Below are 144179 nucleotides of genomic sequence, written 5' to 3' on the forward strand. Positions count from 1 at the left end.
GGTGGTTTTCCCAAATCAGGTTTCCACGTTAGATCTTGTTGTCTCTTGTGTTCATTTTATTTCCTTTATGTTTCTGCAACTGAGTTAATAAAGGCTAATCACATCAATATCCTAAGATCTAATTATCTCTATGTTAATCGAGTGACAGTAGTATATTTAGTGTTAACCAAGTTATAACAGAATATTAAGTGTTAACTGAGTTAAAACAGGATTTGGTTTTATATTGTATTGACATCTTAAAAGGGAGTTGGATTTTTTTTTGTAGCAACTGATTCACCCCTCCCCTCTCAGTTACTCCTTTCCATTTCTAACATTTTCTACATTATCCATCTTCATACCAAAAATTACAATTGAACCACCAACATATTGAATGTTTCCAAGATCTCTATAGTTTCTCCCACTCTCCACCATTCTCAAAGAATAATACTTTCTTCCTTGAGAAAATATTTTTTAGTAAAGACTTGGCTTGATAAATCTCACCAAGATTTCTTCCATAGTTTACATACAAAGGTATCTTTATGGAAATTAATCAAAATGGAGTCTACTAGACACAATCTAGTCAAATGCTTAGCTTTACACTCCACAACATCATATTTGGCATCTTTAGTTGGATCTCAATATCTCAATATATTCTCATCAATAACATCTAAAAGATCTTAATCAATTATTAGATTCTCCATTTTCAACTTCCACATTTGAAATTTATTTCTGACAAGAATCTCCACCTCATTCTCCTTAATTAACTTATCATCTAAATTTTGTTGCAAAAAGATCACAAACTATCTTCTACAAAATTTTCCACTAAAATCTAGATTAATTCAAAAAAACCCAAAACCTACAACTTAAACCAAATGTGATTAGACTAGAATACCACTTTTAAAGAAATTGGGGTAGTAGAACCTTCCTACACTAATCTTGAGAAGATGGGTCATGTTAAAATTTAGATCTTTATAACAATTTAAAAAATTTAATTGAAATAAAAATATATAGAACACATACCACAAAATAATTATTTAAGTGGGAAAAACCCTTTTGAGAGAGAGAAAACCCATAATCCAAAAGCCACCCAATATATTACTCAAAAAGCAACAGAATAGTTCAATATAATTGCAAATGAAGCTTCTTGTATCATCAATCATAGATTCAAAGGTGACCTAAAAACTATAAAACTTTTACACAAAATCTATATCCCACATACCTAATTTATAGGAGATAATAGATGAAATTGTCAAATGGTATTAAAAACCACATGCTTAAAAAATACCTTAAAAAGTGGCATCCATTTGTCTCATACTGAATATGCCCTATGACATGTTAAAATGTAAAATGTGTAACTCCCTTTTACAACTTATTTTTGGTTCAAGATGGCTTTACATTTTTTATTTCAAGAGGCCTAACTTCCTAAGGCTGTAACTTTCAAATTATGTGTCTAATCAACAAAAATAAATAAAGTTCCAAAAATATTGCAACATTCTCTATCAAGATGGGGTGTGGTAATAAGGGAAGGAGCTTTCACAAGAATCAAAGTATCCTTAGTGGAGGAGTCTTCACTTTCACTTTTAGAGGTCTACTTGATAGTAATATCTCTTGAGGAATCACCATTAATGACAAGGTTCTAAATATCTTGCATCCCTTTTTCCTTGGCAAATTGGCTAGAATGATGAGTATGACATTAGAAAAGATCATCATCATTATCAACTAATGATGCAAGATAGGATGGGACAATAAAAAAAATTTAGCTTTACTTTCTTAGAGTTACACAAAGAAGCCACTGAATAGAAGAAACCACAAGATATTAAAGAGAAATCAATGCAATAATGATGAGATATCTTCATTCCACATGCCAAGCATAAGGCCTACCTTGTTATAGACATACACATTCAAATTGCAATCAACAAGCTTAAGAGCTCGGGCTTACAGAACCCAATCTTTGTAGTTTCCTTCTATTTCACTCCATTCTAACTTTTCCTAATCCTAGATCTCTAGATATATAGCCAGCAAGACCACAAGTTAGCTTGTCAAGAAACTTATTACAAAATATAGGTCCTACCCCAAAGGAGAATTCAACGACCTTTCAAATAAACAAACTAACTTCAATGAGAATGAAGGATATTCCATACATGATCAAAGAAGAGGTTACAAAGTGCATGAAATGCCATGATGCCAAACAAAACATCATCGAAGAAAAACATGCATGTTACTTGAGTAGCTTGAAAAATAGCATGCCTTGAATAAAGAGAAGGATAACTCTTGCAAATGATGGAATTACTTTATGTGAGCTTAGGAAAAGGATCAATGATAGGTTTACATTAAGAGGTTGACTTCATAGAAAAGAAACATTGAATAACAATGACCATTCTTCAAACAACAACCATGAATAATAAAGAAAATCTTTTTGGCTGATGCAATATTGGAAAAGTGCCCAAGATGCTCCTGCATCAAACATCAGGGTAAATAAAGAATTGATGTTGACAATAGGAAGCCCTGTGTTAGCATGAATGCTAATGATATTTTTTTGAGGGACTATCCTAGCATTGTTAGAGCATTAGAGAGATTATTAGCATGATTGTGTGTTGTATTCATGACTATGTTTGTTATTGATGTCAACATACTAATAATTTTGTAGAAGATTGACATAGCAATAGACAAAGATTGAGGTTGCATAGTTTGAGGATTAAAGATGAGGCTATCTTCAGTTGAGGACGAGTTGCGCTAAGTGCGCTAATTATGTGGTTAAGTGTGCATGTGGAAATATGTAGATAGATGGAAGTTATTTGAGATTTATTGAAGACAACATTCTGGCAGAGTTCCTAAGAAGAAGTTACTATTATTTTGATTATATCTCCTAACAAGATATAATCAAGTTAAGTGTAGTTGTACAGAGGTAGAAGACATGATGAAGATGGTGTGTTTGATTATGTTAAGTCTGATGTTGCATATGTGAAGGATTGTGAAGAATATAAGTAGATAGTATTATGAAATTGTGAACAGATGTAATGGAACGTGTATTGTGTTATCTTAATGTGGTTCTATATTAATTATGAATTAAGAAGGCCTCAAGGCTGACTCAATAATTAGTTTGAGGACTTGGTATAAAGGAAAGTTATTTTTCTTGTGGATAAGTGTAATTGTTAAGTGAAGTGCAATTTTAAGTGTATGGATGTGTAATGCAAGTATGAGAACTTGGATGTGAGATCTTCTTAACATGATATTAAATATCTTGAGATCATAGAAGTTTTTGGTGTAGTTAAGGCCTAATGACCTAACATAGAGACTATAATTGGCAAATAGTTTGTCGTGGATAGTTGTTTATTTATATTATTCTATGAAGGATAGTACTAAGATTAGTTGGACAATGAGTATGATGATCTTTCCCCTGAAGTTATTTGGACAGTGGTTCCTTCTGCCTTCCACAACTCACAATAGGGTAGGCACAACTTCTAACTGGGTTGGAATCTCCTCACAGGGATTCAAAGTCTCCTAACAGGGACTAACAGGTATAGAATGTATTTCATTTACTCCTAAAAAGGTCCATCCTTTTACAAGGAATTTATATAATAGTACATAATTTTGTGGGTACCATCTCCACCAGGGTTTTCTCTAGTTAACAAATATGGTGTTATTGTATATGGTGATATTGCTATGGTTATTGCACTTATTGATCACATGTTTAACATTTAATAAGGTTGATAAAAGTTGTTTTAATTGGATAGCTTATTCACCCCCTCCCCTCACCCCCTCTTAGTTATCTTGTGGAGTTTACTTTCTAGTAATTGTTATCAGAGCATTAGGTCCTTGAAGGAAAAGTATTAGAGTGGGTTTGTTGTTACACCAAAAGACTAATTTGTTAATGCTCAATACAACCACTCAACTTATAGTAGATAGGAGGTGATTAGCCCTTATCACGAATCTTGAAGGGAGCAGTGGAAAAATTTCTAACAATCTCCCCTTCAGCATTACCTGAGGGTCTGAGGATTCAAACCTATGACCAAGCTCTGATACAACTTGTTAGAGTGGGGCTTTTGTTACACCAAAAGATCGAGCTGTCAATTCCTGATACAATCACTGAACTTATAGTACATAGGAGGTGATTAAACCCTTATCGCAAATCCTAAGGGGAGCATTGAACAAATTTCTAACAAAAAAATTAATAGCTTAAGGAAATCTATGGTGAGTCATTTCAAAAAAGAAAGTCCAAAGTTTGATGGAGTTAACTATGGCAGTTAGAAAGAGAAGATGAAGACACATCTTCTATGCATTGGTCTAGGTTATTAGTTGATCACTAAAAATAAGAAGGAAATAGTTGATGAAGACAAGCTTGAATCTTGTATAGAAGGTTTGAGAGATCTATTTATGTGTAATATGCTTGCTTGAGAAGCACTTTTTGAAGGATTTGAGAAAATATGCAAATCAAATCCAAGAAGCCCTTGAATACCTACATGTAGAAAACCTGTCACAGAGAAGAAAAAGATAAGAAGATGCAAGAGTTTGATCTGAAAAATATGCAAATTGTATATTCAAATGAAGAAAAGATTAATTAGATTACAAAGAGATCAATCCTTATAAAAGGAGATCAAAACCCAAAAAGGGTAACCTAATAAGTTACTAAGGGTAACCTAAAGGTGAAAGCTATTTAATAATTGCTAATTAATTATTAAATAAAGAAAGTAAAAAATGCATAAAGCGAAATCTTAAGAATGGAGATTAGGTAATTTAATTAATGAAATTAAATTAACCTTTTTCTCGAACACTTTTGACAACCCTTCCTAAAAATTAATATAGTCAGCTAAAATCTTTAAATTTGGCATATAAATTTTGGAAAGCTTTGGAATCTATTTTTGAAGGTAATAAGCATGCTAGAAAGGTTAGATTATAGAATTGGATTTGTTTATTTCAAGAAGCTAAAATGATGGAAGATGAATTTATAAAAAGTTATTTTGGTAGAATATCAAAAATTATTGTAGGAATAAAGGCTTGTAATGGAAGCAAGGATGAAGATGAAATTGTATGGAAGATCTTGAAAACTTTGACACATGTATATCAGTAGATAAAATAGATGATTGAACAATTTATACCTTGCACATAAAATTTTACAAGACTCTTCTTGGAAGATTATCAACTGAGATAAGTCTGAGACAAAGTGGAGATTTTCCTAGAGTTGAGACTGCTTTCAACATGTTACTGTTGATATCTGATTGAAAAGATCATTTGATTAGAAAGATTGTTGAAGAAGACTATGTGTTTCAATCATTGTTTTGTCACTGATGTCAAACCTGTTATTTGCTAGTGAGACAATTGCTTATATGTTTCAAGTACTATCACTTAGTTGATTGATGAGGAGGATTTGATCAACAAGATGTAACAAAAGTACCTAGAGAAAAGGTTGAGTTATGATTATGTAATGAAGTAAAAGAATTAGTTAAGATAGTGATAACATAATGTATTGATGATCTACTTGAGGTTACGAAATAACTAGCTGCCTTTAGAAAGTTCAGAAGAATAAAGTTAAACAAAGTTCATTTGCCAAGCTTGACCAAGTGGATAGTAGGTGTCGAGCAAAGTTAGTTCAAGTCGAGAAAAAAGTTAGTTGGAGCTTAGTGAAAGAAAATTCTAGTGGATGTCGAGCAAGTTAGTAGATACCAAGTAACATTTCAGTTGAGGCTGAGCACCAGTAAAATCCAGTTGATGCCGAGTGATTTTATAGTTGATGCCAAGTAACACAGTATGTGTTGAGCATCAGAAGATTGATAATGCCAAGCTGTTGCATTATGATAAAGATCGAAGATTCACCAAATAAAAGCTAACAAGTTTATTTTCTTGGAATTTTTGAATCAAGGGGAAGATAAGATTGATGAGTCGGTGGCATAAAATCTTATGTAAACCATTTTAGAGGCGAATTCAAATGGATTCTAAGAGAAATTTCTAGAGAAGTTAAGATATGAGGTAGATACATTGTATCCTACCTAATCTATTGAAAATCCTAATTTTGATGATGGATAATGAGGAGGGAAATGTTCTAATTTCCTGTATATAGGAATTTCTGGTCATGAAGTAAAATAGTTAGAGAGTTTGATGCAAAAATCTAATAAGGAGAAGGAAAGGGGTTTTGCTTCATCAAGTGACCCAAGTGAAGAAGTTTGCAATGGTATATTGAGCAAGAAGGCTTAAAAGGATGAATATTTGAAGGGTGAACAAGCTATTAGAGCTACAAAGAATGGAAGCCAAGTAGAATTGAGAACTAAATAAAGATCTGTAATATACAAGTAAGGTTGTAAGTTGTATCAGATTAAAGCTCTACTGTTACTTTGTAATAATTGTATCAACCTAGGATAAATCCTTTGGAGTAAGGTTGACTTAACAGTCATTGTAAAATTCTTTAACAGGGTGGCATTCCAAGTGAATGGCCTAAAGTCCTCTAATAAGGCTCACTTATAGCAGGATGACTGAAATCCCTTAACCGGGTCACATTTAATAGTGGGTATTATAACCTTTAACATGGTTGGCCTTTAACAGGGCATCACTTCAGAAGAGTGAAAAAGGAGTAGCATGTTACTAGTGGTTTTTTCCAAATTAGGTTTCCATGTTAAATCATTGTGTCAAATGTGATGATGGATGTGTTGTGTTTCATGCTTTACATTTTTTCAAGTTGATTTGGCAATAACATATGAGTTTTAGTTGATACACAATGAATGCATGCATAGATAAGAATGTTTTATGGATTCACTGAATTGTGAAAAGTTTTATTGGTATATCTGGATCTTGAATAACTAATTCACCCCCTCCCCCCCCCCCCCCCCCCCCCCTCAATTATTCTAAAATAATTCCAACAATTAGTATCAGAGCCATCTACTTAAGAGGATTGGTTTTAAGGTACTAGAAGCACAAAGATCAAGATGTCAAAAAGAGAAGTACCCGAGCTCAACAAAGATAACTTTCCTGCATGGCAAAGTTTGATGAAGCTACACCTTGGAGGACTTGGAGATCATGCACAATCTTGCATTTTAGTGGAGCATGTTGATCCAACAGGAGCCCTAACTGCTAAAGATATGAAGAAAAAGAAAGAACACAATCAGGCGATGTTGGAGATTGCCTCTGCCCTAAGCTATGCCAAATTTGATGATATCAAAGACCATAAAAATGCAAAGAAGATGTGGGATGCCCTAGACACCATCTATGGAGGAGACAAAAATGTTCAAAGAGCCAAGTCAAAGAGTCTTAGAGGTAAGTTTGATGACATGAGAATGGAAGAAGGTGAGAATATTACTCAATATGTTGCTAGGATAAAAGAAGTTGTTAGTGCAATAAAAGGTGCTACTAGTAAAATAGATGATGATACTATGCTAAGTAAAGTCTTGAGGACATTATTACCTATTTATGCCATTAGAGTTTCTACAATCCAAGAGTTAAGATGTTGTTAGCACCTGATATGGACATGATTTTAAAACTTCAAGTGTAGAGTTTGAACCACTTCGAACTGAAGTTCGAAGTAGTTCAAAGTGGTTCAAAACAATTCAATGTGCTCATGCAGGTTCGATATCTATTCTAAAAGGTTCAAATGTATGATTCAATGGCTTGGTTTTAGTGGTTCAATTAATTCATTTGAAGGAATGCAGATTTAGGGGTTCAAGTTAACCATTCCAAAAATTCAAAATGTAGAAAGGTTAATTCATGGAGATTCAGGTCCAGGCTCAAATTGCCAGATTCAATGGTTCAGTTGACCCATCTTGCAGGTTCAATACAAACAAAATTCAAACTCATGGTTCAAAGTGCAAAATGGTCAACCCTAGATGCAATGTAGTCGGGCTACTGTGAAACACAGTGGACACATGAGTTATATAAATGGTTTATAAGAAGCCCGAATGTAGAAAGATGTACATAAATCTGCCATATGTTTTCAGGATACTCTTTATCTTGTACCAACTAGGGAGTGAAGGAAATGAGAAGATCCTGACCATAAGTAATTTCACAACTCATGGCTTTCCCCACATGACTTAGAATCCCAAATTCATGTGCATTGCATGGATTTTATTTGAGTGCAACTGCTTAAGATAGATAGGAATGTGAAGTGATTGCGGGGTGCAAAACGGTTGTCATTCAGATTTAATTGATAATGACACCAATCATCATGTGAAAGGAAGATGTGCATCAGGCGGTTGAGTTTTAACAAAACTCTCAAGTTGGGTTTGAGGGAAAGTTTTCAAATTTACATCCATGGCAATCCTGTTGATATTTGAATTATTCACCCGATTGTTATGAAGCCCGACAGAATAAAGATCATTCTCCCTCAAGTCGAGCTCTACATAATTATACATTTATTCCATCACCAAACACATTTTTGGCATGATCTTGTAAGCATATGAATTGTTTTTATGGCCTTGATTGGTCAAGTATTCAATGCTTAGTTTAAATGGTTCAATGTTGCAATCATAGTCTCTTGTTGAGGAAGGAAGTCCTTTTCAGGGGCATGCCTCGTTATAAGGGAAAGATATTATGAAGGCATGGAGATGAATTCAAGCATACTGTTGGAAGATATTTTTGAGCACATGGCTGCAGGTAGTATTCCATCAGGGATAACATTCTTTATGTCAACTCCAGCCAAGAATCAAATTTGTTGGCTTTAGATTCATAAAACAAAATAAAGAACATGTTCCTTGTGTGCTCACCCGAGCATAATGAAGATAGGATAGGCAGTGGTCCGAATCAAAGCCACATTCTATGAGAGGCTCATGTGCAGGTGTAAGCCGACTCATGTGAACATAATGAAGGATTGTGAACACACCAATGATGTGTTGTATAATTTGATGATTCATTTTGAAGAAACACTTCAAGTGCAGCAATTCATATGACTTAACAATTCCCATTCAAAGGTTGCCTGATAATGCATAATGACAAGTGTCATGGATAAAAACTTAGAGAGAAGAAAATGATATTATAATGTTTTATAAACATTATATCATCATTAGTGGGGAATGATATTTAAATATCTTATAAAGATAGAAAAAGCTGATGACAATCTAGCAGCGAAAAGGGGCAATTTCAAGAATTAGTTTTAGTAACTGAAAATGATTTGATCTTACGAGGATAAAAGTTGAGGAGTCATCAAAATGGTGGGGGTAAAATATAAACTTTAAATAAATTTTATCATCAAAAACTAGGAGGAAGGAAAATTGAAAAGTTTCCATGGGAATGATTTGAAATAATATATTTTCAAGAATAAGTTATGAAACTGAAAAGTATCGAGAAAGAGCATGTTAAAAGAGCCAGCAAAGAGCAATGCAAGGGTTCCATTCTTCCTTTTTTTCAGATTGTAGACTGTGGGCTGCAAAAAGGGGGAAGATTCTGCAAGTTATTCCATTTTACTTAAGAGGCAGAGCATGGGTTGTTTCTCTTTTCCAGAACTGTGTGTCTGAGTTAGAGATAGGATTTTGATGGTTGATGTAATATTGTGAAAGAAGTTTTTGTCTTTCTTAAAATAGTGATTTGGTTGTAATGTGTAAAAGGGTCTTTGTAGTCTTTTACATTCAGAGAAGGGAGACTAGAGGTAATTATATCAAAATTGTGATTATGGTGTATTTTCCTTCCACTGATCATGGTCTTGGCATCATTTTTAGTTTTCTTTGAAATACGTGCTAATGTCACTGTTTTCTTGTTGCACCATCTTTTCAAAACATCTTTTAAAGCTCTGAGTTTTTTTAATCCTCTCAAGAAGATGGAGGATATATTTTCGTTTATAGTATGTAATGCAGTGTACAACAAATTAACTTTGTGTAATCTGCTATATTCTATTTCCTTTCTTTTTAATTATTAAGTCTATGTGTCTACTCTGTGTTTACGGGTAGATGCTTGATATCCTTTCATGCTTTCTAGTTAAAAGCATCCACATTTGATTCATTGAATATCTTATACGAGGAGCTGTACCCGATAAAAATTCAGAGGAAGGTTATCAATCCATGATAACCTATCCAACTGTTGGTGTTAGTTTGTCCTCTCACTTGGGCATTCAGGGTCGAATTTGCATGCATTTCTTCAAAGGACAATCTGTTCACTAACAGATGTATACTAGGAAATGATCTAACTCTTGAAGGTCTGGTAGGTAGACTCATTGATTTTGAGCTATCTAATTTTGACAACTACAAAAAAGAGAGTATTGAATCAACTTTCAAAGCAAAATTATTATTGAAGAATTCTAAGGAGGTAAAGCAGAAGAAGAAGAAGAAAAGAAAGATAAAATATGCATCTGGTGATAGTAACACAAATGAGGAAGACATTGAACAATTGGAAGCATTGTTGACAAGAAGATTTCATAGAGGAAAAGGCAAGTTCAGAGGTAAGTTACCCATCATTTGTTTCAATTGCAATGAAGTTGGTCATATTGCTACAAGATGTACACAGAAGAAGAACTACAGAGAAGGAAACAAGCACAAAAATAGAAGAGAAGATGATGGAAGAGACTATAGAGACAAAGGCAAGAAGTCATGCTACATTGCTAATGAACATGACTCTGATGAAAATGATGATGAAGTGGTATATGTTGCAATAAAGGATGAATCTGATGAGGATGAGGCAACTACACTTATGACTTGTGTGAATAAGAATGACAAATGGATCATTGACAGTGGATGCTCACATCACATGACTGGAGACAAAAGTAAGTTCATTACCTTAACTTGTTATGATGGAAATAATGTAAGGTTTGGTAATGATGCACCTTGTTTGATAAAAGGAAAAGGGTCTATCAAACTCATAGACAAGATTTCATGTGACAATGCTTATTATGTTGAAGGATTGAATTATAACTTGTTAAGTGTGTCACAATTAAACAATTTGGGATGAAAAGTTGAGTTTGAAAATAAATCTGCCAAGATATATGACACAAATGGAAACTTGATTGAGAAAGGTGATCAAACTAGAAGTAATTTGTTCTATCTGGATATAGAAGATGTTATTTGTCTTATTGCAAAATTTGATGATGTATGGTTTTGGCACACAATATTATGTCATGTTAATTTTGATAATTTTATTAGTATCAGTAACATGAAAAGAGTTAGAGGTTTGCCTAAGTTGAAGAAACTAGATAATATGATATGCAAACAATGTCAACTAGGCAAGATGACAAAGTCAAGCTTTAAAAGTAAAGCTTATACCTCTAAGGAAATACTTGAAATTGTTCATACTAACTTGTGTGGACCTATTGAAATGCAAATCTACAAAGGAGATAAGTACATAATGTTATTTGTTGATGATTACTCTAGGATGATGACAATCATATTTCTAAAACAAAAATCAGATGCTTTTCAAATTTTTAAGTGGTACATGGCAAGAGTTGAAAAAGAAATAGGTAAAAGTCTAAAATGCTTGAGATCAAATAGAGGAGGAGAATTCACTTCAAATGAGTTTGAGATGTTCTATAATGATAGAGGAATCAAAAGATAGACATCTGCACCTAGGACCCCTCCACAAAATGGAATTTCTGAAAGAAGAAATAGGTCTATAATGGATTGTGCCAAAAAACTCATGATGGAGAAGAATGTTGCTCTAAAATACTGGAGAGAAGCTGTAAGTACTATTATATATACCTTGAACCGTGTGCAAGTCAAGAAAGGTACACATTCAACACCTTTTGAACTATGGTATGGATATCCACCTATTGTGAAATACTTTAAGGTATTTGGAAGTGAATGCTATATTCTTAAGGATGTTAGGAGTGGAAAGTTTGATGCAAAAACTAAAGAAGCTATAGTCATTGGTTACTCCACAAGAAGTAAAGCTTACAAGTGTGTAAGTACTAACATTAACAAAATTGTGGAAAGTGCAAATGTGAATTTTGATGAGTTTACATAAGTACATGAGGCTGAACCTACAAAGGAACCAGAGGAATACAAATCATTTGTATATTTCTATGAAGGAATGTCTGTTGAAGAATATGCTACAAATCAATTTATAAACCAATAGCAAGTCTCAATAACTGTCAAGTCACAACCTATAAATGTAGAGTTGCATTCAGATGTCGAGTTGTAGAATGAGGAAAATGCACATTCTGATTATGAGATTAACACACATGAAAGAGATGTTGAAACACCTGACAAAGATGTACACAATGACACTAAAGTTGAGAGACAAAATGTAGTTACAAGAACTGAGCCTAGACTGTCCAAATATGTCAAAAGACATCATCCTATAGATCAAATCATTGGAGACAGAGATGCAAGGCCAATGACAAGAAATAGATTAAGAAGTGAATCGTGTTTGTTAAGCATGAAGGAACCTAAGACAGTGAAAGATGCATTGGAATATGATGACTAGTACAAGGCTATGGAAGAAGAAATTCAACAAATAGAGAAGAACAAGACATGGAGTCTAGTTCCTAGACCAGAAGACAATAATGTGATTGGCACCAAAAGGGTATTTAGAAACAAGCTAGATGAGAATGGTGAAGTGACAAGAAACAAAGCAAGACTAGTTTGCAAAGGGTATGAACAAGAAGAAGGAATTGACTATGGTGAGACATTTGCCCCTATTGCAAGAATGGAAGAAGTAAGAATTTTGGTTGCTTATGTTGCATACAAAGGTTTCAAAGTTTATCAGATGGATGTCAAGTCTACATTTCTGAATGGCATATTAGAAGAAGAAGTCTACATAGAACAGCCAAAAGGTTTTGTTGACAAAAATAATAAGAACATGGTATGTAGATTGCACAAAACCCTATATGGATCGAAACAAGCACCAAGAGCATGGTATGAGAGACTTCATACTTATCTTGTGGAGATTGAATTTGAAAGGACAGATGATGACAACAATTTGTACATGAAGACAAATAAGGAAAAAGGTATACTGTTATCTGAAATATTTGTTGATGATATCATATTTAGAGGTCAAGATACTTTGTGTAAGGATTTTGTAAATTACATGAAGCAAGAATTTGAAATATCAATGTTTGGTGAGATCAAATTCTTTGTGGGACTACAAGTATATCAGATGAAATATGGTATATATCACTCAGTTAAAATATATTAAAGAAATATTGAAGGCATTTGGACTAGAGGATTCCAAACCAGTAAGTACACCTATGGTGACAACACTTAAGCTATCAAAGAATGACGATTCAGCTGAGGTAAATCAAACATTATACAGATCCATGATTAGCAAATTGCAATATGTAGTACACAACAGATTTGATATTTCATTAACTGTGGGGAGAGTTGCAAGATTCTTTGTTAATCCCAGAGAGAATCACTTGATGGTTGTGAAAAGGATAATGAGATACTTGAAAGAAGCAGATGAGTTTAGTCTATATTATAAGAAGAATGAAAAGTTTGAATTGAGAGCCTACAATGATGTTGATTGGGCTGGAAATATTGATGACAGAAAGAGCATCAATGGAGGAGCATTCTTCTTAGGCAAAAGACTTGTCACATGGACTAGCAAGAAGCAAAGTTGTACTTCCCAATCTACTGCTGAAGTAGAGTATGTTGTTGCTACTATTAACTACACAAACATTGTATGGATCAAATAGCTACTTAAGGGAATGAAGGAAGAAATCACAAAACCAATGACACTTTACTGTGATAATACAAGTACTATCAATATATCAAAAAATCTTGTGATGCATACAAAGACAAAGCGCATTGCAATCAAGTATCATTATGTAAGAGAATTGGTTCAAGAGAAAGAGGTGAAGATGGAATATATTAACACAAAGGAGCAAATTCCTGATATCTTCACAAAAGCATTACCTAAGGATGTTTATGAGTATCTAAGAGATAAATTAGGGGTGATGTCCCTATCAAATGCTATGTAAAAGACAAAGGAAGTGCCCTGCATCAAATACGCTAACACTCATTTAATACAAATTGATGTAGCAGATCTTACTTTAGTAATTACCTAAAGTAATCACAGAACTAGAACTACAAACCAGTCACAAGCAAGATGACAGAGGGAGAACATTGAAGAACCTGCAAAAGCCTATATCTGCATATATTAAAGATGCCAAGTGTTAAGTATATGTCTTTGGCATTGTTGTCAAAGAGGGAGAAAGTACATTAAACTGATCAAGTGCAAGAGGAACAATGGAGAAAGCACATCATTAGAAGATCTAAAAGATCAAAAGAAAGAAAGAGGGAGAAAGTATAAAGCAATCAGAGGAAGGATCAAAACAAAGAGAGAGATATTCTGCTAATCAATTCAGTATGAAAGAGAGAAGATAAAGAAGGAACTCAGAGGGAGTTATATTTTGTAACCTAATCAAAAGATGAAAGTTTTTGATAGAGGGAGAAATTTCAAATACAAGTTTTCCTTTTGGTATTGTCTTACTATTTTAACCTAATCAGTTTGATGGAACAAGATGTTTGTCATTTGTTTGACTTGTTGATCAGTTTGGTTTGCCATCAATGCCAAAGAGGGAGATTGTTGATATCTGATTGAAAAGATCATTTGATTAGAAAGATTGCTAAAGAAGACTATGTGTTTCAATCATTGTTTTGTCACTGATGTCAAACCTACTATTTGCTGGTAAAAAAGTTGCTTATATGTTTCAAGTACTATGACTTAGTTGATTGATGAAGATTTGATCAACAAGATGTAACAAAAGTACCTAGAGGAAAGGTTGAGTTATGATTATGTAATGAAGTAAAAGGATTAGTTAAGATAGTGATAACATAATGTATTGATGATCTACTTGAGGTTACAAAATGGCTGACTACACTTAGAAAGTTTAGAAGAATAAAGTTAAACAAAGTTCATTTTCCAAGCTTGACCAAGTGGATAGTAGGTGTTGAGCAAAGTTAGTTCAAGCTGAGAAAAAAGTCAATTAGAGCCTAGTGAAAGAAAATTCTAGTGGATGTCGAGCAAGTTAGTAGATGCCAGGTAACTCTTCAATTGATGAAGAGCACCAGTAAAATCTAGTTGATGATGAGTGATTTTATAGTTGATGCTGAGTAACGCAATATGTGCCAAGCATCAAAAGATTGACAATGTCGAGCTGCTGCATTATGACAAAGATCAAAGATTTGCCAAATAAAGGTAGACAAGTTTATTTTCTTGGAATTTTTGAATCAAGAGGAAGATAAGATTGATGAGCTGGTGGCACATAATCTTATGTAAACTATTTTGGAGGCAAATTCAAATGGATTCTTAGAGAAGTTTCTAGAGAAGACAAGATATGGGGTAGATACATTGTATCCTACCTAATCCATCAAAACCCTAATTTTGATGATGGATAATGAGTGAGAAAATGTTATAATTTCCTATATATAGGAATGTCTGGTCATGAAGCAAAATAGTTAGAGAGTTTGAAGTGAAAATCTAATAAGGAGAAGGAAAGGGGTTTTGCTTCATCAAGTGACCCAAGTGAAGAAATCTGCAATGGTGTACTAAGCAAGAAGGTTTAAGAGGATGAATGCTTGAAGGGTGAACAATCTTTCAGAGCTATAAAGAATGGAAGCCAAGTAGAATTGAGGACTAAACAGAGATCTATAATCGGCAAGCAAGGTTGTAAGTCTTATCAAATTAAAGCTCTAATATTACTTTGTAACAATTATATTAGCCTAGGGTAAATCCTTTGGAGTAAGGTTGACTTAACAGTCATTGGAAAATCCTTTAACAGGGTGACATGCCAAGTGAATGGCCTAAAGTACTCTAACAAGGATCACTTTTAGTAGGGTGACTAAAATCCCTTAACTGGGTCACATATAATAATGTGTATTGTAACCTTTAACAGGGTTGGCCTTTAACAGGGCATCACTTCAGAAGAGTGAAAAAGGAGTAGCATGTTACTAGTGGTTTTTCCCAAATTGGGTTTCCACATTAAATCATTGTGCCAAATTTTTGTTGATGGATGTGTTGTATTTCATGCTTTACATTTTTGCAAGTTGATTTGACAGTCGCATATAAGTTTTAGTTGATACACAATGAATGCATGCATAGATAAGAATGTTTTATAGGTTCACTGAATTGTGAAAAGTTTTATTAGTACATCTAGACCTTGAATAACTGATTCCCCCCCTCCCCCACCCCGGCCCCCCTAGTTATTCTTAAAGAATTCCAATAGTTAAGTGTTTGACTTATATTGACAAGAAGTACTAGTGGGGATTATGCTAGCAGTAACATAAGAAGATTTGAAGAAGATAGGAAGATTGAAGAAGGAATTTACCTACTTGTGAGAAAAGAACCTGAAGTTAAGAAAATCTTTAAATGTTGGACTTGTAATGAATATGGTCATTATGATTCTATGCCCTAAGAGAATAAAGAAGTATAAGAGGAATTTCAAGCCTAGGAAACCTAGAGAATGTCTTTATGCAAATGATGAAGTTCCAGAAGCTAGGTGGAAAGATTTTTTAGTGAAAGTAATGAAATGGGATATATTGCAATTAAAGAGGAAAGTTTTGAAAAGAGGAAGAAGTTTGGGAAGAAAAAGCATTAGTGTCACATATTGAAAGGAAGAAATCTGATTGGATCATAGACATTAGTTGTTCACATCATATTACTAGCAATATGAATAAATTTGTTGAGTTCAATAGTTGTGATGGAGTAATTATTACAATTGGGAACAATGTGACCTATCACATAAAATGAATAGGATTTAATCTCTTGATGGGAAAACTAATGGGGGTTGATGTTTATTTTGTTGATGGTCTAAAAATACGTGTTTGTCAGTTAGTTGACTAGGGATATCAATTGCAATTCACAGAGAAGACATGTATTAGCAAGGATAGAGATGGTAAGATGATTGCTATTGACACAAGAATAAGAGGTAATTTTTTTAAATTAAATCCTACTAGGATGACATGTTTAGTTGCTAAAGTTAATAACAGTTGGTTATGGCACCAAAGGTTTTGCCACATAAACTTTGATAATATTGTGAAGATCAGTACTGCACTTTCTATTAGAGATTTACCTAAAATTGTGTAACCTACTAACATGGTATGCAAGGAATGTGTTATGGAAAAGTAGAATAAAAGTTCTTTTTTGAGCAAGAAGTTTACTACGTCTACGAATTTGGAGATAGTACACAAGTTTGAGTAATCCTACAAAGACAAGAGTTTTCTATGGTGAAAGGTATTCCATGATTCTTGTTGATGATTTTACTAGGATGATGTGGGTAACATTTCTTAGAGAGAAATCTAAAGCATTTGAGAAGTCTAAGGTATTTAAGAACATAGTCCAAAATGAATCTTAAAAGTTTAAGATCTAGTAGAGGTGGAGAGTTTACTTCAACTAAGTTTAAAAGTTTTTGTGAAGTGAATAGAATTAAAAGACAAATTTTTGTCCCTAAGACAACTGAGAAGAATGGTATAGCAAAAAGGAGAAATATATTAGTAATAGAGGCAACAAGAGCTATGATATTTGAGAATAATGTTTCAAATATATTTTTGGAGAGAAATAATTAATACATCAATATACACCATGAACAAAGTATAGATCAGACAAGGCAGTGGTAAGACTTCCTATGAGCTTTCGTTTAGACATGCACCCTCAATTAAGTATTTTAGAATCTTTAGAATTAAACTTGTTACATTAAGAGAGAAGATGGCATTTGTAAGTTTGATGTAAGAAGCAATGAAGGTATGTTTCTTAGCTATCCCTTGAAAAGAAAAACTTACAGATGTTATATTTAGAGAACTAAGACTCTTGCTAAGAACATAAATGTTAAAGTTGATGAGAAGTTTGGAATTCAAGAAAGAATGCCTGATTATGATTCTAATGAAGAGATTAATCCAAAGGCTAACCAAGAGAATGTTGAGTTTTTTCATGAGACTGACACAAATTTTTAGAATGACATAAAAATTGTGGAATAGAGAGAAGAATGAAGTGAACCTAGAGTTGAAGTAAGAGTTGAGACAATGAAACCTAATAATAATTTGATAAAGAATTATCCCATTGATTAGATTATTGGTAGCAAGACAAAGGAGTGATGAATAGGAACAAGGTACAAAGAGAAGAAATGCATTTGATTTCACAAGTAGAACCTAAAAGTGTTGATGAGGCTACTAAAGATAATTTCTAGATCAAAGCTATGAGGGAATAATTAGATTGGATTGAAAAGAATGATGCATGAGAATTGGTTCCTAGACCTAAGAAAAATAATGTTATTGGAACTATGTGGGTTTCACAAATAAGATGAATGAACAAGGTAAATAAAACAAAACTAGTATGTAAAGGTTATTCACAGCAAGAAGGTACAAATTATGAGGAAAAATTTTCACCTATTTCTAGAATAGAGGCAGTGAGAATTTTTTTGGCTTATGTGGCTAACAAGAAATTCAAGGTGTATCAAATGGATGTCAAATTAGCATTTTTGAATGGAGAGCTTGAGGAATAAGTTTGCATTGAGAAGCTTGAAGGTTTTCCTTTGGTAGAAGAAGGAGATATGGTTTGTAAGTTGAAGAAAGCATTGTATGGATTGAACCAAACACCAAGAGCATGGTATGCAAGATTGGGCAAGTATTTGGAGAAATTGGGATTTGCTAAAGGCACTGAAGACGGTAATTTGTATTTGAAGGAGATTGAGAATGGTTTACTAATTTTTGGAGTATTTGTCGATGATATAATCTTTGAAGGTGATGATGAGGCAAGTGAAGCATTTTTTGGTGAAATAAAGAAGGAGTTTAAGATGAGCATGATTTATGAGATGAAATATTTATTGGGATTCTAAATTGTATAGAATAGTGATAGTATTTTCTTGTCACAAACTAAGTATTTGAAAGATTTGGTTTGGAAAGTTGTAAACCTATTGGTACACCTATGGTAATTAGTCACAAGTTATCTAGCAAAGATGAGACACCTACTATTGAGAAGAAGAAGTGCAAATCAATGATTAGATGTTTGCAATATTTAACTCACACAAGCCCTGATATAGCTAATGCAGTTGGTATTGTTATGACATTTCAAGCCGATCCTAAAGAATTACATTATGCAACAGTAAAGAGGATTTTTAGATATTTGAAGGGTACACCTAATTTTGGGTAATGGTATGATAGATCAAATGACTTTACCTTATGTGCATATACTAATGCAGATTGGGCAGGTAGTATGGATGATAGAAAGAGTACAAGTGGTGGAGCATTTTTCTTAGGGGGAAGATTGGTTTCTTGGCTAAGCAAGAAACGAGATTGTATTTAATAGAGCACAACAAAATTAGAGTATGCAACAAAACAAATAATTGCAATCAGATCATGTGGATGAAGCAAATGTTGAATGACATTGGAGTTGAATTTACAGAGCTTGTTATAACTCAAGCACAGTGAGTATGTCTAAGAATCATGTGTTACATTCTAAGACAAAACACATATCTATTAAGTATCATGTTTTGAGAGGAAAGGTTGCAAAAAAAAAAGACCAAACTTGAGTATGTTAGTACAAAGGAACAGATAACAAATATATTTACAAAGCCTTTTCCAAAGGATACATTTGAGTACTTGAGATGCATGCATGGGGTTATGCCCCTACCTACTTTTGAGTAGTTGATGTAGAGATTGCATCAGTCAAGTAATACAAATCACTATTGTTTATTTAGATTGGATTCTTGATGCTTCCTCTATGGAGGAGTATCTATATTTGAGCTAAGTCATGAAGGACTCTTGGTAACTAGTATTTAATAATGTCTTTGGACACTTGAGCTTATGGAAGATCTTTTCTAGTAGAATTGAAATAATGATGCCTTTGTCATTTATGTTAATGGGGGCTACGATGTACATGAAAAACATCTCATGGTACATTGGAAGAAGTGTACACAAAATGGGAAGATAGTCAATGAAGGAGAAGTAAATTGATGGAGAGATGGTTGTAATGTTTAGATTTGATTGATGAAAAGGATTTGAAAAGAAAGAGTAAAATTGATATATTTGGTATTCATGGAAATTAGATATTTTTCATTTATGTTTCCATCATTATCAAAGGGGGATATTGTTAGTATGAATGCTAATGATATTCATCTAGGGGAGTATCCTAGTATTGTTGGAGCATTGGGGAGATTATTAGCATGATTGTGTGTTGTATTCATGATTGTGTTTGTCGTTGATGTCAACACATTAATAATTTTGTAAAGATTGACAAAGAAACATACATAGATTGAGGTCATGTAGTTTGAGGATTAAAGATGAGGCTATGCATAATTGAGGACGTGTTACACTGAGTGTCATGTTTATGTGGTTACGTTGGTATGTGGAGATATGTAGATAGATGGTAGTTATTCAAGATTTATTGAAGACAACATTTTGGCAAAGTTCCTAAGAAGTGGTTATTATTATTTTGATTATATCTCTAAAATAAGATAAAATATGGTTAAGAACATTTGTACATAGGTAGAAGATATTGTGAAGATGACATGGTTGGTTATACTAAGTTTGATGTTGCACATGTGAAGGATTGTGAAGACTATGAGTCGACAAGTATTATGAAATTGTGAAAAGATGTAATGTAATGTGTATTGTATTATCTTAATGTGGTCCTATATCAATTATAAATTGAGAAATCCTCAAGGTCATCTATTAATTTGAGGACTTGGTATAAATGAAATTTATTTTCCTTGTGGATAAGCATGATTGTTAAGTGAAGTGATATTTAAGCATATGGATGTGTAATGCAAGTATGCAAACTTGGAGTGAGTATGTGAACTTGGATTTAAAATCCAGTGGACCTAATATTGAATATCTTGAGATCAGAGAAGTGTTTGGTGTGGTTAAGGCATACTGAGTTGACAGAGAGACTGTAATTGGTAAAGAGGTTGTTGTGGACAATTGTTTATTTGTATTATTCTGCAAAGGATAGTACAAAGATTAGTTGGATGATGAGTTCGATGATTTGGCCCCTAAAGTTGTTTGGACAGTGGGTCCTTCTACCTTCCATAACTCCTAACATGGTTGGAATCTTCTCACAAGGATTCACAATCTCCTAATAGAGACTAATATGCTCTAAATGTATTTCATTGACTCCTAATAGGGTTCATCCTCTTACAAGGAACTTATATGTTAATACATAATTTTGTGGGCACTATCCCCATTGGGCTTTTACCTTTGATCAAGGGTTCCCCTAGTTATAAAATCTGGTGTTATTGTGTATGGTGATCTTGTTATGGTTATTGCACTTATTGATTACATTGTTTAGATTTAATAAGGTTGATAAAATTTGTTTTAATTAGATAATTGATTCACACCCCCCACCAAGTTATCTTGGTGGACTTTACTTTGTAACACCTTGATGCTCTAAGAAGTATCATAAAGATCCAACTCATATTTTGTGGTCCAATAACTATCTTTAATGTCTTCAATGAGTCTATTATGCCATTAAACCAAATAGTCTTTATAATTTTTCCCTCTAGTGTTGTTATTAATTCATGTATCCAAAATTTTAACAATTTCTTCTATCATCTTCTTTGGATAATCATGCTTATCAACAATGTCTTCATCTTATTCGTGATACCCAAAGATGTCTTAAATATAAAAAATGGGTGAAGTATCCATATCTTTAGGCAATTTAACTTCAAAAGCATTACCACTATCATGTTTCTAGAAGATTTTACAAGGGCCAAACTTCTTCATTTTTAGCTTATTGTATGTGCCAACTGGAAATATATTCTTTTTCAAGTGTATCATTATCTCATGTCCAACCTCAAAAGTCTTATTTCTCATCTTCTTATCTTCTATGTCTTTATATCCTTGATTACTATCATGTAGATTAATTTTCACTTCTTCATAAAGTCCACAATTTTTTTAGCTTGGCACTATTATTTACTTCAACATCCAACTTTCTTAACTTAGTAGTTCCTCTAGGACTCATGCCATTCACAATCTCAAAAGGAGTCTTATTGGTACTTCTATTCACATAATTATTATATGTAGGCTCATCTTGTGCCAAAATCAAATCCAAATTAGAAGGTCTATCTCCAATCAAACATCTCAAAAGGTTACCCAAACTTCAATTTACAACTTAAGTTTGTCCATCAATTTGTGGATGAAATATAGAACTAAGCTTTAGATCAGTATTAGCTTCTTCCAAAGTGTTCTCCAAAAGTAACCAATAAAATTAGTATCTCTGTCTAAAACAGTAGTCTTAGGCAATCCATGAAGTCTTACAATCTCTCTAAAACATTAAATATGTTATGTATACTACAACTGATGTCTTCTTACAAGGTATGAAATGTTTCATTTTAAAATCTTTCAACCACTACCAAGATAGAATCATTACCTCTCTAAGTTCTAGGTAATCCTAGAATAAAATTTGTATTGATATCTGTGTGTACAAAAAGTGGCACACTTCTATAGACCATTATCCTTGAGAGAACCTATGATAATATCATCCCAAGAGGCAGCCTATAACTTCTTATATATGATGTACAAGGATTCAAGTAGAGATGGTGGCTCTCAAATGAACCTAGTTAAGCAACCAGTGCAAGGTGCACCATAGAATGAAAGATTCAAATGATTAGAGGCAAGAATGTCAATATCTAGGAATCATAAGTATGCAATGCAAGATGAAAGCTAAGCTATGTAAGATGCAAGATCTAAGATAACAAAGAGTCAAAAAAAACCCTAAATATACTAGGTGAGCTAAGCTAATGCATAAAGGAAATATAAGCTAAGAATGCAAGTAAACAAAAGTGAGTGCAAATGAGCTCAAGAGTGCAAGTACAAAATGATAGCATAATAATGGAGTGCAAGCGTAAGATCTAAGAGAGTGAAGAGAGAGCCTCCTTTCAAAGAGAAATAGATGGTAGGGAATAAGAGACAAATGCTATGGTGGAGAATTAATCCCATGTTGACTTTCTGAACAAGAATCTCCAAGAGGTAAAATCAACAATAGTGTTTAAGAGGCAAAATATGTGCAGAGGAGAAGGAGATTCTACCCACTTTGAAAAGTGTGCCCTCACATGTGTAGACAAAATGCTTTTTCTTTTATTTTTTAAATAGGAATAATTCTTTTCAGGTGCACACATAGGATAAGAGGGAAGTTATTTAATTAAAAGGGGATTTAGTCAAGATGAATCAGAACCCATAACGATAAGATGAGAACTGATATATCACAGTAGATCAAGAGCAAGTAGATAGATAAAGTCAAGACAAATTAGGATCCATAATGATAAGATGAGCACTAACAAGTCCAAAGCAAGTAGACATAGAATTGTGGATATAATATTCTCACCCTTTCATAATCCAAATCGAAATGAAGTAGAGGAGATGCATAAATGAGATAGATTTGATCAAATCTAGATAAGATAAAGTCCATGATGACAAATAAGAGATAAAAAACAAAGACTAACCACCAAGTGTTATTAATATGCGACAACTTGACTAGATTTGACTAGTAAGATAAATCATGAGAATCAGGTCAATTTAGGAAGAAAGATGATATGAAATAAAATGGAATGAATGAAAATAGAGCTAAAGAGAGTATAAATGATGAAGAAATAATGACTAGTTCAAAAAGATCAAAAGATTAGCCTAAAAAAGGAGCCAACCAATTGTGTTGAAGAAGGGTGAATTTTAAAACACAATTTTGACTATCAAGATGAATCTAGATTTCATTTTTTATCTCAAAAATGAATCCAAGATGTCGAAGTTAGGCAAGGGTGCAATTTTCATGAAAATCCAAAGTGGTCAAAATTAGGTCAAAATAAGGCTATATAAGTGGTGTAGAAGGGTAGATAGATGCGATGATAAGATTTACTCCTTTTGATGACAAGAAAAGAAAGAAGATCATTAGAAAAAGATAGGAGATACAATAAAGATATGATTGAGAAGAATAGGGAGATGAGTGGAGTTGACTGACACGTCCACAAAATATGAAGGAGACTCTCTCAAGACTCAAGTGCAAAACCTAAGCTAGAATGAATCACTAGAATGCAAACTAGTATCCAAAGTACAATTGCAAGGATTATATAAGTAGGTCCTAGTTTTTTTTAAAATCATCGAGCCTTATTAGGGATGTCACAAGACCATACAATCATCACTAGTCTCAAATATGAGGATATGAATATGATCTATATCAAATAGGAGTGTGGCAATCAAACATATGCATCAAACACATAAAGGTTGAGATGACAGTGTAGTTAGATTCCCTAGGTTTAATGTAGCAAGATTATGCTTGCATTGAGACACAAAATGTTGAGATGGCCATAAAAAGAATCTAGGGAGAGAAAACATAATGAACAATCAATGACATATCTTTAAAGATCCTAAGTATTAAGGGGTCAAAGAAAAATGCTCAAGATGCCTGAAGTCCACAAAGTACACCCATAGATAGAAATTAATGGAAGACATGTCTCATGCCCTGAGTCCTCTAGCTTAGCGACATCCTCAAGAGACTAAGGATGGAATACTCAACAAAGAAATCAACATAGACAAAACACACACACACATAAACAAACAAAGAAAAAATTCAAGCAAGTCTTAGTCACTTTCAGTTGAAGTATTTGTGTGAAAGTGAAGTTCTTATCTTCCAAGGACTCATGTTTGCAGGTGAGAAATATCACATCATCCTAGACTATAGAGAAAGTGTCAACTCAATGTAAGGTATCCAATAAGTGTTGAGAAATACTAAATGTTAAGGGGAGTATTGAAAAACACTATTTAGAGAGTTGCAAGAGAAAAACCAAATTATGTTGTGATGTGGAGCCTAATTAGACTCAAAGGTGATTATTTCCCCACTTCATTCAGCACAGTTTGCCCCTATATTATACTATGGGGGTTTAGGGGTAGTGCTTCTAAGCTCTAGGGGTCAAGGGGCAATGCCCTTTGTGGGGTCCAAGGGTCAGTGATCCCAGGTGCATTCCCTATCATAATACAAGGTTGGGTTAAGATGCAACGCCCCCAAAGCCAAAAATTATTTTAATATTGTAAAAGGTACTAGGAGTTATATTTTTCCTATTGGTCAATTTATTCTATCCCTAATTTTGTAAGTGGTAAAATCTTGTGTAAAAGGGCTTGGGGTTAGGGATTTTATGAGGTATGATGAGACTGTAGCTTCTTGCAGCAATATTGAGCTGTAAGGGATTACAAATTGTAATTAGGTTGTAATCATTGGAAAATAAGAATATGGACTTGTTGTTTGGTGGACCTAGCCAAGGGATTGGGTGAACCACTTTAAATCTTTGTGTCTTGTGTTTTCCTCTATGCAATTTATTATTTTTTGATATTGGTTCAATTTATATGTAATTGTTATTTATGTCTCATTAATCCTAACAGTTTGTGCCCCCTTAACTTAGACAAGGATAAATTTCAAACCAGGAAATGCAAAGAGATATGAGATGGATTTAGTTCATAGCGCAAATTGACATGCTGAGAGACATAAGTACAAGGGTCTCAAGTAGTGCCTGTTTCTAGGTTTTCACAAGTTGGTAGGTTTTTTTTATGACTTTAATGATTTTTTTTTGTATTTTTATAGGATGATTTAGATATTATTGGTTCTTGGGAAAGACCATATTATTTTGAACCAATGTCTAGCAAGGTGTGGGGCATGATGGATTAGCCAACTAGTAGATAAGATGAATAGGCAATGATGATGATGCGACATGAAAGTGATCCTTGAGGACCGTCTCCTCAAGAGTTAAGCAAGCTAGGGAAATGGGTAAAATAGGCAAATAATCCATATTTTGAATATGCAATGAAAGCTGATAAGCAAGCCAACATATATGATAAATGACTTGATTTCATTAAAATGTATAGCCCAAAAGAGTGGACATGTCAAAAGGCTTATAGGAGCCATGCTTTTTCTTTTATTCTTTTCGTCAAGACCAAGGGATCAATAGGATGGGACAATGACAATGATAAAATGCTAAGGATGAAGCTCATTATCAAGGCTATGAGTGAATGATATGGGATAAGAAGGATCATGATAGGGAAATTGATGGATAAGCTAGCCAATACTCGTGGATAGATCAACATTGTTAAGATCAAAGAGGAAAGATGGAATGGATGGATTATAGAAGAATTATAGATGATGCATGTTTTCTAGTTTTCATCTTGGTACTTGCCCAATGCACCACAAGAAGTGGTTTTCACCATAGGACGAATTTATTTATCTTTACTTTTTCTACCAAGGTTCCCATTTACCAAGTTTTCACCAATGCACTTTTTCTATTCATTTTTAAATTTATTTTTTTCTATTTTTCTATTTAGATTTTCAGAAATAATTCAAGCATTTTCAATTTTGATAGTGCTCCTCTAGAAATGATATATTATGATAATCTAGGGCCATTGATAAGTACGCTTAAAGATGTTGATAGGGTGATGGAAATGAGATGGTAGAAAAGGTATATGGAGGATAATTTTTTGTGCTTTGGAAGGATAAAAGGAGAATGGATAGTAGGTAAATGTAGGATTGAAAATATTGTACAAGGGTAGGTGAAAAGTGGGCAAGATCAACATTGACACACAACTTGAAGGGTGATGAAATGATTGAGGAATCATGGTTGAAATAGCCTGAGAGTTTGATGCATGAGATGGTGGGATACTTTTGGAAGAAGATGGAGTGGAAGGCTTTTGAAGTTTTTGAGGAAGATGTTTGGAAGAAGATGGAGTGGAAGCCTTTGGAAGCTTGAATGTCAACTTTGATTTGTTTTTGTTAGTGTAAATATGTATTCACTATTAACACCTACTTAAGTTTACTTAGGTTATGCATTATTTTATTATTTTATTTTGTGAGACACTTAGGAGTTTGCACACCTTTCTGAGTTGTCATGTTGACAACATAGAAGTACGCAACTCTATTTTAGCACATGGTGTCTACAACACCGATTTGTGTGTCACACCCTTGTAGGCTTATCCTCTCATCACTGCACTTACTTCCATGCTTAATGGAGGATAACTCATATATGGTGGACATGTGCCTGGTTGTATGACTTATCATGATGATGATTACGAGGCATTCTAGATGTATGTCAAAGGCCTTTATATACAGGCACTCCTAGTGTACTCGAACATTGCATACTGAATGAATATATCATCATTCTGATCATACTCTCTCTTCCTAGTCTACAGTTGTGCTTGTGTTTGAGTTCTTAGTTCTTGGGTGAATTTTTCCCTTAGGAAAATTCTTACATGGTATTAGAGCTTGGAGATTTTCTCATCACATAGCTGTTCAAGACCATTGTTGCTTCAGTACCTTAGCTCAAATCCAGAGTATTGCAGAAATTGGGAGCATCTAGAGCCAGATCTAACCTTGCCATTGTGTACGAAATGTTGATTCGGTGAAGATCAACTATAAACTTGGTTACCTTGGCCCAAAGTCACCCATGAGGCTTTTTTTTTTTGCAAATCGAAACCCAGAGGTCCCAATTTGCAGTTCGGGTATGGTCATTTATGGCAAATTTAATTAAATTTTGAATCTGCATTGTAAATCTTTGATTACTCTTTAAAATTGTTGTAAATTTGAGCTACAATGCTTAGTGATAGATTTGGGCCTCATAAGGTAGTTGTAAAAGCAAAATCAGAAAGTCCACTTTGTTCATTTTGACAAGTGGCCCTTTGTACATGCACTACTTATAAAGTGCCAAAAGCATCTTTTTTTGGGGGGGTCTTTTGACTGAGTGAAAAGGGGGGGGGATGTACTGTATTCTTGTTTCTCTCTTTTGTGCTCTTTTCATTTTCTATATCATGGGTTTTAAATGTCCTCCTCTAACTTCACACAACTATTCTACATGGAAAGATATTGTATGGAGTAGATTAATGGAAAAAGGATATAGTTTTTATGTTGATGGTACAATTACCAAACCTACTAATGCTAAAGAACTCATTGAATGGAAAAGACAAGACCAACAGGCTTTAGGAGCTATCAGGAGTTGTGTTCATACAAATCTCTTCTTTCACATTTCCAGTTGTACAGAATCCAAAGCAGCTTGGGATAAACTTAAATCATTGTATGGTAAGGTGGATGAAGAAAAGGGATTTCAGATTGAGGATGATCTACTTCTATTGGATTCGAAGAATTTTGACACAATTAAGGATTACATCAAAAAAGCCAATGAGTATAGGGCACTTCTAAAAGATTGTGGAAATCTCATCAAGGATGAAAAGTTGATTCATCACATCCTAAAGAGGCTACCTTTAGAGTATGCTTCCTTTGCTTCAAGTTTTAATACTCACAGGTTGACCATGGGATCTGCTTACCAAAAGCCTACATTTGATGCATTCGCAGAGATGTTGATTATTGAACAATCTCACTTGATGGATTTAGGACTTCTCAAGTCATCAAAGATCAAAGCCTTGGTGGCTAATGATGAGCACCAATAAATTCAAGGAGGGAAAAACAACAACAACAACAAGAAGTAATGGAAGCAGAAATCACAATCTAAGACACAATAATCTTTCGCACAAAAAAGCGATTCTTCTTCCAACAAGAAGGGAAGTAATGAAAAGAAGGACAAACTTTTTTGTGCAAACTGCAAAAAGCCAAATCATGACAAGCATCATTGCAAGACTAAAAGAATTGATGAGTTAGAAAATCTACTCAAGAAGAACAAGATTCAAGTGCCAGGCATTTCCAAGGATTCAACTCCAACCTCTTCAAGGGGTAAAGGGCAAGCACTTATGACAAACACAAGTTCTTCGGAATGGATACTTGACTCAGGTGCCTCTTACCATATGGGTTCTTCAAAGGGAGACTTTTCTTCATTGAAGCAGTCAAAGGTACCACACATGTTCGTGGGAGATGATACTAAAATGGAAGTTGAAGGGAAAGGACATGTGGAAATGGGAATTCAAAGATGTTCTCTACGTTCCAGACCTTAGCTCCAATCTCCTATCAATTTACCAAATCACTCACCTTGGAGATGGTCATAAAGTTGAGTTCCTTCCAGATTCAATGGTGGTGCAAAGTCTAAGAGATGATTCATTGGTTGCAGTGGGGAAAGTCAATGATGACAAGAGGATTTATTCCTTCTCCCACTTTGTGCCTGAGTTTCCTTCTCAAGCCTTTTTGACTCACACTACTTCACACATCAACTTATGGCATGAGCAATTTGGTCATATTGCCTTCTGCCATCTTCAATAACTTTGCTCAAAACACATGGTTAAAGGTCTACCTAACATCAACTTTTCTAAGGGAGAGTGTTCATCATGTTCAGTGGATATGAATCTCAAGGAGAAGTATGATAAAGGGAAGTCTTCTCGAGCTCCATTTTTTCTTTAGTTAGTTCACATGGTTTTAGCAAGACCCTTTACATTGACTTTAGTCAGCCAAGGCCGCCACATCCTTACATTTTTTGATGACTTTTCAAGATTCACTTGGGTCTACTTCCTTCATCACAAGAGTGAAGTGGTTCATAAGCTTCAAGCCTTGAAGACTCATGTTGAACACAAGTCAAGGAAAGTCATCAAGGTATTAAGGGTGGACAATGGGAACATATATGTCGATAGAAGACTTAAGGACTTTTACAGAATTGAGGGGATTGATCTTCAAAATCCACCAGCATTCAGTCTGCACAAGACAGATGTTGTAGCAATGAAGATTACTGTAATGTCCCCATTTTAGCAGTTGACCAAGTGTGTGTGCATTAGCCTTGTTCTACATAGTCCCGAGGGCTAACGAAGGGTTTAATGGGATCCTAGAGTGTTTTGGCCTAGTCATTTCTAGTTTGGGCCAAAACAAAGTTGATTTACTTAGTTTCAGGCATCCTTACTATTTTTAGTAAGTCGGCAGGACACAGTGCAAGTCAATTTTGGTGATTGGATTCGATACTCCTTGGTGAGAGCTTTCCGATGAGCTATCACTCGCATTATTCGGAGTCCGATTGCTAATACATTTTAATGCCTGAAGTTTTATTAAAGTAACGTCTAATTTAATTGTAAAATATTAAAGTGTTACTTTAATATTTATTTTATGGTGATGTGTACCCAAGGGAGACATAAGGGGTATTTTAATATATGTTTTATATATTACACATCTTTTATCCCACATTGCCCATATGAGTTGAGCGGACCCTTGGGAATAGAATAAAAAGGAAGCATTTGTGGCTTCATCAGACAAGTTGAATATGAGAAGAAATTGGTGTGTGAGTTGTAGCTCTGTTCTTAGCATTTGAGGATGTTTATCCTCTCTTGTAACATTCTAGACGTCATTCCCTTGGGGTTTGGCCTTTGGAATTCTTTGTTATCGGCTTCATTATTAGGCAGTTTAGTTGCATTTCTGGCTACAGGCAGATTTGGTATTTTGCTCATATCTTCTTCACTACTTGTCCGACGCTTATGCCGCTTTGAGAGAATGATATTACGAAGGTAGTGGACTGATTGAAGGACAAAGTACTGTAGCAGCAAGTTCGAAAGCATGGGCTGGAGTATTATGTCAATAATGCTGAAGTAATTAGTGAGTTGATAAATCTGCCATGTATTTTTTTTTTTAAAGAGGGGTAAACGCTTTGACTTGGAGCTATGAACCAGTGAGGCCACAAATGGGGGACCTCATCCCCATGAGATTTGAACCTTGATGGCAAGGATAACAACACAACAACTTAACCATCACAACATTCCACTATTGGCTATAAATCTGCCATGTATTTGGTTTTATGAATTCTGAAAATAGCATTTATTTGGCTGTAGTTCATTTCCACTTTGCATATTATTGTAGTTTCTTTCTTGTTTATGTTGTATGATACCAATTCCATGCACAAGCACAACAAACAAATAAACGTTTGATTTCTGGAGTTATAAGGGGTTTAAAACATTAAACGGAGAAATAAGAGGTTGAATGCAAACCGTTTGACATAATTCCTTTCAGCAATTTGGTTTAGTTTTTTGGACATTCAGGGGTGCCCATTACAGGACTCTCAAATCCATGGCATGTTGCATGATAAAAGCCAAGTCTCTTGATCCTACACTTGAAGTTGAAGCCATTAGCAATGCTACTCGCATACTTAATAGGTCTCCTCATAATGCCTTAGATGAGAAGACTCCTTTTGAGGTATGGTGTGGCAAAAAACTAGTTGTCAGTCACTTCTAAGTCTTTAGTTGTCTAGCATGGGCAAACATATCTTCCAGGGGTTGCAAGGTACCAACACCTAGGCCTTGTACCTTCATTGGTTATGAAGACAATGCTAAAGCTTACAGACTTATGGATCTAGAGACTCATGAGATTTTTGTGGAGAAGGATGTTCACTTTGAGGAAAGTTCACCCAGCTTATCCTCTAATCCTCTTTGTACATCATACACAGTGGAAATTGATAGTGACACAAGCGATAGTGCTTCAATAGATTAAGACACGTGGGGGTCTATCAACAGTTGCAGTGAAAGGTCATATCATCAATCCAATCCATATGCTTTCATTGCCTTAGTGAAAGGTCCAACACAACATGGTACATCTCATCTTCCAGCTCTAACTTCAGTTGACTTGGGAGATATTCTTGAGGACTTACATCTTCTCATTGCTGACGATGGTCCTTCTATAATTGTTGCGAGGGCTCACTCTGACCCTTATGTCTATTCTCTACATGATCAATCTTCATAGGTTGGCATGATTGTGGATCCTTATGTACAACAATTTGAGGTCTCTTGGTTAGTTGAGGAGATAGATGGTTCATTTGAACATGTTCAATAGACATCCTTGCCAGATCTACATACATTCTTTTTAGCACAGTTGGAAGGGGTGAACATCAACATAAGCACAGGGATACTTGAGCAGGTTTCAAGGCCACCATACATCTTCAGGATTGTACCTTTGCCTTTGTTTCTTCCAAAGGGAAGGAACATCATCCAACACTCTTCGACTAGCTTCTTCATTGGAGTGGCTTTCACTGACATGCATTCTTCATTTGTGGGGGGGACTACCTTGTCTCTCTTCCTCTTCTTTCTTATGGGGGAACTTTTTCCTCTTGTGAAGTTCTTGTTCTTCTCATTCTTCACTTATATATATACTGGATGTATGTCATAATGGGGGGGGGAGGGTCTTGATTACTCCATCCATCCATGCATCCCTATTTATCTCTCTTTTTGGGGGAGGGTGTTTCCCATGATGTTTTCCCTCTTTCTCCACTTTATGAGAGATTGCATTTCATTATGTACATGGGTACCTAACATGACCTAGTAGTTGGGACCCATCTTGCATTTCATCCTAGTTTCGTAAGCTTAAGGGCATTTCCCTAAGTTTCACTTAAGGGGGGGTGTTGGTGTAAATACGTATTCACTATTTACACTTACTTAAGTTTACTTAGGTTAATGTATTATTTTATTATTTTATTTTGTGAGACACTTAGGAGTTTGCACACCTTTTTGAATTGTCATGTTGACAACACAAAAGTATGCAACTCTATTTTAGCACATGGTGTCTACAACACTGATTTGTGTGTCACACCCTTGTAGGCTTATCCTCTCATCACCCCACTTGCTTCTGTGATTAATGGAGGATAACCCATATCTAGTGGACATGTGTCTAGTTATATGACTTATCATGATGTTGATTATGAGCCATTCTAGATGTATCTCATAGGCCTTTATATACAGGCACTTCTAGTGTACTCAAACATTGCATATTGAATGAATATATCGTCATTCTGATCATACTCTCTCTTTCTGGTCTATAGTTGTGCTTGTGTTTGAGTTCTTAGTTCCTGGGTGAATTTTGCCCTTAGGCAAATTCTTACAGTTTTCAAGATTCAAGTCTTTTAAGATAGATTGGGGAATCCATATAGCTTTTGAATTTTCTCTTCCTTTGGATGCTTTAGAATGCATTTATTCAATGACAGATTTAGGAACTTATATTTTCTTTGATTTTTCTCTTTGGTTAGTGGATATTTTTGGTCTCTTGAATATTTTTTTATTTCTTTGGATTCACATGTCGATTAGATAGGACATAGTAATCTTCATTTGTGAATAGATTCTTATGTTTTAAATCCAAATTTCTTCCAAAAGACTTCGGATTTGTGGATGAATAAGGTTGATATGGAGATTTTGGATGGATGGGTGGGTGGAAATTTGTCAAGGATGAATGTATTTGTTGATCTTGAGGTATGGTGGGAGAAGTGCATGGAGAGCTAGGAGTGGAAGGTATGGGAGATGGAGGAACATAAGGTCCCAATATAGATGGAAGATTTCAAGGCTTTAGCTTTGATGGAAAAGGACCAAGGATAAATTCAAAAGATGCAAAGGGATAATAGATAAATATATCAACATCTTTAGAGTGAGAAATATGGCCAAGAGTACCAATAGGCTCATGAATAGCTTTGACAAGAGCAACATCTTTGACATGAGAACTTGAAGCTCGAGGGGAAAGACTCCTTTTAAAGATAAAGGAATAATAAGGAATAAGAGTCAAAATCTTTGTGGAGGATTAATCCTTTGTTGACTTTGTGCCCAAGAATCTCCAAGAGGAAAAACCAATGGTATTGTTTGAGATACAACATATGTGTGGAGGAGAAAGGAGATTCCACCCACCTTGAAAAGTGTTCCTCACATGTGTAGACATAATGCTTTTTCTTTTATTTCTAAAATGGGAATGATCCTTTTCATGTGCACACATAAAATAAGAGAGACTTTATATAATAAAAGGGGACATGATTCTTTTGATCAATAAGAACTTAGGACAAGATGGTCAAATATAAAGTATTTCAAATTAAATCAAGATTTGATAAAAAAAAGTATACAAAAAATAGATTTAATCTAGCATTTAGGAATTTAAAAATGTAGAAAGGGGCCTCATAGTTTACTAGACCATTTTTTGGGTTATTACGATATCTTCTTAAGATCTATAATGAATAGGAAAAGGTGTGTACAATCCAACATTCTGACTACTTCTTTTAGTAAGTTGACATATTCTTCAACTCCTTACCATATTTTGAACATCATTATATATCTTGGGCCAAAAATACCTTTGTGAAATCATCTTTATTGTCTTATCAATCCCAAAATATCCTACAGGTCCACCACTTTGTTTCTCTTTAATGATATTCTCCCTCATCGACCCTGCAAGTTTACAAGATTAAATTCCTTTAAATATTATGTCTTCTTGAATGACGTAATTAACCCACTTGTCTTGTTCATCATCCACAAGGTTCTTACAATCTTTCCAAGGTTCTGCAAAATTAGGGCCAGTTTCATACAAGCTCTTAAATCTTCAAAACCAAGCACTTCAACTCTCATCTATGCCAACAAACTTCTTCTGCTCAATGCATCTGTTACCTTATTAGATTGTCTACTCTTATGTTTCAATACAAAAGAAAAGTTATGCATGTACTTAATCCACTTCACATGTCTTTGATTCAACTTATTTTGACTTCCCAAATATTGTAAATCTTTGTTATCAGTGTACACTACAAATTCTCTAGACATCAAATAGTGTCTCCATTTCTTTAAGGCTTAAATAATTACATTAAGTTCTTGATCATAGACTGAAAATTTCATCTTAGCATCATTCAATTTCTCATTGTAGAATGCTATAGGCTTACCTTCTTAACTTAAAACAGTGTTAGTGGCATTACCACTAGCATCACAATCAACTTGAAAAACTTTGTTAAAATCAAGAAAAGAAAGAACATGTAATTCTACAACCTTTTTCTTCAATGTTTCATAGCTTCTATTTGCTCCATATGTCCACGTGAAATCCTTTTTATCACCTCTCGTAGTCTCTGTCATAACATTACAAACTGAATTGAAATTTCTGAAGAACTTTATGTAAAAACTTGCTAATTTACGAAGTGATTTAACTTCTCCAACATTCTTAGGTGTAGGCCAAACAATAATAGCTTGTACCTTCTCAGAATCCATTGTCAAACTAGCAACAAAAATCACAAAACCAAATACACAAGTTCCTCCTTCATAAAATAATATTTCTTTAAATTTATCAACAACTTGTCCTATGTAAATCTTGTCTACTATGCTCAAGGTGTTCCTCTTTAGTCTTGCTATAGATTAGTATGTCATCAAGGTGTATAATAAAAAATCTTTCTAAATAGTTTCTTCAGAACTTCATTCATCAATCTTATAAAAGTAGTAGGTGCATTAGTTAAACTAAAATGCACAACCAACCACCCATACAAACCTTCATTTGTCTTAAATGCAATCTTCCACTCATCTCCCTCTCTAATTCAAAGACAATGATAGCCACTTTTCATATAAGTCTTTGTACAATACTTTCTCCACTCAATCTTTCCATAATGTCAACCATCCTAGGCAAAGGAAACCTATACTTTGTCATTATCTTGTTTATCCATGCACATTATCCACTCTCTATTCTTCTTAAATGCCAATGTAATAGGCACTGTACATGGACTCAAACTTTCTCTGATCAAACCTTTCTCAGGTAATTCTTGCACTTGTTTATTCAACTCTTCATTCTTAACATGTATTAGTCTATGTAGTGCTTTATTAGGGAAACTAGCTCCATCTATCAAATACATACAATGACTTATACTTCTCACAGGAGGTAATCCATCAAGCACATTATCAAAAATAATATCTTGAAATTCAGCCAACAAAGATTTCCCTGCAAGTGCATATTCAAGTTCATTTTGTTTTTCAGTCTTTCTAAGAATCAAAGCAAAAAAAGCATTCAACTTCTTCATATCTTTCACAAATTGATTTCTTTCAATGAAACAAACTTTCATACTAGTGCAATGATTCTCTTCAGGTTTCTCAACCAAAGGCAACAATAATTATTTGTTCCCATTAGCCCAAATAGTATGCTAATTCAGTGTACTATAATGCAAAGATTTCTTATCATACTGCCAAGGTCTTCCCAAAAGTATATGACAACAATCCATAGGCATGATATCAAACAAAACTTCATCAAGATAATTCCCAATCTTAAATTTCACACAATTTTGTTCACTTACCAAAAAATTATGTTCATCCTTGATCCAAGAAATATGAAAAGGGTTGGGGTGCTCCAATCTCTACAAATTCAACTTAGTTACCAATTCCTTAGATTCTAAATTTTTACAACTACCACTGTCAATAATCACTTTGCAACATTTAACTTCAATCTTACATATGGTTATAAAGAGACTTTTCCTCATAATAGGTTAATTATCCAACTGCTCATTCCATAAAGTTCTTCTTGCCATTAGTTCTCTCCTTTCTTAGGCTCATTAGGTGCATCAATAGCTTCTTCCTAAATCAAAGTATTTCTTTTACTACTTCCCACTTTCTTACCAAAAATTGTACATTCAAAATCTCTATGTCAGTCATCACCACACTTAAAACAAGCTCCTTTAAACCAAGATCTATCTTCTCTCTTATTATTATTCCTAGGGTAACTAGTATAATTATCTTTAGTGTAGTTACCTCTTCCTCTACTTCCCATGTATTTTTTTCCATTCACATTTTCCTTTGTCAGGTATGCTATCAAATCTGCTACTCTCTCCATTAACTCTTCCTTTACTTCACTAAAATCTTCCACCTCCTTCTCTTTGTCTCTTCTCTTGTTTCTTTGCCAACTTTTCTTCAGTCTTCATGGCATACAATTGAGCTTCCTCTACACTTTCCATCTTTATAAAAAAAATCCATCTTATATAGAATTCCTCAAATGGTTCAAGTATCTAGCAATTTTCTCAGCCTCATCATCAATATATCCAGATATAATGGTCATCTTATATAATTCTTTAGTATAATCTTTCACAGTCATATCTTTCTATCTAACTATCTAAGATTTGCATTCTTCTTAACAAATTAACTTGATAATCAATAGGAAGGAATTTATTTTTTATCTTACCAACTATTGCTAGGATTATAGAGACATTAATAACAATTATATGAAAATATATCCAATATCAGAAAAGAATAAAGCACATAAAAGAGAACAGAAGACATAAAAATTTAATGTGGTTCACCTAGTCTATGGGCTACATCCACCAACAACGAGTCCAATATTCTTATTATGCAGTGATTACAACCTAATTACAATCTATAATCCCTTACAACTCAATACCGCCACAAGAAGCTACTATTTCATCAAACATTATGAAATCCCTAATCCTAAGCCATTTTACACAAGCTTTTTATCGCTTCTAAACTTAGGGATAGATTATTTTGTCTTAACAAGTTAACCTAAAAATACTCAACGAGTCAACCTTGGGAAATGGTTTATGATTCAACTCAAAAATCCTTGATGATTCAACCAATTTTTATTATTATGAAAAGGGTCAGTCACCACATGTCAAAAACCATCTTTACCCAAGTCTTAATCTTTTCCTTTCCTCTTCTCTATCTACTAGTTTGCAAGTGTTCCCAACAAAGAGATGCATTCCCTTTCAACTTTGTAGCTATTATCTTCACCCTCTTGTCCTCAGGAATACTTTCATAGTCAAAATATTTCTCAATGTTAGAGATCCAATCCAATAAAGCATCAATATCAAGTCTTCCACTATAAGTGTAAAGTTCAAAAACAGGTCTTACATTTGCTATATTCAAAGCTCTCATAAGTCTTTCTTCATCTTGTTCCACCTTAAGTTCAAGATTCAATGTTGTTACTTCTTCTTCATCATCACTAACATCTTCAAGATGCACTCCTCTTCTCTGGATTGTTTCAATGGCTTCAAGTCTAGCTGCAATCTAACTCAACATATCCATAATTCCATTTTTTGCATTTCTTCTACCTTGAACCATCTTGACAATAGTTCCTACAAGAATCATAACCTCTTACAAGTTAGAGGTTAAAAACCAATTTTATCACCCTACAACCAATCTTCAACAAGGTTTCACATGATCCCAAACTTTACCAAGAAAGAAACTCACTCTAATACGACTTGACATAAGGCAAGAAGGGACAAAGGACAAAATCTAGCTGCCCTCACTTATAGATGCACACAGATGCCGCCAAATAGGAGAAACCACAAGAAATTATAGAGGAATCAATGCAGTAATGATGAGATATCTTCATTCAACATGTTAGGCATAAGGCCCACTTGGTTGTAGCCATATACATTCAAACTACAATTAGAGAGCTTAAGAGCTCAAACTCAGAGAACTTGATCATTGTATTTTCCTTCTATCTCACTTCATTGTTGCTTTTCCTAATCATAGATCTCTAGATATATAGCTAGCAAGACTACAAGTTGGCATGTTAGGTAACTTATTACAAAATTTAGGTCTTGCCCCAAAGGATAACTCAATAACCTTTCAAATAAGAAAACTAACTTTTGTGGGAACAAGGATAGACCCACACATGATCCAAGAAGAGGTTACCAAGTGTGTGAAATGCCATGATGCCATATAAAACCTCACCAAAGCCAAACTTGCACATTTCTCGAGCTGCCAACAAAACAACATGCCTGAAACAAAGAGAAGGATAACTTGTGGAAATGATGGAATTAGGTTTTGCGAGATTAAGCAAAGGATCCACGATGGGTCCACATTAAGGGGCCGATCGAGCAGAAAGAGAAAACATAAACAATAAAAGCCATTCTTCAAACAACAAACGTGAACAATAAAAAAATTCTTTTTGGTTGCTAAAGTATCCAAGATGCTCTCGCATCAACTAAATTTAAGGCATGCTTCTTAGGTTGTTTCCCTGAGCCAATAGCGAGGGCTTCCATATCTTCACTTCTTTTGACACCAAGGGTTTCCAAACAGTCAGTAGAGGAAACATGACTAGTTTGCACAGCTTGACCATAGGTCGAAGGGGTGGGCAAAGCGCATGGAGAAATTTAGTCTTGGGTCAATTTGAACACCCTAATCTTTAGAAGACTTTTTTATTGAATGATTGTTTATTAGAGAAAACCAAAGGCTTTAATTTTTTCACACCAAATAATACTCTTTTATTATTTGCATTAACTTTAGAAACTAATAAAGTAAAGAAGAACCAATTAAAGGCATATCCAAACTAAAATATAGAGTAAGAATTATAAATGTTGTACTCTTCAAATTTTTCTTTGGCAATTGGAAGGAGTTTTGAAAATCTTTAAATTTATTAACATCATCCAAATTTATATCACCAAAACTTTCACTTAGATTCACATATTTGTTTTGGTAGGTAATTGGATTATTATTTGTTAAGATTAATTATTATTATTTGTTGAGATTTATTATTATTTTATATTAAGCTAGACTAGATTCGAACCCAAGACCTCCTAGATGAGAGGCTCACAATTTACCATTGTGCTGTAGGATCTCATCTTCACTTAGATTCATATGTTGACATCTTGCGAAAATTCCACACCCTTCAAATCAAAGTTTTAATTTCCATTTTTCAACAAAAGGTAGACACATCTTAAATGACTATCATTTATATGATAGAATAATCATTTAAGCTTCCTAAACAATCAACTTTAGTTTTCTATAAAAATACATGTGAGAAAGTTGAGATAAAGTTTGGAAGAATAACATCATATTTAACAAAAAACTAGAACTACATTCATATGTGGAAGATGGACTTCGATCTTCTCTAACTTAATAACCTCATCCAAAGGTTTGAGTAATTGAAGTGATGAATGTTAGGGTTTGACATAATTATTAGGGTTTGATAGATTCAAAACAATATGAGAATAAACAATTATACACATAGAAAAGAAGAAGAATACACGAATAACACATTTTTAACATGGTTCACCCAAAACCTGGGCTATGTCCACCTACATAGCCTTCAACCTTTCTGTTATCCAGAAAAAACATAAACCAACATTACAATGCATTATGCATCTCGACACTTATAATAGTGTTTTAGGGCAACCTCTAAAATTTATTTTAGGGTTTTACAATGTTGTCTATTTTCTTTTCCCAAAAAAGCACAATTTTTTTTTGGTGTTGTGCGCTGACCAAAGGTTTAGGGCTATCGCCCCTCACCTCCAACAACTATTGGAGAAGTCGCCACAACATCAACACCCACTACATGATTAGTTGCCACAATATTAACAATGACAATCACATAGATGGATGCACGTTCCAAAGTTCAATCCATGTAGGCAAGGATTTTAAAACCATTTCTCTTAGATTCACAATAGGATCCCAAGAAAATCTTTGAAAGAGTGACTTGCAAGCAATCCAAAAACCTTTATTAATAATCCTTTTATGCATAATATCAAAGTAAATAGGAAATTTGCTTATTTACTCTTAATTAAGCTTACTTAGGCAAATTAATGTTTGACAATCCAAGTTGTTTTTATTTTTTGTTCAAGTATTTGCATCACCTATTTATGCTCTTGCCTATATAAGTAAGGGTTTGTTGTACATGTAATGTACTATTTTTCATATCAATTAAATTATTATTTAATTAATCATCTTTCTCTATCCAACTCTAACTTATACATTTTTTGGTGGTTCTCCATCTCTTGGCTTGAATCCTGAAGTTTGCAACGTTCAATGGGTCCACGCATACTATTATTACTTAAGGCACATAGATGTGGTGTTTTTGTAGCATTTGACAAAACAAACTATACAGATCTAGTGTTTTCTCCAAATATAAACATCTATTTATAAAAACAATATCAAGAAGGTAAAGGTGTTAAACAAACATAGAAGATATTGATGGACTTGAGTTTATTCTTTTTCTTCCCAAGAGTTAAACCATTTCCTCATTAGGAACCAAAGGGAGTAAACACATGCTCACATTTTGGGCCTTCATTTTATGCTCATGCTTAAATAAAATTTACATTATGAACTACAAATTTGTACCTCTAAAAACTGACAAACCTTGATCATTAGTGAAGAGATTTTTGAAATACTTATAACAATAAATTTCTTGACAATTCTACCACCTTACATTTAGATGTCATTAAAAATTCACCATTCTCAAATAATTAATGCAAGGAATGATTGAAATTAAGAAAACAAATAAAACTAATTTCAATAATAAATTAAAATCTTACAATTATTTTCCTAACATATTGTCATAACCCATTTCTTGCTTTCCGAAAAATATGGATAGGGTTGTGCCACATTAGCCTAATTATAATCTAATAATAATAATATCTTATTGTTAAAAAAAGAGTTTGTTACACATTTTGGGGATTTTTGGGTCAATTAGCGAATAAGAAGGATTATGGAAGAATAAGGTGCGAGAGGGTGGAAGAAAACAAAACACACAGTTGGGCGGTAAGAGGAAGCACACAACCTGAAAAAGAAGCAGTTATAGTAGTGACGACACTCAAAGTAGAGGCAGTGGGAGCACACACACACAGCTACCAGTCTAAATTTCCAAGTTCCTTCTTGTCATACGTTTTTCCTCTGTCTACGTTTCGCATTGTGTGTGAAATTCTGGAAAGGAATTGCTTAATGAGTGCTAAATATTGAATGTCTTGACTGGAAATATTATGGAAAATGAAATCTTTGTTTACTTAGGTTTGGGGTATGTGTTTAAATGTTCCCTCTGTTTGCATATTTCATTATTTTGAGAATGTCTTGGAAACCCCTTTTGCTTAAGTGAGTGATATGATGTATGCTCCGTCTTTAAACTATGCTGGAGCCATTGGATTTTGACTGGCATATATATATATCTATGATTATGTTGTTCCTTAACACGTATAGTTGTATCCCTTCCCAAAAACGTTGATGCTAAATGTTAATGTCATTTTTGAGGATACATTTAAACTTTATTGCTGTCCCTACTATGGTTGTTATCTTATACGTTATAGTTGAAGGATAATATTGTTACAATGTCTTGTTGTTACCCTTTTAAAATGTATTTGCTGTTGTTAAAGCAAAGATGATAATGTTGTTACCTTACATGCTATGTTGATAGTGTTAAATGCAAAAACATTACTTGCTGTTAACCTTACATGAATTACTATTGTGATTTACAAACTTCATGATTGTACCTCTAAAATGTAATTGCTGATACTATAATGGTTTAAATCCTCATAGTTGTACCCCTTTTAAACGTAATTGCTAATACTGTGATACTGATACTGTTTAAAACACCATGGCTATTTCCTTAAAAATGTAATTGCTGATTACTGTTAATATTGTTATCTTAGAATGTATTGGCATTACCGAGAAGACCTCGCCCTATATGCTTAACTATGGGATATATGAAATGTATTCTGGTTTCTCAAGCATTAAATGGGTCTCTATTTTAAGTTAAGAGGACATTGATAAGGGTTTATGTTTTTAAATTCCATGGGTGATTTATATGATACTGTTGGGATAATTGAAACCTAAATGATGAACTATGGTCTTCTGGTCTTTACCTGAAGCAAGACCATTAGGGCCTCCTTGAGATATAGCTGGGTAATCTGTATGGTAAACAGATGTAGTACAAAACCCTGTTACTAGTAAGACAGATAACCACCCCCACCCCCCCTCCCCTTTATCTTCATATTAATTATGTCCCTTAAACCCTCTTTCATTATATGGACTATCCGTTGCAAAGATATAGTTGGAATTAAGTTTAATAGGTGATACTGTGAACAGACTAGACTATCTTACTTTAACCCAACAGTGCTCTCACTTAATTATACTACTCTCTTTTTTGTAGGATGTACATTAGTGTATTTTCAGATAACCTATCAAAACAAGTTAAAATTAAGACTGTAATGTTTAAGCCAAACCCATTGTGCTAGAATAAGATGGTTTTCATTGGTGAGCAAATTCTATAGGTGACTCTAGCAATAGTTTTATTCCATACTTACACTCACCTTAATTAATTCAATTTTGATGGGAAATACTTGAAACTTAGATTTCATTCAAATTGTTGATTCCCTTTAAACTGCAAACATAGGAGATTTATTCTACCACTTCTCTTGTGGTTTGAATGTCAGATTGTTCTTTATTCAAAACATGCTCCTTACTTATTAACAGAGTCAAGTAAAATATCTATGATTGATCATAAATTGAAGCGAAACTTACCTACCATAAAAATCTGTACATTATTGAACAGGTGCTATTGCTTGATTGGACTGAATTTAGTTTTGTCTTGAAACGTAATAACTATTCTTCCAAAATTCCTTTTCTTGAGTGGTTACCATGCTGTTGTATAATCTTGAACCAATACTTTGAATGTGTATATGTAGACATATATTATACCAAATTAGTGATATGTCATTAGGATAAAGATGCATTTATCTGATAACTTGATTTTGGGTATATTGTATCCTACTGTATTAAGTTTAAGTTGATGAATAGTGAATGTCTATGACTATATTTTGGTTAATGCTTAAGTGTTGCATATGTTTTTACTTTGGAGTAATGTAATTCAAAATGAATGAAAGCTCATAATGATTTAGGGATTTTAGGTATGCTTCCATCTGATAAGTTAGGAAGGAATGATATGAATCCTTGTTATTTATTACTCAAGAATATTATGAGAAGCATGAGGAATTTTGATAACATCTCCTTGATATTTACATTTTAACAGCTTGTTAGAACTAACACTGTACTTAATGGTATAGATTTTATAAAACTAATGCATTAAGTGTTACATTTATTTTGAAAGGATGCATATATGTTGGTAGTGCACAGTGGAAATACAAATGTGACAGAAAACAGATCTGTACATGTTGACTAAGGAATGTTAATGATTTTCTTTCATACACTAATGGTGTTATCCATGTTGTTAGTGAAGGGTGTGTAGACCATGATTTTATTTTAATGACACGATTCCATTACTCCTCTAAGTTTTACTTGTTTAGACTATCTCGTTGCCAGGCTAGGTATCTTTCATGTCAAGAAAGATTTTGAGGAAGCTTAATAGCTTCGTGGTAGGGTGGTAAAACACTCCTATAATATTCTTGCCCTTGTGTTCTTAGATAGGTTCTGGAGCTCTTTTCAACTTGGTTGTCATGGTTATACCACCTAGTATCTGGTATCTGGTATTAGTAATCTGGTAACAAATTTACAATTTCTTTTAAATTTGAGCATATATGTATATGTATCAATTTAATTAAAGTTAATGATAGTTAATCGACTAATGTTGACTGGTCAATATTCAAAAGACTTTGACTCATTGATTTTTTTGCATATTACGGAGATTGCTAATGTGACATTTGTTTTGCAGGGGCAGTCTTTACACATATTAACAAACAATTGTAAACCTATATAAAAATCTAATAATAAAAACTAATATAAAAAAACATAACAAAGATCATTAAGCCGAGAGGCTTTCTACAGTGGAAGCATTCATTAATGTAAACATTTGGTTGTTTTAATAAAATTTGACGTTTAAGTTGACATGTAACAATTTAAGAATTAGTAATAATTTATAGTCTGTCCATCTGTCCATGCAGCTATAAAGAAGGATGTTTGCTTCCATTTAATTGTGTAACATCAAATATTGAAGAGCCACTTGTTAGAACTAGATAAAGAAACTTCTTACTTTTTAAATTGAAATCAAAGATGTTTCTAAAGTAGTGAAAAACTTTCTCTTTTTCTAATGCGAATATTAGAAAAAAAAATCTTTTACTAAATATGTAAATAAAAAATATATAACAACTTTATTATTTTTCAATATCTTATTTTTAAAAAGTTTACAAAAGATCTAAAAATGCTTATAGGAAAATAAGATATTTTAAAATTTTTTCCATTGCATGATATTTCTAAATTATTTATCCTATATACAAGATACAAATTGCTTTAATGTCAAATGAATCTATTGTGCTAAACACATTGCACTAGCTTATATATATTCAAAGGATATCTCTCAACTTATTTTATTTTATATATAGAATATGTATATAAGCTAGCCATAACACGAATGAAAGAAAAAACTTCAACTTCCACCAACAGCACTAGTGCTTTCATACTATTCCCTTCCATTATCTAATATATTAATTTAAAAAGCATAACAAAATACATTTATTTGAATTTAAATATGAATCATTTATCGAATAGATAACATTTGCCAACATTTACCAACAAAATTAAATTTAATAAAATGCAAAAGCGCCTCTTTTTCTTTTATATTTAAACTTATTTTAAAATTATATAAAACTTGTAAATTTGATGTCGGAAAAATTCCCGACTGCAAGCATGACTTTTATTTAATTTCTGATTCCTCTCCTCCCTGAAACCAACGGCTCCTTGTGGATCCTCACTAAAACGACGGCCTAAAATCGTTGTCGAACGATTTCAGATTCTAGATTCGAGTCCGTTCACTTACCTCTCGAGGAAGTATTCAACAGGCCTCTGAAGTTCATTTCAGGTATGTCTCTTTATCCGAGTTATGTTTACGAGGGTCTGTGTATAGGGTTTCTAACGCCATGGAGATGTGGGCATTTCTTCTCATTTGAATTCTGTACGTGGATTTCTTGTGCCAGTATTGGAAGAAGCATTATTGATCGAACATGATTAAGGGATTGATGCTGAGAACTCTTATCTTCGTTTATCCTTATTGCTCCCATTTCCATGTTAATTTTGGGGTTTATGATGCCATAAGATTAGTCGTAAATATGATCTAAATTAAATATTTCCCCTAAAATATAAAAATATTGTATCAGGCGGTTTTTGGGCCTGTAGAAAAACAGCCAAGGGGACGTGCATTTAACCACTGATAACATTCACTTGTCACATCAGCACTTCTTTCCTTGTTGATTATAATCAATTTTGAAATGTCAATTGGGCAGAAATCATTACAATTCGGAAGTGAATATACATAATTGATAATAGTCTGTTTGGAATTGATATGTCATTTGTAATAAATTTAAATGGATTGAATTCAATTTTCGGTTTGATTATTCTAGGTAAAAAGTGATTTGCTGCACAATCATGTTAGCTTCAAATATGTTGGAAGCTGAGGAAGAAAGTAAAGGGGGCCTTCAAATCCCCGGGAAAGACAGAGTCATATTTCGAGCACCTTCCAGCGGAAAATCTATTTTGGGTAGTCTGCTGTTTGTTAAATTTCAAGTTCAACTACTGATATTTGGGGTATTCATATACTTTTTCGTGTATTCAATGGTTTGCGTTTTGTCTAATTTTTAGGTTTGGATACTTTGGCTCGGGCAAAGAGGGCAGCAGTCGAGAATGGGTCAAGCTTGCACAAAACAACTACTCTCTCAACTATGGAAGATGCTGAAAGAGAGGAAAACCTGGCCATTGAAGGAAATGAAGAATCTTCTGAAGCTCTTGATCAGAGAAAAGATAATAAGGTTATGCGTAGATATCGAGAGGCTCGTCTAGAAGATACCCCATATGTTGGTAATAATTCTATTCAGAATTTTTTTTTTGGATCGATAAACGGCGAAGGCCTGGATTAATTATTATTAGTATGTGTAAAATTAATTTTTAATTAAGTGTTTAGCTCTAGTAGACTCAAACCCAAGACCTCCCACATAAGAGGCTCACAAGTTACTGTTGTGTTGTAGGCTCTTGCCTCTATTCAGAAAATATTTGCTATTGATAATGTTTTCAATTTTCTTAAGCATCTAACATGTGGGGATCAAGGGCCTGTACTATAATTTGACAATAAAGTGAGATTTAAGATTGTACTACGTCCTTTCACTTAGTCTTGTTAGATTCAATTGCTTAGACAATTAGTGCTCATTTTGGAATTGTTTAAAACTATTTTGTTTACTGTTCTTGGTGATGGGTCCGTGTGTGCTTTGTTTATTTTTAGGTGGTTCATGGTGTTGGAGGTGTAGTGGCAACAGCTTTATAGGATTTGAGATCGCTAGGACACTTTTATTTTTCTGTTTAAAATTAGTATTTTTGTTTGTTGGACAGTGTCCTCAATTCTGAACTTCTGCATTATTATGTGATTTTTTCTGCTATAAGTAATGTACTACTAGCAGAAACCATTATTGAGTCATTACAGAAAAGTGTAGTTAGATCATTTATTAGATTTATTCAAATCAAAAGTTGCAAGGAAATATATGAAAACTGTGTTCTTCTGTAACATGAAGAAAATGTTATAGTCATCTTTTTCTAATATTGCAATTTTTAAAACTTAATTAACATTGCTAAAATCTAAGAAGTGGATTGACAGGTGGAATAAATGCTGCTGACTCAGAACAATTATATGATAAAGGATCAGCTGAAGTATGTGAAACTTACTTTGTGAGATGTTTATTGGTTCTCATTCAAACCTGCTCAAATCTTAGGAAGATTTATGACGTTTGATTTTAGTGTCAAGTGCAATTGTTTTTGGATGTTTTTAAAATGATTATTAAAACTTGGTTTTCAAAATTTGAACTGCTTTCCGTATTATTGTAATTTGTGCATGCCTGCTTTCTTTTTCCAAAGGATTCAAGCCTTTCTAGTAGAAGTCCTTACAGAGGAGGAGATCAAAGCAGATCATTTAGTAGAGACAGAAGTAATGATCGGGATGGTGGCCAAGAAAGGTACAACAGTGAAAGGAGGAGATCTTATAGTGATGTGAAAAATGATAGAATTAGTGAGAGTGATGGACATAGAGAACGGAGGGAACCAAACAGACGTTTAAGGGATAGAAGGGACAGTAGCAGAGATAGGCAAAGCAGTGAAAGAAGTAGAGAATCTAGCAAAAGTACAGGAGATGAGTGGGACCACAGACGAGAGAAATGGGGTCATGATTCTAGGGAATCTACGAGAGGTGCTAGAGAAGATTGGCCAAGTGAAAGAGATAGACACCGCTGGAATGATTATGAAAGGCATGGTACAAAACGGTATAGAAATGATTACTCTCCAAGGAGATCAGGTGCATAATATTGTATAGCATGTATACATGCTTTTCTGTCATTTTTATACTCTTTTTATGTTGGGCTTGATTACATGACAGTGTGAATCACATGCACAGAAACTCATGGCCTACATCTTCACATGTGACATGATCAGGTAGGTCTGACTGGGACGATGGCAGATGGGAATGGGATGACACACCGCGTCGAGATAAAACACCTGTTCACGAGCCTCATCTTCCAATACCTTCCCCGATGCTGGTTGGTGCATCACCTGATTTACGCTTGGTATCACCATGGCTAGGAGGAGATACACCCTGTGCTCCAGGTAAAGTGCTAAACAAATGGTATAAATACTGTTTATTTGGGTCATGAATAGATACACGAACTGTTAGAATCTTCATTGTAAAGTATTTGCAAGCGTGATAATATATAATCCATTATAAATGTTCAGTGATAATGATGAGTTATAAGCATAGCAGGGTCTGCAGAGTCTCCTTGGGACTATATCTCACCATCTCCTGTACCAATACGTGCTGGTGGATCTTCAATGAAAGTAACCAATTCTCGCTCTGCGGCTAGGTCTCATCAGTTGAGTTTTAATTCTAGAAGCACAGAATCTCAGTATGAGGTATGAAAAATGTTTTGCATTATCTTATTTTATGAGGATTGTTAGCATATATGAGTGCCTATGTTATTGCTTGATTTTCTTCTATAGTTTTTTGATTGTTTGATTTAGCATATATAGGTTTCTTGTATTTTTGATGATTTGAGATTTTTTTGACAAAATGATCCTTTGTATGTTCGTTTTCATTTGTTATGCTTGCAATGTCAGGGGGACACAATTGAAGACAAAGCAGCTTTTGGCAAAGAAGATACAAATGCTTTTAGTAAACAAATGGCAGAAGAAATGGAGGAAGCAGAACGCGATGCTGACCGAGCATGGTAAAAAACTTGTGATTATCCAAGATCTTTGGTTAAGTGCATGTGCTTTAGGCTGGCACACTAATCTTGACTTTGCCAAATCGGTTTGATAATAATTGTATACTTCGTTAAGATAGAAGTTTGCTTAAAAATTACAGCTTTACTTTTGTAGGTATGACAGGGAAGAGGGGGGAACAATTCTAGAAGGTGACAATTCATCATTGTTTTTTGGAGATGATACAGCATTTGAGAAACGGAAGAATGAAATGGCAAAGCGATTGGTACTTTGATTTTCTCCCATAAGTAGATACTAGAAGAGATTAAGAAAGCAATCAATGAGTGTTTTGTTTAATGTTGTATGGCATTGACAGTTGGCACTGAATAGTTTGACCTGAGTACTTATGTTTGATAATAAAATATTTACTTGGAGATGGTATATGGAAATGATATGTAATGACTCATCAAGTGGAACATGAACAAACTCAGCACAGAGATTGCTGTAGCTATGCCATCAGTTTCCAAGTAAGGGTAAATCATTGAGTCCATTTGCTTCGACCTCATCCTCCAATACTTTGGGTTTTCCATTAGATGGAATTTGGTTCCATTTGGTTGAAGGACCCTTCTTGTACCCCTGACAAGATGAGGCAGGCCATGAATTTAGACCATATTCTTTGCCTTTTTTTAACTGTAATTGGTTCCTCTTCAATGAATCAATGAACCATAAGCACTAAATTCCGCTTACAAGTTGAACTGGCTACTCGTGATAGTAATTGAATTGTAAGTTGATTACAACGCAGGTGCTTCAGCTCTATGGTACCACCACTGCTCTATCGGATTTTATGTTGCATATCATACAAAGCTACCACTGTGGGAAGCTTACCAGGATCATATGAAAACTTATTCCATTGGGACCTGATAATGGAAACATCCTCTCTATTTATTAACTATAGAAGAAAAATGTTTTCATTCTTTCTCTATCCTTATATGAAGAGCATAGGCAGCACTATGAATAGGTGTATTAAATTTGTCCATCTTCCATGTATTTTTTGCTTCATCAGAGGATTTAGGAAAATGATCCCTCAACTTATGTTAAGTTTGCCTATTACTTTTTTTTTTTTTGCATGCATAAAATCATTTTTTCATGAATCTCTCCTCGACACGGCTTCTGAAAACTTGAAAATTGGATTATCTCACAAATGGGCCGGATGAAGTCAATAGCAAAATTATTGTCGGGCTAGAAACAATCTTTGATTATGATTTTTCTCACCACAAATCTAATATTTAATTTAGATTAAGTTCAAGATCCTCACGTGGATAGAACACCTCAGCCTCATTGGCCATATAAAAACAATCAAGAAGTGTTAAGTATGAAGCAAATTGTGGATTAGGAGGTTTGTGAAATTCTACCTTGTGGAATTTTCAATAAATGGCTTGTATGTGATGATGTTTGCATGGGAACAAATTCTTAGCAATATGAGCTTGTGTTGTCATTGATGTCAGCCTGATGTGGATAGAGGTCCAAAATGAGTGTTTAAATGGTCATTTATGCTTTGGTGATGATATGGAGCGAGTATTTGGTGTTTTTGGATTGTTATAGTATTGGAAGCTGGAATATGCAAGAAAGAGTATTTGAAGTTTGTATAAAAGAACACTCTGCATTCCTCCACATTTTGTGTTGATAGCTTGCAGTTTTGGATATAATGTCTATGTTCTGCAGATGTTGTTTAGTGAACAAATGGAAGCACACAAATAGGTAAGAGGCCTCCACTTGTTTGTACTAAAGCATTAAAATATGTGTTTGGGTAGGAGAATTTCTAAGCACAATCCCTTTTGAATTCGAATTAGATTAGGAAGACCCAATGTGATATCTCTGTCAAAATGAATCCCAATAATTAAATAATAATTTTTTTAAAAAAAATGTTAAATTTGCTATATTTATTGCATAATATATATTAAATATGAGAATTAAACATTATTATTTATATATAAAGTAAATATAATATGCAATATTAGTATTAATTAGAAATATAATTTTTATTATTAATATAATATATATACTATGTTAGTAATATAATTAAATTATTAATATAATTAAATTATTAATATAATTAAATTATTAATATAATACAATATTTATTTATGAAATAATGTTACTCTTCCCATTTAGAAATGGGGAAATATGGAGATTTTATATGAAGCACGTCTGCAAATAGCTTAGCAGAGAAATATTTAAGTCCAGATCCAGCAGGGGACATTATAAATGGTATCAGATCATCAAACCTGCCAAACTGTCAAGTATAGTCACAAATATATATATATATATATATATATATATAAAGAGTTGAGTTATTTTCAGATTCAAAATTCCTTTTGTTGGGTATAAGCAACCAACTTGATTAATAACAATACGAGTATTAAACCACTTTTATATATGTTTGATTAATGACATAGAGGCTCTATTCATTTGCCTGACGACCTCTGCATATAATATTATAAATTCTTTGACATTATGATGTTCTATAAAGCTTGATAAGAATGACGTTTATTACCTTCTCCATCTGTTACACAGTATCTTAACATTTTTTCAGAGTCGATGTGTGCACACCTGCATACATGACAAAATTTGTTTGTAATTTAAATGCTTATTGTACTTGCATATAGGCAGCCTCCTCAAACAGGTGAGTCAACATCCCATTAGTATATTTTTATAATTCCAATCAGAAATTTGGTGCATGTGTTTATATTGTAAAATGACGAAGAAAGAGACCATTCATAATTTGAGATGCACCATTGTACCTTATCGTTCCTCAAAGTGGATGTTCGATATTCAAGTAACATATTTCCATGAAGGTAGTTCCAATTCCATTCCCCACAAATTTTGTGATGGGATTGCCGTGAAACAATGGGAAGATATTACTCTAAGCTGTTAAATATACCTAATGTTGCACTGTCGTGCAGTGAATATGCATCCAAAGATAAAATAATCCTGTTCATGGTGGCTGTGGAAGTTCTAGTTATACTTCAGGGCACATGAAAATTTATCCTATAAATTTTGGCGTTGAAAGACATACCCAAACTAATCATCTTGGAAGGAACAACATGTCGAGATCATCTTTGCTCCCACATACACTTGGTTAAATACATTCATTAACATCATTCATAATGCCAGCATGGACTACAGAAGCCATTACACACAGTTGATACATGAAAAAAAATGTGAAAAAGGCAAATGAAACATGGAAAAAATGAGTAAGTTAATGGTTATAATTTTAGATTGATTGGTGGAGTAATATTTTGAGGCATTCGACTTCATTATGGTTTAAATGTATTATTTTGTCTCCTTCATTATTTTATCCATGGTTCTGAAGAATTATCGTCACTAAGCAGTGATTTAAATAATGATGTGAGTAAATACATTGAAAGCTACTGTGAATACTAGACTACACAGAAAGAACAATAATTTGCTACATCAAGGAAAACTGGTTGTCACTGATACAGAGTTGGGGAAGTTTTTATTTTCTGTATGCATGATTGGGTGCGGTTTTTGAAGTAGAGATATAACAGTGAAGAGGCAAATACTCATACTGTGTTATGAACAATTGGTCTTATTAATGTTGGGTGGAGCAGAGAATTACTGCTGTATTGGTAATAAAACTATTAGTGGAGATTTTGGCTTGTATGCCCTACACTGAAGACTTGTATTTCTCGATGAACAAATTTGGTGAGAGGTTTCCAGCACATGACCTTAAAACCTTTGGAGTACTTGAATAGGCTTGATCGTATAATGAAAAACATCTCCCTCTGCACATCATTGGTAGCAAATTGATCAAAATCAGCTATCATTTTTATTGAAGCCTTTTAACATCAAGAGTACCTCAGTTTGATCTACGAAGACTGTCTATTGTTTTGGTAAACTGTATTGAAGAATTGGAAATTGGTCAGAATTTGTCCATAAATTATCGAGGAACATTTCAGACAGTTAGGATCAGAGAGAGAGCAAAATATATTATACACTGCAACATAGATATGCTATAATGAGATGATAGACTTCATTGGGGCGACATTACATGCTAAATACTGATATGAAGCACGAAGAATGATTATGCATCGTTGTTTATTCGAGATCCGCAAAACTATATGTTAGAGACAATGAGATATCTTACAAAACAAATAAGAGGCATTTTGAAATCTACATATGATACAATCAGCTATAAATTACACCACCAGCTAAGAAGGAAAAATTCTGTTAGAACATAGGCAGATTTGAGGTTAAGCATGTTATTTATTATTCAATTCATTTAAATAATATCCATGCTCAGACCCATTATAAAATCGAGGCTAGAAGGGATGGATAGGGATACAATATGGGGAAAGCTTGTATAAATCCAACCAGTTAGTCATCGGAGATTGGTAAAGGATCAATGTCCCTATAGTTGCCTTGAGGTTTTACCAAGATGGGATCGTGGGCTTGGATCCATAGAAACCTTGAGGAAGATAGTTGAGTTTGGTGTCAAAGTGACCTATTGCATCGTAGCGTTCCTTCTAGACTAGAGTCATAATCAGAATAATATGACCTTTTTAATTCACATATATGCAAACGTCTTGAATGATACATAGATGACCTAAAATGGTCTTTAATGATACATTGTGCAAACGTAAAAAGACATGGATGCAACAAAACATCAAGTGGATGTGCAAATGGAATATCCATTTTAATATGTGCCTCGCTAATAATAAAGAAATAAAACTCTTTGTTACGGAGAAATTCTATAAGAAGATTTGGGGTAAAGGACTTGGAAGAAAAAAAACTTATTATATCCACGAGTTCAACCCCACATGTGATCAACTCCAAAAGGCATACATAGGGGCCAACATTTCTTGGAGAGCTAAAAGTCTCAACTCAAAACCAACTCTCATCAACTCCGATGTGAGACCGGTCAATGGAAGAGGCCAAAAGAGTCTTGGGAAGAGAGAATTTACACGTTTTGCAATGCTGGGAAGGTGGAAATGGAACGACACTTTTATGTTAGAATGTGATGCGTAGAAGGACATCAGGTTCAAATTTGTGGACATTATACCTGGAAGCTCTTGGCACAATTTATTCAATGAGGAGTACATTGAGAAGTTAGTGGGGCTCATCATCAACTTGCACAAAAAAATATATGAATTACTAAAGCTGGTTTAATTGGAAAGCTGTCCCATAGGCTATTCTTAGCCTTGTGGACATTAAAAATCTATCTATCTATCTATAGTTTATTACTTACCTATAAAGGTAGTCCCAGGAGAGAACAAAAGTGTTTTCCGGCTAGTCCAACTTGTTGGTTTTTATGAGATGGGTAGGATTAGTGCCCTATAGTTGCCTTGAAGTCATTCCAAGATGGGCTTGTGGGCTTGGATCCACAACAACCTTGAGGAAGGCCATTGAGTTTGGTGCCTAAGTGACCTGTTGCATCTTAGCGTTCCTTTGACTAGAGTCATAAACAAAATAATGACCCTTTTAATTCACATATGGTTTATTACTTACTTATAAAGGTAGCCCCAGTAGAGAGAACAAATGTGTATTCAGGCTAGTCTAACCAGTTGATTATTACGAGATGGGTTGGATTAGTGCCCTATAGTTGCTTTGAGGTTTGATCGAGATGGGATCAAGTTGCCTTGAGGTCATTCCAAGATGGGATCGTGAGCTTGAATCAACAGAAACCTTGAGGAGGGCCATTGAGTTTGGTGTCTTAGCAATTTGTTTACATTCTAAGTGTTCTTCTTGACTAAAGAATGATAATAAGTGCAAAACAAAACAAGGATCCCCCTAAGTGAGCCACCTCATGTGGAAGTATGAGATTGGCTCAGAATAAATTATCTTGATTCTTGACTCACATTTTCTTGAAACTTATATATACACGTGTACTAATGATCACTTGTGGTTGCAGGATCCTATCAAAGAAGCAAATTTTGTAAATCGTCTTCTTAACTCTAGTAATTTATGAAGGCATTAATCAAGAATGCATGTATCATGTGTCTACATTGTGTCTGCTTTGTGTTTTCATGCATTCATGTGTCTGCTTTGTGTTTTCATGCATCCATATGTCTACTTTGTGTATGCTTTGTGTTTTCATGCATTATGATGTATACTAAAATGCTCTTGCATCCAATTATATGCTTTGCATGATGGTCCTACAAAAGTCATTTTTGCTTGAGGACAAGCAAAATCTGAGAGGGGAGGACTGCGATATCGCTATCAAAATGAATCCATATAATTAAATTATAAATGAATAAAATAATAATAAAATATTATTAATGTTAAATTTGCTATATTCATTGCATAATATATATTAAATATGAGAATTAAACATTATATTTATAGATAAAGTAAATATAATATGCAATTGTAAATATATAATGCAATATTAGTATTAATTAGAAATATAATTTCTTTTATTATTAATATAATATATATACTGTGTGAGTAATATTACAGTTAATATAATTAAATTATTAATATAATATAGTATTTATTTATGAAATGATGTGACTCTTAAAATGAAGAATGTATATATAGAACAAAATAGCTTCGAGATATCATCATTTAGAAATTGGGTTTTTGTGTCGATTGAGTGTGCAATGATGTGGAAGAATAAGTAGTGAAGAAGAAGTGCAACGATCAATTTTTGATGTGCTTTCATGAACATATCTATCAGTATAATAGAAGTTTGATACAACAAATGTGCATTTTGTGTTTGTCATGAAGTTGGTTGCATGACATAGTGGTTCAAAGTCATATTCATGCTTGGAGATTTTTGCTTTTTAATTCATATCATTCCTGTTCTTGTTGGAAGACAATGAGTCCTTTTGGCAGAAATGGGCAGATTTGTATCTTGCTATGAAGTAGTGAGCTTCATCCTTCAAGTCCTTTGTGACTTGCCTTGGGATTGTGAATCTCAGCTTGCACTTCACTTTTATCTTGCCCTAATTTTGTGTGCCTTAGCATGCTTGTCAAGTTAGATGTAGTGAATATCTTGTCCTTGAGCTTGATGTTGTTATGAAAGGAGTTCGCCACTGGAGATGGTCCAAACCATGCAGCCCGAGTCACACAGTCGAAATGATCAACAACAAAGACAACAACTAATGGAAAACATGCCAAATCTGATGTTTACATTAATAGAAAATCAAGCATTCACATACAATTGACCAACAACATGTAGGCGTACATTGTAGGCACACATGCTTGATCTAGAAACATAATCCAACCTTCTATGTGCTTCGATCCCTTAACACTATGCTACCAAGATCTTCCTACAGACAATTAACAAGGCCTCAATATATAAAGCATTCGCATGAAACTTGTTGGCCAGATTTATCGTTCTCCAAGATCAGGAAAATGTAATACAAAATTACAGGTTAGTACCTAGATCGTAATGATCTCGATGTAAGGTTCTTGAAATGACATGCGATCCAAGAGAGGTGTTGACCTAAGATCCAGAAACAACGTGATATGAGCTACAAAGCTTCGTCGATCAAGAAATTTCTTTGCGAGATCAGAAAACTTCAACTGATCATTAGAATATGAAGAACACATATACCCGAACAAGAAACTGAGATATCTCCATTGTGAAGAAGCCAATTGAGGTGCGAACCTAGACATAAGTAAAACATGACGTTGAAAGCATTCCCCGAGGTTTGTAGCAGCAATTGAGCCAAAACGAATGAATGCCAAAGGGAACGTAGAAACTGATTAATAGTAACAAACTAAAAACAAACTAAAAGGAGATATTTTTGGGTGATGTAAGATTGCCAACAACCTAAGGATGCTCCTGCATCATTATTGTACTCAGTTATTCATATATTGAGTTATTCTCAGTGTGATTTTTCCCACATTGCGTTTTCTAGGTAAAAATCTGTTGTTCGTTTGTATGTTGTTCATTACTTTATTTTTCTTTGATGTTAACTTGATTAAAGTTAATTGATGCGAGTCTGTGGTTTGTTTAACGCAGATGTATTTTCCTACCATTTTGTATGAGCTATAAGCTCTATTGAAACTTGCTTGTTTCTTAAGTGCATTATGTAATGAATACTTGGCATCTAGAATATATAATTGTCACTAAGTGGATTACTTGAGGAACACATTATCCTTTTTGGACCAACAAGCCTGGTGCTTTTCAAATACCTTTTACCCTCATGTGACATTTATTAGCTCTCATCCTTATTTATGTGCCTTGAAAGGACATTTACAAAGTCCTGCCTTGAAAGAGTTATTATAAGTTTACACGTGATTCTGGCTGATCCATCACTCTCTTTTCCCTTCAAAGCAAAATAGTCTCTTTCCTTCCTACCATTTTAAGGGTGAAAATTGATTTTTTTTGGTAAGAAAGGAAATTGGGTCCTTCTCCCTTAATGATTGTTTACAATTGCAAACAGGAGTTAATAAAATCATGCCACCAAACCTACTTAAACAAGAGAAGCAACAAATCCTTTAGATATCCCTATTATTCTCAATGGGCTAGCAATTTCTTTCACCCATTTAACACCTCAAAGGATTCCTCATTAGATTCTTGGAAAATCTAAAGAGTCATTTGATTATTAATCCTCCTTTACGAGAGATCTATCTTCTTTTTCAATTCAGTCCTATCCTGCTTTAGTAGGGATGATGTCATTCCTCACCAAATTTGGTTACTGTATTGCCGCTGTGCTGAAAGTTATACAAGAACAATGACAAGAAAACACAGTCAATAAAAAATCACGGTCACAACCCTTAAAGTATCTCTTAGGCTAATTAAAATGAGATGCTAGCAATCCATAGAAGCAGGTCATAAAATTAAGAATTTATCGAAGGGCAGAGATTTGATTAAAGTTAAACTATTATTGTTCAAGTGTAGCTATGAAGGCTTCTATCATTGCAAGGGCAACAAATTTAGTGAAAGGTTGCAACTTCTCTATATGAGAGGGAGGAAAAATCAACTTGATAGACATCCAGGAAGGGATTATCATATGGAAAGAAATATTCGATCTATGATGAGATATCAGACCTCACTGAAATAATAAGTTAACAATCAGGAGACATGATCCTAAATGGATGTCTCTTTCTAAAGAGACATGTCTCCTCAATGAGTTTTGAAGGTATAAAGGGGATAAGAACTTAACATGCAAAACATTGAATATGAATAAGAGCTAAAGAGCATTTCAAATTTTTAATAAAGGATCAATCAGAAGGATTGTACATTGAATCAGGAAAGTCTGAAAAGTACCCAGCAATATACATTTACATGCATAATTTTAGCCAATTCCGCAAGAATGATTGAATTAGATTATTCAAGGGCTTGATTGAAAATCCACATTAGTAACGATTCATTTGATTTTCATCAAGCAATCATATTAGGAATTGACAAGGAAACATAACAAGGAGATGTAGGAGTACTGTTTCACCCAATTAAGTAGATCACCCATTGAGTTGGAATGCTTGTGGACCAAGATATTGGGTTGATTTGGTTGTTCAATGCTCTTGGGTTTAGTTCTGGAGAATAATCTCTATGTGTCCTATTGTGCTTTCTATTAGAATATTATAATCTTTAACGGTCATCTTAGTTAGTGTTTTGTTTATTAGGCAGTTTCTATTTCTGTCTTTAGTTCACGGTTGTTTCTTTTAGAAACATTACCTTTGTAAATCTATATGTTGATGCATAGCAGATATAAGGATGATTGTTTTGATTATTTAAATATAGTATGTATGTCAGTTCACATTGTGAACTGACATACATACACTCATACACATTGCTTGTGCTTATAAGAATAATCATTGTAAATGTTTTACCATCATCCTTGTATATGGTTGTAGTACTATATGAGTATAATAATCTGTGTAATCAGATTCCTTACATACAACAGATCAAGTAATGATTGTATATCATTTAATTTTAAACTAAGGATTGGGCAATGATCCGATATGCAAAGCAGTATATTGTGTAATGATTAAATGTAATGTAGCAGATCGGCAGCTTTCATTATTTGGTTATTGTGTTAACTAACTGATTATGAATCGGGTCTCTTGGAAGCACTGTTTGGTAATTAATTATGTTGTTTGGCAAAGAGCTATGCCATGAACGGACATGGCTTGTCTCCCCATATATATATATATGTATGTATGTATGAGCTGATTCCAAATAGAGGTATAGAAAATTGATAAATGCTCTCTCCCTGTGGTTTGGAGATTCCAGTTGCACATTTATTGTGCAAAGCAAGATAGAGGAGTAACATATCTTATACCTCTGAAAAGAATGATTAAAATTAAATTCCAACAACCTGTGGATGTGATCAAACTTAACATGGTATCAGAGCCATGGTCAAGCCAGATCAATATCAGATTTATTGTGTATGCAAATTTACCTCATATATATTCTTTTATCTCTGGCATCTGCCTGGTGTTGATTAATCGGTGGTAATTCTCAAGAGTTTTATCAAAGAATTTAATAGTTCTAATGACCCAGGATTATAATAAGATTGTGCTAAAAGAACATAGATGTAATATAACATCCGGATCAACACATTACCATCTGTCAGACCATGTGTTTTGTATATGATGCTTGACTTCTGACCTGTGATATATTTTTGATCCCATCGTTTACCAATCAGTAGCATTTCATTTGCTGTGGCAGATATCACTATTTTCACAAATTGCAATAGAAGGAATCCATTGTTCAAGTCCTTAGAGGGAGCATTAGCGATTCTTTAAAAAGTTCAGTTAGTGGTCATATATTTGCCATTTACTGGTTCAAATTAATATATGCTCCTTATTGCGGGAATGGTCACCACATTTTATAAATAAAGAATTGCTCACCCGCGGGCATGCCATCAGGATTAAATTTGGAATACAGGTGAAGCATTGGAATGGCACTTCGATGGGAACAGAGGTTATAGACATGCAGGAAATTCATTTCTTCAGTGAACTATCATGCAAATCCAGTGGCTTTATAAACTCTTGGATACAATGCAAGATTCTCTTAACAAGAAATGGATTCACAGATTGAAGAGACATAGTGAGACAATACAAATATGTCAAGCATATGTTGCAGAACAAGACGAGAGATCAGTTGAAAACTGTCACCCTATATTATTGAATAATGCATCAGTTCATTGTGAAAAACTTCATTGCCAGGTTGAGATAAATTGTTGATCAATATTTTAATCCCAACATTGATTAACTAAGGATCATTATCAATTCTATATGAAATTGGGGATGACTAAGTGATCATAATATTATGGAGCTTGTGTGCTGATACAAATCGATTTGAATTATTCGAGAACTATAGTATATGAGTAGCAGAACATATTCATCTGAGTACTGAAATATTATAATTGCCGAAATATTTCATCCAAACTATATTATCCCTGGAGGTTCATGGAACATCACAATGGTTTTCATGAATATTTGTGAGATTGGTTCTACTTCATTTCATGTATGCAACTTGTTGATTGTAGCTCCCCCCCAGTTATAGCAATACCTCAAATTTCTGTACTGTGTAAATGCAAGTTAGTGATGAGATTGAAAATGAATCTACGTTGAAGCAATGATAAAAATCTCACAAATGAATATTTGTGTGTGGAGCAGAAAGGAGATTTCTATATCTGAGGGATTCTCATTTTTGAAGACATGGAAGAAATATTAAATAGTATTTGAAATATAACAATTATTTGCATAAGGAGTTGCTAATTCCATTGTAAGTTAATTGGAGATATTGCTACGCAAGAGCATCTTGTGGAGATTGTTATTGTTTACCGCTACTCAGAAGATGATAGCATATCTGAACTTTACAATGTTTATACTCAGGAATGAAATCTGAGAAACATAATGATCTCACCTTGTTAGGTATCGGTGAAAGTGTCTGATAAGCACAAGCAAATTGTTTTTCTGATGTTAAGCATATAGGAGAACTGTGCTAGGAGGAGAAGCCTTAATCATCCCGATTCCTTCCTCAAAGAAGTTCTCGATTTTGGAATTGTACTAAGCTTGATATCTATATGGAAGTAATAGGTATCAAATATAGATGTCCAATCAAATATATTTAATATTATTTATCTGGGAAGCAATATACATTGAATCATCAGTATATCTTACAGCCTTTAAACCACACAAAGATGGAAGGCAGATTTGTATGCTCAAACATGACGGAAGATGCTCTTGATTGGAAGGGACATTTGTTATCTCTACTGCGAAAGCCATAGGTACTTTGGTTGCTTATTTGGTGGTACCCATGCAGCTGCTCTAATGAGCTGGCATATCGATGGGGGATATCTAATAGCGAAATTAGGGAGCTGAGGAAAATGATTGGAGCATGTAAACAAGTCTGACTTCTATGCTGTTGGATACTTATTTGTTGACTAAGGACAATCCATGAGTATAAAGAGAATATTACCAAGGTTTGAATACCAATTGCATTTGAGATTCCTCTTACTAGGGAGCAACTTATTTTTGTAAGAAGATGCAATGGGAAAAATCATGTAGATTACTTCCTTGATACATACAGTTGTATCTACCATCCTCTGTAGGCAATGCAAGGTGGAACCACCTTCAGTGAGAAATGCATGGTGATGTTGTAGCCCTCTTTGGGAGAAGATTTGGGGTGTAAGACCTCTTCTACTCTCTGTGTGCAACACAAGGTAGATCCATCCTCTGCAGAGGGAGACAATACTTAGAGGGAGTCTAGCACATCTGTCATAGTTAAACTTGGAAGTCAAGAGGCTGATGCATGGATGTTCTTATAGGAAAAGAAGAATGGTGCATTAAGTATGCTACCAAAGTATTGTATAAGATTCAATCTTAGGATTGTAGCTCCAAAGTTTTTTTTGGGATCTTAGTCATATGTTGATCATGCTAGAAGATGTGAGTCTATTAAAGAAAATTATCTTCTATGATTGGAATTATGTAAGGATATTTTTCTATGACAAGAGAGATTAGCTAGAGGATATGATTCAATTGATCTTTGAGGATAGATGGATACTCAAATGCTTACAGTCATGAGACTAAGTTGACGATTTAAATGTTTTCGAAGAAGAGTAAAATAACATTTAGAGGGACTTTGACATTATATTAGAAGCAACCTTGGATGAGGAGGTCAGGAGGTTGACACATTTACTTGTTGGAAGCCGAATTAGCATGAAATTCCAAATTTGGGTTAAACCCACAGTTTATTACTTTCACTCATGTTACTGTGGAATCAGATAAGACATGCCTTTGTGACAAAGGGAGCAACTTAAGGATCTACATTTTTTGATATCAAATGATATTGATTCAGAGGGAGTAGACTATGCCGAGATGGTTTTCTAACCTTCAGTTAAGGTACATTATTACTGAAGAATATACGACCAACTTTCTCACCAAGCTTCGCACTAGAGAGAAGTTCTTTGTACTTCTGGGACAAGCCTGATATGTTGGAGATTGAAGCCTTAGCTGAAAAGGAACTTCAACATCAGTGATCTATTATTTTTATCCTTGCATTTTCTTTCCTTTGAGAGAGAAGTTTGAAGTGAAAACTATTGTTTTCACCCTATTGATTGAACCATAGTGGATCCATCCTCTGATATGGTTCATGGTTGATGTCATGTGTGTGATGCCATGACAACATCACATGAAAGAATCCGTGGTGACTTTGTGTAAAATCTTTTATTGTCATGTGTGTGAGTCCGTGACTTCATTGGCCCCCCTGTGTACATTATTGAAAGGTGACAAGCTTTCAAATAATGAACACTTGTATCTAGCATTGTAAGGTGACGACTTTACAATGATTAGTTCCCTATTGTTACATTCCAAATTTTCGCTTGTTAAAATTCTGTTATAGCCGTTGAGACTTCAAACAAAATTGAGTTGGTTGGTTAAATTGTTATTTATTTTGGTTACACTCGAAAATGAAGTATTAGTTTCTTGTTATAGTTCTTGTGAAATTGAAGAGTTGGTTAATAGTTATGTTCACAAGAAATTGAAATATTGGTTTTCGTTATATGAATGACAAGTGGTTTAGCTAATACGATTATCTATTTTTGATTAAACGATTTGGAAATATGTTATTACCTTGATGAACTTTTTTTGCAAGAATGTGACGAAGGGGGGAAGCATCGCCAAAAAAGTAAAGGGCATGAGGGCACCTCTTGCCATTGAGCTAAGAGATATGAAACTTAACCACATTGGTCAAGGAAAAACTGGACTAGGTAGGCAAGGGTATACCAAGTGATCACCATGAGCTAAATTGGTCCTTGCATTGAATAAGATAGTATAATAATTGAACTAGAACAAATGGTTACCTTTATATTTGTTGGGATAATATCAGCGCTTACTGTTATAATAGACATGTCTTAATAAAAGGACACCATGGTACGTATAATTAGAATTTTACGTATATATGTGGATGTGTACATGCATATATGGGTATAGGTAGATACAAGATGATGATATCCTTATATTAATACATTGACAACAATTAATAATTTTATCTTTGGCAATGTTTTTTATATTATTATTTTTGAGTCATTGACCTTTATATTTCAAGCGGCCTATATTTTAACTTCTCCATCAGGCCTTTATATTTTCTTTCCAAGTGGTCTATATTGCTAATGTTTCTTCAGCCATTTATGTCTAGTGGCCGTTTTATGTGATTATTGAATATAGGCCAAGAACGTAACTCATTTCTTAGCCACCTGTCTTTTTTTTGCTTGTAACCAAGCATGCACATGAAACAAGCAGCCAATTCCTTATATGTGATTGCACTCTTTCTAGCGATCATGCTCCATACTAGTGAATACACTCATAAGGGCTATCTGCGATTTCTTTTGTCATCTGCATATTACGTTCTTGATACTCTTGATTCATAGCTACGAGTTTCTCCACTTTCATATCAGAGATTCTTTTTAAGTGCCATAGATTTTACCTGCAAGTTGCATGTACACTGAGGTCGTTGCTCACTTGTGATTGCCACACATTGGTGACTTATTTCTGCTTGCCTATTATGGCAAGAAGTCTGTTATTTTACAGACAAGGAGCCGTACCAGGCATCCTAGATTTCCACCCACGGTGAGGGTGATAATACACATGCATTTCCAACCAGTGGTGCACTCCTTTCTGCATTCTCTTTTCTCTTTTTGATATATTTGAAAGCTCTGAATAATAGCTCGATAATCTGAGGGAATGTATTTAAGTAAGATAGAGCTAGATGGATTAGGTCCAAATTGATTGTCTTGATGTCATAAGACAAATTGATTAAATGCATGTGAGGAGAGTCTAAATTTATCTGTTGTTACTATTATAATTACTCTGAACATAAAATATATTGGAAGAACTCTATATTTGGGCAATGCTTATACAGGGGCATCATCTATATGCCTTTGAGATAAGAGAAGGCACACTCAAAGAGACAAGAAACTGTTATGAAATTTACCATGAACCTCTCTTATAATTGTCTGTTATAAGCCCAGGCTGGGTACAAAGTTTGACCGTGATAAATAGAGTTTGATTAAAATTATAGGCAGCCACACTAGGATTCATCAAGGTCGAGATGAAGAGTGTGGGCTGATAACAAGTAATCAGTGAGATATACCTGCAACAAGAGAAGAAATTAGAAACAAAATATATAGTTGATGAACATAAACAAATAAATGATGGAAATATTGTCATTGATGTCAAAGGTTTCACAAGAGTGGACAAGATTTTAATAGTAACCATCATCAATGTCAAAGGTACAAAATAGAATATCATGATTGATGTCAAGATTGTTAAATCTGAAAGCTATAACGAGAATGATTAGTTGAAGTCAAAGATGGGTGAACACTGCATATTGAAGATAATTATAAAGTGATAAATCTAAGGCATTATTATATACATTAAAATGTATTTGAATATGACTACACCTCTGACAAGTAAGGATTGAGCACCTATGAAGTTAAATAGCATGGATTAAATTGAAGGCAGTGACAATTAACAGAGTACTCACAGTAACTAATGTTTGCTATGTATGAGAGTACAGCTGTGGAAAATGAAAGTCTTATAGAATATAACAGCACACTGCATGAACAAAATGCTAAAGTTGAGTTTGAAGTTTCAATCTGTGGCTACATATTGGAACATGAAAGAGAAAATAATGCACGTCATTAAGAAGTCAGACGTCAAGGTTCAGAAGTCATTGAGTGATTGAAACTATGCACGAGTTTCCAAGTCAACAATGAAACACATAAGAGTATACACTAAGCATCATGATGGTAACAAACTTAATCAGTATCAAAGGAGCACTGGAATCGAAGATCGGTAGAATCAATATTATCAAACAGTAACTATGAAAGGCATGCCATCGAGAGTCGAACTCACATTGAAATAGTCTTCAGTGACATGGAAAGAATCATGTAAGACATAGGTCAACACATTAAAGAAATGCAATAGTGCCCAGTAGGTGGGACAAACCCGCATGTCACATTTAGTCAAAAGTTTATCGAGGATTGAAAGGATAAGTGTCGTGAATACAAATACATATATACATAGATAAATGGTCATCGGTTCATTTGAAAGCATATAATACAAATATATAGAAAGCTATGTCACCTCGCAAAGCTATCACCAACGATAGGAGTTTCATTTTTGTACGATTCCTTCAAAATATTTGACAGTATATTCTGAACGAGTTTAGTTTGAAAGCAGTGATAAAGACAAATAATTTTAAGACCTATGGAATGAAGGGAAGACATTTCAAATGGCAGAATAAAGGTATCTGAAGTATGCAGCAACAATCAAAGAAATGAGGTATGAATGCTGCCAAGTAATAAGGCTGTCAGAAATGATACTCTAAGCACCAATGGTTGTATTCAGCAAGCAAATATAGGGTTAGATCTTCCAATAGTGCGTGATTGCATCGTTAGATACAAGGCACTCTAGAATAATCCTTAGGATTATTTCCTCCATCTCCGTCTTCTCTTTTTCATGTTTGTAGATTGAAGAGGATGTATTACATGAAAATGTGTAATTACATGTAATACGATTTACATGTCCTTATGACATCATTGACATGTAATCCAATAATTTCTCTCCGTAGATAGACTAGGTCAAAGTTGGTTGAGTTGCTCCCACTTTTTCCTCCTTTTTCTCAACTCCTTTGCCTATATAAAGGAGTCCCCCCTCATTGTAAAAAACATCTTTCATTTGTATGCAATAGAGTTCTGGAGAAATTGTGCAAGCATAACTTTGATTGTGTAGTACTATTTTGTTATCTTTGATTCATTTGTTTTTGCATTTTTGATAATAGAGTATAAAGAGTTAGGAGGCAATCGGAACTGAAGCTTTGACTGGGAGTGGTTGTGGAGATATGACTAGGAGCTTTGACTTAGCTTATATCTCTTTCTTAATTCACAAAAATAGTTAGAATTCTTTATTTCTGGATGTCTTTGTGCCCTATTAGTAAAGGTTATTCTTATAGCATAGATTAAGACGGGACTTAGAGCCAATCTGGTACGCATTCAGCTAGACTTTGAGTTAGTGTTGGTCTATTGGTATCACTGTTTACAACTTTAGATAGAAATGCAGTTCGAGGTTTCATCTCGTGCATTATAGCTCCACAAGTAAGTGGATTCTTTTTAGAAAGTTAAGAGGAAAGAATATTGGTAATACCCATTCAAAGTTTCTCAACTTCTTGCTTACGTTGAGTTGATCTAAGGAACGGTGAGAAGGGGCAGCCTCCCTTTAAAGTAGGAGAGACTTTGTCTCACACGTTGTGGCTGGTCTATCTATTTTGCGATTGGATTTTACCCAAAACTGTTGGTTGCAAAATATCCACCTAACATAGTGGGTTGGTGCTCATGAAGACAACAATGGGTATTGGTGCTTCCGGTGGGTCTCTGCCTGCGAACTATGGGAGTTGGAGTTTCCTGTGAATTGGTGCTCATAAACATAGGGGTTGGAGCCTCTACTAGGTTGGAGCCTACAAATCATTGTAAAAGAACAAGTTTATATAAAAACAATTGTTGTCGTGGTTTTCTCTCGCTTTGGGTTTCCACATAAATCTTGTGTCATTGTTTCATATGCATAATTGTTAATTTCAGTATTTGAAGTTATTGTTTGAATAAAAGTTTTAAATTGGAAAATTTGTTATTATATTGATTTACCCTCCCTCTCAGTATAATTGTGTGCTCTTCAATAAATATAGACTAAATCAGCTCATGGTGATCAAATCGGACTATTCTTGTTGTCAAGTTGAGTGGTGGGTGATCGTGCATATCGTGTCCTTGCAAATCCCTAGCCATGATAGGTTTAGTGGCATGCTTGCTGTTGTGATCACTAGAGGTCAGGGTTGGTAGCAGTTGGATAAATGGGTTGATGGGAAGGACTCCATAGCCTAGCTGGCTGGATAGCCAACACTCTAACACCAGGACGCTCAATGGCAAGATAGGGGTGTGCCATCCTAATCTCGGTTAGGGAGGGCCTTTCTCGGTTGAGACTGTGCGGGGATACTTAAAGGTTTGCGGTTGGGAGGTTAAGCCCTTAACAATGCTTCTCCTCTCCACCAGATGCGAAGACTTGCACAAGACAGAGATATGATCTGCATTCAAGTTATCTTCTTTTGAATAGGTACTTTACTTTTATGTATTTGCATTTTCAGCTGAAGATATGTTAGTTGGTTAATATTGTCAAATTAGTTACTCTCCTTCAATGGACTAGGATTCAGTTAACCTATTATAACCTTGATCCCTTTCATTTGAATACATCGAATAGTTGTTATAACTGTTTTTCATGTGAATATGAAAGGTATTGTTTATATAAAATGTTTAATTAGAAATGGGAAAAATTAGTTTGTTACAAGTACAACTATCTTAATGAATATCATGAGACTTGATATTCGTGGACATGTCATAAAAGTTAGTATCTCTTGGATTTATTGATAGATATCATGAGACTTGATATCAGTTAAGTATCAATATGCTACTTATGAGATAATCATGGGGGATATTATGTGACGTAATATCTGTGGAAATGCCATGACTTGTAATGGTAGACATCATGAGATGTGATGTTAGTGCACATACATAACTTGGATGTATATGTGAAGAATGTCATGTGACTTGATGTTCTTATAGTATCCTCCAATATCACAAGTTAGGTGATATTTGCATTGATATATACTTAATTATCTTCCCTAGCTAAGAGGGAGTGTTGATGCATAGCAGCTTCGGTCAGATATAAGGATGATTGTTTTGATGATTTAAATATGAGTACGTATGTATGTATGTCAGCTCACAACATATATACGCATACGCATTGCTTGTGCTTATAAGAGTAATTGTTCTAAATGTTTTACCATTGTTCTTGTATACGATCGAAATACTATACGAGTATAATTTGTGTATTCAGATCGTTTTCATCTTCTCTTGCCACGTATTGTGCAATGAACATTGGCGGCTGCATTCAGTTACATACAACAGATCAAGTAATGGTTGTATATCATTTATAGTAAGGATCGAGGAATGATTTGATACTATGCAAAGCAGCTTGTGTAATGATTAAATGTAATGTAGCAGATTGACGACTTTCATCATTTGGTTATTGTGTTAACTAACTGATTATGAATTGGATCTCTTGGAAGCACTCTTTGGTAATTAATTATGTTGTTTGACTAAGAGCCATGCCACGAATGGACATGGCTCTACATTGTGGAGACATGTCCCTTCATGACATGTCTCCCCATTCATATATATATGAGACGATTCCCAATAGAGTAGCATAGAAAATTGAAATACTCTCTCTCCCTTTGGAGTATCTTCTTGCAGTGGTATTGAGCTATAGGGGATTTTCAGTTTGTAATCAGGTTGTAATCATTGAATAATAAGAACATTGGACTCGCTGTTTGGTGGACGTAGCCCAGGGATTGGGTGAACCACGTTAATCTTTGTGACTTGTGTTCTCTTTTGTGTGCTTTATTATTTTCTGATATTGGTTATACTTGCATGTAATTGTTATTTCTGTCACTCAGCAGTCTCTCCATACACAAACCTCGTATTCTTTCGAAGGCATTAGTGGAAGACTAAGGACCAGTATATTAATTATATTGTTCTTTCGTGAATTACAGATGTATATGTATACAGTTGAAATTAAGAATGACTGTCATGTAATTCTGAATTCTGGTATTATTCATACATTCCAAGACCATAATAAATGCTATTTGAATCCGCTGTGTATTCTGTTTCTGATTTTATTTGATATTCCCCCTTTCCTCAAATGATCCTTCTTTCTTTTATATACGACAATGTGAGGGAGAGGTTACAACTTTTTATTATAAATGCCCTTTGGTGATAGACACAACCTTTCACCATCAACACCTTTGAAAGGGTGCAATTTTTTATTAGTTCTGGCCTCTGAAAGGGACACAACCATTCACAATTAGATCTGCACTTTTTATTTAAATCTGATCTGTATATCTGATTCCTCCTTTTCTGATTACAGAATAAACACTTATTTCCTTGATCCTCTTTTGGATTCCCATTTCCGATGGGCCTGTGTCTCTTTTTTATCTTCCCACACAAGGGAGGAGTCATACCTTTTCATTATTTTAACCTTTTGAAAGAGTCACAACTCTCGACCCATAATTACAATTTAATTATCTTCTAGAGGATTGTTATAGTAAAGTATTTTCTTTATTTATTCTTAATGATGATTCCCTTAATTTAATATTAAATTACTGTCATCTTTTAGTCAGCTCTCTAGAATATTGTTTAAAGAGTGCAGTTTGATTTAGTCAGTAAGGCTGTGATCATGCTTTTATAGATGCTGTGATCTGGTACATTCCTTGACAGTGGGCATGGCATGTAAGTTTGGCTAGCCAGAACTGGTACACTTACAACCTCTTGTTTAACAATAAGGAATGAAACACCCAGAAATAAGGAGTGAACTTTTCAAAACAAACCAAGGAGACCTGCAACACAAACACAAAAGTCAAGCCAAAATTGAATAGAATAGTATGTTTGTGCTCAGGATTCGAGAGCTTTGGATGCTTCTGCATCATCCTAGTGTGGCTTTAACTTCAATTTTAAAGTGCAACTGCAAACTTGTTATTTTTTGACCTGGTAATTAGTTGTTGGCATATCTGCTGGCAGCTGTAACTGTAAATTGCTCAACTCCTGTCTGCTGTGTGTAGTCTCGATTCTTTCTTTCTTTTTTGCTTTCTATACACATCAGCCTCACTGTGGTTTTTGCTGTCTCAGTTCTTTTCTTTGCTTTGATGTTAAAAATGTAAAATTAACACTAAGGGTTTTGGCAATGTTTTTATCATTCTATAAATGTTTCTATTATCCTTTTTTTGGGAGATTACCACACCAGTAGGCGACAACCTCAAGGGGATATTAAGAGATGCGAATGCACATCTCCAGTTACCGGAGATTTCTGTATACTAGTCTCCTGTATCAGGGACATATCCCAGGGGGCAGGAGATGAGTCTCCTAGCAACACTGAATAAATTGATAATACATTTCTCAATATGTAACTTGTGTCTGGTTTTAAATTTTTTTATTTTATATCACAAAAAATCACTTTAGATTTATATTATTTTTTCGATGCTTACATTTTTGGGTTGCAAAACTGTAGACTAGGAAAGATGGAACAAAGATGAGCCTTGCACAAAGCAAAAAGATGTCACAGCTTACTGCGGACAATGCACAGTGGGAAGATCGGCAACTGATGAGATCTGGTGCTGTTCGGGGAACAGAGGTGCAAACAGAATTTGAAGACGAAGAGGATAGCAGGGTTATTCTTCTTGTACATGGTGGGAATCAATTATTGAACTACTCTAATTTTAATAGGTTCTATTTCTAACGGTTGTTTATGCTCCGAAAATTAATACTAAAAGTAAATAGTATTCTGAAACAAGTCAGAATTAGTCAATGTTGTTTCTAGTTGCCTAAATTTAATATGAGTGCCCCTCAATACTATTCTCACTTTGGCTAAATGTTTTAAATGTTATGGACAGATACAAAGCCTCCATTTCTGGATGGTCGTGTTGTCTTTACAAAACAGGCGGAGCCTATCATGCCCATAAAGGATCCGACATCAGATATGGCTATAATTTCTAGAAAAGGATCTGTATTAGTGAGAGAAATCCGTGAGAAACAAAGCATGAACAAATCTCGACAGCGGTTTTGGGAGCTTGCAGGGTCTAAATTAGGAAATATTCTTGGGGTTGAGAAAACAGCTGAACAGGTACATGCCGATCCTAAAAATCTGTCAAGGTTCGAGCCGTATGTATAGCTATGCAGTTTTAACTAGTGTAACATTCTGCATTCTCTCTGTTGAAATGCCAACGTTCTTTTTTATCAGGTGGACGCAGATCAAGCAACTGTTGGTTCAGAGGGAGAGGTTGATTTTAAACAGGATGCAAAATTTGTGTCACACTTGAAAGAAAAAGGAGAAGCAGTGAGTGAGTTTGCAAAATCAAAGACACTAACTGAACAGCGGCATTATCTTCCAATATTTTCTGTCCGAGATGATCTTTTACAGGCATGGAAACTTCTTTTTGTTTTTTGAATGACTCTGATCATGCTTATCTGAACCTGATTATAATCAGTTTTTCTTGATAACATATGCTACCCAAGTTATTCTGCTAGTAATTGTATTTTCTGCTTTTTAAGGTTGTCCGTGAAAATCAAGTAATTGTGGTGGTAGGAGAGACAGGATCAGGGAAGACCACACAACTTACACAGGTATCATCCCCTATATGTATGCCTAGCTTTTTTTTGTGTTTATTTCCGTCATATGTAGTAGTACGGTGTTAATCTCTGCTTAGTTTTGAACTTCATTTTGAATTATTATTATCTTAATGCAGTATTTGCATGAGGATGGATACACAACATATGGAATGATAGGATGCACTCAACCAAGACGTGTTGCAGCTATGAGTGTTGCAAAGCGTGTTAGTGAAGAGATGGAAACTGAATTGGGAGATAAAGTTGGTTATGCTATTCGCTTTGAGGATGTTACTGGACCGAATACATTAATTAAGGTAATTTATTTGAGTTCTTATTGCATGCTGATAAGAGTTTGAGAAAATAAACCATATGCAGGTTCTTGTAAATTTGTGAATATGGTTGAATGATTGTCATAATATTGAGTTTTCATTCAGATTTGTTTCTGTCATCTTTATGCTGGAGCATAAGATCCACAAAGAATTGATTTCTTATAGAGGATATTAATGGCAAGCATGTGTGAATTGATTTGTAGTTGGAAACTTTTTCATCTAAGTTGCTAGTTCGAGTTTGCCAATACTACTGATTCTTTCGCCCTGGGTGCTGTACAACTGGGTACAGCTGTGTGCATATGTGCAAAAATATTTGAAATACACAGAAGTACTCTATTTGCCAAAGAAAAAAACTCATAATTCATTAATTCAGTGTCAGATGTGAAATTTTTGCAAAATCACAATTAATAAACTCCAAGTTGCTCCTCATTGAGAGAGTTAAGGTCAACGTTTATTCCACAATGTAAATGATGACTGTCCTTGAGATTGTCTTGTCAATAACCATGTAACATTTTCTTCCCTTCTAATGATATTCAAAATAAACTCAAGATGAAGGTTGTCAGTTGCGTGTCCCCTCAATGTTCAAGTTAGTTTACTCTGGGATGAACCCATAGGGAACTCTGGATGCTAGGGTTAGACCTTGGGTGTACCCAGGCTAGTCTGAGCTTCATAGCCACACACAAACCAAACTGAGGTAATTCAAAGGTCATTTCTGCTGAATCTGGCTTTAGTGGTTGTTATCTTGTATAGTTGGTTCACCTTTAACAAATTAGATGATATTTTACGGTTTTATCATCTATGCTTCATTTCTTGTGAAAGTTTTCTATATGCAAATCAGCCTGCATAAAGACAGCAAGTACAGAATAGCGGCAGAGAAACAGAAAATTTAGAACTTTTATGCAATTCCCATTACAGTATGACTAAGGCCTGTCACATCACATATCTCGCGGAGCTTCAAGGGGCCACACAATTAACATCTAAAATATTTAATACTTTATGTTGTATGCTTAACCTAGGAAACCACTAATGTCAAAATCATTTTGATGAAGTGTTCAAATAACAAATGACTAATCAAATATAATATAATTGATTGACATGCTCCCTGCAATAATAAAAAACACTATCTCCTCGTGGTATTTAACCTTCATAATACACGGCTGTGTATTACAAACTTTCTCCAAGTTCTCACATAAGCTCCAAGGTAAACTTTCTTTCTCATTGCTTTGCCAGTTAATTATTAACTGTACCCCTTATAAAGAGTTGATAGGCTAAACAATCATCCTTACTAATGCAGACTACACTAAGGTTTTTTTTTGGGCAAAACAATTATCCTTACTAATGTAGACCACACTAAGTTTTTTCCGAGCTCAACAGTCATCCTTACTAATGCAGACTAGAATATAAAAGAGGAGGCAAAGTTTTAAAAAATCTTTTAGTGCAGCAGTTTCAATGGGTTACAGTTTTTAACACTATCCAAATCATAATACATACCAAACTTTAAGTGATCATGTAGGCAATTTTTGTGGCAAGAGCAACACAAATTTCTATATATTACATTATCTTCAAGAAGTCTTAACCATTAAAACAATACAGGCATTCTGGCCACTGACATTGACAAGTTGCAATTTATAGGTTGTAATTCTTAAGTAGCACCCAGTCTAATATTAGAGACCATCCATTTCAAAACAGATTAAGCTGATATTGCTGCAGCCAGTACTGACAGCAGCTGCCGACCATACACAAGAATAATGAATCTGCTTAATATGACATGAAGATGCTGCCAGAGAAAAAAATGGAATAACCACTCATAAACAATTAACTGCCAAAGATACATTTGGGCGATGAAAATATTTTCTGTTGCTGCACATACAGGAAGGACTGAATCTGCCTCAAATTGCAAGGTTAGTTGAAATACAAAATAACAGAAAACTAACTCCTGAATCACAGTTAACGTCAGGGCCAAAGTGGTCTCCTTTAAAGTTGTCACACAAGATGTCCATCCTTATTGCAAAGCAGCTCAAAAGTCTCTTTTACTTTTGATTTTGAGTTGCAGAATTAGAAAATGATGGCGCATTTGCATCGTTGCCATATTAAAAGTCTTCTTGAATCTTTACTCTATCATAACTAGATTTTAAGACCTTGGATGATATTGCCTCAATCTGGATGAGTTCTGCTTTCTCCTTTACTAGGTGTCTACAAAATATCTCAATTGTTGATATTTGAAGTGGATCACCCTAGGCATCTATTTTGAAGTGAATTGTGGACAAGCATAGATAAAATCATTATATATATATTTGCTATCACTCTTTTCAGATCCACGATCTTTTAATTGAGATCAGAAACTTGAGCCTTGTACAAACTTCTGTAATGGTTGGGAATTCCAGTGATATTAGGAAGTTATTTCATTCTTCAATTGAAGAGTCTTGATTTCATTTATCTCCTCGTAACATTCCTATTTCAAAGTGTCCAATTTCTGATATGAAATTTCAATCCATTTAAAACACTAATGCCTATTGAGAATTGTGCTTCGTCACTGATTCAATAACTTTGTTTTCTGTTTTGCCTTCGCTAATTCTGTCCATGTTTGAAGAGTCATTTTATCTTGCACGTTGCTCTGCAACAAGTCTATCGCACATGCCTTTCATGTGTGATAGTTATAAGGACTCAACAGGGCATGCAATTCCAAATTGGCTATTGCAACCATTAGAACTTCCAACTTTACAAGCTTTTACAGCTGACTTGTGCAAAAAAAATCTGTAGTAAGTTGCTTAAGAGGGAATGAGAATCATAATAAAGTGCTTAGGAATAATAACAATCAAAGCACTGAAAGAGTTGCTAACAAGAAACAGTAGATAAAAAGAGAGTGATACTGCCCATTGTTCCAGATTGTGTAACTTACAACCACCCAAATTTCTATTTGGCATGCAACACTGCAATTTGAAGCATATGACGTTTTGTTTTCTCAAGTTGCAATTTACCTGTAGAAGTTTTATTGTAATGTCTAACAATTTATAAAATACAAAAAACACACAATATCACTGATTTAGCTTTGATATAATGAAGGTGTAAGAAAAAATATTTCCTTAGAAAAATAGCAACCTCAAACTCTTGGGGACTTGCTGGTTAGGAAACACTGAGGTGTCCAAAGATCTGCTCTCAGAAATTTATTTGAAAAGAATCTATGAATAAATCTTTCAATATGCTGAAGATTGCTGAATCGGCTTTCTTGTGAACTCAAAATCCAAAAAGCGACTCCATATGACCAAGATATGTTTAAAAATAGAAGGGCCTTAAAATTGATGCTTAATTGGCAAAGAGGGTTGCAAGAACCAAAAAATTGAAATGTGGGTTAAACAAGCGTCTTTATGCTGAAGGTACAAAATGAGCAAATGTAGGTAAAGTTAAGTTTTGGTGGGTTGGACTGCATCTCAAACTGAGCCTACTACTTCAAATAAGGTGAAAATACCTCTTTGTGGAAAGATAGATGTGTGGGCTTGAACTCTTAAACAACCTAATGCCTTACCAAAGGCTTGTCTACTACACACAAAAGTTCAATGATGATATTTCCCAAAAGGAATTGTTGAGATAAAAGTATGTTTTTCTTAAAATTGGAAAAATGTTGGGATCTGCATAGGGGATGGGAGTTGGGTGAGAGAGGAGCTCTGATTCAAGATTGTAGAAGGCAGGGTTAAGGAAGCTTCAAGAATAGCCAATTGTTGAACAAAGGTGCCATTGTGAAATGACAAGAATCAGGATTCAAAAGATGTTGTGAAACTGTTTGAAGTGAATATGTCATGTCTTGTCCCCAATTTGAAACCCTAATTCTGATATTCTCATCCTTTTCACATCAATTTTGTGAAGTATTTGGAAGAGACAAAATTAATGTAATATAAGATCACACATGGATAATGTCAGAGATGGTATCAAGGATAGCTAATGATCAATATCTAACAATATGATGTCAAGTAAGCTATGCACAGAACAGAGCTACATGGAGTTTCTAATAATGTTTCATGGAGTAACATTCCAATGTAAATGATATCTATTGTGCAAGGTGCAAACATGAAGTTGACCAGAAAATGAAAGAAGACTATATATATGTATATACTGTCAATAAGATTTATAACCGATAAATGAAGAATTGGAACTAAGCAGTGTCTACAATCCAGAGAATGACATTGGCAATATGTAATTAAAGGAACAATGTTGAGGATATGTGACCTACAAAACAAATCAAGTAGTGAAACAAATGAGGGATAGAAGAAGGATGTGACCTTAGTGCAGGAGGATAAGATCCAATCATAGATATGATCCCATGAGGAAAATTAGTGACGCTCATCATTATTTGTTGAGGAGACTGTTCAGATTTCTTGGCACCACAGGAAAACACACTTTGCCCATCCAGAGACCTGAGATGTAAATAAACATCGATCTAACATTAGTTGCTGGTCATTTGAGAACAGATATCTTCTCAGCAACCTAGTTGAACAATGGTCAGTAATGAAAATTACCTAATCACATCGATAAGAACAAAAAACATATGTAATCAGTGATTACAGAGAGCTTACACATAATCAGTATTATGGACATTGTTTATAAAAGGCACAAGGTATAATGAGCGAGGGATTGATTATATCAATAATTAACAATAAAGATAATATTAATTGGTATCATTGATTGGTAGTGGAGTGGCATAAACCATGTCTTTGGAGTGCAACCAATCTCTTCAGTATTACAAGCTATATAAAGGGATTGGATTCTTGCAAACAATGGAGGAAGGAAGAATAGGAATGTAATGTCCCCATTTTGGCCACCATCAAAGTTTGAGGGATTAGCCTATTATTGTGATCCTCGTAGGCTATTATTGTGGATTGAGGGTCTTCTGAGGCTTGGCTATGGGAGGGTCTTGTCTTCTTCACGATTCAGTATATATCAGATTGGACTTTCTTTGACTCAGATTGGACTTTGTTTGGGCTTAGTTTCATGTACCTGCTATTTATGGCAAGTCAGGTGATGATTGAGAAGGACCCTTTCTATTTTTGGAAAGTGCATTTGGTTACATGGGGAAATAATAGGAGTGACTCTTGTTTTAGACGACATGGCAAGTATTTTGGGAGTTATTATTATTTTAGTGGCTAATTTATTATTGAATCATCAAATGACTTATTATAAAGTTATAATTTAACTTTATAGTTTCACTTAGGTTGAGAGCTGAGTCATCATTGGAAGGAGCCATTTATTAATTAATTATAAGCATAAGTCAAGAATTAAATATAAAAATGCAAGGAGTTGTTTTATTTAAAAGTTGAAGCCTCTTAAGTGAAAAGCATCTTCATGAAGCCATGTGTTAGAAAAGTTATTTAATAAAATAATTTAATAGAAGATTCTAATTAATGGTGGGTTGGTGAAGCCAAGAGCATTATAAAAGGTGGCTTCATGAAGCAAATAGATCACCCAATTGTCTATTTGATTTTATCTTTGTGAGGGTTTTTGAGTTTCTGATTTTTGATTCCACTGCTGAGGTATAGTGGTTTTGTACTGAGATCTCAGTCTGATTTTTGAGCATCTTCTCATACTGTGTTGGCTGTAGCTAAGAAGAGTTTTTCTATTGAAGCAATTGTGTCTTAGAATTCTGAATTTGCTGCTTAAGAATTTACTGTGGGAAAATTCTGAGATGGAGATTTGAAGTCTGATTTATTTCATCAGATTATACCTATTTTGGCGTGGCTTTGTGTTGAGTTTTGGTTTCTAAACGTACTGCTGTGCAAACACCTATAACTGCTGCCTGGGCAGTATTTCTTCTATCAGCAGCACTGCATATTGAGCACTTAGCAACCCATGTAAGCCCCTGTCTGGCGGGTTCTTGGGAAGGGTTTGGTTCTGCTGTATTTGCACAGGCTCGGGCATGGAAAAGATAAGCAACGTGGCACTCCCTCTCTGCTGCAAATTAATCTGCAAGTCCGTGTCTTCCTTAAAAGGGAATTATTGGAGATTTTTCAGCATATACCAGGTGCTCTAGAATTTGTAATTCCAAGTAATAAAGTGCTATCTAATTTAATTAAAGCTCATTGCAATTTGGCATTCAAGTTTGTGAATCATTTGATTGTGTGCCAAATGTCTGTATAACTGCCCTTTGCTGCAGATGGACATTTGTTTTTCCTAGAATGCATGGGAAGTGTTTGTCAATATGTCAACTTATTGTTAAGCTGATTTCAGTCACTCATGTATGAAAAAGTTTGAAAACAAGATAGCGTATTATTTCTAATACATTGGCAATCAATTTTGCATCATCAGAAGCCTTGAGGGAGAGTATGGAAAGACTTAAGCTTCATCAACAAAGATTAGTGGTGGGGCTGTCGGATTCAAAGATGTTTGATAGGGCAATGAAGTATATGGTTTTCGCCTTTAGTAGGCCGACACCGAGGTTGCAGGGAAGGATACTTGAGTTTTCCATAGCAGGTGTTCATGATGCAAATGTACCAGTATTTAGTACAACACTTTCTAGTCCTATCCATAGTTTTGCTGATAGACGCTCCACACAGACATGTGGATGTGTCAGTGCCATTGGTGGATTGCAACATTGAGCTTCAACAGGTTGAGGCTTCCAGGGTTGTTGCGGTTAGTGCAGAGGCAATTGATGCAGTAGTTACCGCTGATTGTTTAGATTCTCTCGAGGAGGGGGTTGTTATTGAAGATTTATATGTCGGTTGTTGTAGTGTTTCTCCTAAGCAGGAGTCAGTACCTTTCTCAGGTGGCATAGGCAAGAGCATGGAGCTATCCAACTATGAATTGGTGATTTGGGTGTTACAGTGGAGTCAATGGATGTTGGTTCATGCTTTAGCACTATTGATTCACAACCTGACATTGAGTCGTGTGCAGGGTTAGGTGATAATAGTTGAGCATCATGTGGATAAAGTGAGTATGGACACCTCTGATGATTTTTTGAATGATGCTATGAGCTACACTGGGTATGATATTCCTTGTAGATATTGGATGATGACTCTGAGGAGGTTTTGGGTGGTTCCTAGGATCAAAATTTACATGGATTTTCTGTTGAGGGGGAAATAGTCATATGAGGAGTACAATACAGCGAGGGTTTCTACTTCGAAGGAGGTGTTGGTTGAGGTATGGACTTGCCGTATCTCAGTTGCAGATGTGTGCGAGGATAATAACATGTGGTGAGCGATCTTGTGGTGAGCAATTTTGATTTAGTTCCTATTATAGTGCAGTTAGTGGGATAGATAGCTTGCATAGGAAGTAAAGGTTACAAAGGCATCTTGTGTCTTGTCAACTGAATGTCAGTGACAGAGACATCTCTTCAACTCTTGAGCATTATGATGCTATTCGTCAGATGTTGGCCGCATCTGGTTGGGGTGCTCCTATGTCAGATGAGCACGGTGATAAAAGTCTTTCCCTAGCGGAGTTTCATGTGCTTCAAAAGGTTGTCAGGATCATGAAGCATAATTATTTCATAGTTAGTTGCTGACAAGGATTACCTTATGGATTTGGGTAGCAGCCGTTATGAGGCATTGCTAGGGAAAGAGGAGGTGGTAGCTGAGCTCACCCAAGAGCTTGAGGTGACTGTGAACTCTCTTTAGTTTATCCAATTGGCTCTTTAGGACACACAATCACATTTGGAGGATGTTATCGTGGAATTGGAGTGAGTACAGTCGACACTAGCCTTAGAACCAATTCATTTGCATATTGTGGTAGTTGGTGGTAAGTTGGCTTCTATGGTTGGGGATGAGGGACATGATGATGTGGTAGACACATCTGTCCAAGATATGGGTGTAGGTATAGAGGAGATGAGAGCATTAGTAAAGATGAGCTCTCTCGACGATTTCCTTCCTTTTGCTCGAAGCAAATCTTCTCTCTCATCTCATATTGTTGGTACCATTGGACAGTTGGCAGTGCCACGTTTTCAGAGGGATCAACTATGGGTCGCGGGGGAGTAGGTTGACGCTTCCATGTATAGTTTCTACTCTACTGAGTCATTCATGGAGTATTTACTTGAGAGTTAAGATTTGTGGGAGGATTCATATAGAGTATTTGAGGGTACTCTCTTTCGGGGCTCTCGTGCTATACAACAATTGGTGGGTAAGATTGTAGAGACCTTGGCTACAATTCTTCCCGATGGGAATTTTGTGGTTGGGTTTGCTAAGATCCTACCCAGCTAGTAGTTGTGCAGAGCTAGATATTGGAGCCATTTCTTAAATCTCGGTTTGGTAGTGATGAGTCATTGGCAGAGTATGGGGTTTTCTACGGGCATTACATAGTGGGGCATGATCATCATTTTGCTTTTGACCCACATGTAGAGGATTTTGTTTCACGTCAATGTGGGTTGGTTCCAGTTTCAGACCATCCATTATGGGATGGGTTTGCACCATCTGTAATTGATAGGGTTGGTAGTTGCAAGTTAGTGACAAGCTACTTGTAGTGCCAACATATCCATGACGATTTTGTTTTGGATGGATATTAGGGTTATGACACAAATACTTTTTGGAGTGCTAGTTCCTGTCGCACATATGGGCTTCATGCTCATGTCAGTTTGGTAGGGTGTGCAAGGAGTTTTGATCTTGCAAGTGATATTGGATATCCCACTTCTCTTTCTTATGGATGAATGTGAGTTACGTCTCTCCAGATTGGTTGAGATGCCATCGTTGGTATTGTAACGCCTTGCTCGAGAAGTAAAGAGAAATTAACCTAACATGTTTACTGAACTATTTTTTTTTGACGTTTAAACAACAAAAGATAGTAATAATGTAGAAGCAATATATACATACACATCAAGTGCTCATAAGCAATTACAAATATAGTTTCTATTCCTCAAGGGTTCCTTCACGTTGAGTTACATTAAGAAGTTTGTATTAATTAGTTTAAGTCTCAAGAACAAAGTCCTAGATCATAAAGAAATAATAGATACATTACCACAATTGTGTCCCATACCACAAAAGTAATACTAATCGAATTTGGTTCCTTAACAGGCAATTCTAAAATAACATTGGTTCTCAAACCCAAGTTCTCATAAATGCTCAATAGCATAAAGCTCATAAAACATAAATCTCAATTCAAATCATAAAGTACATCATGACATCCAGTCAAATAATCATAAAAGAAATCTAAAAAACGCCTCTTTTGCACGTCCTAACTTGACCAACTAAACAATTCACAAAGAAAACCACCACGAAAATAAAAATCACAAGATTAAATAGAATATAAGAAAACACATAGTTTTCAGCCAATATGATTTAAATCCATAGATTTCTCTTGCTTAGTTTGGATCATAAGGATGTGTTTAAAAATAAAGTAACAATATATATGTTAATATAAATTGTTATGTTAATATACTTATTTAAATCAATAAGTATTTAAATATCCAATCTCTTTGTGCATATTAAATATCATGCAATATTATCATGTTATTAATTCAAATCATCTTAAACTATGAATGATTTAATTAATAACATAAATGTATATTATTAGATTAAATGTTAATATCAATTTGATTTCTAAAATACTCTTTTGACTTCTATTTAAGTCTAATATTAATATTTACTTTTTCTTTAATTCATAACGCAACTAGAGATAACAAAAATTTGAAATTATAATTATAATTAAGTTATTTACAATTTCTCTTATAAAATTAAATATTCCTTAGTTACCGGTTCGAGTTCAGTTTGAAATAAGGGTTCGCCAGTACGACAAAATCTTCAAAAGGGTTTTGGGTCCGTTTGGGTTCGTTCGTACAAAAATATGTAAAAGTTATAAAAAAAAATATACATATATATGAAGCCTAGAAGCATAGAGTATCATAAAATCATATGATGTATCATGTAAACTAAGTTAATCATTTAAACAACAAAAACACCATAGGCATAAACTTTATACACGCAAGTTATAATCATAGCATCATGAATAAAGATCATACAATCATATATTTCAATTTTCAAGTTCAACATCAGAGATTCAAAACATTAAAACTTAAAAGTAAATCATTATCCATGAATCATAACAGCAAGTTCCAGTATCATTGTTTCAACTTCAAGTCAACTAATCATAATGTATAAAATCTTAATATTCATCTTCTTCTTCTCCTCCTCCTTGTAGTGCTTCCGCATTAGTTGACTTAGCAATAGAGCTAAGGACAATGGGATCAACACCAACAACAATAGTATGGGCATCGAAATTTTTAAAGTCTTCAATTGTAAGCCGAGAAGCAAAAGTATCCAAGTCTGCCAACTTTGCATCTACATCCCATCTTTATCTCTCCCTTCTTTGTATTCTTTAGTCTTGTGCGTGAGGAGACACAAGTTGTAATGCACAAACACTAAGTTTTTTGCTCTTTTTGATTGGAACATATTGCGCTTCATTGAATGGATGAAAGAATATGTGCTCAAATTTCTTTCTGAAGTGGATAAACTAGCAATCTATGAAGACATGACATGCAAACAATAAAATAAAATTTAAATTATGTAACATGAATCTTATAATTTCTAACAATTTTTTTAGACAAAGGAAACTAATAACAGCTTTTTTAAAATTAAACTTGTGATATCACTTTGATTGCAAGGGGCTACAACGTTTGAAATCTTTGGCCATGGTGGTACCACCAACTATGAACATCCTTCCTAAATCAATGATGAAGAGCATCATTACTTAAATTTTTTGCATCCATAGACTGTATGAACTCATCCGTAATCAAATCTCACATTTCATCATCAGAAAAGTCTTTCAAATGCTGCCTTGTATCCTTCAGACACTTCTATGTCTCTATAGGGTGGTAGCCTTCTTGGTAGATTAGTATATTGGGTGGTATAGTATTTGGGCGTCAATGCATAAGAGAGAAAATGTAGAGTGGTCATTTTGTTCCATCTTTCTATAACAATTGCTCGCTTGAAGGTGGTCTCTTGAGGATCTTGTTCCTTCTCATTTACAATTTGCTTGATCTTCTCAAGCATTGAGTCTATGCCATCAGAGATCTCTCCAAAGCAAGGTCTATCCATGTCTGCATACCTAAGCATGATTATAATGGGTGCGGTGAGATTAATGAGATATTCCACATGTTCCCACCAATTTTCATCCAATATCCTCTTCCTTATTTTGGTTGCCTCCATATAGCCCAATTGTTGCTGGTTACCATATTGATAGGTGCCTCTTTCACTTGTATAAGTCGTCTCAAGACGATTACATTTGATGCAAAACATGTCTCAGCAACCTGTAACATAAAACAAAGCAAAAACAATGCAAATTGTTAGATACATACTTGATAAAAGAATTCAACAACGCAAACGTGAGAACATTTTGAATATCCCTTGAGTCATGTGGTGGTTTGTGATGAACATCTGGATGTCCTCAACTTGTGCATACATCTCCTTGATTCACTAAATACTCTTCCCAATCTTTTGTAGCATAAGGTTGAATGAATGAATTGCACAAGGTGTCCAAAAAATATGTTGGTATCTCTCTTCAACCAACAAACCAATAGCTCTACAATTCTTTGCGTTGTTTGTTATGACTTGGACAACATTTCTTGCACCCACTTGTTCAATGGCATCAATTAGGATATTAGTAATGAATGGCCCATCTTTTACTTGCCCCTCATAGTCCACTGCTTTAAAAAACATTGCCCCTTTAGGGAACACCACCAAAACATTGATCAATGAACGATTTCTAACATCTTTCCACTCGTTTGAAACAATTGTAACCCCTATCTCAATTTGCGAATCCTTGATGGGCTTCAATTGCTCATCAATCAATTTGGCCTCGTCATCCAACAAGGTGGTTCATACTCTCTCAAAACTAGGACCTAAATACCCTATAGGTGCCTTTTTAGCACTTCTCAACATCTGCTTGAAATATGGAGAGCGAACAAGATTAAAAGACAACCCATTTGCATACAAGCATCTTGCTACATCAATGTCGGCAATTTCCCTACTCTGATTTTGAAATGTAGTTTCAAGTGATCTGTTTCTTTTGTGTCAAATGAGTGCTTCATTTTGAGAATCAGGAGCAGTTGAGGTAGTATTGAAGGGGTGATTTTCTATCACAACATCTGGGGTGGATTTCATTCTTTTGTTCTTTTGTTATTCTTATAATCATCAATGGCATTTTGTCTAAGTTCCTCTCTCTCTTCAGCTTGCTCATGCTCTTCAATATATTTTAATACTACTGAGTTGGCACAGGTGCATTTTTTTTCTAGGACACTTATTCACTCCTCTACCAGGGTATCCACACAAATGACCCACCACACGATAGTATAAACTATTTCTTTCTACATCACAACCCTAACATTTCCAATTGAAGCCACACCTCCTAGAAGAGATTCTAGAAAATCCACATACTTCCTTAAAGGAGAATCAAATGGGGGTTCTATTCTTTTTGGGATATTGGCATTGCATACTGCGGAAGATGTAGATCCCTTTGAAGCTCCTTTTCCTACGATAAGAAATTCTGTACATATTGACATGTTGATATTATTATTGGGAATAAAATTTTAGCCTTTATGAATCATTGAAACAAAAGCAAAATAGAACAAGAACTTACCTCTTTCTGATATTGTAAGTTTGCAAATATGTAGTAATGAGACATAAACATTTCAATATAGCCAACAATCCATTCTTTCAACTTCACCTTGTACAAGCTTCTTTTGGTCAATCACTTATTTGCTCACAAAATCACCTATTTGTACACCACAAATGATGTTAGAAGCCAAAATAACCTACTTACATTCACTTTTTAGGGCAATCAGAACTAAAAAAATATAAAATTTGTTATAAAAAACAACTTGAAAGTCACACGTTCTTGGAAATTCGTCCCAAAATTCGATTTGGGCAGCCAAACTTTGCCTGGGTTCGAATTCTAGATTGTGGGTTTGAACCAGCCTAGGGAAATTTGAACCTTGATCGAACTAGACCTGTATTTCAAATTGGTTCAAACCCAAGACAGGGTTCTTGGGCCAAAACGGCGAATCCGAGTAACTAAGAAGTATGCATAATTAAATGATTATATAGCGAACTCCACTATAACTTCTTTTAAAATATAATTAAATTACACTTATATATTTATTAATTTGTAACTCCACTTGTATTAATAAATATATTGTAAGTTATATCCCACTAAGAGTTTTAAAAGAGTTAATATTAAAATTTACTTATAAGAAAATAAGTAGTATTCATTTATTTAATTTTCAAAATAAATAAATAATAAACTTTTGATTTTTAAATTTTTTTTTTTTGAAATTAATAATTAATCATAATATTAAAAAACAATTCTGAAAATTAAATTATATTTTTATAAAAAATAAACACGCAATTACTATTTTTGCATGCCTTTGATCTCTCAAATCATGCAACCATAATATACTTAGTTCTCTATCTTTAGTATATTTTTTTTCACATGCATGTATAAGTTTAGTTACAACATGCTTTCCTCTCAATTAATCCTTTGATTTTCCAAGAAATTTTGCAACTAAATTATTTTTGATATAAGAAGAATATGTATCTTTATTTAGAAAATTCATGATATTAACATGGTTCTTTCACATGGTTTTAATAACAATTTTTAAAGTTGTCATCCTAAGTGTTTAATTTGTTGTTTTCTTCCAATTTTCTATAATTGAATTTTTCCTAAATTAAAAAGGATTTTACAAGAATACAGACATAATATTTTTCTAAATTTTTTTGTAGTTTTTCTTAGTCACGTTTTCTTGATTAATATGTTATCCTTTTCAAAATCTACAACATAATTCTTTATCCAGAGTCAATACAATAAATCAATAAGAATTATGCAAACACCTAGGAATACACAAAGTAGACAAATCTTATTACAAAATTCTACAATGGGTTTTCAAACCCTACCTCAAAAAAATAGCTAAAATTTGGGACAATCTGTGAATGCATGCAAATCCAAACCCTCCAAAACTTTTAACAATTTTTTTGATCCAATTCTGAATTTTGCTCCCTAAAACCTGTGTGTCTTTTAAATGAGCTACCAACCCCCTTATAAAGAACCATAACCCTAACTAGAGTTTCTATTCTCCAATATTTCAAAAGCCACTAACTTTATTAAAAATATTAATATTTTAATTGTTTAATCTTTTCATGTAGACTTAAAGAACTTTTAAAATAAAACATTCTTTTATTTTCTTTTTCTCCAGTTTATTAATTAGTGCAAGAACTATTTAAAGTGTAATTTATTTTTAAATTAATAATAATAATTGAAGCTCATTATTTAAATGTAACTCTAATTTAATTATTATTAATTAAATAATTATAATAAAATAATATTAAATCTTTAATCTTTTAATATTTTAATTCTCTTTTTATCCAACTTAAATTAGACTTTTAAATTAAGTCTTTTAAACTGAAGCGCATATTTAATTAGTTTTTAATTAATTAAATATTCTCATATTTTAATATTTTCTTTTTTATCAAATAATATTTAATCATTCTTAATATTATATGATCAACTAAAATATTATAGTTAAATCATTTACCAAACAACTCACATAGTCAAATCCACATAAAAACAACATTACCAAAAGTAATCAAAACTCAAAATTAGACAACACAGACAAAGATAAACTCATGGGTTTAATGAGGATGGAAAGTCAGATACATGTCCTTTTCAAGATAAGTATTTAGGTTATGGCTGGGCTTAGACCTGAACATTATCTCCCCATTCTTATCATTGAGTTATTACGACAGGGCACGCTCATCCTGGCAATTCAAAAAAGTTGATGCCCGGTACCTACAAATATGTATAAAATACGAGCATGTGCATATATATCTAAGCTAAACAGACAATGACAGGGAGTGGTACATCATGTAGATCCCGACTAGAAGGTGGCTACGACTCAACCATATCAGGCACGTCAAACATAAATTTAAAACAAATACACATTATACACATGCAAGTATGGGGTAAGTATAGTAGTAAATCCTAAATATAAATAACATCATATTATAACATGAATATCTCATCATTGCAAGAACATAATAAACATCTTTCTAAGACACACCATATGACATCATCATATAAGTAATTTCGTTAAGAGAAATTTAAGCATCATCACTACCAATAGGAAATTGTTACAATTTGACGTAATCAATTACTCAACATATCAAAGTATTGCATTTCAAATATCAAATAAGGGCAAATACATTTATAGAAGAGTCATATAGAACTTTAACAATTAAGTCTACAATGATAGCAAAGGAGGGGTATTACAGGTATGGTAACAATATACTCAGGATAGCTCTATGGATAGGGTTATTATCACAATAATTTCCTTGGGATTCGAGCGGATTGATATGTGCCTTTGGTTTTGACAATTGCTTGAGGCCAAACAATCTCGGAGAGGGCGGACAGTAATGTTCCCATTTTTGCCACCAGCTGAGTTTGAGGGATTAGCCTATTATTGTGATCCTCATAGGCTATTATTGTGGATAGAGGGTCTTCTAAGGCAAAGACTTGGCTATGGGAGGGTCTTGTCGTCTTCATGATTCAGTATATTCCAGTTTGGTCTTCATTTGACTCAGGTTGGACTTTGTTTGGGCTTAGTTTCATGCACTTTCTATTTATGGCAAGTAGGGTGATGATTGAGAGGGACCTTTTTTATTTTTGGAAAGTGCATTTGGTAACATGGCAAAAACATAGGAGTGACTAGTGTTTTAGACGACATATTTAAAGGATAAGTATTTTGGGAGTTGTTATTATTTTAGTGGCCAAATTATTATTAAATCATTAAATGACTTGTTTTAAAATTATAATTTAACTTTATAATTTGACTTAAGTTGAGGGTTAAGTCATCATTGGAAGGAGCCATTTATTAATTGATTATAAGCCTAAGTCAAGAATTAATTACAAAAGTGCAAGCAGTTGTTATATTTAAAAGTTGAAGCCTCTTAAGTGAAAAGTGTCTTAATGAAGCCATGTGCTAGAAACGTTATTTAATAAAAGAATTTAATGGAAGCTTCTAATAATGGTGTATTGGTGAAGCCAAGTGCATTATAAAAGGTGGCTTCGTGAAGCAAATAGATCATCCAATCTTCTATTTGATTTTATTTGTCTTTGTGAGGGTTTCTGAGTTACCAATTTTCAATTCCACTGCTAAGGTATAGTAGTTTTGTACTGAGATTTTTAGTCTGATTTCGGAGCATCTTCTTGTACTATGTTGGCTTTAGCTGAGAAGAGTTCTTCTATTGAAACAATTGGGGTTAAGAATTCTGAATTTTCTGTTTAAGAATTTACTGCAAGAAAATTCTGAGATGGAGATTTCAAGTCTGATTTATGGCATTGGATTATACCTATTTTGGTGTGGGTTTGTGTTGAGTTTCGGTCTCTAAATGCACTGCTGTGCAGTATTTCTTCTATCAGCAGCGCTGCATATTGAGCGCTTAGCAGTCCATGTGAGCCTCTACCTGGCAGGTTCTTGGGAAGGGTTTGCTTCTGCTACATTTGCACAGACTGGGGTGTGGAAAAGATAAACACCATGACACTCTCTCTTGGCTGCTAATTAATATGCAAGTCTGCATCTTCCTTGAGAGGGAATTATTGGAGATTTTTTGGCATATAATAGGTGCTCTAGAATTTTTTAATTTCCAAGTGATAAAGTGCTATCTAATTTAATTAAAGTTCATTGCAATTTGGCATTCAAGTTTGTGAATCATTTGATTGTGTGCCAAATGTTTGTATAGATGCCCTGTGCTGTATATGGACATTTTCTTTTCCTAGGATGCATGGGAAGTGTTTGTCAATATGTCAACTCATTGTTAAGCTGATTTCAATCACTCATATGTATGAGAAAGTTTGAAAACAAGATAGCATACTATCTCTAATACATTGGCAATCAATTTTTCATCATCAGAAGTATTGAAAAACACCATTTGTGGCATATGAATTCAAATCAATACAAACTGAACATCAGCTGAAGACTTTACAGGACAATTGTTTGACCGAATGTCAAACATCTAGATTTGAGCTACTAGAGTTGGAAGTTGTTGGGGTTCTTACAAGGACAGCATAGGAATTTAAGAATGATCAATGGAAGAAGAAAGGAATGTGAAGAAAATAAGGAAGTGACTCTTTCAAAGTGGCAACAATGATTAAGGGTTGTGACTCTTTTGGATGGTGGTAATTATGAAAGGTTGTGGCCATTTTAAAGGAGCGTGACCCAGCCTCATATTGGAGGGATGTAAAGGGAAGAGGATTTGATTTGAGGACATTGAAGGAGATCAATTTGGGAATAATATATTATTCTCAAAGGCAACAATGAAAAGTGGCGACTTAATCCTTATGGAAGTTGGTGGCTCTTCCACTGTTAGAAGTTGTTGGGGTTCTTACAAGGAGAGCATAGGAATTTAGGAATGATCAATGGAAGAAGAAAGGAATGTGAAGTAAATAAGGAAGTGACTCTTTCACAGTGGCAACAGTGATTAAGGGTTGTGACTCGTTTGGATGGTCGTAATTATGAAAGGTTGTGGCCATTTTGAAGGAGCGTTGACTTGCCCTCATATTGGAGGGATGTAAAGTTCAGAGGATTTTATTTGAGGACATTGAAGGGAGATCAATTTGGGGAATAAATATATTATTCTCAAAGGCAATAATGAAAAGTGACGACTTAATCATTATGAAAGGTGGTGGCCCAAGTCTATAGGAGGATTCATTCCAATCATAAGTACATGTGTTTTCAATGTATTGAGGGAAAATTCCCAAGACGGGTATGAACATGTATTTCTCAATGCCTTGAGGGAGCCTATTTGTAGATTGGTTTCCAAGTGCCTTAAGGATAAGTACTTACCCATCCTACTTTAGTTGATGTTTAGGAGAGAAGGAATTGGGGCTTAAGTAAGCTAATTGTCAAATATATTGTGAACGCTAAGTGTTCTCATAGTTCAATTCGATTTATGGTGATGTATGTTAATCATTGGAAATTGGAAGCCTCCTAGTAGGAAATATTACTAAGTAAATTGCCATTTCTAGGTACAATCCGAACCCTAGTCGGGGTTATTACAATTTGTATCGGAGCTTTGATCTTGTCATCCTACAGGGCAATGATGGATAAATGAATCATCCCAGATGATAAGAAGGAATCTATAAATGGGTGTATATGCTTTTTGTCTTCATATATTCACGTGTATAGTTAGTAATTTCAAGTGTATGTTCCATGGGTGGTTCTACTTTTGGTTATTCTAAAATAAGAAAATAACTGAAGTGAACAGAGGGATAAGAATTTATGGACAAACATGATCAATCCAAATCAGTTTTGATGCTATTACAATGATGGCCTTGTTCCTTATCTTTGGAAGTTTTGAGCAAACTTGTCTTAATTCAATCTTTTGCCAAATCTCTACTATCAAATCACAATTTACATGCAAAATAAGGGAGAAAACATATATGAAAATATTAGAGTAACCCTATAGAAGGTGGATTATAGAAAGGTTGAATAGATGACTCAATCATTACTTGAGCACAAGCAATTTTGGGGAGGGAAGGATTGTCATGCCCCCCTTTTGAAATCCTAATGGTGATATTCACATCTGTTTCACATAAATTTGGTGAAGTCTTTAGAGTAGAAAATTATACTACTGTAATAAAATATCACATATGAAGAAAGTTAGATATGTTACCAAGGATAACTAGAGATCAATATCTAACAACAAGATATCAAGTAAGCCAAGCATAGAACAAATTTACCTAGAGTTCATAATCAAGTTTAATGGAGTTATATTCCAACATAAATGATATCTATTGTCCAAGGTGCAAACATGAAGTTGACCACCGAACCAAAGAAGATATATACATATTTCTTTATCAATGCAACCAAACATATCGTCAATAAGATTTATAACTAATAAATGAAGGATTGGAAATAAGCGGTGTCTGTAAACCAAATAACAGTGTTGATGGTATGTATATAAGGGAATAACGTTAATAATATGTTAATGTCTATCTCACAAATCAAGGAGAAATGACCACCACATAAATAAGGAAGATGTAACCGTAGCGTGGGAGGATAAGGTCTGATCATAGATACAATCCTATGTGAAAAATCAATGTTTCTCATTGTAAGAAAACACCTTGAGCCCCTCTAGAGACTTGAGAGGTAAATCAACATCGATCTAACATTAGTTGCTGGTCATTTGAGAACAAATATCAATTTGAGGAAAGAGATGATGAATTGATACAACTATATAGTTAAGAAGCGATCAATAATGAATTTCTTTAGACATATCGATAAGAGTGAACAAACATATCTAATCATTGATTAGAGAGAGCATAAGCATAATCGGTTTTATGGACATCGGCTATAAAAGGTATTAGGTATGACAAGCAAGGCAGTGATTATATCAATGATAATAGAGATAATTTTAATCAGTATCATTGATTGGTTATGAAGAGGCATAAGTCATGTCTTTGGAGTTGAGCTGATCTCTGTAGCATTATGAGCTATATAAGGGTTTGTTTCCTTCAAACAATTGAGGAACAAAGAAGAGGAGAGTGTAGGAATTAAAGAAAGATTAATGGATGAAGAAAGGATTGTGAAGAAAATAAGGAAGTGGCTCTTTCAAAGGGATAGCAATGATGAAGGGTTGTGACCCTTTTGGACAGTGGTAATTGTGGCTGGGTGTGACCATCCTAAAGAGGTAACTTTTTGTCACATCGAAGGAATGTAAAGGGCAGAAGATTTCATTTGAGGGAGATCAATTTGGGGAATAATATATCATCCTCAAAGGCAACAATGAAAAGTGGTGACCGAAATGCTTGTGGAAGGTGGTGACCCTTCCACCAATAAAGCATATACGAGGATTCATTCCATCCATAAGGACAAGCATTTCCAATGCTTTGAGGGAAAATTCCCGAGATGGGTATGAACATGCATTCGTAATGCCTTGAGGTAGCCTATTTGTAGATTGGTTTCTAGGTGCCCTAAGGACATGTAATGACCCATTTGCCTCACAGTTGATGTTTAGGAGCTAAAGTAAGGAATTGGGCCTTAACTATGTTAACTGTCAAATGTGCTTTGAATCATTCATTGTGGCTTAACTCAATTTGATTTAAATATGTAGTGAAGTATGTTAATCATTGGAAATTGGCAGCCTCTGATGAGGGAAAATTACAAAGACTAAGTAAGTTGCTATTTCCAGGCTCAATCTGAACCATAGGTAGAAATTTTAGGATAAATCAAGTGAAGTTCAAATAGGAGAAATTACAAAATATTTAGTATTTACTGCAAAAAAAGAGCCAGCAGCACAGTGGATTGGACTGCATGGGGGGCTAAGACCCAAACAGTGTAGGCAAGAGAGCCAATGCAATTGTTGTTGACTACAGAAAATGATGTGGCGGGGAGGCTAGGCTAGGGCAGAAGATTTAGGGTGCCTATTACCCCAAAAACACCAAACAATTTTTTCTTCCTCGAAATCTCAAATTTTTTTGAAAAATAAACTCTCGATTTTGAGATTAAATTAAGCTACCAATTTTGGTATGGTGTCAAGTATGGGCATGGATTTCTGGTATGCTGGTATATTGATTTATTTTGTTGGATATAGTTATGTAGTTGCCAATTTTGGTATGGGTAATGGTACATTGTACAGGCATGGGGTTTTGGTATGTTGGTGCTGTACTAGAATGTGCATACTCTGTCCCACCAAAATTGACAGCTTATAAAATCATCTCAAAATCAATAAGATTTTCTTTTCAAAGATCTTGTGAGAAATGTTTGAATTCAAAATTGTTGGGTATTTCTGGTGGAATCATGCACCCTTAATTTTCAGCTCTAGCCTAGTCTTCTTGCCACCACCATCTGCTCCAGTCAACCAACAACTGCAATAGTCCTCTCGCCATATATATACAAAAAATTATATAGATCTGTAAATACATTTGATAGTATGACACTTCATCATTGATCAATGGTAGCTATAAAGTATGATTCCAATTTATAGTTCAAAAGTTCAACATAATAATATTGAAAATTTGAATTATCAATTGGCTTTTTTTCCTTTCTATGCTTGGAACCTTCCTTCCATGCTTGTCACAGTCCAAGACCATGTCTTACTGTGCTACTGTCGTCAGTTTGCAAGCCACCAACTTGTAAAACGCGTCAGCCTCTACAAGGCTTACATACATAGATTTCTCAACCACTATAGTCCAATGCTTGATTGAATCAGTGTAATACCCCAACTGGGTATCGTCTTCAAACTCTCAAATGAAAACCAAAAAATAATTAACAACAAATGCATGTAACAGATTTTACCAATTATTCAACCCAAAGCAACAATTTCACCAATATCACAGATTAAAACAACCTTAGATTTGTTATTGCATTATACACCAGCAATACAATAACTCTTATTACCACCCATATCCAATCTTACAAACAGAGATACAGTCAGATTGGAAATACTGAAAATCAGAGATACAAATAAGTACAAGTGAGACACCTAAAATGACGCCTCCACTACGATGGGTTTTTGTCCACTGTCTTCCGACTTGTGCGTTTTTGTCCTCCAAGCGGGCTGAAAGCCGAAGCTTCCAAGATCCAAATCAAATCCAAGCAAATATCTAAGCATACTAAGCCCTCTTCCCTTTTTAAGCACAACAGGATGACTCTTCATATTCCCCTGTCTGTCACTTCATTCTCTTTTCTCTTCTAATTGTCTTTTTCCCCATTTGAGAGAATAATATAAGTTTATAAGCTAAAGTGACTTATTAATTCCCCTTTTAATTTTAAAGTCACTTTTACAAACAAGTTAATCTTCAAACATTAAAATAATTATCGTGTCAAACTCTAAAAGCCATGTATGATAGCTTGCCGGAAAGCTCTCGGCAAGACGCTCCATGTCCAATACTCCAAACCTGTAAAAACAAACCCCAAGTGACTTACTATAAATAGTATGTATCAGGACCCCTCTGCTATCTTGGTTCTGATCGGCCTGAAAGTGAAGAAGTATGTGTCAAACTCATACTGACCCCTGGCAAAGACCTAAGCTCACAAGACCTTGATGGAAAGGGCTAATGACGTGTCAGATGTAAATTTCTAGAAAAGGGGACATTACAATCAGGCCATGGATTGTTAATAGTCAGTGCAAACCAAGGACCATGTTGTTGGATGGACAATCCATTCTTAGAGGAGGTGTTATCCACCTATTTCCAGAGGCTCCTGATTTTATGGCCTCCGTCAACAATAAAGCCTAGGCAATCCTTGATAGAAACAGGCCTTTCAGCTACAAGAAATGGCTTTGAAACTTTCCCATGAAATGTTGAGTTTTGTTGCCCCAGATAAATGTAGATATCTCACATGGGTGTTTCCTTAAGGGCCTAAACTGACATATCTAGGTTGAATGGATATGTCTGGTCTATAAATCTTGTGCAAAAGGATGTCTGAAAAATATGTTGTCCTTCTGTGGTTTGTTAAAAGCTACATCTGTTCTATTCTCAGATAAAACTGGATTATCCTGTCAGTTGCGGTTTCTTAATTCATTCCTATATGCTCAATTGCCATGGTAGAAACTTTGGTATCTAACCTTGGAAGCCTCATTTTGTATCCATTTATCAATCGCAATTTCCTTTGAGGGCAATGTTGAGGGTATAACTGGATGGCTGTGGCTTTGTGATGGATCCAGGATATTGGGATCAATTCTTCTTGAAAACATGGTATCTACTTCTGATTCTTTATGGTTTCTTATCTTTTTATTTTTGCAAGGGCACAGAAATGACTACAACATTTACACACGAAATATTAGAGTACAATTCAATGCAAAAACTTTTCAACTAATTGGAAAAAGTAATAGACTATATGTTCATAAGTTAGCACCTGTGGAGAGTGCTTGGTTGCATCATGGCTGCCCTGGGTTTCCTGTACGCACATCACACACACATACACATAGGGAACCTAGGGAGGCCATGTGCTCCTGTAGTACTCCCATTGCCGTTCCCACTCCCAACTCTTTGGATTGGGCATGGTATTTCCAATAGGAGAACCGGGTGTAATAGATTAATCTTCAAAGCTAAAAATAATAAAAAGTTGAACAGAAAAATGTGTAGATCTGAATGGAATGTGGAATTGATTAGCAAGCTTCTAAACTTTAAGCCTTCTGCATTTGGTGCATTTGGTGATATGGTTGGACATGAATCAAAAGCACCATCAAATGTTGGTGCAATATTCTTTTCTATTCAATGTGTGAGCACCTGACAACACCTCAGGACATAGCAGGACAACCAACCATGTTACACCCTGACATATACTTGTCAGATTTACCCAGGATCAGCCTTGCTGCATTCTTTCCACATGTACGTATTCAACTGATAGATTTTTGACTCAAATACATGGAACATATTAATAATATTAAAATGCCAAAACTACATTGATGAAAAAACATGAGTTGTATTGCGATCACTATCCTCCCTTCAACCAAGAGAAGATATAGGAGAGACACATTTCCCTAGTTACAAACTTAGATTGAGGAAGTAGGAGAGATGCATGTGAAAAGAAAAGAAGCTGTTTATGCAAGAGATTTAACTCAGAGCTATGTGTAGTGGTAATTCTAGTCAAATTAAAGCTCTGGATATTCATCGAATTAACTGCCAAAACATTTTTTTTGAATTAAAAAATTAGTAAACTAATATTTAGGGGAATCAATTTTTTTTGCCAAAGTGTATGGGCTTGAGAAGGCTTATATGCCAGCACATGTAAGGCTATCTAGGTATGCCCCTGCTTGGCATGTTGCTTGGAACTTTAGCAGACTGACCTAATTTCCACAATCCTGTTTTTAGTCTTATTCTTTCATGCTAATATAATGTTCTTTTTCGACATTTATAAAACAGTGGATGACATCTAAGGAACCCATCTAGGTACCAAATGACAACTTTTAAACTTATTTACTGATGAAGATTGTAGCTGTGATAAAGATGTTTATTTCTAGAAATATGGATGTTATTATCGTTATGGTTACCTTCAGTTGAAAAGGTCACTTATGTTTAAATTTGTAATATTAGATGTAAATGACGTGTCATTCACATGCATTGAGGCATGAATATTCATAGAGTTATAATTTATTGTACAAGCAATGGGAATCTGAAGAGATCTTTGGTTATAATGTGAAGAGTCTCTCTTATTGTTATATATTTGCATCAAGCAAAGAATATTGTACTCTTAAATTTTACTCTCAATAAAATGATCTTTTGTTGTGTGGCTAGCGTTTTCCCTTCAGTCTCGAAGGGTTTTACTAGGATATTTCTAGTGTTTGTTGTTTCAGTTTTGGACTCTTTTCTTTTGTTGTTGATCATAATTGATTTTTGGGCTCAAGTTTCAACATGGTATCAGAGCCAATTAGATGAAAACAATCACTTGACATGCAAAAAGTAGCCTCACTTTTTTTATCCTATTCGAAGGTCAAGGGATTGGTACCTATCCTGGTTCAAGGTTTCTTACCTAAATGTATTTGAGATTATTTATTGTGTGTTGCTTTTCTCATGTTCTGCACTTTTATGTATCTATGTTCGATCCCCTATCCTTTGAATCTAGTTTTGTATTTACATATGGATAGTATACTCTTGTCGATAATCAAGAGTTTCGATTATATGCGCTTGTGTGGTTTATCAGAAATTTATTTATTTTTGTAAACTTCTCTCCATAAAGCTTGAGTTCTAATGTCAAAGTGTTCTACAAGAGTTTCTTTCACGTATGCCATGTTGATTGCTACTTCTGAGTTTTGATGTTTTGGCTCTTTGACCGTTACTTGGAGGTGTCAACTGTCCATTATAACCATCAACTCTTGGTCTTTTATGCAACCTATTTGTTTTTCTTTAATGATTTGCGATGGATATTTAAATATTTCATGCTCGCATCTTCATGTTTGATTCTCAACTGAGCACCCACCTTGGTTGTGTCATGAGATCGATTGACACTTCCTTGGAAATTCTGCCTAAGAGAAATTCATGCTTTGTTGTGAATAAAACCCATCTTGAGATATATTTCTTGATAGTGTTTTGCTAACGGTGTGTTGCTGAGGGTGTTTTGCTAATAATGAACTCATATGATAATAGTTGAAGTTTTTAAATTGTCACACATGATGCATTGGCGTCGGTTCTCTTCACTGACGGTTCATTACTACTGTCAGTTACTATTTTCTTTATGTATAGCTGTTGCAAGATGCGATTCTTCATTTCTTAGTGGTGATCATTTTTTGTTGACCTACACTCATTAGGTTATGGTATATTTGTATTCTCTATTTATGTATTTTGTTTTCTTTTGGGAGTTGAACGTTTTTAGCATCATGCCGCTTTCCTTGCATACGGTGGCCTCCTTTTAAGAGTTCACTTGCGTACGGTGGCCTCCTTTTAAGAGTTCATGTGGCTCATGCATTGATGAATTCACTGGAAAATAACGTTTAGTTATTCTTTGATATGGTTGGCACTACATATTTCTTCTCATCAATTTGAGACGTCTGTCAATCTTCTATTAAAATTTAGATATGCTTAAGTTATTATTTGTATGCATATCATAGATAACTTTGCTATACTCTCGACTGCTCATTTACATGTCGTATTCATTGTGACATGTTTGCATGAGTATAAGGCAAAACACCATAAACTCTATGCATGAGTTTCAGTCGACATTGAGTATAGCAGAGTTATAATATTCTCTGTGATCAGTATTATTATGGATGTTTGTTTGAGAATTAATGCTAACGATTCCTGTCTTCAATTGCATAGAGTAGTTCAAGCCTTCAAATTCGATGGTAGGAAAATAATATTCTAGCTCTATAGTCTTGATGATGTCTTTGTACGTCAATACAATCAAGTGACAAAAAGTTCTATTTTGCTTGTTTATTGTGATCGGAGGTCATTCTCGAGTCACGTGAATGCAAAGTTGGAATTTATCATTTCTTTTCTATCGTTGGTGGATGCTCTCATTCTCTCATTTGTAAATCGTGCTACATCTATTAGCAAGGTCCTTCATGCAGATAGTCAATGCTCTGATGTGGCTGCTGGGATATCAAAGGAAGAAGATCAATTGGTAGCAGCCGAATTGATAGTAAAATAGTCCACCCGATTCATGATTCTGCAATGAGGGCTTCTGTGGTGCCATTCTTTGATGATAGGCTTAATGGGAGGAAAAGAGACATGTGCCTGGCTTATCACTCTGTGATATTGAATGTTGCAGTATACAATGTAATAATGTTCATCAATAATTGTCTCAAGGATTCAGGATGGGACAACTGTACCATCAGGTTTTTAAGAAGGATCTCATTCTAGCCCCTCAAGGAGAATCCTCTGTTTGGTCCATTTTCCTCAATTTTGGAGAAAATGGGAGCTCTTGTGTGGATAAAGTGGCCAAACAGCACCAAGGATGGTGCCCTATCACATGTATTTGGATGCATGTGGGGGTTGTTCATCTGCTTGCCAACATGTTGAGTCTCTTGTTCATAGGGGTTCGCCTTGAGCAGGAGTTTGGCTTTGGATGCATGAACATAGAATGTTGTTTAAAATCATGGGTAGATATTTTTCTTCAAAAGGAACTTGTGATTTAGAGGGAGATTATTAGTTTCAGAGGGAGGTTGCATCAGAGGGAGTTGTTCCTGATTGAGAGGGAGTTCTCTTAAAAACCCTTCTTTTTTGAGGCTCGTGTTGGAAAAGAGTTTCGACTATGATTTTATGAGTTATTATTCATGTGAAATCAAGAATAAGATTGTAAGATCAGCTATGATAACTCTTTCACTATGCAATAGTGAACATCATGTTGAGAGAGTCCATGATGTCATCATGTTGAGAGATTCCGTGATGGGAGTTGGATGTCAAGCTGAGCGATTCCATGGCAGTTCACATTGAGAGAGTCTGTGATTAATGGCTTAGTTGTGCTTAGTTGTGAGTCTTACAAATTTGTCATGATTGAGTGATTCCATTATGATTAACAATGAGTAATTGTTACAGGTTTTCATGTTGAGTGATTCCATGATTATTAACAATGAGTAATTGTTACAGGTTTTCATGTTGATTGATTTCATGAATATTATAGGATCTACATGATGAGTTTTTATCATTGACATTTGGTTTTCAGTCTTGAGTGATTGTTTAGCTAAAGATCTTTCTTTGGCTAAGAGGGAGTGTTGAAGATTGTAGCTGTGATAAAGATCTTTATTTCTAGAAATATATGGACGTTATTATCGTTATGGTCACCTTAAGCTGAGAAGGACACTTATGCTTAAATTTGTAATATTAAATGTAAATGACATGTGTGATTCACATGCATTGAGGCATGCATATTCATAGAGTTATAATTAATTATAGGAGTTATGGGAATCTCAAGAGACCTTCGGTTATAATGTGAAGAGTCTCTCCTATTGTTATATATTTGCATCAAGCAAAGAATATTGTACACTTAAATTTTATTCTCAATAAAATGATCTTTTGTTGTGTGGGTGGGTTTTTCCCTTTAGTCTCGAAGGGTTTTCTCGGGATATTTCTGCTGTTTGTTGTTCAGTTTTGGACTGTTTTCCTTTGTTGTTGATCATCACTGATTTCTGGGCTCAAGTTTCAACATTTACATGATAATTTATTAATGTTAATTTATTGAGATTAACATATACCTGTTCTTAATTTAGTATCTGTGTTCTAAAGAAGTTTCTGAGGCAAGTTAATAAATTACTGTATTGCAGATGGAATGTTACTGTCTTGTATTTTTTTATGTAATGCAAACCCATTGGTATGTTTAGGTTCTGAGTATTTCTGAAGATGTGTTGCCTTTTGATTCTTGCAGTATATGACTGATGGAGTGCTGCTACGGGAAACTCTACGTGAACCTGACCTTGATCAATATAGGTAATTTTTTTATATCAGAAAAAATATTTAAATTTTCTTTCTAAAACTCAAAATAGCAATGCTATATCCTATTTTTGTTGGATAGTTGAAGACAGAAATCTAGATACTGTCCGGAAAATAGAAACATATAATAAAACCTATTAATACTCCGTAAAGTCTTAATGAAAGACACTCCGTTTAAAGATCAACTACTGTGATATAGTGCTGGATGCTTTACAAAATTTCCCATAACCCGTTTGTACAAACTAATGAGCAATGATCTTCCCAGCAATTGAACTTTGAAAGGCAACACATGAATCAAAGTTATAAACTAGTAAGTATTTAAGATTATTTAATATGAATTCATGCTTTAAAATCCTCAACATCAAAAAAGCAATAAAGAAATAAAATACCTTAGAAGAGCTGTTTAAAAAAATTGCCTTGGACTTGACTTGGGTACACACAATGTGTCAGCATTCAATAACTGTATGCCTTTTTGTCTCATTGTTGGTTGGTCAAGTTTCAATACTTTCTTGGCTCGGAATCATGATATAATGCTCTTTTTCATGACTTCAGCTCTTCTGCAGTGTGAGATGACTGATTTTTGTGGGTATAATTTGTTTTCTTTAAATCATATTGAATGAGTGATATATCTGTAATGGTAATTCATTTTTCATAAATGAGTAATTACAAATGGAGGCGTAGTCTCCTTATATAGATTTACAAAGACGAAGTTTCTAAACAAAACAATCAATAATTAAGACTAAAAATAGAAACTAACTAATAAACTAAAAAAACTAAGTAAGACATCACTCTGTGGTCATTCCTTGACATTCTTATGTCTGCTTTGAGGAATTTAATGTCACTCCTGAAGCCTTGTAGATATTGTTAAGCTGTTATAAACTCTTGGTGTTATAGTTGCTGATCCAATAGCTGTTACTCAAGGAGTCAACCCAGACACATTTTTGAGCAAACATTGCATGCTGGTGGAACCTTATTTCCTTACCTCTGTCGTGACTCAGTCAAGTGGCGTTGCTGCTGCTCTTAAAATGCTTGACTGTTTATCCCGCTCATTTCTTGCACTTGTTGAAGTAGACAGACACATCTTGAAATAATTGTCCTCTGACATTTCTCTGTGCCCTTTGCGCTGGCTAGTTATTTTCATTGTTCTTTGGTGGTATCTACAGCTTTGAGCTGTGCTGCAACCCTTAACAGTTCTGCCTTGCCTGTGCCACACAGTCTGGTTCTTTTATGGTTTTGACTTATAATTTTCCGTAACTTCAGGGCAACATCATCTTGCACAATGAAGATGTTTACCTTCTCAATCTTTAAAGCTTGATGCTCTCCATTCTTACTTCTGCACGGAGAAGTTGATTGAACACAGTCAAATCTCCAGAAGATACACTGCCTATAGGAGGTGTATTTATATTGTAGTGGTAGGCACCAGTGGCTCTGTGAAGAAAAAATAAAAAATCCAGAATTTACCTCAAACTTCTCTCTCACAGAGAAGGATGGATTAAAGTACATCTCAGTTAATCAATGATGCTGAGTCTCCTTCTCACTAAAGGCTTTGATTTTATAACTCCAAGCTTGTCTTCAGTAATGTACAAACTTCACTTTGGTAGAAGACTTAGAGAAAATATTGGTTATCAGATCTTCCGTGATAATGTACTCAGAATGAACAGAATTCCAAGTGTCCATCTACGGTTTAGGCATTTGCATAAAGACTTTTAGTTTGTGCATTTGGAACTTCATCTCATGAATCGTAGTCCTCTGACTGCTACATTTTCTTGATCACTGGAGAATCCATCTCGACATTATCTACTCCCTTTGAAAATATGATCAAGATCTTCAATTTTCATTTGAAACATATCCTCTATCTGCTTCCTTTGTGACGAAAGCATACCTCTTTGTCCAAGGTAGCATCTAATGAAATGTCAGGCTCCCTCTTGATATAGAAGGATACTCATAATTTCAAACATCAAAGATATTCGCTTCAAGAGTCTCACTTTATCTAGCATGATGAAGGTTGCCTCTGATGAAATGTCAGAGTCCCTCTTGATATAGAAGGATACTCATAATCTCAATCATCGAAGGTATTCACTTCAGGAGTCTCACTTTATCTAGCATGATCATTAAATGACTAATGAATCCTAGATTAGAACTTCTTTGGTAGGATGCCTAATGTACCAATCTTATTTTCCTGCAAAAACATCCCCAGAGGCAAAGGAAAAGATCAAGTCAGATTTCTCTTTATAGTATGTATCGAAGTAACGAGAATCGAAATTGGCAAGGCCGAATTGAATCTCTAATCGGCCATGACTCGGAGTCAATTTGGCTATGAATTGACAAATTAGAAAAACCCTTGAAATTTAGAGATTTTAACAATTTAAAACTTATTTCATACACCCTTTATTGAATAAAACTTAAACCCACTATAACATCATTAAATAGAATCCAACATGCATAAACAAGGAACATAAATGATAAGTCTATCACTTATGTAAAATATAAATTTTAGCTTAAGTCGATAGAAATCATAGGATCATAATGAGTTATGGCATACATGTATAAAATTATAAATGTTGTCCAACCATAAATGTATGTAAGATGAAGGTCCATAAAACCAATGACATCAAATCATAAATGTATGTAAGATGAAGATCCATGAAACATATCTCTATCTGTAAACAAAATGAAAAGACAAGTCTATCTACTCTAGCTCTAGCTCAAGTCTATCTCTCACTTTTCCTCTCTTTTTGTCATACTCAACAAATAGAAGGCCTTTTAGAGTTATTAGAAAGAGAAATGTGAAAAAAAATCATTAAAAAAGTTGTATTTTTTATGTTCTTAAGTTGCACAATTGGGCTACTTGATTGTTCCAGCCGAATTATGGTGATTCATGGCGATTCATGCCAAGAAATTATCGATTCGATTCACTGATTCGCAAAAAATCACTTAGCTTGAATTGAACTGCTGAATTGCATGAATCGTATGAATCGCCGTGATTCTCGTTACTATGGTACGTATAGAAATAAAAATAAGAGAGAGACTACAATGAGTAGATAAATGTAATACTCAAGGATATAAATACTTATTTGTGCATCAACATCCTTGTTATAGGTTGCTCTAGTGAGGGTCAATGTGCAACAAATTAGAAAACGTCTTCATATAAGCATTTGTCAAACAATGGGAATGGAACATTCGTTATTATTCCCCACCCCCCACAATGTAAAATTCCCACTTGCTCTATTTTATAGAGTTTTCAATCACTATCAAGTCACAATGGGAGACAATCAATCAATTTCCACTCATCTCTACAACTGCGTTAATAGCAATAGTAGTTGTTGTATAATCCCACTGTAATGTTCCTTTATCCGGTCCTCAGCTAATCGGGACTGAGTACTTCAAATTTAAGTGTCTTTCTCTCTATGGACCCAAGTATATGTATGATATTAAATATTCCTTTTCATTAACTTTACTGATTATCCACACCCCATTCTATATTCATATCTTTGGATCATTGTTTATCTCTTTGTCCATCTTTGCATGCACGCAGATATATGTATATATTATTAAAAGAAATCTTGTGCGGACGAACCCAAAACAAACCCCAAAAAATTTGAGCGAATTTTGAACCCGCATCCATACCAGAATCTGAACCGGCAACTTAGCTAATGTACTTGCACTCAATTCCTTGCTTATTTCATTCACCTTTTTATCATTCACTTTTTTTTCATGGGATAAGAAAGAGATGCCTTTAGTTTCTTATTTGTTTTTGCTTCAATTAGTGTACTTACAAACTCAATTCCCTGCTTATTTCATTTGTCTTGTGTTACATTTTTCACAGGATAATAAACAAATGCCTTTAGGACGTTACTTGTTTTTGATTCATCTAATGCACTTAATCCCCCGCTTATTTAATTTGTCTTGTGTCAGTTTACTTTTTTCAAGAGGATAAGAACTAAATGTCTCTAGTATCTGTTTTTTGTTGATTTTTAAAATGATCTTATCTAAAGTAATACATGTCAGGATCTCAGTTTTGTTTTTCTCATATGCAGTATAGTTGTCATGGATGAAGCGCATGAAAGGTCTCTTAATACAGACGTGTTATTTGGCATTTTAAAACAAGTGGTTGCAAGGCGCCGTGACTTTAAGCTCATTGTAACATCAGCAACTCTTAATGCACAGAAGTTTTCCAATTTTTTTGGAAGGTATTCCCACCTTGTAAATTGTATTTTATGCAGCCTCTTTGAAACATATGTATCTGCTTATTAATTTCTGTCACAATTTTTCTATTTTCAGTGTGCCTATTTTCAATATACCAGGACGCACATTTCCTGTGACTGTACTCTACAGCAAATCACCTTGTGAAGACTATGTGGAAGCAGCTGTCAAACAAGCAATGTCCATTCATATCACCTGCCCTCCTGGAGATATTCTCATATTTATGACAGGTCAAGATGAAATTGAAGCTACTTGTTATGAACTGGCAGAACGAATGGATCAGTTAGAGTCAACTACTAAAAACAAAGTAACCCAGCTATCAATACTTCCAATTTATTCTCAACTGCCGTCAGATCTTCAAGCTAAAATATTCCAGAGTGCAGAAAATGGTGCTCGCAAGTGTATTGTTGCCACAAATATTGCTGAAACATCACTTACAGTGGATGGCATCTTATATGTCATTGATTCTGGGTATGGCAAGTTGAAAGTCTACAATCCAAGAATGGGTATGGATGCTCTTCAGGTTTTTCCTACAAGCAGAGCTGCAGCAGATCAACGTGCTGGTAGAGCTGGCAGGACAGGTCCTGGGACATGTTATCGTTTGTACACTGAGACTGCATACCAGAATGAAATGCTTCCGAATCCAGTTCCTGAAATTCAACGGACTAACTTGGGAAATGTCGTCTTACTTTTGAAGTCATTGAATGTTGAGAACCTTTTGGATTTTGATTTCATGGATCCCCCACCACAGGATAACATTCTCAACTCAATGTATCAGCTTTGGGTACTTGGTGCTCTTGATAATGTGGGCAGGTTAACTGGTCTTGGAAGGAAGATGGTTGAATTTCCACTTGACCCTTCTTTAGCAAAAATGCTATTAATGGGAGATGAACTTGGCTGTGTCAATGAAGTTCTGACTATTGTTTCTATGCTTTCTGTTCCATCTGTTTTCTTCCGCCCTAAAGATAGGGCAGAAGAAAGTGATGCAGCAAGAGAAAAGTTTTTTGTTCCGGAGAGTGATCACCTGACACTTCTAAATGTTTACCAACAATGGAAATCTAATCAGTATCGAGGAGATTGGTGCAGTGATCACTTCTTGCATGTAAAGGGATTGCGTAAAGCTCGTGAAGTACGATCTCAACTTTTGGATATTCTAAAGATGCAAAAAATAGCACTGACAAGTTGCGGACCTGATTGGGATGTTATTCGGAAAGCGATTTGTTCAGCATACTTTCATAATGCAGCTCGATTAAAAGGTGTTGGTGAATATGTCAACTGCAGGACTGGAATGCCATGCCATTTGCATCCTAGCAGTGCACTATATGGATTGGGGTACACTCCTGATTATACAGTTTATCATGAACTTGTTCTCACAACAAAGGAATATATGCAGTGTGTAACAGCTGTTGAACCTCAATGGCTTGCTGAACTAGGCCCCATGTTCTTCTCTATCAAGGATTCAGATACCTCAATGTTGGAACACCGGAAAAAGCAGAGGGAAGAGAAAACTGCAATGGAAAAGGAAATGGAGGAACTGAGGAAAAAACAGAGTGAGTTAGAGAATGAATGGAAAGAGAAGGAGAAATTAAAACGTGCTAAAGAAAGCCAGCAAATAGCCATGCCTGGTGCTCGGCAACATGGAACTTATCTGCGTCCACCCAAAAGGTTGGGCCTTTAATATATTGTACCATGATGTATACTAGATAGTATTGTGCAATCTATCCTGACCACCTTGATGGTTTGGACATTTGGTTGTCTTGTACTATGCTGTAAACAGTAATTGCATTAAGGAAATATATATGCTCAATATCATTCCAACTAGAAACAGAAATTTGTATCACAGGTAAATGAAATTTTTCTTTGAGCCATTAGATGTCTACTAGGCTGTTGGGTATTTGGTTGAATTATTTCTAAGAAAAATGGAACTTACCGGTGTAATTGTGAAGTAGATCTCAATGCTTTAAGATCTATGAACTTTTAAACATGGATATTTTTATTGAAATTTGTAATAACTTAGTCTGCATGTGCATTAGTTGATATTATGCATATGTATTGTAACAGCTACAACTTTGTTTATTTATTGAAACGCTTTTTGGTTCATTATTTTGTATTTATTTTGCCTCTCCACTTGGAAATTCCTTCCTGACAAGTTTCCCTTAGAGGGTTGATTGACGATGATACTTATCATGTAGAATGTCTAAATCAACTTGAGTTGCTTGATGGGCACCAATTAAAGGCCTTTGAGAACCTTAAAGTTTATAAAAAAAGATGCATTCAAGAAGTACAATCATCATATCCTTGCACTTTAACGTAGATGATCTCGTTCTCTATTAGAACATATACCACCATAATTTAAACTAGCATTTGTATGTTTAGTGCTTGCAACAAATACCCGATAAGTGTTCAGTAAAATTATTTTTTATGTGAATAAATTAAATTATAATAAATTTTCACTTTTAAGTAAAATAAAATTTAAAACATATTTAAAATAGAATGAAAAATACTATTTATCTATATTTATTTTATCATATATGAATAAAATGACCATCTAAAAAATTTACATAAAAAATCTATTATTTAAAAACCAACTAAAAAATAAACTAAAATAATTAAAAAACTAAACTAATTTAAAAATCTAAAAATAAAACTAATTTTTAAAAATAAAAAATAAAAACTCAATCAATTTAAAAAGCTAAAAGCTAAACGAATTAAAAAATATACTATTATAATTTAAATGACTAAAAAGTAAATTAATTTAAAAAAAATAAAATCGAATTTCAATTTTGCAAAACAAAATATAGATAAGATATGATAAATTTATTAATGTCCAACAAGAGACCAACGAGGGTCTATGGGACTGGAAACAGTACACAGGGCAAACGCCAACAGGGGGAGCATCAAACAGTTTCTGTAGAAAGAACGTGAAAGCAAAATAAAAAAATAACCAAGAAAAAAAATAACAATAGCTAAGAACTCCTCATAGGCGAGTAGTAGTCCAGAATGGAAAGGTGGACATTAGGGTAATTAGGTACTTTGGAAGGTCGACTTTGAGGTCTTCTGGAGGGGTGTTGCCGAGTGTAATCTCTGTGGGGTTTCACTGATCTAGTGTGAACTGAGATAGTGCAGAGAGGCCGTTTTGACCCTCGGGCAAAAACTGTAGGACAAAAAAGAGAGGTGATGAGCTGTGTAGGAATCAATGTTGAGCAAAGTTGGAGCTGTATAATGTACTTGCAAAGTTGCATGGTCTTCTGAAGGTAGAGTGGAAGACAGTGTTGGTTGATATATTTGAAGAATGAGAGAAGAGACTGACACTCTCTAAATAGACAATAGAATCTCCCTCGGAGCTCATAGTAAATGGGACAATGAAAAATAAAGTGAGACTTGGTCTCGACCTCCCCAAGGTGACAACGTTGACATAACCTGACCTCCCTACCAATCTGGTGATCAGTCTGAATATGTAGCTGATGAGATCCCACCTTAAAGGATCCCAAGGAGATGCGAAGAGCATGAGTCCAACGATGAGTGAGGTACCAGGGATGTAAGATGATCCCGTCTTGGAGATCATAAAAGTACTCAGCATAGAAGGCCATGCGCGGACGAAGCGCACCTGGGGGATTCCTTTGGGTCGTGATAACATATTGTCTGTAGATGTCAAGTCTAACATGCTCATTCAATTCTCCCTAAGGTGGAAGAAGATGGGCTGGAGTGTTCGGAGAAAACTGGGAGGAAGACGATACAAATTAATACCAATCAAGCCCAAGAGAGCAGAGACTTGGGTGTACCAACAACGAGACCTGTGACCAGAGTTTGAACTCGCAACCTCCATAGAGGAACAATAAGCCAAGTAGGAATTTCTGTGACGATTGTCGGAGGAATCAATGAAGCGCTAGAGTTTGTGAAGAAACTAGACTAAATCAAAGATGGTCCCCAATTTGAAAGGGTGAGCACCAAACTTAGCCAGAACGTTGCTGTGTGGTGTGAACCAGTGACATTTGATAATGCGTCGAAGGAAAAGAGTTTGGACTCTCTTAACAGAGGCCTAGTCAGACTCCAAGAGGGAAGGGCCCCAAACAGTAGAACCATAGAGGACAGTCGGCTTGACGTGGGAGTCAAGAAGAGACATCTTAGTCGTGGTGTCCTAGAAGTGGTGTCGAAAGCACTGTCACTCAAGAATAGCGAGGGAGCTGAGCCCCTTGTTGACTTTGGGCTACATGGCTGGTCTCAGGCTGAATCGAGGTCTAGAAGACTTAACCTCCAAGTAAGTATATGAAGATGCAATCTCAATCTCGGTACCTTGGAAGTAAAAATAGAGATGTGATGTCCTTAAACAATTGAAGACCATAACCCGAGTCTTGCCTAGATTTACAACTAGCTCACTTGAGTCATAGAAAGAGGCCAAAGCATCAAGGAACCACTAAAGACCATTAGGAGAAGATGCTAGGAGAATCACAATAAGAAATAACTGTTCCTCTGACAAGAAAAAATTATTTTGAGAAACAAAGTTCCCACTTCAAGCTTATCAACTAAAAAATTCATTTAAACTCGCTTTTTAATTTGTACAAAACTATTGTCGAGGTTTTATTAATGAAACCACACGTAGCTATTTGGAAGACACAAGAAGTGGGCCATTTTAATTGTTGCACAATTTAGACAAATAAAGAGCAACTAGGGCAGTCCATCGATCGACAAGGTGGTAGTGCTTCCACCACAACTTGCAAATATCCTTTGCATCTTAGGCTCTTCATCATAAATGGTTGCATAGTTTTCCACGTTGCTCCATCTGATTCAAAACACTGACCTTTTTAGTGGCTTTTAAGACCACCCAAAAGTATTGACATAATTTTTTTATTACCATTGTTGTTAGAGATATGTTGCTTATTTTAGGGTTTATAAAAGACATTAGCAAAATTTTTGACAAAAAATCTGAATGTCCCTGGCCACACAAGTCACACTTGTTTAAGTGTGGAGTAGGGTGTGGTAGAAGTCGTTGATCAAAATGGAAAAAGTTTCTATTGCCACCTAGAAGTGTTCGACATGCCATTTAATAGATAAAATTTAACATATTATATATTTTTAAAAAATAGAGTTAAAATTTGAATATATTTGAGTAGGGCGTGGTATAAGTTGTTGATCGAAATGGAAAAAGTTTCTCTCGCCACCTAGAAGTGTTCGACATGCCATTTAATAGATAAAATTTAACATATTATATATTTTAAAAAAATGAAGTTAAAATTTGGATATATTTAAATTAAAATGTTATACATTTTTGATTGTGGTCTTCATTAGAGATACATTGTTTATTTTAGGGTTTATACAAGACATTAGCAAAATCAACACAAGATCTGAATGTGCCTACCCACACAAGTAAGGCATGCTTGTTTAAGTGTGTAGGGTGTGGTAGAAGTCGTTGATTGAAACAAAATAGTTTCTATCGCCCTTGAAGTGTTCAATGCGCCATTTAATAGATAAAATTTAACTTATTATATATTTTAATAAATTAAAGTTAAAATTCGAATATATTTAAATTACATTGTTATAAATTTTTGTTATTATGTGTTCAAATAAGTATCATATTGTTCACAAATTTTAAATTTCATATCAATTATTTTATTATAATAAATAACAAATTCAAGTTAAGTAATTGATTTCAAATTTATTTAATCATTATAATAATTTATATTGATAATAAAAATTGATATTGATATTTTTTTGTATATGTTACTTATGTCTATAGATAAGATAAGATGATATAATATTATTAATGTCCAACAAAAGACCACAACGAGGGTCTATGGGACTACAAGCTTACATCAAGAAAATAGCAAACAAATGGAGCACCAAACGGTGACCACAAAAGAACAAGTACAACAAAAGAAGAATAAGAAGAAGAAAGTAGGAGACAACATGGAAAATATTAGGTATCCGTCCTCACAGGGAAAAAGTCCAATAACAACTGATCAGTGCGGCTACCAGAGGTCCTATGATGAAACTGAGTGTTATGAGAGGAGTGTTGTTGGCAAAGAGGTTCCCTGTGGGGTCTCACAGATCTAGAATGGCCTATATTAGGCAAATTGTATAGACACTTCACACCTCGAACCAGAGTTAAGTGTTAGAAGAAGGTCGTAATAAGCTATGTCTAGGCCTAACTCCTAGGAAATGAAAGTTGCAAAGTATGATCACGAAGTTACAAGGACTCACGGAGATAGAGTGCAATGCAACACTGATTAGTGTACCTTAAAAAATCCGAGAGGGATCTACAATGTCTAAATAGACAATAAAATCTCCCTCTAATCTCGTAGTATATGGGACATCAGAAAAGAAAATGAGTCTCAAATTTTGCCTCAACTATGGTACAAAGTGTGCACACTTGATCCTCTCTAGCAATATAGTGAACAACTTGGATCCAGAGTCTATGTGAGCCCACCTTAAAGGAGCCAAGGGAGATGTGTAGGGCGTGAGTCTAGTATTTGCGTAAGTATTCAGGGCGAACAATAATCCCATCCCAAATATCTAAGAAGTTCTCGACGTAGAAAGCCATCCTCGGATGTAGTCCCCCTGGAGGATCCACCCAGGTCCATATGATATACTGCTTGTAGATGTCAAGTCTAACATGCCTGTTCAACTCCTGCCGAGAGGGGAGTAGATGAGCAGGAGCATCTAATGAGAACTGGTATAGAGGGAGACAATCAATGTCAATCCCAACTAAACTCAACATGATAGTAGCCTGAGCATACTAACATCGGGCTCTAGTATCTAGATTGGAGTCTACAATAGCAACTGAGGAGCAGTAGGCTAAGTAAGGGTATTTGTGTTGGCCTTCAACTCAGTATGTAAAACCACGAAGACAGTGGAGAAACTAGATCTAGTAAAAAATGGCTGCAAGCCTGAATGGGTGAGCTCCAAACTTAGCCAAAATAATACTGTGGGGGGTAGATCTCTGACATTTGATAATCCAATGGAGGAGCACAGTCTGGGTACGCTTGATCATGGCCCAATCCAAGTCTAAAAAGGAAGGATCCCAAACCACCACACCATAGAGTACTGTGGGTCTTACTAAGGAATCCAAGAGGAATAACTTAGATGATGTGTCCTAAAAGTGGTGTCTGAAACACTGTCTCTCGAGCATGGAAAGGGAACCCAACTCTTTATTGATTTGAGGCTAAATGGCTGATCTCAAGTTGAAACGAGATTTGAAAAACTTAACCCCAAGGTATGTGTAAGATGATGTAATCTCAACTTCCTGACCCCAGAAGTGAAAATGGAGATGTCAAAATTTAGATTTATATAGTCTTCAAACTGTTGAAGACCATAACATGAGTCTTCTCAAGGTTCATGACCAGCTATCTCATTTCACAAAAAGATGCAATTCTATCCAAAATCCTCTGAAGACCCTCAAGAGAAGAAGCAAGAAGAACCACATCATCAACAAAGAGAAGGATGGAGATCAATACCTAGTGTAGATGACAACCATCACCCCAATGGTGCTTTGGATAGGGTTGGAGAGGCCCTCTGTGGTCCTAAGTCTACCAATCATTGTCTCATATAACCTCATGGAATCTGTCAATAAGATCTCATAAATACCAATATCTCTCAGTCTCTGAAAAAGGGCCGCTCTGGGGATGGAATCAAAAGCCTTATGAAAATCCACAAAATAACATTAAACTTTCTTTGAGTGGTGCCGAGCCTCCTCAATAATAGCTCGTAGTGTAAAGATATGATTCATGGTTTGGTAGTTTGCCCTGAATCCTGCTTGACCCTTAGCCCTACAATTCCTTCTATTGAGCTCAATGGATAAAATAGTATTCAAAGTTGTAACATAAAGTTTGGCAAATGTATGCCCAATCATGATGATCCTATAGTTTCTAGCATAAGAGGTCAGCCCAGACTTATGGATTTGGTGAATAAAGTGTCTTGACCAAGAGTCCAAAAAACCAAAACAAACCACTCTATTAAATAAAGAGTGTAGAGAGATAAGGGCCCAGGATTGTGGTGCCGAGCTTGAAGAGCTTAGCCTAAAAACCCTCTTCATCAGCCACCCTGCTGCATCTCATAAGTCTGATGGCCTTGTACATGCTGGAGGTGGAGAATAAGTGACAATGGGGGAGTGAGCTGGGAAGGGGAGTGAGCTGACCTGGGATATCACACAACATGGAGACATGAGAGGCAAGGAGGCGAAGGTTGGGGGTGGACTGGGGTTGGCTACGCTGGAGGAACATGATGTAAAACAACTTGGGTGTGAAGCAATAAATAATCGCTTCTTCTGGCGAAGAAAACATTTGTAGGAGAGTCGTAAATTGGTGAAAGCGGGGGAATGAGTATCAAAAGCCAAGCATAAGGAGTGGTGGAAGGTTTTACAGGCCTCATCAAATCACTAATTCATGGGACAAGTATTCCGTTGAATGAATTTGGGATTGCTAGGAATGGACCGGTGAAGGATAAAGAGGAGAGCTGACTCCCAAATTGTGGTAGCTAGTGACTGAAACATGGTGGACACCTAACTGTGATTTGTGAAGCTAGTGGGGCGGAGAAATTTTTTCAAATGGAAAATGAAGAGGTCTTGATCACTATCCTCAAAACAGAAACAGGTAAGGGGGTGGTTTTAGGTTGGATGACTAGAGATGGGTGCTAGAGGGTGGGAAGAAATGCGAACCGAAAGGCTAAGGAGGGCATGATCCGCTAGGGGAAGACGAGAGATACTAAAGTTTTGAATGGAGGGGAGGAAATAAGCAAAAATGAGGATATAATAAACCATGCTCACACCCCCACTATGAGGCCAACATATAAAAAGCTTAGAACTCAGGAAGCAAGAGAGGCCATTTAGAATCACTAGATTAGAGGACTCATAGAGCTGGAGAAGTTGGCAACCATAGCAAGTTAGAGGTCCACTGTGATCCTCAGACAAACGCTGAAGCCCCATACTAGTAGGATCCCTCTCAGTAGTGCAAATCAAGTCAAACCCACGATCATACTGGGGGATCTGGAGATATTTTGTCCTTACATTAAAGTCTCCTAAGATGATGATGTCACCCATAGCTCAAAACTTGGAGATACTCTCAAATAGGTCTGTAGAAGGGTTCCCATCCTCAACACTATGAAAGGCGTAAGGTGAGTAAGTTGGCGAAAAGTAACAAACAACAATGAAGATATCTCTTTGACGACGATTGGTGTCACCAACCCAGATCCACATAAATCTAGCTTGAGAGTCAGAAATAACCAATGTGCTAATATTGATCAGATCATCTCTAATCAAACAAGAAACCCCATCAGAACCATGCACACCACCTGAAGTGCCGACCTCCTCTTTGCAAACTGAAAGCCATTGATATCTTGTGTAACCAGGAAGGGGCCGAGCAGGACTCTCATGAGTCTCGGTAACAACCAAAAAATCAACATACCCAACTGCATCATGAAGTAAGCCTGGCAAAGACCACATGGAGCCATTGCCATTCCAAAAGTTGACAAGCAGAGAGCCAATGGAGAGCTTAGACTTGCTCAACTCTTGGTGCTCAAACCATCATTTGGCTTGGGTATGTCTCGCATCCCAACCCTTGGGAGGTGAGTCACGAATAACTACTTTTAGGTTCCTTATTACTGCCCATTTCCTGTTACTCCTTGCTTCTACCACAAGGCTCCTACAATTCTTTAGTTCATCTATTTGTGTCTTTGTGAGATCCTCATCAAGAAATATCTTTGTGGGAAGAAGGAAGAGCTTGTTCTTTGCCCTGAGAGCTTGCAGTCGATCAACAGTGAGAGAAACCTAATAAAAAGGGTGCCATCATGTCCAAACCATGCTCTGTCTAATGTAATATGAGAAATACCTAGTTGCTCACTGAGAAATGATTAGCCTGTGGGGAGAAGATCAATGGAGGATGAAGGAAGACCTCTAACCTGAAGTATCTGATCCTCTGCCAACTTCTCTTGGATAGTTTTTTCGACCTCAGGCAGAGGCGTAGTGCTTGAGTTTTTGCAAGTGGAGGCCCAAGTTTTAATTTGTTGCTCTATTTCAATCAAAAGAGATGTTTTTTTATTAACAAGCTCGGTTTTCTTTATCTTAAGGTTTCCCATATCCCCGAAGTCTTCAATAATAGAGCTGATATCTTTTGTAATGCTTGCTGTTTGTTTGGTAAAAGTTTCAGAGAGGTTTTGGATGCATGAAGAATTAGCCACAACCTGCTGGTTCAAATCATTTAATGATTGAGATAGGGAGTGAATAGTATCTTGGAGAGTTTGATTCATTGATTCATACTTTTGCAACTGCACTAAGAGGCCTTGGGAAACTGTTGAGAGAGAAAGAGTTGTGACTTTTAGAGCTGTATTATCATTCTCCAATGATGTCAACCAATCAACTATCTACTGTAGTGTTGTAGGATTGGGTGGGGGTTCCATGATTCAAAATAGTACTACTCATAAAAAAAACTAATCTGTATATTAATAAACCAAAGCAAATACTATACCCAACATTTTGTCAAACTGTTTACATACAATCTTGTCTTGCAGTGGGTAATCTACTTGCAGAGGTATTTTGTTAAACACTTGGGCCTCAATAAGAGAAAGCACCAAGAACTTGCATAGCGAACCCTCCAAAGCATAATGGCTCTGTTATAGCCCATGTAACATGGCTTACCACGGCTTCAACTTGTAGAGGGAATGGGGCATGGATTGGAACTAGAAACAACGTTTGTTAGGCACTGAGAATGAAGTAAAATGTGTATTTTAAATAGGAGGTCACACAATCGGGTGGGCAGACTATCATTTCTTCAGATACCAGCCATACAGTTACAAAGCAACATATATGGTATATCCCACCATAAATTCAACATTTTTAAGGGAGCTTCAAATTTTTTTCCCTTAGAACGACGATAACAATGGGAGAGGGGTGGCTCTTGACAAAGGTAGCAGGAGTACATGGGACACTAGCTATATTCCTCTGATTATCAAACTGCTCCCTACACAATCATGTTATCTTAGTTAGAGGGTGACTAGAAGGGCACACACACACATAATGCATGACAGAAAGGCGACTAGAAGAGGCCATGAAAAAAAAGTACCCCTCACAATCTACTGTAGTAACGACGATTTTGTTTCAAGCTATGGATGTAACAATCATTCTTGACTGGCTGATTCAGAAGTTGGGCGATTCAAAATATCTTGTTGTAGCATGTAGACGAGGCATAGAGCACAAAGAACTACCCATAGGAATCCCTAGGGACACACACACAAGCCCTTGAGGCATTTTGAGGAAGTGCCAAATTTAGATTTATATAAGTCAAATTTATGTCAAAATTTCAGTGAATTTTTTTATCTTGTCAAATTTCATCCAAATTTTATTATTTCCAAACTCGAATTGAATACAAACCTTGCGACTTAGATCAAAACCATTGAAATGCCAATACATCCTCTGAATAAAAGAGGATTAGCCCTAATTGAGTAGGTCCTTATGTTGCTACCTCATTTTATTGTTCTAGTACATGTGGTCTATCTGATATTTATGGTACACCACTAAAAGATCATGTCAATGCCATGCACATGCATTGATATTGTGCATACAATTTCTCTGTGTCATGTACATTATGATCAACTTATCCTAGGATTTTAACTATGTTGTGAAATTCCTTCAACAACACATTGCTTGTTCTCATTGCATGATGAAATTTGTACGTATGGTTAATTTCCTCAATTAGAAATAAGGTGTATATATATTTTAATTCTATGCATTTTATCAATAATGCCTTTTATGTCCATTCCATAATCTTAATTGATCAATTTTTGAAATCTTTAATTAGTATGTTTGGTTTTTAGATTAATCATTTTATCAAATTCAATATATTTATTTCAATTAGTATGCTTTATTATATGTAAATTTTTATCATTTTAGATCATCATAGTATTTGATTAATCATATGTTTTACATGATTTTATTATATCATAATCACATCTAATTCAACCTTATAAGTACATGTGCAATGTTGTATTTTGCATGCACTTCGTTAGCACTATTATGTATTGAGCCTAGTGCATTTATGAAAAAATCATGATCAAGATCTTATAATTATTATGTTAGCCATATTGTGAGTCGCCATATTTTAAAATTTTCCTATATTGCCCATCCAGTTATTGAAGCTTCCTATCATCACTTCGTGTTTTCCTGGTCATCGAAAATATTGTACAAAGCCTTTAGAAGCTTCCCATCATTCCTTGTGTTTTTCTGAACCTCTTTGAACCACTTTGAACCTCGGTTCAAAGTAGTTCAATCAAAGGGTTCTATGCTGACCTTTTTTTTTGCAAGTAATTTGTGCAAGACTACAAAGTGTTCTTTTAAACTACTTTGAACCCCTTTGAATCTTGGTTTGAAGTAGTTCGAAGCAAGTCTACCACTAAGGCTCCTTGGTGGAAATTGATTGTGGGTTATTAAAAGCCACCATTTTCCAATGGCATTAATTACCATGTTAGGAGGTAATAATTTAAAGGTGGACGTTAATTTCAAGCATGGGAAATCGTCATCATGATTTAAAGTGGGAGATCTTTCACCGAAAAAGAAGGATTGGGTGTTAGATGAAGTTAATCATTGTCAGTATAGCCTCAAAGGGAAGTATTTTGTAAAAAGGTCGCATCAAAAGACTTCGAATGTGTGAACCTAGCCGCAGTTGATTTGTTATGAATGCTTCACTATGAGGCTGTACTTGCACATGTATGTTCTCTTTCCCTTAAATTAAAGAGCATAGATTTTCCTTTTTCTAATCATGCAAAAAAGGGATTTGAAGAAGGAGCTACTAAGGGACAAGAAAAGAGGTCATTTTTCTTGTCAAGTCATAGGTGAGAACACAGAAAACCTTCTTTTTGTTCTACTGTTTGTGTGCATTTCAAGATAGAATCAGTTGGAGCCTTGCTTTCTTTGTTTAAGATGAAATTTGTGTTACATTTCTTTAGGAATGTTTCGAGTTTGGAATGCAAGAGACGTATTATTTGTGATGCCAATTTAGAAGGTGTTAGACTAGAAAAGTTGTAGTCGAATTTCCTTGAGCGAGCCGACAAATTAAATGGTTGTATGGAAATTTTGATTAGTGGTCTGATTGAAGCGGCAACTTTCCCTCCTACCTTGTTAAGCCTTGAATTGATCCAACTCTGTATTGATCATTATGATGTGAGGAGTAAAAGTATCCTAAACAAAGATGGAGAACCTGTGCTATCAATCTCCAAGGAAACTATTGCCTTGGTTGTACGTCTACTAGAATGCACATTCACTGCATTTTCTCCCATCCAATCCTTAGCTGAGTACCAAGAAATCCCAAAAGAATACTGTAACATCCTAACCAGGAAGTGGATAAAAAATAATTATGGCGGAGGTTCAAGGCTACCTAAGCTAGTCACAAAAGATCATTTAAAACCTCATATTCATGATCTTGTAGTGCTGTTACACTGAGTTAAGGGTTCAACCGATGTCTTCCTTTTTGAAGAATGGATGTTTTGTTATGTAGAGATCATTTTAAAGGGGGAACAATAAATGGATTGGACTGAAATAATTGCTAGCTCATTAAGAACACAGCTTAAACATGCTAAGGAGTCTAAGGAAAATTTCTATATGGCCTCTTATCTCACATACTACATTGCTTGTGTTAGTAATCTTACTTCACTACCTCATGAAATTTGGAGTGAGGAAATAACAATCTATCAATACTATCCCCTACTTTATAAAGATAAAGTGTTAGAAAATTTTAGAAAAGTAAATGATGTATTGATAGAAAGTGTGCATCTATCTCTGAAAAAGGCACCCATGCCTAGATTGTCCTCAAAAGCCCAAAAAATGATTCAAAACTATGGAAGCTATTACATACAATTCCCTAAGTTCACCTATTTGAGAGTAGGTGGGTTCGAGGATGAGCCAATGAAGTTACCATGTTATGCACTTGACAATTTTTTTTTAGTTGAAGTCTGCAGGCAGTTATTCTCTGTCATTAAAGATAATCTACCTCAAGATAATTGGGAGTCAATGTTTCCTATCAAACTCGGTTCTTTTACTTGTAGCAACATGATCAATGCCTCAGTCATAGGAAGTAATTTGCTTAGTTTTGGTTTTGGGTCTTACCAAGGAAGAAGAGATTTTGATAGTAAAAGATTTGCAGCTCAAGTTCTTGGTTTGAAGGGTCAGTCATCCATAATTCCACACTTGGAAGACTTATGGCAAGATTGTAGAGATGAAGAAGAAGTGTTAAAAAGAGACCACTCAAGATTAACACTTCAACAAATTAATTCCCTCAAATTGAAATTTCAATTAGAAGGAGTAGTTGAAGATGGTTTAGACATTTTTGAACCAGGGTGGGAGGAGGCTAGTGAGTCAAGGCAACTAGAAGTGGATTGGAATCAGGAGAAGAAGATGACATAAATCTAAGAACTGGATCTATTCTCACCTGTACAAACAATTGGATAAGGAGGCAAAGCATGAAAGTAGTCAATGAATCATCTCCAAAGATGGTTTCTTTTTCTGAACCACTGACATCTGACATCCAAGTTTCATCTCCTATTGCAGGTGGTGTGTCGACTCCTAGTAAGCAAAAAAGGATACCAACTCATACACAGAACATGGCTCCTCAAACCATATCTAAAACCAAGTTTGAAGCTCTCATGTAGCAAGAAGTTCAAAAGGAAAAGATGCTGACCCAAGGATAGGATTCAGGCAATGGTCTTGGTTTCTCAGACAATCTTGATGGTGACGTGCAATTCATTGAAGCTGCTAGAGCGGATCAACCTAAATTCATGACCCCTACCCGGGATACTCAAATAATATTTGCTAATCCCATTGTTCCATCCTGGTTATCTAACTCAATCAATAAGAAAAGGAATTTGCAACCAATATGTACACTGTGAAAGATATAGTAACTAAGTGTGCAACTCATGGTTCCAAGGTTAAAAAGCTAACAACTGATGCTCATTTGGTTAAAGACCCAATAACTGGGAAAATCACAATGGAATTGGCCACGTATAAATAGAAAACTGAATATGGAGAAATTGAAAGTGAAGGCTTCAAGGTTACTTCAGTTGAACTTGGGACCATCAACAAAAATATAGGTAATAACTTCTTCAAGTTTTTTGCTGATTATATGTTGACCCAGTTAGAGAAGGATAACAGAGAGAAGAAGGAACTCAAAGCCTTAGTGGTGACCATGGCCGCTTATATAGATTCACTAATGAATCTCAGGGATTTACTAGTTGTCTAGACTCCTCAATCTATTGATCCTAATTCTATAGATAGCCAGCAATTGGTTAAATAGATGCAAAAGGGGAAGTTGCTTTCAGATGCAATGCAGGATTGAGTAATTTCCATTGTTAAAGAAGGTAACAAATTCATCCTAGATTTTACCACTATGTATGCTGAAGGGGAAACACTCTTAGGTGAAATTCAAACCCTTACTCTAGGATGGGAAATCAAATGGAGTCAGTGTCAGGCTATTGTGTTCCAGGTGATCGAAGTTGAAAAGTATGGAGTGCTCAAATTCCTAGGTGAGAACCCTATGAAAACTATAGATTCTTGTATGTTGTTCATTATGAAGAATAATATGGGCTGTAAAGAATCAATCTACAAAGAAGCTATTAAAGAAATGCAATCCATTGAAAACAAGATTGCTGGGATGCATAAGGAGCTTCTTAAGGATATGAACATAGTGAATCCTAGAGGAATTCTATAGTTTGATGATGACAACATGGATTCTGAAGTATTACCAAAAATCTTCAATGGTGCTATTGCAAAGATTAAAGACAATGGATCACCTACCGCTAGTGATTTTACCACACTAGCAAATATTGAATCCATGCTATGTTTAAATAGGAACCTCATGCTGTGGCAGAGTTTGAAGATCAAAAAATTCAAATGGCAAAAAAATGCCTATAGGTCTAAGCTACTAAGTTTGAAGAACCCCCATTCTCATGCAATGCAGGAATTTATGAACACATTCAGAAGCTGGAAGTTGGTAAGACAAACTGTGGGCGAGGGGGAAAAGGCTGGTGATGAAGTTTGATTGAGATAGTTACTTCTGGTTGTGTCTTTTGCAACTGTTTTAAAACTATTTTTTATTTTACCATAATTGTTTCAACCAAAATGGCTGGGCTTTAATGGAGGCCTTTCAGATATGTAAAAAGACTATAAATGCTAGGGCATTGAACTGATTAAGGTTTAGAATAGAAAGCTAGAAAATACTCTGATAAAATAGGTTATTTTTGAATAGCAATAAATAGATAGCATATATATATTTTCTTTTTGAATGACTGTGTGCAGGAAAGAAGTTTCTGAATATGTATGTATGTATGTATGTATGTATGTATGTATGTATGTATGTATGTATGTATATATATATATATATATATATATATATATATATATATATATATAAACTTTTATCCCGCTTTAAAACTTGGTGTTTGATGTGATTAAATCATTGTTACTTTGCGGACATTTGATTTATTGTTTGAGGTATCTATTGCTATTTCTTCTGTAATTTACATTGATTAATTTTCTTGAATGGTTATTACGAAGTCGCTATAGCATTCAATTTCTTTTAAATAAGTGGTTATGGTGAAAAGACTATGAGCTTTTTTATCTTTATTGAATGAATGAATCATCACCTCACTACCTAGGAGTATGTGAGAGTACCTTATGCACTTTCTAGAAAAGGTGCGAAATTGGTTTTGAATTCATTGACTGGTCTCATAAAGGAAGCTGTGCCTATAAATATAGAAAGAAAAAAATAACATGAAATTTTCCCAACTGTTGTGAACATTTTGTGCTTTCCAAGTCTTGGACATAGAGTAAATTATCATTGTGTAATTAGAAAGACAATCTGTTCACCAACATATTATTATTTTGATGGAGCTCCTCCGTGAAATATTTGCAACCACCCAGTACAAGAGCATTCAACTAAGAGCCAAGGAAAAGGGGTATCCATTCCACCAAATTGGCCCTACGCATGCTCTTGACCTCATCCCTTTTCAATGTCGGTGTTGATGGGACTCAAAATTGCCTTCCCGATTTGAGTACCATTCCAAGCTTTTGAGCCCCTTAAAGCACATTTAATGCATGATTACTTAGCTGTCTTTTTGAGGCCAAATAGGTGTTTAATGTTTCTAATACCATGCATTTAGTATATCCATTCATCCCATGAAATAAATTTCCATTCCGAGTCATTATGTGAAGTTTTGTTTTGAGCAATGTTCAAATTTGCATTTTTGCCTAAGTGTCAAACGATGACAGGTAGCCTAGTTTGCTTTTGAATATCTTGCATCCAGTAATGTTTCATGACTCGCTAGTTTGGAAGATTTTAATATGCATATCAAATAACCTATGTTTTAGATTTCAAGTCATTTTGACATGTTTTGATTAGGTTTTTAATCCCTCAAATTCAGTTGTTTATTGTTGCCATGTTGATATAAATTATTCATAATTTTGGAAGGCCCTGTTTGACCTATTATAACTTTAAACTAGTTGACCAAAATGAAATAATTCCTTTTTCATTGCATTCTAAAAGTTAGAGACTTGTTATGTTTCAGTTTTGAGCCTATGATGAATCCGTTTGATCAGTTTTTGAATGTGATTCCAAACACAATTTATGATGTTTTACTGGTGTAAAAAAATATAGATTAATTAGTAACCTTGTTCGGGATGTCATAACTCTAAATCCATGATAGGTGAGATCAAATAGATTGTATTGTTGTGTTCTACTATGAAGATTCTTTAAGTGTGTTAGTTTGTAAGTCTTGATGAATCTGTTTACACACTTTCCCAAGTCCATTCCATTTGAGAAAATCACTTTTCTACCAGTGTTCCTAGTTTTGCAAATTCAAGTAGCCCACTTTGACCAATTGCCAAATTTATCTAGTTATTTGTCATGAGCCCGAATCCTAAATTCATATTCTCCTCGTGATAGTGAACCAATCCCTTAGTTTTCATGCCCCCAAGTGTTAGTTTGACCTATTTTCAAAGCCAAAACTAAATGCGATTTATGGTTTTCTGACACGTTTTCTTGTAGGAAGTTATGAGAAGGCAACTTTGACGGTCAATATCTTTTGACTTCGAAGTCTTCATGAGACGAAATCTAACAAGGTAAGAGAATGTGGAGTGAATACTCAGTATATTTGTTTTCAGAGCTCAATCATATGCCTTGGTCAGTTTTTAAGGCTAGTCGGAGGACCTCTTGGCACAAAATTTGCAGGTTGCAAGAAAAGTTAAAATTGAGTCTTGAGAGTTGAGTCAATGTTTCAAAATATTTTCAATCTGCTAGGTAAACTCACTGGATCTATTTGATATGTCAGTTGTTTGAAAACATTTTTTTTTAGCCAGACCCACTTTGGGGCCCAAAAAATTCTGTCAGACTGATAAGAAAGATGGAAATTGAGGGTCTTCATTGATGTTTTAATAGTTAATCATTGTGATCACTTGACATGTGTACATATCTTTTCAAGACCATGGATGTACAAGTCTCATACTTGTCGAGATTTTCCCTTTTTTTCAATCTTCTGATTGAATCAAAGACTAAAATTTGTATCACTAGTAATTGTGAGGGGAACTATGAGTAAATGGGTTGAAGCCTAAGAGGGGTTTTTGTTATCTCAATTATGTCTTGGTTTGATCAAAGCTGGGCATTGATTTGCTTAAAAATGTCATCCACTCTGACAATGATAAACAAATAAAGATGGAGAAGTAAGATGAAGATTTTTTCTTATTAAAATCTCCTCCTCCATCTATTTGAAGCTAAGGCCATGGTGTGCCAAGAGGCAATATGGATGGAGCTCTTCCTCTCATTCTAATATGTGATCTGCAATTTGAGTTTCATTCTACTCTTAGGTTATCTTGTTGATTCGATTGGGAAGATGGTTTATGTTGCTTTTATGAATTTTAGTGGCAATCAAGCCTCAGGGTCCATCACCCTCAATTATTGCAGAATGAAGTGTAAAGTGGAGTGCATAGATCAGTGGCAGAGATGGTAGGAACAAGGCAGTCAACAATAAAGCAAGGCAGCCAACTCATGAAGTAGAAGGATAAAGGATGTGGAGGACATGCCAACTAAAACCAAGCAACATCACCTCAAATTCTAGACATTTCATGATCCATGAGGGCAAAGAAAAACTTAATAAGTAAAGGAAGCCTTGACTGGCCATAGAAGAAGTGAGATCCCTATTCAATAACGCCTTGTAATGAGGTTCTATGTTTGGAGCAGCTTCCATGACAGTGGATTATGGTAAAACATGACTATGAGAAATCACATTTTATTTTCTGTCAAATTTTAAAACATGAGCCAGGATTGCATCGAGTTATGTTTTAAAGTCCAATAACTAGTGTTACAAGAGGAAGAGCGCCTAGTCTCAAAGGTTAAATGTCAAAGATAGCGTGTGTAGATTTTGCTAGCGTAGTGGGGGCATTTGTTAGCATGCTTTGGCATGTCTTTGCATTGACAGTTTACAACAACACCATCTTAGCTACGAGACACCTCCTCCTGAGAGTTACCATCTTCACACATTTTCCCCCTCTAAGATGCCACCAACCTTGCTAATGTAGAGGCAACCCAAAGACAATGTCTAATGCGAAAAATAACTAGAGTATAAGGATAGATCACAAAGAGAATCTATACCATGAATGAGCCAACACTTCATCACTTCTATAGTATTTGTTGGTCATTTTTGTTGACGGTGTTATGCATCAGTTGGAATATTGCTTCTTTGTTTTGCATGGATTGTTAGATGGAATGTGGCTAGATGAATAGACATGTAGGGGACGAATAAAAAGAAGCTACAAAGTTCTCTTTTTGTTTTCAAAGAGAGCAAAGAGCATCCGCTGGCCATAAGGGCCCTTACTCAAAAAATGGCATATGAAATGGAAAAGCTTTCCTCAGCTATCCTACCAATTCAATTCGTGGCCGCCCCACATAAGAATAACAGTGCCGTGATAAGTAATTGTGTAAAAACATTCATGCTTTTAGACCCACATTAGGCATATGACATGTTTTAATAATTTTTAAATACTAAGCCACTCATTTTCTAAGTGTTTAAAAGACACACAGGTTTTTGAAAAGCCATGAAGCTCACGATGGACCCTAGCCGATTGGATTGAGACCAAGATTTTTGAACAAAAGTGTTGACATGGAAAACAAACATGGTGATATGATTGGATTTCTAGATGAATCAAAATGTGACAAGTGGCAACACATGGGAAAATTGAAGAATGACACATGGTGGACAACCCTAGGCTTGGTGCAGATTTTGAGGTGGCCACATTAGCGAGGATGACACATGGCAGCTTTCCACATTCTCACATTAACATGGTAGTATGCTAACTAGGAATGCAAAAAAGCACCTTGCTGACATGTGGCGATCGACAGTGATGTGGTCGGCCCAAGATGGACACTCTAAATTTTGGCACTTGGTGAGATCCAACGAGACTAGGAATGTAGGAAAGTGCCTCATTGACATGTGGTGATCAACAGTGATGTGGTGGGCCCAAAATGGACACTCTAAATTTTGCCATGTGGCGAGATCCGATGATTGGCACTTCCCTGCATTATGAAGATGCACGAAAGTTAAGAAATGTAGGGAAGTGCCTAGCCAACACATGGCAGCGGGCCCTAGTCAGTGCTGAGATGGCAAGACAAGTTCTCGACCAATAGCAAGGTGCCATGTGGTAGTGAAGTGGTGACATGCCTAACAAGTGATGATGTGGCACAATGATTGTGAATGGACATGCCAATCAAATGGTGACACATGGTAGCGTGTAAGATGGAAAGTAGAAATGCAGTAGACCAATCAAAGGGTCCCATGTGGTGCCTAGGTGGTAGGTGATGTGATAGACCCTGACCAATGACATGCTACCATGTGGCACAGGTGGTAAAATAGGTTTGACTCAAATTGGAATTGGGAGGGAAAATACATAGGCATGAAATTTTTATTATTATTATTATTTTTAATTTCTATGTGTATAGGATGTTTATAAATCAAAAGAGTTATATACTTAAGTTTTAACTTTAGGAAATGGCTAAATATTTGTAAAATGCAGGCTTGAAATCCTCACTAGGGGCTTGATTTTCAAACTGATCCCCTAGGCATTTTCGACGTGCTGATATATGACTATTATATATCATCAAAATTGAGAGAGAACGAATTTTCCATTTTTGTGGTTTGTTTTTGTATAGGAAGCCACATATTCAAGTTATGCAAGGTTTTGTCTCAGATACCCATTTTTCAGTCTCATTCAGGTATAGCAGTTTAGATTTGATTTCAGATGAAATGGTGAACTAGGTGAATGTCAGAGACAATATGAATACAATTAGGGGTGGGTTTTGTGACCTCCAAGTCAGTTTACTGGATGGATTATCATCATTTTAGATGCATATTTGATGGTTCTTTTAAAAATAGGGTTTCTCATCAGTTAGAGGAGATACTTTTAGTTGGCTATAGAAAAATGATGAGAATCATATCAGATTTTAGTTATAGAAAGATGAGAGATGCTTGCAATAATGAATGAAGGTTCAAGTGGACACATGCCACTTGTAGATTAAATCTAGGAATTCATTCCTTTCCTATATCTTTCTCTTTTTGATTCATTGTAAGGGTTCCAATTTTTACTGTGAGACCAGTTGGTTCCAATTTTTGATATGTTTCATTACTTTGATACTAGGTTGGTTCTAGTTTTGGAGAAAATTTCTCATTACTATGATATCATGTTAGTTCCAATTTTTGATATGTTTCATTACTGTGATACCATTTTCTTCAACATTTTCTCTTGTAATGAACAAGAAGTAAAAATAATATAAATAGTTATGATCTAATAGACATTTTTTTAATTCAATTTCATGCATCTTATTGTATTTGTTTCAAGGACATAAATAAAAGTGCAGTAACAAGTTAATCTTCTATTTGAGTTTTGTTTCTATCTAAGTTTTGACTCCTATTCATGCTATTTGTGATCTTTTGTGATCTTTTGTTATATATGTACAAGGTGCATATTATCTAGTTGCAATATGTCTTAGATCGTATATGTTGATATTGTTTTCATGTGATTCAAGGAGTCATGTAAATGCTTAGTTTATCATCATAGGGTTGCAGATTCATGAAGGGATAGGTCGAGTATGAGATTTAGAAAGATGCAGATGTTTGATTCACAAGGTGAATGGATAGATCAGAAAATCCTAATGTATGAGATATGTCAATGACTTTCAGAGATGTGTGTTAGGGGTTTGTGGGATTTCCCAATAGATAAAGCACTGATCAACTATAGAATCAAAGTGTTATGTTGTTCATATCTTGGTTTTGTTGAAATCAACATCATGATCAAATATCTTTCCCTTTATTGTTGAAGGAGCTAAAAAGGATGCTTTCACTTAGCTTATCAATTTCTTAGGTCATGTTTTTGATTAAGGAAAACAAGTTTTGAAAGGAGCTTGAAACCCTTTACAAATCATAAAATTTTCAGTGAAGCCAAAACCAAACAAAACTACATCCTAAAGGTGAAATAGGTCACCGAACAAGACACAGTGACCAGGGTGGCATCACAGATAACACAGTACTCATCAGCCACACAAATAGGTTTTGAATGGGCACCTGAAACCCCATGGTAAAAAAGAGGAAAAGATAATAAGTCCCTTACCATATCAGACAACACAGAACAACAAGCCAAAAGAGCTAGGAAAACCAAAAAAAGGGACAACCACAACTCAAGATTTCCTTTTCAGTCCCAACTTTTGCAAATGTGATGCCATATCAAAAGAAGTGGAGGGTTTGACCCTTTTACCTTTTACTGTGGTCCATCCATCCTCCACCAAACCAATAGCCTTCTGCCATGCAAAGTTAGCAACACCACAACCATCCCCTAGAACCCCCATAGCTGAGGAACAAACTGCAATAGAAGAAGGATTAACAACATCTAGAGATGGGGTAGTAATATCTAGAAATGAAGCTGCAAGAGGGGCAAAAATCAAATTGCAAGAGACAGAATTTGGAAGAAGGTGATTAGAAGAGGTCACCACCATAGGGACAATCATGCCATTAAAAATAGCGGTTGAGTCCACCACCAAAGTGTCTTGAGAAGAGTCACCATTCCCAACAGAAGAAGCTTTCTGAACTGTGTAGTGAACATTCAAAACCCCCTTCCATCAATAAGGAAACTTCTTTGGTCTAGATTTTTCAAAGGAACAATGGGAAGCAAGGTGGCCGATCTTGTGGCATTTCTTGCATTGGAAGCAGATGCCTTCATAATCAAGAAGCTAAATCCAAGGGCCACATAGAGAATTCAACTTAATCATTTTAGGGAGTCCCTTGGAAATGTCAATCTCAACCAAGATACGAGCATACACCATCCTAAACACATTAGAATATGCATTATCTACCATCAAGAAGTCCCCGAGGGCATCCCCCACTACCTCCAAGATAGAATCCACCCAAAGGTGAAGGGGGAGATTTGACAACCTGACCCACAGAGGAATCTTATTAAAAGATTTCATCCACAGGTCAAACTCCTTATACCAAGGTTTAGCCATCAAGGGAAAATTCTCTTTCCATGAGAAACCATGACATAGGATGGCATTTCTATCTTCAAAAGTTTCAAATTTCACAATAAAGACCCCTTGTCACAGGGTATATTTGAGTTGTACCTAAAATGAAGGGCTTCCAAACATAGGTTATCCATGCATGCAACTCTAATAGAGAGGGCCAAAAACCATTAAAATGAAAGATAACAGTATTGGAGGAGAGATCATCCCATAAACAGAGACCTCATCAATGATATCGAGCTCTAAATCAATCATTAACGGGTTACTAATTGCAATTGCCATAGCATCTTGGAGCCCTGAATGCATAGGATGCCCTCCAATGCTGGCCTCATAAGTAGCAACATTAGTGTAAGATATTGTGAATTTTCCATCAACACCATGAGGCAGAGAAGCCACTACAATAGGAAACACCGTAGAGAGGCCACCAACCGATCGAAACCCAAACCCAGTGGACGAGTGAGGGAGGGCGGAATGGGCCCTTGTTAGTGCAAACCCACAAAAGTTAGAGTTAGGGACAGTCACAGGAGAAACCAATCCGGATCCAGTAGCAACACCAATCCCAACCTGAACAACAAAGGATTTCACAAAGGGAGCCAAAGTTAAGCGTAGGCAGAAAAATGGATGTGGGTGACATTTGTCATGGATCAACTAGTTAATTTCTTAGGTCATGTTATTGGCTATTTCATGTCTATGATATTTTCATAAGTACAAAAGATATAAGGGTTCTATCTGCTTTTTTAAAGATTCAGTTGTATGCTTTTTGGAACACTAATACCATATGAAGAATCTAATAGGTCTACCTGCCTAGGTTTTGTAGAGCCTGAAGAAGAAGGGTCTAGCCTTATAGTTGGCTCGGTGTCTGAAAGGATATGTTATAGATGGGAAGTAGCTGCCCCTAAATGTATTTTTTTCTCATTGGGGCAATTTGAAACCTTGATGTTTCAAAACACCAACACATGCCACACACTTTGTGAGACTTGATCCCTTGTTCGCTATTTAGGAGCCTTTTGACTTCATTAGTAGACCAAGGGCCCACTAAAAAAGGTCTTATAAGTTTGACTAAATGGACCCTTCATCTTAGTCAAATTTATCCTTCATTTAGATCATTATAATCCAAGGTCTTATAATTTTGAAAAAATGGATTATAAAGTTGTAAATGAAGGATCAATTTTGCTAGATGAAAGTGTGGTATGCAGACCTCAATGTGACAAAAAAATCCCTCAAGAATTCTAGTTTTAGAATGAGAATTTTCATGTTAGGACCCATTTGATGTGTGTCCCTTCGTGCAAAGGCATTTGAAATGGCTAATGCAACCCATTCTAGCAACCAAACTCTGTTTCCATCTCCCTCTCATTTCAAAGTCTCTCTAGGTTTTGGAATCAAGTTTTCCTCTTTCTCTATTCTCTCAAGTGTAAATATATCAAAATCTACTCATACACTTGGAATCTGGTAGACTTGCTAATGGGTCTTTAAGGGTTAACCCTTCTCTTAGTCATAGAAATTGTGTTTGGTGTCCTCTAGAGAAAGGTTGGGTGAAGATAAATTTTGATGGTGCCTCTAGGGGCAACCCAGGTATTTCGAGGTGTGGGTTTGTAGCAAGGGATGATAATGAGAACATAATTTCTTTTAGGGTGAAAGTATTGGTTCATGTGACTAATAATTTTCTAGAATGTCAGGTAGTAATAGAGATGTTTCTAATGAGGATTAAATTGGGATATAAAAGGCTCCATCTTGAAGGAGATTCTCAAATTCTGGTTAATGGAATAATAAAAGGTCATTTTGACATGTGGTAGTTGGAAAAATATGTGAAATAGGTTAGACCCCTTCTAACACAGATAGAAGACTTTTGTGTGACCTACACTTTTAGAGAAGCAAATGAGATAGCAGACAAGTTGGCAAATATAGGCGATTCTAGGTCTTTGAATAGAAGTTTGAAATGTTTGAGGATTTTCATTCCATTAACTTGGAGCACAAAGATTGAGATTAATTGTAAGGGGAATACAAGCTAACCTATCATTTTTGATAAATTTGGATGAACACATAATGATGACAAAGTATGAGGTAGAGTATGTGGATCCTTTTCTTGTATGAAGGGGCAACTAGGCATATGTGAGGTTTATCATGCCATAATTTTTGATTAATCACATTGTGCTTAGGTTTCTAGATAGTTCCAATGAGGGTTAGAAAGATTATTTTCCTTGTGAGACATGGCCATGTTTGGTTTGGGTGGAAAAGGCAAGAATGGAGGCTAATTTCAGCTTCAAGATAGATGAGAAGATTCCAACTTCATTGGTCAAGTCTCCATGCAAAGGATTGGCAATATGTTCAAATTCCAACATAAGGATTTTCAAAAGGGCTAGTGGGAACGATATTGGTAAGTGAGCTGTGTTTTGTAATTGAGGTGTGGTCTAGAATGGTTCTTTACTGCATTCTCTTCTTTTTTTGTATTTAGTTGTTAATTGATTTGTGTTGGTCTTTGTATCAAATTTGTATAGTTTTTATGCCTATAAGTGTTCATATGTATTGGAAAGGGTGTCACTATTTTTGGAGCCAGAGTGTAGATGGGATTAATCCCACATTTTTGTAAGGAATGAACATCGATGGGGGGCTAGCGAGCTTGTTATTTTGTGGTCAATTTTCCATAGTGTAGATATGTTTATAATAGTTTTTCATATGTTGGCATGATGGTGGATACAAATATGCTATTATCTTTATGTATTTCAGATTTAATCTCTCCTTTTAATTAATAAAATGAACTGTTATCGATAAAAAAATCTACTCATACACTTGTAGTAATCAAGCTTCTCTTATTTGCACTAATGCATATCATCTCAAGGGATATGCAATAGCTGCATAACACTCTTATCTCTAACAGAATCTTGTAATCTTAGTGTTATTCTTTATTGTATGTGTTGTATCTATCATATCAGTCATATTGTTATCATTTTATCTTTAGTAATAGGAGTTTTCTTCGATTGTAGGGATTGTTTCTATTATGTGGTATTTTAGCAAATCTCTCTATTTGGTTATCTATGGAGGTGGAAACACTAAAATGAGTGTTTGAAAACCCCTATAGAACCCCAAAAATTTTCTCTATATGAGTGTGTGTAGTTGGTGAAGATGTGCAAGAAGCAAGAAGATAGATTGGAGCTCATTCCAAAGTTTTCCATCCTCTATCCATACAAATGACAACATGGAGTATAGATGTCCCTATGACATCCATTGACATATTAGGTTGTAGTTTTTCTAATTGAAGGGTAAGAAGGTTTTGTAACACTCAAACAAATTCTATAATTTAAATATCATCACCTTTTTTTTATGCTCTTAGTTATTTTGTGTTTTTCTAATTCAATAATATGTCTAAGTATAAAGTAATGTCCCTCCTAAACTAATCCCCTTTATCATCAAAGTGATAGATTTGTGTGGTAATATAGGGCCTTTTTATCCTTTGGGCATTACAATCTTAAGAGTGGAAAGTTGTACCCTGGCTTTTGGTCAACCCAATGTGAATGCCTTATGTTAGATTTCTTCCTTTAAAGCTTTGATGCATTCAAATAGGAATTCTTAGAGGGAAACTTTGATTTTTTGAAAGAAACACTAGAAGACTTCCTAGGGGCATTCATTTCTACTTACAAGTCCACTAAGTGTCTCCCACTTTTGCTTCCTTGAAGGGTGAAAATACCATAAATGTTATTTGTTGATATGTGGTGACTGATCAAGAATGTACTATATACTTTTCATACTTTTTTTGGGCCCTATTTTATCAGTAATTTTGGGCCAACATGTTGTAATTAATTATAACTCTAAAGTGAAAAAAAATCTTGTATAAAAAAGGCTTAGGGTTAGGGATTTCATAACTTGTGATGCAATAATTGCTTCTTATGGTGGTAATGAGCTATAAGGGATTACATATTGTAATGATCAAGTTGTAATCACTGGATAGTAATAATATTGGATTCCCTATTTTGGTGGATGTAGCCTAGGGATTGGGTGAACCACGTTAAATCTTGGTGTCTTGTGTTCTCTTTTGTGTGATTTATTATTTCTGATATTGTTTATATTTGCATATAATTGTTATTTCTATTTGTAGTTAATCCTAACATTATTTTTGTCTCTACTACTCTTGAGAGACCCAAGAGATTGGTCATTTGGATGTTGTCCATGTCCCTTTCCAAAATGTCATGTCTATTAATGGGAACCTTGTTGAGAGTAATTTTTTCATGAAATTTTCTCATTTTAGAAACACATCTTCTCATGCTATTACACATACACATAACACTATAAAATAATTAAAATTTGGAACAAGCTAACACTTCTATACCACCTTTTTGATCCATTCTTTCTCATGGTCCTAAACCTTTAGTTAGGCTCCTTAGTGATTGATCTTAATGTGCAACTTCCTATTTCTCTTACTAATATTTCACTGCTAGAATTTCTTTAAACTACTTCAATTTATCAAGGTTTTCCTTAGGAATCTCATTAGAAGATCTTTCTCCCTTATACTAGACTAGTGGATGTGAATGTGTTGATATATCATATTTGAGCATTTTCCCTGAATATAACATTTTGTCTAGAGAAACTCTCAGTTCTAGAAGTAAGGAACACATAGGTCTACTGATGAACATTTTTATATTAATAATGTGGGTGTTAGGAAAATTCTCATCGACAATATTTTGAATCTTTATGTTTGCAAGACTTATTACTAAAAAATGGCAGGTCTGAATTCTCTTGTTGCATCTTTAGTAATAATTCATGGTTTTGATAATGCCATTATAAATACTTTAAAGGAACTATTTTCTTGCCCATAAATATGGGACTAATTACTATTTTGACATTGAAATATATTATGGCAAGATATTTACCATATAACCTTCTTTTAGGTAGTATTGAACTCTTTTAGATACTGAGAGAGAGAGGAACATGAATTAGCATATATTAAAACTTAACCAATTATTAGTCATTTCATTCAACAAATTTTTAGAAGTAAAAAAGAACACAACACACAAGAACATACATATTTTAAATAGAAAACCCATTGCAAGAAAAAACTATAGTAGGATCCAAATCCTATATGAGAAACTAATTACAATAGTCTTAGGACTAAGGCTAATGATTATGAATGGTCCTAATTTGACTTGCAAGGTTAGGTGCACAACCTTAGAGAAATATTCAAAAGACTTGCAAACTAAAGATCACTATTAGAGTGGGGTTGTCATTGCACCAAAAGATCGATCTATCAATGCTTGATACAATGTCCACTCAACTTATTGTACATAGGAGGTGGTTAAGCCCTTGTTGTGAATTCTAAGGGGAGCACTGAACAAATTTCCAACAATCTCCCCCTCAGCGTTACCCAAGGGTCTGAGGATTCAAACCTGTGACCAAGATTTGGTGCCTCTTGTTAGAGTGGGGTTTCTATTGCACCAAATGACTGATCTATCAATGCTCAATACAACCACTCAACTTATAGTACATAGGAGGCGGTTAGCCCTTGTCATGAATCTTGAGGGGAGTGCTATTTTTTTTTTCCAACAAATCACTTCTACAAAAAAAGATTCAATGTGTTTTACGAATTATATTTTTTGATGTTTTTATTTTTTCTGGGTTTGATTGCCTCATAATATTTTCACTCACACAACATGATCCATCACTAGGATGCAAGAGAAAAAATGAGAAGAAAGATGGAACTCTAGTACAAGATATATTTGTTGAAATCAAGTACAAAATACATCATTTGGAATCCCAATAATATTTCTCTTCATACATCAAAAATTGACTTTATCACCAATCATCAACACTTGAAAATGTTTGTACTTACATTATACACCATAGAAACACACTAATTCAACAAATCCACCCTAGTAGGATCAAACAACATTGAGGTGGGGGGTGAATTGGTGTTGCAACAATTTAACACCAATTCAACCATAAACATTCATAAACCACAACACAATAAAGTTAACATACATCAAAAGAGACTCATTACACAATAGTTTATTCTCGATGAAATCTTGGCCAAGGGGAAACCCTGATGGGGATTGAACCCATAAGATGACGCACTAAAATGAAATATCTCAATTATGATATTTGGCCCTATTAGGAGTTGTTATATAACATTTAGTATATAAGTCCTTGTTAGGAGATAAAACCTTGTTAGAGATCTATAATCCTGTTAGGAGTTGAGAACCAAAGGGATCACATTTTCTTGAGAGTGAAGGTTGCATCCACCTTCTAGACTCACCGTCCAAACACAAAGAAATTATTGCAATGAAATGAACTATACATAGCATCACAATGCTTGATTAGTTTAATTGTAGCTCACATCTACTCTGATTTAGCATCAAAGTTTAGACATAGCATTAAATAGCTCATACATTACATTCATTTGTGTTGGCATAGAAAACAAGACTTTCCTTTATACCTTTATGAATTACTAATTCAGCTAGCTTACATTACACTTAACAAAATGTGTCCACTCAAATACCAATAATCAAAATTAGATCACATTATCCAAGAGTTAAGTCCTTGGATGTCATCCTTCTATTGCTAAAAAATTAAATTGACAAGGCAATTCAATTTGCTAAGCCGAATAACTTAATCTCATAATTTGTCCTATAACTCTTTCATACTAAACTTGCTTCACTTTGCATCATCATGACACATTCTATTCGTCATATAAATACTAGTAGCCATACTATTAGCTCATATACATTGTATATACCATGTTCCCAAAATTATAGCCACATCTAATAATTTGATTATTGTTGCTAACCAAAACTATCTAATTGTATCTTGTATGCCATTTTTGCACTTAGGCATCTTCACATACATAGCACAAAAAAATTGATTGTTACATCAAGTGATCATGCAAATGATATGTGTTTCCATCAATGATAATATAGGAACATTCACCTAATACTCACTTGCCAACAATATCCCCCTTTGGCATTGATGATAACATTTAGTGAAAAATGACTACTAACTGTCCAAAGCCAAATGTAAAATGCTCTTAGTAGATTGATATGCCAATATACCACCCTTACAATAGATTGTACTATATGTAAAAATTAGTGACAATGCATAAAAGACTACAAAACAAATAATCTAATCTGATTATGCACACCCAATGAAGGATTATAAAACAAAGTAAGCTAAAAATGCAACTTGTACCTCTACTTACCAGCTACAATGTTCCTCAATTGTCCTCCTAAACTTTGAGTTCTTAGATTTGTGAGCTCTCATATTTGAGCTAGCTCTTTCCTTCAAGATGCTTCAACGTGTTGGAGAATTATGAATTCTAATGCAATTCTATGATAATGCTCCTAGAATGCTCTATGGACTAGATGAAATGATGGATGTAAATGGAAGAAAACTATGATCCTAATGAAGTCATGATAAGATTGACTCAATTAAGTAAGTTGAGAGAAATAAGGAATTAGTTAGAATGTGAGAGAAATACTAGGAGAAGGAGAGACACATGACATATATCTCACCAAGATCCTTGAGAAGACCCTAGCCTCAAGGAGGACTCCTAGACAAGTGCGTCATGAGTCATCTTTGACCCCATGAGGTGGATTGACTAACTCCTAGTAGATAGGGGAGATGGCGAGGACTTTGTCATCTAGAGACTTGTGTCCTAAAGACCAAGTCAGATAAGGACAAGTGTTCCTATGACTCATTCTTTGAGGCCACAAGCCCATTTTTGACCCCATAAAAGTAGGACACATGGGTGAGAGTAAATAGAGTTAATTAATAATTTATTAAAATTAATTATTTGTGCAAAGATGATGTGTCACATGGCATGGACTAAATAGGTGGACTAGCAGACTTCATCACTTAGGTGAGTATATAATTATGTAATTTTAATAAATCACTTACTATGATTATTTAATGCACTTAGGATAATGCAAATAACCCAGGTGAATTAGCTTAATAAATTGAATAATTCATTAAAGCTAATATAAAAATAACAATAATTAAATATAAAAACATTTAATTAATTTGATAAAATGAATTAACTTAATAAATCAAATAATTTATTAAGATTAATGGGAGAAAGACATTAATTAAATATTAAAATATTTAATTAATTTACTTGACAAATTTTAAGTGTATACATTTTGCCCCTCTTTGAAATAATGTGCAGACAACACATTGTTTCAAAGACAACTAGTACTTGATCTTGTTGCCCCTACCCCAAGACTTTGGATGACATAGACTTGATGGGATGCCCCCTCAAAGATTGATCAATATTTTTTCTTTTCAAAAATTAAGGTTAATTTGAACAAATCTTTTGATAATGATTTATAGAGAAATAGTGAAAATAATGAAAAATAAAGCAAGTTGAGGTAGCAGAAGAACACTCCCAAGCATAGAGGACCCCACAAGTATAAAAGGAAAAGAAAGGGGTGGATGAGTCATCATTTGTACACTTGGCATTTAGATATTGGAGGAGAGCTAGCATAGTGAAGGTGATGTTTCCACTAAGTGATCATAGATTCAAGTATGTTAGGAGGTGCCAAAGGCCAACCGATTATGGGGAGATGGTAAGGCGTCAATCCCTCTCATTCATTTGATAGATTTAGTATGAATTTTTGATAGGTGTTGTAGGTTTTGATTATATTTTTGATAAGATAGGTAGAGAGTAAGTTATCATTCCCCATAAAAATCTTCCTATTGAATGATTACATGCACTCTTCAAATCTTCTTATTAAAATATAGCTATAAAATTGGCTGAATAAGATTTTATCTATACTCTTCACCTTATAAACACGATTTAGTTGAAATTATAGACATTTCTTTGGATAAAGACCATCATAAGTAACAAAATTATGTGTTTACAATTTGACTATATATTGCTACATTGTAACTAATACATAATGTATTTGAAATTAAAAGAAAAGGTACACATAAGTATAAAAATAGTAAAGAAATAAAAATAAGTCATTGTGTAAATATGCACAAGGTGTTACAACAAATAAAACATAGTAGAAAGTCATATATGGATTTATAAACCTATGAACATAAATATAACCAATAATGTGCATTAGCTATTTTGGTGAAATGATCGCTAGAGTTGTGGAATAAACTTGATGATACAACTTTAGAAAGGCTCAGAAAGATGTAGTTGAGAGTCACATTGTAGAGCACATGAATCTATATGGTTTTTGGAGAAGGCTTTGAAATGTAATTTCAAGCCACTATGATTGGCATGGTTTAAGCCAAGCTCAATACATTTTAGCAGCATCGTCTCTAGTTCTAGAAAATTGGGATCTTTTGACACTCTCCCCACATAAGCACCAAAATGCTCGTTTAGGTGGTTCTTAAAACAAAAGTAGAAGATAAAGAACATGATTTGTTTGATGATATTTCTCCATACCATCCCCATTTAAAATGAAAATGATTTGCAAGAAACATTTTTTTAGGAGCTTTCACACATATGCAATTAGAAGATATAAAGATACACTATACCCATTTAAAATGAAAATGATTTGTTGGAATTTAAAAAAAATATCTTTCACACAGATGTAATTGGAAGGTATAAAGGTACCCTTTTTCTATGTTGCATTTCTTCATTTTTCTCTCATCTTGAATCAATATTGATTGCACCCATATCGACTTTTGTAGAGTTGAGCCACCTCAAATTGTATATAATTGAAAGATCAAATCAAAGCCCATATAACCTAGGTTAATATTTTTCCTCACACAGTCAAAAACTCCTACAATTGCTCCTAGACTTTGAATCAAGGATGTTTTGTATTACTCTATGATTTGTAATGCATCTAATTGATATGCAACCTTTGTCGCTAACTAATATGAGAAGCCCTCATCTAATGATTCTATCGAGGGGAAAACATTTTGCTTGATAAATCTGCATATGAACCCAAAGAAAACACTCTTCTTTAGGTGCAACAACCAAACATCATAATAGGGCCTATAAAAATAAATAAGAAAAATAGACTACATTTGTGAAACAATGTTGCAAAATATGCTTATAAACTAATACAGTAAAAGAAGTACAAAAGATGGAAAAATAATGAAAAAAATAGTTTAAAGGGAAGGAAGCTTCTTATAATAATATTATAGGAAAAGAAAAGAAATTAAATAGTAAGCAATGTTCAAACAGAATGTTTATTATTTTATATAAATAAGCTTCATGATTATAAAGATGATTTATTTTTTATTTTTATGTCAATAATGTAGGAGTATCTTAGGGAAGTTAGCAATCCTGTATGCGGGATCTTCAAGGTCAGATTTGTAGAGTTGTAGTTCACGTAGTTGGAGATGTGTTTGAGGCATATTGGGGAACCTTGTCCTAAGTGCACATGATGATTAGAGTAGTCATCTTGGAGTTATAACCATTTTGGTGATTACTGGTCACATGTTCCTAATTTATAGGAAGACTTAGGAGATTAATTTTGTGAGCTTTGATCAAAGTGACTTGGCATGTGTGCTCTTGGATTTGGATCATTGGATGGCAGATGGACCTATTTCTAAGTGCAAACATTCTTTTGTGGTCTTTTTAGTTAGTTATGCATTGTAAACTTGGGGTTTGTCCCAAGTATTTAATTATTTCCTATATTTAATATTTTTAGCCAAGGCGAATTGTGGCTTGAGGGTGTATTTAATGGGTAAGTGCACCAAGTTGTGGTGCCAAAAGGGGGGTATAAGTGGCCACTCTTTTTATTTTGTTTTTTGAAATCAACAATTTATGAACTTCGACAAGAATTTGAAGATAGTTATGCTCAAAATTTTAAGATATGATAAAACTAAAAGTAGTAGTCCTTTGAATCTAGTTTCTAAACTACTAATTTTTTTTCCAAAATGGTTTAGTTTTAGGCCCTCAAAAAAGGGGGCTACAGAAAGTCATACTATTTTTTTAGAAAAAATATAACATAGTGCAAAGTGGGACCCCCCCTAAAATTTTAGCTTTTATTTTGAAATTCTTTAATAGCTCTGGTCAAAAGTTACCTGACATTGTGTAGTTTATCCCAAAATTTTTGGGTAATTTTATAATGTGTATTTTTTTTTAATGAAATTCGTAAGTGAACACATTCCAAAAATATGAAATATCTATGTGCTTCCCCTAGAAATTACTGAAAACTAATCCAAAATAAAAACTTCCTTTTTTAGAAGTGTGTAGAATGGAGTCTAGTTTCTAAAAAATAACTTGTTGCAACATTCGATGAACGAGCAAAAATCTACACCTCAAATAGTACATGTTGGTTTTTGAGAGAAAATGGACATACATTCAAAAGATATTATAGTTGAAAGGCTTGAAACAATATGAAATTAAAATAAATTATATGGTTATATAGCTAAAACAAAGATCCATTTAATATTATGTAGCCTGATTTTATCGATTCTCAACCAAAGGGAAACTTGAAGGAGAGCACAAAATAAAAATCAAGCATTTTTTGTATGCTTGCTGCAAAATACATCTCAGGCTAGTTTAGAGCCTCCAAACCTTTATGTTGGATCCCCAAGGAAAATCCAAGCCTTAGGCTTAGTGGTATCCAATGCTTTAGATAGTGTATGTGCATTATAGTGCGTGCACACCATTTAAAGCATTTTTAAATTCAAGGCTTAAATAGCGTGTACACACTATAGTGCATGCACAATATTTAATCCTTTTTTAAATTGAAGGCTTAAATAACACATATGCACTAGAGCATGCACATGCTATAGTGCACACATGCTATTTAAGCCTTTAATTTCAATGGAAAGTATGGATAAGAAGAAAGGGAAGGAGAGAGGGAGAGAAGGTAGAGAGTGAGAGAGAGTAGAGGATGGGGAGAGAGTAGGGGATATGAAGTAGAGTAAGAGAGAAGGCTAGAAAGAGAGAAGGGAATGGGGTAAGAACATTGGATAGGATGCAAAGAGAGAGAGATAGATAGAGCTCAATATAGTATGAGAAAGAGAGATAGAGAGAGATGAATAGAGATAGATCTCAATAGAGTAGGAGAGAGAGGGGGGATTAAGGTAGAGTGAGTGAGTAAGAGCGAGTAGGGAATGAAGAGGGATAAAGGGAGGAGAGTGAGATAAATAGAGATAGAACTCAAGAGAGTAGAGAGATAGAGAGAGTAGGGGATGGGGGTTAAAAGAGTACATGGGACAAGATGCATAGAAATATAGAGAGGGACATAGAGTAGGGGATGAGAGAGGGAGAGGGAGAGTTTGATAGGAAGTAGAGGATGGGGGTTCAATGAGTACATGGGATAGAATGAATAGAAAGAGAGAGAGGGACACCGAGAGAGAGAGAGAGAGAGAGAGAGAGAGAGAGAGAGAGAGAGAGAGAGAGAAGGGGGGATTAAGGTAGAGTGATAGAGTGAGAGAGAATAGGGAATGGAGAGGGAGAGAGGGAGGAGAGTGTGATAAATAGAGACAGAGCCCAAGAGAGTAGGGGAGAGAGAGAGAGGGGATGGGGTTAAAAGAGTATGTGGGATAGGATGCATAGCAAAAGAGAGGGACATAGAGTAGGGGAGAGAGAGAGAGAGAGAGAGAGAGAGAGAGAGAGAGAGAGAGAGAGAGGAGGGAGGGAGGGAGAGAGAGGAAGGGAGAGGGAGAGAGTGAGTAGTGGATAGGAGAGAGATAAGGAGATTGATAGGGAGTAGAGGATGAGGGTTCAAAGAGTACATGAGATAGGTTGCATAGAAAGAGAGAGAGGGACACAGAGTAGGGGATGGGAGAGTGAGTGAGAGAGAGTGAGTAGCGGATGGGAGAGAGAGGGACACAGAGTAGGGGATGGGAGAGTGAGTGAGAGAGAGTGAGTAGTGGATGGGAGAGAGAGGGAGAGATTGATAGGGAGTAGAGGATGGGGGATCAAAGGGTACATGAGATACAATCCATAGAAAGAGAGAGAGCGACACATAGAAGGGGATGGGAGAGGCTGGGATTGTGTGGGGGGGGGGGAGAGGGAGAGAGAGAGAGAGAGAGAGAGAGAGAGAGAGAGAGAGAGAGAGAGAGAGAGAGGAATGAGGATTCAAAGAGTATGTAGGATAGGATGCATATAAAGAGAGAGAACAACATATAGTACTGGATGATAGAGGGAGAGGGAGGGATATAGTGGATGATAGATCGAGAGGGAGGGAGGGAGAGAGAGAGGGGGAGAGAAGGAGAGGGGGGGAGGGAGGGAGGGAGAGGAAGGGAGAGATTGATAGAGAGTAGAGGATGAGGGTTCAAAGAGTACATGGGATAGGATGCATAGAAAGAGAGAGAGGGACATAGATTAGAGAGAGATAGAGGGAGGCAGGGAGGGAGGGAGAGAGAGAGAGAGAGAGGGGGGGAGGGGGCAAGGGAGGAGGGAGGGAGGGAGAGCATGAGAGAGAGAGAGATAGATAGAGAGGTAGAGAGAGAGAGAGAGAGAGAGAGAGAGAGAGAGATGAGAGAGATGAATGGGGGTTCAAAGAGTATGTGGGATATGATGCATATGAAGAGAGAGAGGGACATAGAGAAGTGGATGATAGAGGGAGGGGGAGAGAGGGAGAGAGGGAGAGGGAGGGAGGGAGAGAGAGAGAGAGAGAGAGAGAGAGAGAGAGAGAGAGAGAGAGAGAGAGAGAGAGTAGCATATAGGAGAGAGAGAGTGGGATAGGATTCATAGAAAGAAAGATGGAGACAGATTAGGGGGTGGGAGAGGGTGGGATTGGGGGAGGGAGAGAGAGAGAGAGGATGGGGTAGTGAGAGAGGGAGGGAGAAATGGAGAGAGAAGGAGGGAGGGAGAAGTGGAGAGGGAAACAGGTAGGTAACGGGGGGAGAGAGAGAGAGGATGGGGTAGGGAGAGAGGGAGGGAGAAATGGAAAGGGGAAAGGAGAGGGAAGGAGGGAGGGAGAAATGCAGAGGGAAGGTGAGAGGCAATGGGAGGGGGAGGGAGGGAGAGAGAGAGAGAGAGAGAGGGGGGGGGGGGAGACAATAGGGGTTTCTATTGTTGTATGTAATTTTCAATAGAATACACACTGTAGTCATGTCCTATTGAGAATTCCATTTCTCCATAGTGCGTATGAGCTACAACGTGCACATGCTATTGAGAATTCCATTTCTCCATAGCGCATACGAGCTATAACACACATATACTATTGAGAATTCCATTTCTCCATAGTGCATATGCACTATGGCCTAGGCTCAACAAGCTTAAGCCTAGGCCATAACACATGCACACTATAATGCATACACGCTATTGGAAATTTTGAAGAAAAGAAAAAGGTGTCATCTTTTTGCCACCACAACTTGGTGCATTCACCCTAATGTGAGTGTTTATTTAAAGTCTATTATGCTAGGTTAACTTGTGGCTTGGTTTAGTATAATTAGAGGGTATTGTAGAGTCTAGAATCATCATTATGGAATTCATTCAACATGGAGTAGCTGAGAGAAGTGAAGTGAAAAAAGCTAGTAGCTAAGTGTGGGCTTGGGATCCAAGAATGTTGCTTGGTGGCTTGTGAGCATGAGTTTAATATCTTTTTGGAGTTTCTACCAGATTGTGGACCTAGGCTAGCTAGTGGTTGGATCTTGCGAGGTTTTGCAAAATTACTATTGTAATTGCTGATGTATTTGGCCTTAACCTGGAAGGCCTTATAGTTGGGCATGTTGAATGAAAAACTTATGATCCTATTGTGAGAGTTGGCATATTTGGATCTAAAAATATATGTTATTGTTTATATCCCACTATGTGATTATTTTTTTGGGACTAGGACATTTCCTTTGGTGATTCTCCCACCTCGCATTGCATCAAGTGGTATTAGAGTGAAGGTTGGACCTGGTTGATCTTGTGGATTTGTTGCCTCGGGTTGGTGAAGATCTTGGAAGATGCCTCCAAGAAGATTGGATCGTAGGGCGATTGATGATCTCTGTGATGTTGTAGAGAACATGATTTTAGAGAAGGTTAGATTAGATTTCATATCTAAGATGGAGATGATAAAGAATGAGATCATGAGAGCTATTTTTGGTGTACCTAGGAATGTGGGTACTGAAGATGGTTATGAGGAAGTTGTCGAAGACTTTGAAGTTGTTGGATCTAGTGGGAAAGACATAGATGATAGAATGGAGAGACCTATGGAAGATAGGGCTGGTCAATTGGATAGATCTGGATTTCAGTTCAAGTTGATGCACAAGATGGATGTTTTTAATTTCTTAGGTGCATTGAATCCTGAAGACCTGATTGATTAGATTGGTGAGTTGGAAGACAAATTTGAGTTAGAGGATATTGGAGAACCACTTAGAGTGAGGTTGGCACAAAATAAGGTGAAAGGACATGCTGCTTTATGGTGGAAAGAATTGCAAAGAGATAGAGAAGAAGAAGGTGAAATAAAGATCACAACATGTAGATTGATGGTAACTAAATTAAAGGCTAAGTTCATTGCTTCTAATCATGAACTTGAATTATTTAGACAATTGCAGAATTTGAAACAGAAGGATATAGTTGTCAAGGATTATTTTGAGGATTTCTACAATTTGACTAGTTGGTCTAGGCACAAAGATTTGTCTATAGAAAAGGTGGCTAGATATATTAATGGCCTAGAATTAAACATTCTAGATGAGATTGGTATGTTGAATATTGCTTTGGTTGAGGATGCTTATTTGTATGCTTTGAGGGTAGAAGAGAAGTTGAAGAGAAGAGATCGAGAAAATTCCCAAGGAAAGGAAAAGAAGCAACACTCTATGAAGGATAAATTTTTTTTCGAAGATGAACCAAAACTTATTGGACATAGAAAGAGAACAAACCTAGGTGCATTTGTGGGTACTTGATACAGATGTGGTGAAGAAGGAAACAAATATTTTGAATGTTCACATAAGGATGGTGACAAAAGAACTATTTTGGTGAATGAGGCTGACCATTCAGAGAATTAACTTGAGGTGGATGGGGAGAACTTGATGATTCAAAGCGTGTTGATTGGTAAGAAGATATTGGAACCTTTTTAAAGGAGGAATTTATTTAGAACTCATAAGTCTGGAGGTAAATGATGGAATGTGATTGTAGATGGTAGTAGTATTAATAACCTAATTGCTGAGGAGATAGTTTAGAAACTTGGTTTGAAGAGAATGAGACATCCTCGTCCTTATAGGATCAGTTGGTTACAAGATGAGCATGCTTTGAAGTAAGGGAGCAATGTTTTGTTAATTTTCAGATTGGGCAGTATGTTGATCAAGTGTTGTGGAATGAGTAATTGTCACATATTACTTGGTAGACCTTGGCAATATGATTATAGGGTAGTACATGATTGTGTCAAAAATGTCTTTAAAATTGAGAAGAGTGGCAAGAAGCATTCCCTGATTCCCTTGTAGAATGTAGGACTTTGTAGGAGGAACCTAAGTTTTGGTATTCAAGTTGAGTTGAGGGATTTTGAAAAGGTTAGAGATCAAAGTGAAAAGAAGACCTATTACACACTGAAGACAGTTGTAGGAAAAGATTTTCTAAAGTGGAACAAAGGAAAGAGCGTACAAGTGATCACTTGGAGGACATGTATGTGAAGAACTAGTTCAGGGTTTATGTGTTGAACCCTAAAAGACATTCTTCTAGTTACTAAGAACATCTTTCTTCACACCTGGGGTGTCGGATGTAGGAGCATCCTAGGGAAGTCAACAATCCTATATGCGGGGGCTTCGAGCTCAAATTTGTGGAGTTATGGTTTACACGGTTGGGGATTTTTTTGAGGCATATTGGGGAACCTTGTCCTAAGTGCACATGATGATTGGAGAAATCGTCTTGGAGTTAGAGTCGTTTTGGTGACTACTAGTCACTTGTTCCTAATTTACTAGTAGATGTTGGAGATTAATTCAACGAGCTTCGATCCTAGGGAGTTGACATGTGCTCTCTTGGACTTGGATCATTGGATTGCATGTGGAGCTATGTTGAAGTGCACAAATCCTTATGTGGTCTTTTGAGTTAGTTATGCATTGTAAACTTGGGGCCCGTCCTAAGTATTTAATTATTTCCTATATTTAATGTTTGTAGCCAAGTCGATTTGTGGGTTGAGGGTGTATTTAATGTGAATTTTTATTTAATGTCTATTATAAGTATGTGTTTATTTTATGCTAGGCCGACTTGTGGCTTGGTTTAATATAAGTAGAGGGTCTTGTGGAGTCTAGAATCATCATTATGGAATTCATTCAACATGGAGTGGTCTAGAGGAGTGAACTTGAGTAGAGCTAGTAGCTAAGTGTGGGCTTGGGAAACATGAAGGTTTCTTGGTGGCTTGTGAGTGCAAATTTTGATTGTTTTTGGAGTTTCTACAAGATTGTGGATCTCTGCTAGCTAGTGGTTGGATCTTG

General features: G+C 35.1%; 1 protein-coding gene across 2 annotated transcripts; it reads left to right on the forward strand.

Moving 5' to 3' along the window:
- The first annotated feature begins 44775 nt into the window (after positions 1-44775).
- Positions 44776-105263, forward strand: EMB3011 (RNA helicase family protein). Of its 2 annotated transcripts, none has more exons than XM_089815225.1 (17): positions 44776-44982; positions 45521-45657; positions 45759-45974; positions 46762-46814; positions 47019-47451; positions 47589-47759; positions 47914-48062; positions 48267-48376; positions 48528-48636; positions 69945-70122; positions 70327-70556; positions 70674-70853; positions 70985-71056; positions 71179-71355; positions 99128-99189; positions 103230-103382; positions 103474-105263. In XM_089815225.1, exons 2-17 carry the CDS (start codon positions 45546-45548, stop codon positions 105071-105073), a joined length of 4005 nt encoding a protein of 1334 aa, XP_089671351.1. In that variant the 5' UTR covers positions 44776-44982; positions 45521-45545; the 3' UTR covers positions 105074-105263. The 2 variants fall into 2 exon arrangements, with proteins under 2 accessions (XP_089671351.1, XP_089671352.1); XM_089815226.1 differs by lacking the exon at positions 44776-44982 and adding an exon at positions 44990-45075.
- Positions 105264-144179: the final 38916 nt, after the last annotated feature.

The sequence above is a fragment of the Cupressus sempervirens genome, chromosome 2 (genome assembly GCF_028749045.1).
Source record: "Cupressus sempervirens isolate cs-2001-9-10 chromosome 2, ASM2874904v1, whole genome shotgun sequence".
NCBI lineage: Eukaryota > Viridiplantae > Streptophyta > Pinopsida > Cupressales > Cupressaceae > Cupressus > Cupressus sempervirens.

Coding starts and splice junctions, on each gene's coding strand:
- EMB3011 (XM_089815225.1), top strand. CDS start 45,546: ATGTTAGCTTCAAATATGTTGGAAGCTGAGGAAGAAAGTAAAGGGGGC. Junction 47,452..47,588: donor TTACTCTCCAAGGAGATCAG/GTGCATAATATT, acceptor TGACATGATCAG/GTAGGTCTGACTGGGACGAT. Junction 70,557..70,673: donor TTGAGAAAACAGCTGAACAG/GTACATGCCGAT, acceptor CTTTTTTATCAG/GTGGACGCAGATCAAGCAAC.